This window comes from Trachurus trachurus (assembly GCF_905171665.1).
Source record: "Trachurus trachurus genome assembly, chromosome: 22".
NCBI classification, from domain to species: domain Eukaryota; kingdom Metazoa; phylum Chordata; class Actinopteri; order Carangiformes; family Carangidae; genus Trachurus; species Trachurus trachurus.
Window position 1 is genome coordinate 5,011,563 of NC_139907.1, and position 144,179 is coordinate 5,155,741.

Sequence of the window (144,179 nt, forward strand, 5' to 3'; positions counted from 1 at the left end):
GTTCCTGTCCTGTCCTGGCCCCAATTCCGGTTAGGGTTCTGGTCAAACTCCTGATCCAGTTTCAGTACCGGTGGTCCTGGTCTGGTCCCGTTCCCTGTCCTGGTTCCGATTCTGTTTCTGGTGAAGGTCTTGGTCCCAGTTTCGGTACCGGTGGTTCTGGTCCTGGTTCTGGTCCTGGTTCTGGTTCTGGTCAGACTCATCAGAATCTGGACCATTGTTGGAGGATATTAGAACAGTTTTTTCCCATGAAAATGGTTCTTCACACTTCCAAGGTCATATTTTCCCCAAAAGGTTTATAGCTATAGAAATATATATATATATACATATATATACATACAAAAATATTCATTCTACTTAATTACTCAGCTTAACCTCAAATAACTTATTTTATTTGTCACAAATAAGTTACTGACTTTGTTCACATTTGGACATTTTAAAGCAGTACTAAAGAACTTTCAGTTTTGGTTGAGTTTGGCGGCGCCTGTGGACCAAAGCGGTAGTGTTTTGCCTGAAGGAAGACTCCATTTCCCATGAACACTAGCGTGAAGCCCTGTAGATATCCTGCATTAAAATTAACAGAAGACATCAAAACTAAGTTTCTGTTTCCAGTGGATCATTTCAAAGTGAAAACACAAACATAATCCATTGCTAAAGTGCTGTTTTGCCTGTTCCCTCCTTGTTGTGACTCGCAAAAGTGAAAGTGAAGGAAGACTCCATTTCCCATGAACACTAGCGTGAGAGCAGGGTTCCTACCATGCTCCTCAAAGCTGCTTAGTGCCAGAGAAAGAGATACAGACCCCCTCAGGCCATGACAGAGGTGTCATTCAACCTGTTGTAAGTCGATGTATCATCACAAAAGTTATGAAAATATTTTATGAAGGTTGAAAAGTTCCTTAGTGTTGCTTTAACATGGGAGTCAATGGAGACTCACCCTGGTGGTGAGGAGAGGAACTGCAGCTTCATGTTTCAGCCGCCTCCTCCTCAACAATCATCACTGGTAACTGAGGTATAAATATTCCAGACAACAGCAAAGTGTCGACACTTTGTGTGTTTGCCCCTCTCCTATTTCAAAGCTGTAAATAAACCGGTTTGTCCCGGTTTAGAAGCAGGACGAGGACGACGTCTTTATCCCTGCAGATCCTCCGACCTCCACACTTCAGGCTCCTATGACTGTGACATCATCAGCGCTGGACCTCACACGGCAAATAAACGACACTTTCATTAAAGCTGAACGTCGACTCTTTGATGTGACACACACACACACACACACACACACATCATTACACACTGAATGTATGCATGCACTGTATGCGCTTCATGGCCGCAGCCCTCGGTGACCATGAACGGGATAAACAGACGGATGAACCTACTGTGTAATTATCCGGCTGCAGAAGGAAAAAAAAAAGGCAGAAACATGAGATTTATGTGACTTTATTTTGCTCGGCTTTAAAATGCTCCATGAAAACAAACGTCTCTCTTTGTGTGTGTGTGTGTGTGTGTGTGTGAGTTGCACTTACACCATATAGAAACTATGCAGTAAGCCACAGATGGCGGCTCCTCTCTTCTCTTTTTTGGTGTGATGTAGGAAAAACACGATGCAACTGCACGGCTGCATGTGATACTATAATTATGTGATGTACATACAGTGTGTAATTATACAATAAACCGCAGGCTGTGGTTTCTTTTCAACAAGAGAGAGAGAGGCAGAAAGTGTTGTTCAGGGAGGGAAAAAGAAAGAGAGAGAGAAGGGTAAAGAACAAGACGTCTAGGCTTTAACCACACAGCTGAGAGTTAAAACTTTATGGACGATGTGTCTCTCTGGAAACGGGTCAGAGGTCAGAGATCAGAGGTCAGAGATCAGGGGTGGTGCTGCTCAAGGACACATAGACCTCGGTGATGACATCCTCCAAACCAGCTGCTAGACTGGATTTAAGTTACTGAAAGTTACTCACTCACTTCACCTCCGAACTCATCCACACTGTGACGCATAGAGACCTTATAGAAGTCAGGAAGCAAACAAGAGTCACAGCCTCTGTTGTGGGCAGTTGTTACTGTTAATACTCTGTGGAAATGTGGTTTAAAGAGGAACTATATACAGTATTGTAAGTCCGGTCGCTTTTCTGCTGTGTTGCTAACCCTCCTCCCGGCCATGTGCATCTGTTTACAATGAACCCAGCGAGAAATCAATCAATCGAGCGTTAGATAACGTTATATATAAGATGTTTCGACGTGTATATTTGTGTAGTCTGGTAATCTATTAATTACACCCCCACGTCTGTGTTTCTTGTGGTGCATTTGCACGGGATAAGTGAAGTCTGTATTTTACTCAAATTTACTGACATTAAAGCAGAAGTGAGTGATATATTTGTGTTAATATAAGTCTTAAATAGTTATATCTTCCGACAGCAATCACTTACATAGAGTGTTTGGACTGAAACACGGGTCTCTCAGTCCCTCTGCTCTGCTCTGAGTCGAGGAGAAAACATTTATCGTATCCTACAGTTTTTATCCAATGAGGAGAGAGAACGGCATGCAGGGCTGTGTGTGCAGCCAAGGAACGCCGTGAATGTGGTGACGTAGCGACGAGGACTGTTATGGTGCGTTCAAGGAAACTCGTATTTTTCCGACCGTGAAGTGGTACCAGTTCGATCTGGTACGAGTTCACCGGTCGGAAGTTACGAGTGGCCGTTATAGTGACTTTCACCGGTAAAACAGGTCGGAAAAACACGAGTGGGTTGCCTGGAACGCTACAAAGTCGTAAGTTGTGACTTGAAGCTGTAATTTACGATTTCAAAAGCCTGCCTGGAACGCAGCATTAGCCAAAACGACCGGATCACTCACTTCTGCTTTAAGGCTCTGATATGACGTCAAAGCTGTGCACGTCGTAACATCAACAACCGCTGCTGTCACATCCATGTGCGAAGCAAATGTAAATAAAATGTCAAAGCAGCAACGGGACTTTGCAACAGTGTGCAGTTGTTGTTGCAATAACAGGCAGTCATGGCATTTGTATTAAGCCTGTTGAAAGCCGCATGTCATCCATCTCAATATCCTCCGAGATTTCGCTCTTTTTATGGATCTGAGCTGTTTCTTCAAATGGGTCTCCAGTACCGAGACGAGACTGTATTTGCACCTAAAATGGTGTCAAAATGGCAGCTCATAATCTCCACCGCAGCCTCCATGTTTCAACCGGGAAAGAAGTAGAAAAAGGCGCACAATAAAAACAACAAATACCCCCCAATCACTGAGATGCAGGTTCGTGTAAAAATGTAGCATAGTTAAGGTAAACATCCTGCACAGTCCCTCTTTAAATGTTATTAGACTCTGTATTATAGCCGTTTTCTGCTTCTTATTCTAGGAGGATGTACAGGAGGACTCACAGGTGGAGCTGGAGGACGTTGAAGCAGGCATCTAAAATGAGGTGAAAGTGAAGAGACAGACAGGTATTTATGATAAATTTACCTGCTGTTTAGCTCACATATGCAAATTTAAAGCACAGAAACAGTAACCCTTTAATTTACAGGCCACTAATTACATGATAATGTCAAGAAATAGCCTAGAAATAACAAGTAATTGTGTAGTAATGTCAAGATATAGTCTAGAAATAATGGTCAATTTCATAGTGATGTCATGTTTTTCATAAAGGCAAAAGATGACACATGCTTTTCATGCTTTGAAAAAGGCCAGAATGGGAAAGGCCAGAATATTTCTCCACCAAGTCCTTGCAATTGTCAATTACAATCAATCTCTAAGCAATCAATCGTTATTTCTTGGCTATATTGCTCGACATTACTATGCAACTGATTGTTATTTCTAGGCTATTTCTCGACATTTTCACCCTATTAATTGTTATTTCTAGACATGATCACGTAATTAGCGGTCTGTAAATTCCTCCACATCAGTAAATGTCTGTTTTCACATGATGAATTTCAACAATGTATGAAGCCTGTCGCTCAGGATTAGTGAGATTCTGGAGAATCAAAGGTATCTGCACACTTGGTCAGTGCACATTTCACTTCATTGTGCTCAGCTTTCAGTCACTGTCCGTCCGTGCTCTGATTAAAAATCTGAGCGAAAGTGAAATTTGCACTGACCAAGTGTGTGCAGATATCTTTCGTCTGGCCACATGAAGGATTTCAAAATGATCCTTTTGCACAGTGTGAACAGGATTGGAGTGGATATAAAATATGTGGATTGAGAAATAATGTAGAAAACAGTCTCAGTCCAGAGACACAAAGTAAACAGAGAGTTCATACTGTGTTTATTTAGCTCTGCTTTGACAACACAGTGTAAATATATGCATGAACGTTAGCTCATATACACACACACACACTGCACAAAGACACACACCACCTGCTGCTGCTGCTGCTGTTGCTGCTTTTTCCTTTTACATGTTGCAGAAAACACATGTTACATCTCATGTTGTTGTGTTGAACTGATGAGGATGTTCTCTGACTCTGCAGCTCCTTTGTGTTTTTATGTTTCCTCAGTTTATATCTTATCTACATCACAGATAATAAGTTCGGGTGTAAACAGTCGCAGCCACTGTCACTGAATGGAAAAAAAAACCCAAACTGCAACAGCTCAGGCTCAAGTGGCGTTTTTGTTTTTGCCGTCATGTTGAAAGGAAGTGAATGATCGGAGCTGGAATACTAATGCACTGTAATCAGCATGAAACACTGGGCTTTAAACAAACAGCAGCTCTTTGAATAGTTAAAACAGTACATCACACAGGCAGACAGACGAGCAGCACGGTGGCGGTGGTGCACCTGCATCCTCTGACACCAAGGGGGTTTTCATTTCGTGATGTTCAATAACAATGCACTATAAGGAAAAAGCCGGAGAGCGTGTAAAAGTTTTTCTCCAAAGTGCTCTTCAATCACAGGAAGATTACAGGTCTTTGAACGCAGCAAAATGGATTAAAAAACCTGCAGCCTCTGAAGAACGGAGGTGATGGAGGAGGAGGGAGAGCGAAAACAGAGAGTATATGAAACCAGTCATAAATACAGCACCACCTATAATCACTACGTCTAAACACATTACGACTCTGGATGCGATGTGATTTACACAGTTTGATCTCTAACTGTGAGAAATCATCAAATATTTACATAAATGAGACAAACTGTAGCTGTAACTGCTGCTTCAAGCTTTGGATTCAACTTTAATCACACTATGAAATGTAAACAAGGTTGTGTTTTTAACTCAGCGTGTCATCAGGGCCCAGAGAGAACTGATAGGATGAGATCATTTCCCTATTATAAGATGTGTTCAGTTGCATACTGTGGTCGTAAAGATAAAGATAAAGTGGGCCGAGCTTGATTTTTGCTCTGCCGATTTCAACATGGCAGCCGGGTCATCTCATTTTACAGCTAAACAATACACTAAGTATGTTTCTGAAAACATATTAGGCGTGAAATGGGCAGCGCAGTGACAGAATCTTGATTCATATTTGATCAACTCTGCCTCATTTGATAGTTTGATCGGAGTTTTGCGAGCCGGCTGCATTGAGTTGGACCTTGGACAGACCTCATTTGCATAAAGTTGAGTCGTGATTATGCAAATTTACATACGCTGACTGGTCCGTCAACTCCATGTGCCGTATCCATCATGCACTCTACCTGTATATGTTTAGAATATAAACAGGTTGTCATGGACTCTGCAGCAGCTTCAACCTTCACCACCTATCACCTGTCACTAATCTGATATACACAGAACTGTACAAACGTTTTAGGCACTATAAATATATATATAAAAAAGCCATGAATAGTCTTTATTTATCGATGAACTTCATACAAAGCATAATGTGGTGTGACCACACAACAGCTCCAGTTCAGTACTTCCACACAGTTGTTGAAGCATCTTGGAGAACTTCTTCTGTGGGTTTTGTCTGTCTCAGTGTCTTCTGTCTCTTCATGTGATCCCAGACTGACTCAATAATGTTGAGATCTGGACTCAAACAGTTATTTTCGACACTGGAGTTTAATTTTTTGGGTCCGACCAATCAGAGGCCTCTCATCTGGTGTTACATAATGGAGAAGAATCTAAACATCTGAAGGCCCTCAAACCTTTTTGCCTCTTTCTTGGTTAACCCTGTTTGCTTCTGCCTGGTCGGACTGCTTGTTGGTATTCTGGACTTTGGACTGTTTGTATTTCTGCTTAAAGGAATAGTTCACAAAAAAATGAAATTCAGTCATTATTGAATGATTGATTGATTGATTGAATTTGCCTGCCTGTCAGAGCGCAATACAGGACTGTTTAGGCTGTAAAAATGTCCTAAATGATGTCGTTTCGAGTAAACTCTGCACTATCTCCCTTCAGGACACTAGGATTGCAACGGACTAGCAGTGGACGAACCCCCCTCCCGGGTCTCCAGATGCATTTTGAGGAATAAAAAACTACTCCGGAGTATTCATCTGCATGAGGGTGAGTCAATAATGACTGAATTTCATTTTTTGGTGAACTATTCCTTTCAGGTTTCTGTACCAGGCTGTTTATTGTGTATATTTAAAATGGGAGTTTACAGGAACTCTCTCACTTTCCGTTGACACTTTCATCATGACTTTGTTGCATCTTCATTATGAACGATGAAAAGAAGACATTTTATTTATAGCCGGCATAATAGAAATATCATGTTTTTGATATCTTGTTATTGAATTCTTTGAAATAATCAGACAGTCTCTCTCTCTCTCTCTGTTGTGTTTTCATCCTTAAATTCCCGGTACCTTCACATTAACTCTTTGCAGGTAAACAATCATGTTAAGGAATTTTTATCTCCTCCACTGATGTGTCACTGACGACAGCATCAGCTGGTTTTATTGCTCCTCTTTTACTGTAATAGTTTATTTAAAGATGTATTTCATGTTTTTATTGGATGTTTATACGACACGTTTCCTCTTCCCTCTGTGACCTGCTCCAAACATGTCGTATATTATAAAGTGAAGCACACAGAGACACAGTGTAAGACGCTGCAGCCACTACATGACATGTTAAATGCATGAGGCTGCATGCGCTCCGTCATGTGTCTCTGTGTTTCAGCATCGCTTTAATTGAACTCCTCCAACAGCGCCCGCGGTGCTCGGCAACACTCCGCCTCCTCCTCCATATTATTGATCGCGTGGAGAACAATGGAGACCTGACGGGCCTTTGTAGTCCGGCCTCCCGTGACAAAGCGGCCTCATGCTGTTCGGAGACAGACAAGAGGTGTGAGTGCTGCTGCAGCGGCCGCCGGACTCACCTGCCACCGCTCGCTGAGGAGCGTTTAATCTCCTCCACGGCTCATCCATCACACACTGACAGCACAGGAGACAGCAGACAGTGTGTTTACATGCGCACGGCTATAGGGGTGTCACAATTATACATTTCCTTGGTACGATTATTGTCAGAGAAATAATCACGGTGTTACGATTATCACGATTATTATGCACTAATTAAAGGGATAGTTAGTTCACCCAACTACTGCAAGCACTGCTACGCCGAGACCCCCTGTAACTCAGAGAAGGCACGGAGGACTCTGAAACTTCTCCCAGCCCTTAGTCCACATGAGGATGAGTAGAGTAGAGATGAGTAGAGAAATTTCAATTTTGGGTCAACTATGCCTTTAATTTCACAACACTATGAATGTGTAAAATCAAATACAGTCAAAATATAATTACATTACTCATTGTTTTACACAAAATATTTCAAGTATCTATTAATATATGACCAATTATTAATCCCCAGGGGAAATGTTTGAAATATTCAGGTCATAAATTGTTATCTACACCAAATGTTTGCATTTATTTCAATCGTTTTTTTTTTTTTTTTTGCTTTTTTTTAAAAAAGTTTTTTTATTAAAAATGACATGCTAACATTTAAATTCCTACCAATTCAATGTTACGTTATGGATGGATCAGTATCTGTGCATTTACCTTTGTTTTTGCACACATATGCCGATATGGTTCCAACATCAAATTTTTGTGAAAGCAACGGTATTTAGGAATCTTTACGATCAATTAATTGTGGCGTTTAATACCAAGATTAATTGTGAAAACAAGTAATCGTGACATCCCTACAGGAGACAGCAGACAGTGTGTTTACATGCGCACGGCGTCCACTGGTTATCAACTGTTTGTCTCACGGACAAGTAGGAGACGGTTTCAGTAATAACTCCTGCAGCCGATGACTCCACTTCTCCTCAGAGTCGTTGTGTTTCATTAACATGCAGAGAAGCAGCCGCCGGTTTGGATCAATGCATATAAATGTCATAACACTGAATGACCTTGCTAAGCTCATAATTTAATTATGGGTCATAGGTAGATCTGAATGTCAATAAAACGTGGCGTGCAAGCGAGCTGCGGCACCCACTCATTTATTTCCCCTGTAGGCCGTTAGAGGAAGCAGCCGAGTCCTTTCACATCATTTCATGCAGCAGCAGAACGTGAATAGTCTGTTAACAAGAGGGAAACTCAGTCCCACAGTTGTGGCGGGTTCATGCAGAGGTCTTAAAGTGTGACCAACGGCTGAGTGGCTTTGTGCAGGAACTTCCTGCTTCTATAGCTACAGGATAGTGTTGGACCGATACGGCTGGTTCAGGTGAGTTAAACCCAACTTCCACGACTCCGTCCCATTCAAGTCAATCAGAGCATAGCCACCGTGTGTGCTACGGTCCGTCTCTGGTCCGACAGAAATACACAGCAGCCATGACGCATCAATCCACATCGATCAGAGGAAGTCAAATGCAAAGATCATCCAGTAAATTTCAAAGTAAAACACAACAGAGAATCTTTCAATCGTAAATCGTCATGTCAACATTAGTTTCATCCACTGGCACAAGCAACAAGTCAACAAGTCAGAGGGACCTAAAGCTCACAGGATGTCATGGATGGAAAAATAAAAATCATGGAGGTGGAAAACACAAACCGAAAGTAAAAAACTATATATCACAGAGTGAAGTTGAAGAGCAGCTCGGTCTCCAGCTGCTCTGGGCTCTGGAGAAGGATCGGAGGCGCAATGCAAAGCATCCAGTGGGTGAAGGTTTGATACGTCAAACGGAGCTAAACCGCAATGGAGTCGGAGACGGAGTATGTGGAAATGAGGGTTTGGATATTTTCACATGAGATCCGATTGTTTCGTACCGCTCCCCCTCCCCTCTACACCACCGTTCAGCTTTCACACTGTAAACCTCGTTCCACACCTGAGTAGACTTGCATATGTAAACAAGGCACCTATAGAAACCCGCCATGACCACAACGAAGAAGAAAAAGAAGAAGCAACCAACTAACATCATTGTCCAGGATGGATCAGACGAACTCTGGCGGTTCGAAATGCAGTTTCAGGATGTTGTGAACATTTTGCATCGCCTGCCATCACCGGCTGCTCCCGCCTCACTGCCAGGTGTTTGGGGCGCGGTGTCTTTCACATCTCCTCCGTACCGTACCAAAGGACACATGATCTGTGCCCAAGATCACGTTTTAAACATCACATAGTATGCTTGTGCTCACACTTATCAAATGAACTGGACTTTGCGGTCAGAGGTACTCGGATCGGGGCCCAAAGTGTGGACCCACGCTGGGTTGGACACTTGGAGAAAGTCTCTGTCATGGTCTCGACCCCTCGGCTCTGATCCCTGTTCCTGTACAACACACTGGGTGGTCCTCTTTCTCTCTCTGTCTCTGTTTATTTACCGGGTCTTCACTCGTTTGTTTTAATGCTGCTTCAGTCCGCTGCACCACATTACACGAGGACTAAAGACCGGCTGATGGTCCATGTCAGTCGGAGTCTTTGGCTTCTTCGCATCATCGACTTTGAATCGCTTTGAGTTTGTTTTTGCCTTTTAACTTCTGCTTGCATTTGCTTTAGCAATTTTGATGTTTTTGTTGATTTATTTATTCTATGTATTTGTTCGTTTTGATTGATTTTTCTTTTCTTTTATCTTGTATCATTATTATCTTGTAGCTGCGCAATGATTTTGAGTTCAAATAAAGACATGATGCTGTGTGTAAAAAGCATGATTAGAGGTGTTGTACGGTGGCCCTGAGGGCTCAATTCACTGCAGGTAAAGACAACAAAACACAACAAGAATAAAAAGAAAAACGTGCTGCAAGTGCAGAACTGAGTAGAATGAAGATTAGGATTAACCTGACGCTAACTCTAATTTAACTCTGAGAAGTCTTAATCAGATTCCAGCTCTATTCATCACTTTTTTTAGTGTCCTCCTGTAAACACTTCCTTTGTCTTTGAGTTAGGGTTACAGTTAAATTAGGTTTGTGTGCTAGCAGCGTATATATCTATGAATTTGCTTGTGTTTTGTCTGTTTGCATGTCTTCTCTTGAGCTGCAGTGCATTGATCCCTCAGGGCCACCATACTCAAACTCACATTGTGTCAAATAGCTGCAGAATTTATAGCAACAACGACTTTAACAAGTGGAGATGGAGTAGATAGATTGGACGAAGCACAACAGTTCTGCAGGCCGAGCTCCCTGCTTTTAAATCCATTTAAACAAAGGATGTAAATCGATAAGAAACAGGCAGGTCGGACCAGAGAGGGAAACACTCTCAGCTCTGATACATCAACCACTGACAGAACAACAAACCTGCTTGGAAACACAAACACAAACAAGAAAAGCAGCCGGAGCGTTGGTGAAGTGAGCAGCAGAGAGCTGCTGGTTTAAATTCCTGTGTTGAAAGTTGTACAAAGGTGCAGTTTAAGTAGTATAGTAAAAAAGAAACAGTGTGTTGTGCTTTCAGGGCTGAGGAGCTGAGGTGTCGTTATACAGCAGAAAAAAAGAAAAACGAGGTGGAAGCACAAAGAGAAGTTCTGTGACAGTCGTCAGCCCGAAGCCTCGGAGACGTCGACGTGAAGCCGGTGCTTTAAGCTCTGAGTGTTAACTTTACTAATCTCATCTGGAAGGAGCTCAGACGAAGGTAAACTCCACGTTCACTCCTCCTCCTCCTCCTCCTCCTCCTCCTCCTCCTCCTCCTCCTCCTCCTCCTCCTTCTGCTGCTGCTGAACCTTTACCTTTTCTCTTTCTATTACATGTACAGTAACTGTGTGAGGAGGCAGCGTCTGAACTTTTGAACTGTTTCTAGTCAAAGTCAAAATCTTTATTTGCCATTTGTGCATACGTACACACATAAGAGTTTTTGTACGGCTGTTCCAGGTCAGGTGGAGAAACAAAAGAGAACACACAAGGACATACAAGACACAATGAAAACACTTTAAAAAGGCTCAAGCCTGGGATTAAAAAAAGGACAAGGACATAACATTTCTAAAAAGGCCAGAGATCTATGTCTATACGTTAATAAATATAAGAATAAATAAGTGTAAAGTGCCAAGTGCTACTGAGGTGGGTGCGTGTTGTGTTGCCATGTGCCCGGGTTATTTTGTGTTTGCTAGAAGTCTGACTGTAGCCGGGTAGAAACTGTTGAAGAAGCGTGATCTGTGTGTGATGATGCGGTCTCGGGTGTTTGTGTCTGAGATTGTATGTGCAGTGTTTGTGTTTAAGCAGGGAGTGAGCTGGATGTTGTGTGTCTTTAATGATCCTCTGTGCTGGAGTTCATGGATGGAAGTTCAGTCTACATAGTGGTGATGTGTGGGAAGCTTTTTTTTTTTTTTCTTTCCTCCTGGATTAAAGCTTTGTCAGAGTCCCTGCTGGAATATATAAATATATATATATATGAAGATGCAGTAGCCTATGCATGTAAAGCAGTGAATGCATCAGCTGCAGCTCCTCCTCCCGCTCCATGTCGACTCTATACAGACGAGTTTCCAAAAGCGGCGACGGACTAAAAAAGAGATGCAGAGGTCTGACTTGCAAACTCGCAGAAAGAAAGCCGGACACTGTTGAAAAATACATGAGACTCTGCAGCATAAATAAGGTGCGTTTCATCACTCGTACAGGAAACCGGCGGATGGCAGCGTCGCCGGGAACGGCAGGGGGTGATGTTTTCATCTGGTCCCGTTTGCAGGATAATATAATATCTTTGCCGTCTGATTTTGGGTGAATTTTAACGACTGTGGCCCAGTTTGTTCCTCGTGTTTAGTATTTTGTCTTCAAAGCCGATTTGCTTCCTGATCAGCCGGCACACGACTCAGCAGGACGTCAGCCCCGGGGTTTATTTGCTTTGCCTTATCACAGGTTTGATTTAGCATCCAATTTTCAATTTATTCCATTTATACTCTGCTTAACCCTCCTGCTGTCCTCCTGGGTCAAGGAAGGAAGGAAGGAAGGCAGGAAGGAAGGATAAAGGGAAAGAAAGAAGGAAGGAAGGAAGGAAGGAAGGAAGGAAGGAAGGAAGGAAGGAAGGAAGGAAGGAAGGAAGGAAGGAAGGAAGGAAGGAAGGAAGGAAAAGAAAGAAGGAAGGAAGGACGAAAGGAAGGAAGGAAGGAAAAGAAAGAAGGAAGGAAGTTAGGAATGAAAGAAGGAAGGAAGGACAAAGGGAAGGAAGGAAGGACAAAGGGAAAGAAAGAAGGCAGTTAGGAAGGCAGGAAGGACAAAGGGAAAGAAGGAAGGAAGGATAAACGGATAGAAGGAAGGAAGGAAGGAAGGAAGGAAGGAAGGACGAAGGGAAAGAAAGAAGGAAGGCAGGAAGGAAGGACAAAGGGAAAGAAAGAAGGAACGAAGGATGAAAGGAAGGAAGGAAGGAAGGAAGGAAGGATAAAGGGATAGAAGGAAGGTAGGAAGGACGAAGGGAAAGAAAGAAGGAACGAAGGATGAAAGGAAGGAAGTTAGGAAGGAAGGAAGGATAAAGGGATAGAAGGAAGGTAGGAAGGACGAAGGGAAAGAAGGAAGAAAGAAAAGGCAGGAAGGACGAAGGGAAGGAAAGAAGGACGCAGGGAAGGAAGGAAGGAAAGATAGATGGAGGGAGGGAATAGATTGGGTCAAAAAAGAGGGAAGAATTACAGTAAGGACGAAAGGAAGTAAGGAAGGGAGGGAGGCAAAAAGGATTGTGGAAAGAAGGAAGGGAAAAGGGAAGGAAAGAAAGATGGAAGGAGAGAGGGAACAGATCAGGTCAACTGGATCAAAAGAGGAAGGAAGAAGAAGTAAGGACAAAGGGAAGGAAGGAAGGAAGGAAAGAAGCAAGGGAAAAAGGACTGTGGAAAGAAGGAAGGATGGAGGAAGTGACCAGATTGGGTCAGCTTTTCCACATCTCTCACATTCGACCTGTACGAAGCTGCAGCCGTGACACAATTTTCCAGTTTGTGCTGACTGACTGTCTCCCACACGTCAGTCAACAACACTGAGCTGCAACAGTTTAACCCGACGACGACATCGTTGTGCGTCAGCTTCTGATGTGGAAACATCCTCGGTTGGTCGGTGTCTCCAGTCGCCGCCGCCGCAAACTTCCTCTTCGCGCCTCCCGTCCATCGTGTCTCAGTCTCACATTCACACTTTAAATTCCACATCGGCAGCAACTGTGTTACCTCAGCGTCATCACATCAGTCACGTTCATTTCTGGCTGACAAAGAAAGATAGAAAGAAAAGAAGGAAGGAGGAGGAGGAGGAAAGTGTGTATGAGCTTTTCTTTGTGTGTTCACTGCAAAAACTCTGCAATCTTACCAAGAATATTTAGTCAAAATGTTATTTCTAATCAAATTATACTCAAAATAAGAATTGTCACATTAAAAATTAGCTTGTTTTTAGACACTTTTTACTTCTTTCAAGCATATGTTCACTTAAAATAAGTAGAAAAATCTGATAGTGGAAGTTTTTCTTTACAAGCACAAAAAAACGATTTTTCTCTTATTTTTAAGTGAAAATAGGCTTGAAAGAAGTAAAAAGTGTCTAAAAACAAACAAATTTTTATGTGACGAGTATTATTTTGAGTATAATTTGATTAGTTTTGACTAGAAATAACATTTTGACTAGAAATAAGACAAATATTCTTGGTAAGATTGCAGTGTTTTTGCAGTGCACATACAAAGAAAAGCTCAAAATAAGTAGAAAAATTCTGATAGTGGAGCAAGTTTTTCTTTACAAGCACAAAAAACTGATTTTTCTACTTATTTTGAGCTTTTCTTTGATTGTGCACTGCAAAAACACTGCAATCTTACCAAGAATATTTGTCTTATTTCTAGTCAAAATGTTATTATTATTTTATGTACAATTACATATTTGTTTGAAACAAGTGAAAATGATTTAAAAGCAAGTTAATTTTTAGGTGACGAATCTTATTTTATGTGGAAAGAGATTAGTTTTGACTAGAAATGAGAAATTTTGACAAGAAATAAGAAAATATATCTATTCTTGGATAGATTTTGAGTTTTTGCAGTGTGATTGTGTGTGTGTGTGTGTGTGTGTGTGTGTGCGTTGCTGTGCATCATCAGCAAGGTCAAACAGAAGTGTGAAGTGTGAGTGTGTGGAAAAGAAGACGTATTGTTGTTAAGTTTGTCATTGATGTGACTTTCTAGGTCAGACTTCTCTCAGCGGGGCGACCGGCAACAAGCTGCAGGTTAGACAAATAACAGAGTGAGAAAACGTGTGTGTGTGTGTCTGTGTGTGTGTGTGTGTGTGTGTGTGTGTGTGTGTGTGTGTCTGTGTGTGTGTGTGTGTGTGTGTGAGAGAGAGAGAGAGAGCTCTGTCTTTCTTTGTTGTTTACCTTGAACGTGAGACTGAGAGGACAGTTTTCGCATGTGGAAGCGTTTTTTGCCCCTGCGCCTTTAATGACGCCTAATTTCATGGCAAATAAACCAAACAACGATGCCTTTGAGTCTCGCTCCATTTGTCACAAAGCAACAGAGACAACATCGCATTCTTTTCCAGTCAAAGTGCAGCGTTAAACGTTCCTCTTCTTATCTGACCATCGACCTGCGACCGCTGCACTCGCTTTGTTGTCGTTGTGGTTGTTGGTCTGGTCTTTGTTGCAGATGTTGCAGAGAGGGCAACGGCCGCCGCTGCTGCTCTTTCTGCAGATTTCAGTCTTTATATCGTCTTTACAGGAGATGTTTGTAGGTTTTTGATCGTGTTGTTGGATTTGGGACCATGTCTTGGTCTTGTCTTGGTCTTGGTTGAGTTGGACTTAGGATTTTTTCTCAAGACCAGTCAATGCCACAGCTGTAGTGACATCTTTTTTACCGCAAATGTCTCTGTCACTCACTCACTTTGGTTTATGTTTATGTTATTCAATAACTTTAAGATAATGAATTAAAGAGACCCTGAGGAGTTTGCTTTTGGTTATAAAAACGTGTCATATTAATGTGGATGAATCTACGTTACCCACACTTGTTAATGGGTCAATTTTCGATAAATATATCGTTTTGTCTTTATAGTTATTTTGATATTATTATTTAGTGGTCGACTCGCCCAGCATTGCATATTTTTGGTTTCCCGGATGCTGGGGAACTTTTGTACATGTGAAGGCAAAAATAAATCTCTAAAATCTAAATAAATGTTCATTATAAGTTAACATTTGCATAATGTAGGTTATTATAGTTTGAAGGCCATTGCTGTGATTTTTTGTTGGAAAGAGAGAACTCCACTTGGAAGAGATGATCAATGACGGACTTGTATCTACAGCGAACTGAACTGAGTCAGGCAGGTCTTTGCATTTCTGTTGCATAAACAAAAGAGATATAACATGATCAATTTACTTTATTTTGGAGAGAACCAAACCAGTTCCTTCCCCTGTTTCTCCTGTCTTCATGCTAAACTAAGCTAACTGCAGTATTCCCATTGTCACATTTATAACCAAAGCTTTTAAATCCACGGCTTCACTGTTAAACAAGAGTTTCAATTGTATTTCATGGTTAAAAAAAAGTCTCTTTAATCTCTGCTGTCTGTGTCATTTTGCTTATTAGAAGGACAGAAACATGAAACAATGAACATGTATGAATATCAAACATTTTTTTTTCAATTAGGAACCAGGATTTTCTTTGTGAGATTACCAGATTTTCATTGTGCACCAACTGCACATGGAAAAATAATAAAGCACACACTGTATGTGTATCCTTTTATGAATATTAATGCATCCACATGCTCCAACATCACATGACGTATTCCCTGGAGCTTTACCTCTCATACAGTAGTAAATGTTGCATATTTAAACACACTGCACTTATTTAAAGACAGTGATCTGATGGTGAACACACAGCTCTTGTTTGAGATGGAAACGTCGGGTCAGTGTCGTTAACACCAAACATGAGGAGTTATGATTTGTTTGCTCGACCTTTCTCTCTGTAAATCCATGAAGGACAGTTTGGGTTTGAGAAAACCAGCGCCCCCCTTCCTCCTCTCTTTCTCCTCCTTCTCCTCTTCTCCCCCGTGAATCATCCCGCAAAACGCTATTGAACGCTGCAGACGAGATACCATGACCTGCTCCGACATTTTTCCCTCATGATCGCACATCAAAACAGCTCAAGAGACGACTCTCAACATCCAGGGCCTCCCCGTCACCCTCTAATCCAGCAATTAGAGAAAAAGGCCAGAGAGACGGAACAGATGTTCCATAAATGGGAATGGCAGAGGGAGTCCTGGCCACCGGTGGTATTCCTAATCTCTCCGAGGAGGACGAGCAAGGAGCGAGAGAGGGAGAGAGAGACGCTGCAGCAACAGACTTGAGGTCAAACTGAGCTCTGCTAATAATTCACAACGCCATCAGTCGCTTAAGGGTCACGATGCTTCAAACTAAAGATTTAGAGCTGGAGCTGCATGGTCACCTGAAGCCCCGCCCCCCTCCAAACCAACACACAGACATGATATTGATCATTTTTGTAACTTTCTGAGAGCAAAAATATGATAAACTGACATAAGGATAGATAAGTATCGTGTCCAGATGTGGAAAAAATAACTATCTTAACCTTAAATGACATCTTTATACCTTCAGACCAGGACCAGGACCTGGGCCAGATCTTGATTTGGCCCTTCCTGTCTTGTGCATATGAAAACTCGTTATTGTGCATTCAATACTAAGCTCTTCAAATACACAGGTCCATATGTTCATGTTTTTATTTTAAACATGTGTAAGGTACAATGAGTAGGCTGTAGAGGCCCTGTGCCACTGCTATAAACAGACCTTGTTATAGTAGCTGATACCAACGCCAATATTAACAATGTCTGTCAATTGCATGATAGCCATGCATACAAGCTACTCACATTGACCGTTTTATTTAAAACATAGATGTGGAAATGAAAAAATATTTTTAAAAGTTGTCAAAAAAAAGAAAGAAACAAAACCCCCGTGCAGTACCTCCACAGATCCACTAGGGGTCCCGGACCCCCTGTTGAAGACCTGCAACATGCATCACAGTTTGTCTGTTCTTGTAATTAAAAGTCTGTGATAATGTTGTTGGTGTAACAATGATCAATTAAAAAAATATTTTTTGGCACATTTGCTGCAGCAGAAAAAAAAAGCAACTATTATGTGGCTGGAAACAAACAAATTGAATCTCTTCTGTCATGGATACGTTGGTTCGATAACACTTTGTATGAACTATTTTAACATTTCCTGGCTGCTGGGACCATAGATTTCAGTCAAATGAGTTGAATCAGAAAACAGACAAAAAGGCACTTTAATTCAGGTGACAAACACCAACAAAGAAATCACCCGTAATCGGAAGTACTTTTTTTTTTTCTCCACATGTTCTTAACTCTAATCGCGGCTCGCTGCCCCCTAGTGGCCAAAAATCGCTTCATGCAGCTTTAAATACTGAGTTAAATATTATTGACTGATGCTTTTTTTTACTCACTAAACACAGTGACAACATTTCATAACTTTCCAGTGTTTGCAGTCATGATTTTAACAATAATAACATTTGACTTGTTGCGTTTAATTGGTAAATCATTTGTATATTGCATACTGCATTCATTCAGTTTACACGACCACATCATCACTGTTACACAAACAGTGAAACCTCATGAGGCGTCTTTCTGACGGTCGTGCTGACAAACAACGTGACGTCAGCCCATGAACGTTTTTCTACATAAATAAACTTAAACTAACAAATATGGATGAAATCAAAATGTAGAGGAGAGTTGTTTACTCCGCTGATGAAGCCTGCAGCTGAAAAAAAAAAAAAAAAAACTTTCAACTTGCTCTTTTAATCCTCAGAGAGCCGAGCCTTGTGGCTTTAGCCCTGCACCTGTCAATCAAACAGAGTGGGCGGGGCTGTGAGCTTCTCTCTTCTCCTTATAAGGACTTCCTGTAGCTGGTGGCGCTCTTCTCCTTTGCTTTTCTTTTCTCCACAGTTTTTTTTCTTTTCTATTCTAGTTCATTCACAAATTATTCATTTATTTTACAGGATGTCACCTTAACTATTATTTCACTTTCTTTCCTTTTGTTTTAATATTTTCCTTTACACTGCAAAAACTCAAAATCTTACCAAGAATATTTGTCTTATTTCTAGTCAAAATGTCATTCCTAGTCAAAACAAATCTCATTATACCTAAATATGTATATTTATACATATACATACATAAGTAGCTTGTTTTTAGACACTTTTGACTTATTTCAAGTCTATTTTCATTTGAAATAAGTAGAAAAATCTGATAGTGGAGCAAGTTTTTCTTTCTTATAACAAGCACAAAAAACTTCCTTTCACTGGCAGATTTTTCTACTTATTTCAAGTCAAAATTAGTTTGAAACAAGTGAAAATTATCTAAAAACAAGGTGATGAGTCTTATTTAAAGTATAAAGAGATTTGTTTTGACTAGAAATGAGAAAAATATTCTTGGAAAGATTTTGAGTTTTTGCAGTGTATAAGAATAAGACAATTTCATGAAGTTCAGGTCTGATTGTTGCTGCTCTGACCGACACTGGAGAAGACGACCCCCCCTCCTCCTCGTCCTCCTCGCTCGCTGTCACAGAGGCATCTACAACCTAAGCAGCAAACAAACCTATGTTGGTCCCTAAACTATCATCAGGTCTATTCCTGCAGCTCGGTTGGGACTGCAGTTCTCCAAGGAGCGCTGAAAACCGGATTGTTTTACACGCACCTGTTCCCGAACGTCACTCGGCTACACGCCTGTCTCACTGGGAGCGCAGTTAATCGCTGATTTGGCACACTTACAGTGACAACATACCAAGGTCCAGTTTCAGGAACTTAGAATGCACACACACACATACACACACACACACTCAAACACATAAGCATGGTATCGGTTCAGATACCATGCTCTGACGCACACACACTCACACACACACTCTCTCCTGCACAATGGCTGTGAAACTGAAGACAGTGGAAGCTCCTGATGAGCGAACAGTCCGGCCTCTCGCTCTCCAGAAGCAGCAGCAGCAGCCATCTTTGATTTTTCCCTCCGACTGTTGACTCACCAAAATAACACACACACACACACACACACAAGGCTGCGTTTCCAAAGCCAGAATGAAACTTGCAATTATTTTCAGTTGCTTGAAGAGCAAAAAAAAAAAAAAAAAAGGCGGGCGACAGTTTGTATATCCTGGAACGCTTGACGCTTTGTGGCTTTGACTGAATAGGAAACAATTAAAGAGCCTCTTGGCAGCACATGAAGCCAGACGGCGATAAAAATGGCTGAGCTTTTCAGCGCGGGAGAGGCCTCTCAGTCTGCAGCCACTAGAAAAAAACAAAAAAGAACTTTTTCCTGAAAAAGACTTGAAGATGAGATGAACCAGGAACTCAAACTCTTGAGTTTTATGGATCTCAGAGTTTATGACACAAGAAAACCGGCTGCACCGTTTCCAAACTCATCCTTGAACCGTTAGCATTGAAACATCTGTAGAGGTTCCTTCATTCATCTGAACACAGCAGGAAACACAGAGGAAATGTCATTAAGGATAATGAATTTAACTAAAGTCACAAGATTTAAAAGAAGAGGAAATGATCTGTCGTTGCAAATTGCAGATTGTAAATGTCCTGAGACTTGAAAACGAGACGTTACAGAGTTGATTTCATGAAGTTCGGTTCCGACTCGACTTGTTCCACTAGCTACTGTAATTTCATTTCATTTATTCGTTTATTTCATAGGGACAGTGCACCACTAATCAACAGAGTTAAAAGAAAAACTGTAAGTGGGCCAGAGTTACCTAAAAGCCAAAAAAAAGGGCAACAATTAAGTACTTTCAAGACACAACTTACATAACAATCTAGTAATCTATCTAGTAGTAAAAGCTCATAATGATAACAAGTAAGACAGGTAAGAAGTCTGACATACAGCATAACAAAAGCTCATGGCATGCAGACATAACATGCAGACAGGGAGAAGAAGAGCGAGAGAAAGCAAGAGAAGAAAGCACAGCTAGAAACACATGCAAGTAGCACACAGAGCTAAAATATTAGCACAAACAATATCAGACATTACAAGGCAGGACATGAAACAGCATTAGGCAAGAAAACCAAAGCTAACAAATAAGCAAACAAACAGGAAAAAAACAAAACAAAAACAAAAACAGGACATATGATTACAAGCATTGAAAAACAGCACAAATAGCCTAATGATTGATTAGTGATTTACATGATCAATAATGTCTCTTTCACTGAACAACCATCACCTTAAAGCAGATATCAGTGGAATGTTTTTGTTAATATAAATCCTAAATAGTCCTATTTTCCGTCAGCAATCACTTACATGAAGTATTTCAGCCTAAACACGAGTCTCTCCGTCACTCTGCTCTGCTGTAACCCGAGGAGAAAATTTTCCTTGTGGGATACAAGTGTTATCCAATGAGGAGAGAGAACGGCATGAAGGGCTGTGTGTGCAGCCAAGGGATGCGCGTGAATGTGGTGACGTAGCACGAGGACCAATTGATGCCTGACAAGGGCGGGGGCTGCTAACTCATGGTGCGTTCAAAGAAACTCGTACTTTGTGTTTTTCCTTCCTGTGAAGTCATACCAGTTCGATCTGGTACGAGTTCACGGGTCGGAAGTTACGAGTGGCCGTTATAGGGAACTTTCACAGACAACAGGATGGTAAAAACACGAGCTACGGGTTACCTGGAACGCTACCAAGTCGTAGTTGTGACTTGAAGCTGTAACTTACGGTTTCAAAAGCCTGCCTTGAACGCAGCATTAGCCGAAACGGCCGTGAAGCTGATATCTGCTTTAATCTAAGCGGATAATATTGAGGCCATTTACTCCTAGTATTACAATGTTCATCCAATAAATATCAACAATCTGATCCTGCTGTTGTGTCTACACCTGGTCTATTTAATGCATCAGACTCTTTCCTGCAGAACAAAACCTAAGTGTGAATATTTTGAGATTTGAGATGTTAAGATCCAAATTCTTGCAAGTTTTTTGAGGCTGTAATGTCGGACTTGTTCACTTTTGACGTTGTTTATGTGTGTGACAAGATGCAACAAGTTCAACAGATGATTAATTGGTAACCAGGAAACTATTTATTGAGAGGTGGAGAAGAGGGAGATTTGCTCCTATATTACTGTATGTTAGCATCTTCCGTTTTGTTTGATTTATTTTTGTTTTGTTGTATTGATTTCATGTTTGTTCGGGTAACACTTTATAATAAGTTCACACTATTAAGCATTAGTTAAGCATTAAATACTGAATTCTTCATTTATAACGCATGAATACTCATTAGTATGTAGTTTATAAACAGTTAAAATGTTTTACTCGTCATTGATAAGCACTAACTTTATAAACTACATACTAATGAGTATTCATGCGTTATAAATGAAGAATTCAGTATTTATTAATGCTTAACTAATGCTTAATAGTGTGTATAAAGTGTTATCAGTCTTAGTTCATTCATCCAAAAAGTAAAAAAACAAACAAAGATTTTCCAATCAGCTCTACAATTACTTTATAACTATATTTGTGTAGCCACGCCCCCTCCTCCTGTGCAGCTCCGCCTCCTCCCGAGGGCCGAGCGAGAGGTGGTTTAAAGGTCGTGGAGCGACCTGAAGGGAGACACACAGAGGAGAGAGGGTTTGATGAACAACCACCGATGAACAACCACCGAGGGGATGGTTGGGAAAGAGGGGGAACATGGGGGGAAAGGAGAAGGAGAAAAAGGGGGGAATGGGCAGGAGGAGGAGGAGGAGGAGGAGGAGGAATGGAAGGCGTCCACCCACCAACGTAAACACCTCTGAAACAGAAACATCCATTTAGCAGCGAAAACAAGCCCCCCTCACAAGACCTCCGTGAATGGGCCACTTCAGCCGGCCGAGGAAGTTCCAACGAGGGGCAGGATGTTCCCCTCAGGACGCACTTGAGACGGGCCGAGGGCCAGAAGTCTGAATACATAGACCCCTCTCTCTCTCCCTCTCCCTCTCCTTCTCTCTCTGTGTCACTGTCCAGCTTCACCCTCCCACCCGCCCGGGCCCAGAGGCTTCAGTACCCCTCACTCACACTGCAAAAACTCAAAATCTTACCAAGAATATTTGTATTGTTTCTTGTCAAACTGTCTCTATTTTAGTCAAAACTAATCTCTTTCCACTTAAAATAACCTAATCACCTAAAAATTAACTTGTTTTAAGACAGTTTTCCTTGTTTCAAACAAATTTTCAATTGAAATAAGTAGAAAAATCTAAAAAACAAGCTACTTTTTAGCGGAATATTTGTGTTAATATAAGTCTTATATATATATATATATATATATATATATATATATATATATATATATATATATATATATATATATATATATATATATATATATATATATATATATATATATATATATATATATATATATACATATATAGTTATATCTTCCGACAGCAATCACTTACATAGAGTGTTAGGTCTGAAACACGGGTCTGTCAGTCACTCTGCTCTGCTGTAAGCCCAGGAGAAAACTTTCCTTGTATCCTACAACCTTTATCCAATGAGGAGAGAGAACGGCATAAAGGGGCGGTCCTCTCTGTGTGTGCAGCCAAGGGATGCGCCTGAATGTGGTGACGTAGGGACGAGGGCGGGGACTGCTAACTCCATCTGCTGACAGGAAGTTAGCCAAAACGACCGGATCGCTTACTTCTGCTTTAAAATAAGACTTATCACCTAAAAATTTACTTGTTTTTAGACAGTCTTCCTTGTTTCAAACAAATTTTCAATTGAAATAAGCAGCTAGAAAAATCTGCCGTCAAAGCAAGTTTTTTGTGCTTGTAATAAGAAAGAAAAACTTGATCCACAATCTGATTTTTTTCTACTTATTTCAATTGAAAATATGCTTGAAAAAAGTAAAAAGTGTCTAAAAACAAGCTACTTTTTAAATGTGATGAGTCTTATTTTAAGTATAATTAAATTTGTTTTGACTAAAAATGACATTTTGACTAGAAATAAGACAAACATTCTTGGTAAGATTTTGAGTTTTTGCAGTGCAAACTCCACCACCAGCAGCAGCAGTCCTACACTGTAAAAACTCAAAATCTTTCCAAGAATATTTGTATTGTTTCTTGTCAAACTGTCTCTATTTTAGTCAAAACTAATCTGTTTCCACTTAAAATAAGACTCATAACCTAAAAAATGTACTTGTTTTCCTTGTTTCAAACACATTTTCAATTGAAATAAGACAAACATTCTTGGTAAGATTTTGAGTTTTTGCAGTGTAAACTCCCCCAGCAGCACCAGCGGCAGTCCCACCTCCCCTGTGCCTTCTCCTTCTCCTTCTCTTCTCCTCCTTCTCTTCTCCTCCTCCTCCTCCTCCTCCTCCTCCTTCTCCTCCTATACTTGCAATGCAGCCGTTTGCTGAGCTGCAGCCAGCGAGGCGGCGAGCGAGCTCAGGAGGGCGTGGAGCTGCATTCAGCAAACAAAGACGGAGGGGCAAAGACTTTCCGTGATTAAAGAGCAGTTAAGATGCTATGAGAGGCTAATTTGTTCACTGTGTGACAGAATCAACAGGAAATGGAGGGGAAGAAGCAAAGAAGAAGAACACTGAACGCCATGATTTGATGTTCATTTCATGTATTTACTGATGTTCACTCACGTCGTCCTGTGTAATTCCACTTTTATGACATTTCATTCACATATAGTCTGTGTTTTTATTGAGAGTGTCGAAGCAGCCTGGACGTAAAACCCCGTGCACATGAGTATTGGCCTAAACAGCTTATTGTGATAAAACAGACTGAGGCAAGAAATCAAAAGAGATTTATGTGTGTAATTGCACATCCAGAACTTCTGTAACACTGGTTTCTTGTCTTCGTTCACATTTAGAGGTTGATTTATTGACTTAAAACACGATGAAGAAATCATCTATCTGAGAAAGAAAACAATAGTTGGATATTTGAGGACATGTTTAGTCACAGTCCGGCCCAGAGTTAAATAAAAACAGTAATAAAAAACTGAAAAAAGTTATTTTTATTTAACCCAAGGACACTGAGGGGAATAAAAAGAAAACTAATAAGAATAGCAGAGTATTGAAGCCTGAGTCATGAAAAGATTGTAATAAATCATTTCGAGAACATCAGCAAACGAAAGTGAGAATAAAAACATGTTTAGGCCTAGGCTACATCATAAAGACAAACAGCTTTTGGCGCTAGCCTACATAGTTCTACATCTGTTTAGTAACTTTTAATGTTTTATCAACACAGTGTAATCAATCTTTTTACAAGATGTTTTGGCGGATTTTATCTAGCTTTGTATGATTTTTAACTCGGAAACTAAAATATACAGCTAACAGAAAATGATCCAGTGACCGAAGGGCTACAATCTGTAGCTCATGTTTATGCTAATTAGTCAAATATTTGCAAGTTAGACTTGAACCTTATCTGCTCACAAGAGAGAGGCTATGTGTACTTTTTAGTGTTAGTGTTAGTATTGACAGCTGTTTACTCATCAATCCAGTAAAAATGTTGCAAGAGGTTTTTATGCTAGCTGGGCTAACAAGCTGCCAGTCTTATCATTTTCCGATACCGAGTCACTGTCCATGCTCGCCTGTAGAGATACTCCCGCCCTCTGTGTCTTAGCTTCCTGTCTTGTAAACTCAGTGATGTTTGAAGCTTATGCTAATGTTAGCTATGTAGCAACAGCTAAACGTGCTAACATCAGCTCCTTAATGTTTACGATTTTGCTTTTTGTTTTTAAATCCTTAAATGCATCATCCTACATTTCTGACCTACGCCCTTACAAAGGCATTGAGGTGATAATTTTTGCCAAACAATCAAAGGTTAGCTACAAGAGGTCGTGCTTTATTGGTTGTTATGGATTCAGTTGCCCCAGCATGTTAGCATTGTTTTCAATATACTGTAGGCTACAGCATGTTGCACTACTGTGCTTTCAAATGTGCTTAATAAACAAACTGTTATCATTGACTACGTTTATTGCCTGTTGGCAATAACCCGGTTGCGCACGCGGCCATGTAAACACCAATAACCCTTGGAAAATGACCCCTGGGTTACTCCTTTTCTAACTCAAATATTTGGTCATACGCCTATCAGGATATCCCCATCAAAAGGAACATTAATGTGTGTTTTGTCCTATTCACAAGGAATCTCAGTCTCTTGAGTAGGAACGACTTGTTGTAAACATGGCGAAACGCAAGATAACACACACTTCACGCGAGAAGGAAACAAATCACTTCATAAGTGGTGAAAGACATGAACATCATGTCTTTTGTGGACGGTATTAGCAATAACCCGGTTGCGCACGGCCATGTAAACACTTTTGAAATACCCGAAAATGACCCCTGGGTTACTCCTTTTCTAACCCAAATATTTGGTCATGTACTGTACGCCTATCAGGATTTCCCCATCGAAAGGAACATTATGTGTGTTCTGCTCATATTCACAAGGAATCTCTGTCTTTTGAGAACTACTTGTAAACATGGCGAAACGTAAGATAACATGACACTTTTGGAGCGAGAAGGAAACAAATCACTTGATAAGTGGTGAAAGACATAAACATCATATCTTTTGTAGACATGTAGGCTACCAGGATAGCGAGATCTACAAGAAGGTGAGCGAAAAGTTACCTTGTTGTTTTTGGATACAGGAAGAGGAAGCGGAAATTATGCACACTGCGTCATGAGGTTGTCCGTGCATCGCTGTTGGATCGGGATATCCCAATTGATTACCATTTAGGAATAACCTTGTTTGCATCCGAATGTTTCAGAAACCGGAATATTGACCTTAAAGGGATAGTTCACCCAAAATTGAAATTTCACTCATTATCTACTCACCCTCATGTGGACTAAGGGCTGGGAGAAGTTTCAGAGTCCTCCGTGGCTTCTCTGAGTTACAGGGGGTCTCGGCGTAGCAGTGCATGTCCATATAACGGTTGCAAATGGATACCAACTGTCTTCGTAACAAAAAGACACACCAAAAAACATCCAAATACCTCCATGCTGCTCGTATGTAATGTCCGTCTTGTATTGAAGCCCAGAAATGCAAAATTGTCCCCAAAAAAATGTAATAAGTCTATATTTCAAGCTTGTTTGTAGCGGAAGCTCCTCTTTCCGGTTCGTCCAAATTTAATGAACCGACTTCAATACAAGAGGGACATTACAGACGAGCAGCATGGAGGTATTTGGATGTTTTTTGGTGTGTCTTTTTGTTACGAAGACAATTGGTATCCATTTGCAACCGTTATATGGACATGCACTGCTACGCCGAGACCCCCTGTAACTCAGAGAAGCCACGGAGGACTCTGAAACTTCTCCCAGCCCTTAGTCCACATGAGGGTGAGTAGCTAGATAATGAGTGAAATTTCAATTTTGGGTGAACTATCCCTTTACCATTTAGGAATAACCTTGTTTGCTTCCGAATGTTTCAGAAACTGGAATATTGACCTTAACCTGAATATTGACTGCAAGGTAGTCATTGATATTTAGCTCAATACAACAGTGTGAACAGTCACAGCTCCACTGACACGACGTTTGACCTTTGCAATCCTGTTTTTCAGTCTCTAATCTCTGAGAAAGCTGAACTGTGTGTAACTGCTGCCGCTGACAACCAACCACAACCTCCAGAGTAGACGCAGCTTTTTAGCCTCATGAGCATGTCTGCAGTTTGTTTGTATTGAGTTTAACCAACAGAGTTTGTCTGGTTTATGTGAATGACCCCTGATATTGACATCGTTTAGACAAAACCGACCGGGCAAAAAACAACAACAACCAGACTGATGTGTTTCACATGCTTTTACATAAACTTATAGATTTCAAGATTTGTGTTCACTGTGGTTCTGTTTGGATTTTGGTATTTTTTCCCTTTTTTTGTTTTGTTTTTGTATGTTTGACTTATTTTTGCCACGGGAACTGTTTGTGTTGCATTGACAGACACGGCGTTGACAGAAGACGCTATTATAACATGTTTATTGAAAACCTTTTTTGACAGCATAGTTTGTCAGGCACAGAGAGAGAGAAAGAGAGAGAAATAGAAGGAGAGAGAGAGAGAGAGAGAGAAAGAGGAGAGTTGTGAAATAGTTGTTGCCCATTGGGGTTGGTGTGGAGGAATGTTACAGAGGAGTCATCATGATCAAAACAGGTACATTGCAACAAACAGGCTATGAATTACAACTTAAAAAAAAAAATCACATAATGCCAAATGGTTAGTTCCATCTTTCTATGTTAGAAACATGAATACAGAGGGAGGACAAATAAATTACGTGGGACTGGATAAAAAAAAAAAGAAGAGGAAAAAAAAGGACAAAAATGACTTTGTCTTAGTGTTGCTGTTGAAATAAAAAACTGACGCAGGAATGCAATGCAAAATGAAATGTGACAGAAAAACGAAATGAATAAAATCTCAGCTCACACAGCTACACAAAACTCTACTGTGAACAACCAGCAACGTAAAAAGCACATTTCATTTCAAACTATAAATTAATTTGGACTAACTCATCATCATCATCATCAGTGTTGTAGTGTTGTTGGGTTATAAACGCACAACAAAATGAAAAACGTGGGTGAACGAGAGCTGCGTGAAAACTGGAAAATAAAACAATGAAAGCAATTTATATACTGTATAGCTATATATATATATTTTCTTTGTGATGAATCGAGAAGCAGAGGTTTCTGCTCCCAGCTTTATCTTCAAATCCTGATTTTTTTCTTTTCTTTTTTTTTTTTTACAGACGAGAGAATAAATAAGTCAGTCAGAGCGAGAGGAGAGGAGACGACAGGTGAGTAAAGGCCCAGGTGTGACTGTACATACAGTAAGAATCCTCCTCATTCATTCACACGACAGCAAAGAAAACAGGTTCAGCTGTGAAAAGGATCTGTTGTTTTTAACCTCGGCCTTAAAATACAATAAACCATATTTTTTTCGTCAGTCAGAACTGAGTGTTTTAACTAAATCTAAAAAGATTTGTTTCATTATCTTGGTTTAGCAGCAGCATCTTAATTCAGAGGTACGAGAACAAATATCAACATTTTCTGTAGTAAAACACCAGAATCCAGAACAACGACATGTTTGTACCTACAGTTCTGAGGAGGTATACTGTAGTTAGTTGTAAACGAGTCGTGAATATGACCTACTGTAGTTGAAAAAGGAGAAAATTCAATGTATTAGCAGTTTGCGCATTTGCATTAGCATTAGCATTAGCATTAGCGACGCAGGGCTGTGACGTTCAAATGGCGACATAAAAAACGGCCGCGACTGGATTTAGACAAATTGTGAGACTTAATAATGTGTTGAATTAACTGTCATGTTGTCATTTGTATGATTTATAAACAGATAAATTTACTTTATAACTTTCTTTTATTTAAATTTCACAGCAGATATCGAGGATAACGACACCATCAGAAAATATCAGTAAAAGAAGCAAAGCTATTTAACTATTTTGATGCAGATTATTGCATATCAATTCCTCCTGGGGGGTTTTAAAGTTAAGTGCATCATACACTTTTCAGATGTATAAATATTCCCTAAGACGTATGGAAGCTAAAAAAACCCCCAAAAAATCACATGTTAAAAACAACACGTCCTTCTCACAGTGACCTTAATGGGGATTGGTAAAATAAAAAAAAATACAAAAAAAAGCTTGACAGGGAGACAGAGAAAAGGCCGGGGGGGTCGTCTGAGTGACATAAACATAAACTACAGGATGAATTATGCAGGGAGCAAAGCCTGATGGGAGGAGAGGAGAGGAGAGGAGAGGGGTAAAAAGACTACTCTACATCATCATCGTCATCATCTTCTGGCTCTTTAATGAAAAACAACACTGATAAGCAGATCGCTATGAATAAAAAATACTCTCACCATAGGGAAAGCTTTTACCCAGCATGGAAGAATAAATAAAATCAAACAGCATCGTTTCATTAGATCCTCCCAAAACTTTACACAAGTGCCTTTCTTTCTGTCTGTCTGTCTGTCTGCCGTGTTCACTCAAATAAGACCAAAAAAACGAAATAACAAAACAAAAAAAAACTTTACTTTACACATCCTGTTTCTAACCACAACTGATTTTTTTCCATTTTCCATTTTTTGCAATGATACATTCAAAATGTGATCAATGAATCAATTAATCTCCATTTATTTTTTGTTGGTTAAATTACTCCAGGCACTTTGTAGATTTGGGCCAAAACTTTATTGAAAACAAACCAAGGACAACTCTGTGTAAAAAATGTTTCACTTCACAAAGGCCTCGTTTCTGTTGATAAACCAAAAAAACATAATTCGGTGCTAAAAACACATTTAAAATCTATATTTTTAAGTACTTTAAACGCTGGGGGGGAAAATTTAACTTAAGTACCGACTCGGTCTTGTTGGGTGAGGGGGGGGGGGCGACACACGAGGCCTTTGCACAGTGAAGTGTTTTGCACCAGTTTCCATTTAGCAGCGAGTGAATCGTGTTTCTGAACCTTTCGTTGTCACTTGAACGTCGCTTTCCATTTCATGACTTTGCAAAAAAAACAAATTAAAACAAAAAACCAGACTCTGTAAACATTTCAACCCTTATTGTAGTTTCTTTTTTGGGGGGAAGTGGAGGGGGTTTAACTGGAGAGACTGCATATAAAAGAGAAAATGGGGATGGGATAGGGAGTTAATTTGGCAATCCCATGATCCTCCTCTGCACATGTAACCTCCGCCCGCCTACATTCGACAGTGCAGCGTTTGTGAAGAACTCGACGAAATAAACTCTTTTAAGACTAATTTGGCACTTTTCATGAGGAAGCATCCACCACACACTTCAGAGTCTCTCCCTAACAAACCAATATATATATATATATGTATATATACACACATATATAAATACACACATATACATACTGTCTATACATTTTGTTTTTAGCTGTGCATCCCACAGATCACACAGCGTGCCTTCATGTCAGTATTAATACTATAGAGCAGCGATAAAACCTCGAGCATCCGGGCAGATTCAACAGCTTTTTTACACGTTCTGCCTTCAAAAGCTGCGGCAGTTCTGCAGCCGACCGTCACTGAACGCAGCGTGTCAGACCCCTCGACCCTGTGACCTTTATGTTTCAATACGAGTCAGAAGCCTTCAGAAGCACCTTTAAATAATCCACCTGCACCTGCTTTAGTGTCGATCGATATACAGTAAATGGCGCGTTTAGCATCAGAAATGAGAAGTGAGAACCTGTCTGCCCTATAAATGGACTCAAACCCCCAGAATGCATTGCAGATAAACAGAAAACTTACTTCTGTTATACTTTAGTATGTATTTTCACTATTTAAATCTATTGCTGTAACTGTTTTTTTTTTGGGATAAACTCATGCATACTCTCTGGTACCTACAGAAAAGCATTCTGGGAAATGTAGTTTACCACCGACGTTTGTTATCTGATTAATCTAATTAACGTTGAACGGTTTTGTAATTAGATAATTCATCATTCAGGCAGATGTCGCATTGAATTAGCGCCAATTCCTGCACCATTGCATTGTGGGATTTGGTGTTTTTAGCCAAAAGGAGCGCCGGCACACAGGCCGTCAACATAGTGGGGTGTTTGCAGAGCACTACACTGCATATATTTTGCATGAGTAATAAAAAGTAGTGCACTAATGAGGGCGCAGGCTGCCAATCCGTCCTCATTCATTAAAGTGGAGGCTGAACAGCGAGTCCCGATCGGCAGCAGGATCTCGGAGGTCCTCTGAAGGCTTCCCATGATTCACAGCTCCGTGTTGTTGAAACGTGTCTCTAAGTACTTGAAGTCGTACTAAAAGGCCTCTCTGGTACGTGTCTTTAAGCGCTGCTCTTTCTTTCTTGCCCAGCAAGAGTTAATCGTTGCTTTGATATTGCAAACGTCAACTTTTCAAAACCAGAATCTGAGCTCAGCGAGAAAAAATTAAAAATAAAATAAAACCATCCAGCTCCTCTCAGCGGGAGCTTTTAGTTCCCCACGGTCGAATCACACTCGCTCTCAAAAACTATCATCATATCATGTCATACATTCTTAATATTTTCTTTAAAAAAAACAGAAAAACAAAAAAGACAGAAAAAAAAGATGGATCATAAACTACAGGAATCTGAAAATAAACGTCGCAGTTTTGTTGTAAAATAAGTTACAAAAAAAAAAGAGAAAAGAAATAAAAATCTTTGCGTACAGTACTAAAATCCTAAACTAAAACCTTTCGAACTTTAAGAACCACATGTTAAGTCTATAAATATCTTTACAAATATACACGTTAATTATTCAAATAAACCTTTTTTCTGTATCACTTTAAATGATTAAATGTTTTACACGTTCATGACAGTGTCTTCTTCTAGATTGCAATGCTTCCATCCTAAAACAATATTTTTTTTTAAAAAAATGTAATTTTTTGTCTTTTAAGTACATGGCTGTGAACAGCAATATGATACATATTTGCATTTATATATTTACAATAAATCATTTTCTAGATACATTTAAAAAAAAAAAACAACCCTCCGAACCTCGGCTCGCTGTATTTATTACTGAATGGCCCTGAAGCTTGTTCCATGATTATCACTAAAACTCTTCCGTTTTTGTTTGTTCTGGGATGTTTTCTGTATTTTATCTCCTCCTTTTTCTTCTGTTTCTTCTGTGAGAGTCGAGACAAGTCACTGGAAAATCTCCCGGAAGAACGAGTCCCGTCGTTTGCTGGTTTCTTTCACATCGCGATCTTTTTACTCTGCAAGACGAGAGGATTTAAAAAAAAAAAAAAAAAAAAAATCTGAGGTCCCAACCAGTCACGTCACTCACCGAATGCCCTTCGTTCACTTCACCTCCTCTTTAGATCCATTCATCACGTCTGTTTTTCCTTTCATCAGGAGGTTTTTTTTTTTTTTGTGTGTGTGTTTTGTTCGTTTGTTGTTTTTTTTAATCCGAGTTAGGCACGGAATGGTTTCTTTCACCCCACAGATTGTCCGTTTGTAACAAAAGACTGGCCCGAGTACAAAAATATAATTTCATTTCTGAAAAGAAGAACGACAAACACGCGGTTCAACGGCAAAAAAAATAATCCTTCAATGTTTCAGGAGTCTGTTGAGGAGGAGGAGGAAGAACTCTTACGGTACGAAGAGTTTAAGACGAATCGAAGCGCTGTGGAAGTATTGCATGCTGAGTTTTTTATTTCCATATCTTGAGGAGCTCGAGTCACTGAGGTGAGAGGAGGTCAGTGTCCGTCCGCCCGTCCGTCCGTCGCTCCCTCTTTCTCTCCCACCTCCTCCTCTCCCAGCTCGGCTTTATTTTGTGTGTCTTTTTATTTTTTGTGTGTTTTTATGTCCTAATCACTCCGTTACTGGGAAGCTGTTTGTTGGGAAGACAGGGCTCGTCAGGCAGCGGGTCGTGGGCGAACACCGAGTCGTCCCCCGAGGAGCAGGTGGAGTTGGAGTCCTGACAGGTGGGCGAGTACTGCTCGAAGGGCACCGACAGGTCCAGGTACTCCTGTCAGGGGAGGGGGGCAGAGGGGCAACAGGGTCAGAACCTCAGCGTTGTCACATAATTAGCTGAACACTCGTCTCATTTTGGCTCATTAGCAGTTTCATTTCAGCATAAAACACCTGCATTTCCTTCCCACACTGTGAGTATGGCGTTATATTATTATAAAGGATAAGAGTTACGACTTTTTTTCCAATGACTTTTGAACTTATATAGTTGCAAAACCTCATTGTTTTCCATTTGAAAGAGGCAGAGCAATAAAAAGATCTAATCCAGTGTCCTTGAGAATCACTGAGAGAGTAACGGCTCTTAAAAAGAAGAACATATCATATTTCAAGTATTTTTTCCCACAATAAAACATTAAAATGCAGTTAATGACTTAGATCCTCAAACTCACACTTGTAATTAAATCATTTATGTCTCTAAACATCAGCGGTTTATCCCACTCCTTCTCAGGAATACGCCTCATTACGAAACAGGAAGTGTTATCTGCAGCTCTGCCCTACAAAGGCAAAGTGCAGTATCAATATGTAAAAATGCCAAACTGAGAAAACAGCATTTTGTGTTTTTCATTGTCAGGTTCAAGCATCAGATTATGAATAACTACCAAGTCTATAATTGATTAGATAAAGGTGGACTGAATTAAATGTATTTTGTAGTTTCTGACCAATTTTGACCATTTTATGGCAGATACTGCACTGTTGCCTTGGTTTCGGTGCAGATACTGCAGTTTGGCTTAGTTTGCAAGTGCTTTTTTGGATGGACAGCAAAATAAAAAGCCCAATAACTCTGGAAATTTTAGCAGTACCAATATCAAATTCTACCAGATTGAAGAGAATATGCCACACTTTTGATTGGTCAAAAAAAAAAGAAAGGGCAGAGCTTTGCAGTGGAAAAGAGGACGTACGTCTGTGGAGGTCATGGATAAAACCCGGTCGTGATCTTCTACCAGCTGTCTGAAGGTCGGCCGCTGCGACGGCACCGCGTGCCAGCACTCCCTCATGATCATGTACCTGAAACACACACAAACACACACACACACACATCAGTATTGGTCTATTTGCTGTAGGACCTGATACTAAACCTATAATCTACCATTGAACACCTACAGCTCATGGGTGCAGTTTGCAGGTTTGTCCATCCGATGTCCCTCCTTCAGCAGCTTAAAGAGTTCTTCTACTGGGATCCCCGGGTACGGCGACCCCCCCAGGGTGAAGATCTCCCACAACAACACGCCGTAGGACCACCTGAAACACAAAGTCAATACACAATGAATACAAATCAGAGGTCAAATGACACTCGTGGCCTGCAGCAACAGATGCTTCCTGATCGATGTGTTTGGAGGAGGTATTGATCCCAATAACGTTAACTGTGCTCACGCTCGGAGTCGATCTGACGTCCTCATTGTCTCAGACAGAGGCTCAATATGTTTAAAAGTCTAAATCTCCTCCCCCGAAGCCAGAGAGGAGACGAGTGGAGAGAGAAACGGAAGATGAGCCGAATATAAGACTTTTATTAGAAAGAGCTGAATTCACTTTACCTATAATCAATAAATAATTATATATAAGCCCATTGGTTTCTACTCAAGAGATAAATCATTCAGTCGTGAATAATAATACAATAATCTCCCTCAAACACAGCAGGAAGTGGTGCGTTTACAGGACAGGGGACTATTTTTACTGGGCGGATTAATACACATTTGATGCCCAGTGAGTTTGAGGCGCAGCGGGATCGAGTCTAAATAAACGAACGTTGCCCGTGTTCCTCGTAATAAAACAACATGTCAGCCGGTGTAGCAGTGAAGCCGGCTGACGTGTTTTTAATAGAGTCTGGACGAGTGAATGAAGCCGATCAGGCAGGAAGTGATTGTTGCTTTTAGAGATTTATGGACGAGAACAGAAATAAAGAAAAAAAGAGGCCGGTGGAATCTGTTTGATCTTGTTTTTGCTCTGATATAACGAGCTGCACTGATAAAAAAAAATCGATTATTTATATTGTCTTGTTGCTCATTTGTCATTGGGTTAAAAAGATAAAACAAGACACTGCGATGTTGAAACCAAACCAATGAGCTACGGCCACATCCACATTCATTTTTAAATGTTTGTGTGACTCATATGATCCGTCTCTCCTCCTCTGTGTCTCTAACCCTCCTCTCCTCCATGTGCATTTGATTTCAACAACGAAGCCGGTGAGAAATCAATCCATGGAGCGGTGGATAAGGTTATTTATCATCTACCATGTTACCATGTGTATATCTGTGTAGTCTTATCTGTCATAAACATGAGATTACAGGTTACAATGACAGCTGAGGCTCTGATCTTACGAGGTTGGTTTTCAGCCAAGAGACACTAGGTGGACCTGCACATTCACCACGCTATGAGATAATAACTGAACGTTACCAGACAGATTAGTTTTAGAGGTAAATGCAGAGACTGCTTGATGAAAAACTGTCCCTGAAGGCAACGTGCATCCGCGGTTTTGCATGTATTTCCCTCTAAAACAACTCTGTCTGGTAACGTTGTGTTATTATCTCATAGCGTGGTGAATGTGCAGGTCACAACTTGTCCACCAGAGCGTTTTGGAGTTGTTGGATTGTGTATTTGATGAGTTTGATGAGGGAAACCAAGAAATCCCATGAGCCTCTGTAGCGTAGCTCTGAGCAGCTCGCGGCTCTGCTCCGCCGTTCTAAAAATAGCTTGCACTGACAATTAAAGGTAACGAACCTACTGCTATGACTATAGGGATTATGGCAATGGGGCCAATTTGCCAAAATGTTGAACTATCCCTTTAAGGTACAAAATCCTGCATAGATGTATGTCTGCAAACTACCCAGATCTACTGAGGTTTTATCTTCTTTTCTTGAAGCTTGTACAGTAGAAACTCACCCTGACCTACAGCGAGGGGGGAGGAGGGGTGTGTGTATCTACGGTTACAGCCCAAACCAAGCCATCATCTGAACTGCTGCTTTATTCCTCAGCGCTTACAACAAAAAAATGAAGGAAGCTAATCAGATAATGGGCGGTCTATTAACCCAGTGTACTATTGTTCGGCTGCCCGTCCAGTGAATCGGGATCAGACCCCTCCCTCTCTCTCTCTCAGCGCTGCGCTGCTCAGCGGGGCTTAATCTAATTATCCACGCTCCGGTCCAGAGGAGCTACTGGCCGGGCTGGTTAGTCCACTCTCCAAACACACAGAGAGGGAGGGAGAGGGAGAGAGAGGGGGGAGACTGAAGGAGTGGACTGTGGTGAGAGAGAGACATCACAAACCTTAAACCAAAGAGAGACTGAACACATCTCTACGTAAAAAAAAACAAAAAAAAAACAGAGGTGCAGACTCGAGTCTCTTTATATTCAACGCGAGTTGTCGGGGATGAATATTCACAGGCGATTAGGCTCCTATTAGCAGCCGGCAATAAAGATGTAAACACTTAATTTTTCATTGGCACCTGCGGCAACGAGAGCTGACGGAATGAGAATGAGAGCGAAGGCCGGCGTGGTCGTCGTGACGCTCCGGTCTGAGTCCAGATGCATTTAGAGAATGAAGACGAAGAAGAGGAGGAGGAGGAGAAGGAGGAGGAGGAGGGTGGGGTCGTCTAAGGCCAATGAAACTCTGCTGTTTCACTTTCTTGTGTTTTATTTATTTATGTGATTTTTTTTGCACACGGCTCTAAATGAAACACAAACTAAATGTTGTGTGTTTGGGGGGATTTTCTGTCAGCTAATCATTATATCACGACTTTAACCGACCGAGAGGAAAGGTCATGAATGTAAAAAAAACAAAAAAAAAAAACACTGCAGAGACACTTTGTAATAAAAACACGCCTGTTTCTCCAGGCAAACTGCATGATATTGGAAAATAAAGAGGGTAAACAACCCCCCAACAAGCTGAACAACTAAAATAAATGTCAATAAAATCAATATGAGATCAATATCTTACACCTCTCCTGTGTTTTATTTTGAAGCATTGATCTATACAGTAAGAAGATCAACTTGTGGTCTCTCAGTGTAGTTTTCCATCTCCTTCTCTCAGGTTGTGGAGTTGTATTAACAACAGGTCAGTGTCAGCCAATCAGAAGAGAGGAGGCTCTGAGCCTGTCTTCTGATTGGCTGACTTGTTTTCTGAGTGGTTCAATAAAAAAATAGAGCAGATTTCAGTATAAAACACTGAGAGAAACCAAATCCTGCAAGTTGTTGATGGATGGTGGATCTAGGCGGTGAAGGGGCGGGGCTTTGTTGTGACATCACAAAGTGACAGGAAGTCCTGCTGGCTGGTTTTAAGGCTCAGTTTCTGAATACAGGCTGTGTGCATTTCTCTGTGGACTGAGGCTTTGATACTTTCACAGTATTAATATAGAACCTAGAGCTGCTTTATAATCACACTACACATGGACATCTACCTTTATACTGTATGGAGCTTTAATACAAACATCTACCTTTATACTGTATGGAGCTTTAACACAAACATCTACCTTTATACTGTATGGAGCTTTAACACAAACATCTACCTTTATACTGTATGGGGCTTTAATAGGTGTGACCTGTGTGGTCAGTTGTGTTTGTGTAGTTGTTGCACTTCGGTATAATTCAGTTCTTATCTTTGCTGTTTGATTGTGAGTGTGTCAAATTTAGCTGTAATGTGTTTTAATGCTCCTCCCTCCTCCTCCTCCTTTTCCTCCTCTGTCTGTTTGAGCGTAATCTGTTTCATGAAAAACCATCACAGGTCAGAAGTCAAAGTCCCCCGGGGTGTGTGAGAGTAAACTGGCTGTGGAGCGACTACTGTATGAAGGGAGGAGGAGGAGGAGGAGGAGGAGGTTTGGCAGGAGCCGCCGACTCTGTAATCCAGACCTGCTGAAATAACAGAGCGGACTGATTCTCTCCTCTCGGCCCGTTCCCAGTCTAGTGTAATCACACGGCGAGCCAGTGTTGACAGGGTCCCGTGTTTGGCTTGGACGGCTGCGCTGGTGGGGGACGCAGCGTCGGGGCTGCAGCCTGCGGGGGGGGCGAGGAGGAGACGCTCGAGGCTATGCATGCATGTATGTGTGTGTATATGTTACAGCTACTGCAAGACAGATTGACTTTGTGACCTCTTCTCCGCCTAAACGCAGCGTTCTCCTCCCGATCGCAGCCAACACGGGAGCAATCACAGGTCGTAAAAAAGGTGTAGTGCCTCTGCGGTGGAAAAACCCCCGAGGGAGCAGCTGCTGATAAATCCCCTGACCCTCTTATCTCCTCCTGCTCTGGGCCCAGGTTGGATTTACACTGATAAAACAACAGTAAGACGACGGCGGCGGCCTCGGCTCTCCGTTGTGTTTCTCTCTGTCTCTCTCCTTCTTTCTCTCTCTCTCTGATGTCGTGTCGGGAGATTAAAGAACAAACGCGGCGAGGAATGCGGCGCCGCTGATACACAAGAAGCTCGGGATTATCATGAGAGCGCAGATGAGATGTTTTTTCGGAGCGGGAACGCCGTGGTTCCATATTCACACGCACAAACTGGAGCTTTTGATGCTAACGCGCTCAGTCACGATATTTCAACAGCCGGATTCCTCCGGTGTGGTGCACGGTGGCGACGGCTCCACATGAGTGGACCGTCGGCATGCGTATTGTGTCTTTTTGGTTTGTGCAAACTCACACGTCGCTCTGGTGCGTGTAGACCCGGTCGAACAGCGCCTCCGGAGCCATCCATTTCACGGGCAGACGACCCTGAAACAACAGAGAGGAGGACAGGACGGCGTCGGTCAGGAAAACACTGGATAAAAACCTGAGACTGACACCTTGGACTTCAGAGACACAAACCTGAGTCACATCAGTTCACCTGTGTCACTATATTGAACTCTAATGGTTTCATTACTGTCATTGAAATGTATTAAAGATTCATAATAAACACAGGTTCTGTTACTCTGGGACCAGATTCATGTGTTCAGTTTAGTGCTAAAAAACCTCATCTTCACTTTGTCATAACACACATGCAAAAGTAATATATGTTTATATAAAGTAAATGTAAAAATGAGAAATGACTTGGAACAGTTTGCATTTATTGATCTTGCCTGTACAAATACACTACTCACAAAAAGTTAGGGATGTTTGGCTTTTGGATTAAATTTCAGAATGCACGTAAAATGCACTATAACCTTTAGAGGTGAACTTAATTTAACCTTCTCTAAACTTTTGAATGCACATGTCCAATTGTTCAATGTTTCAGTCCTTATTGAATAACATGCTGTTCTCTAACAAGGTGATTAACCACAAAAATCACAAGCATCCTCCTACTTAAAAGGCTTTCATGATAGAATATCACTGTAGCATGAACTGTTTATAGGGAGATTCTTGTCAAATATCCCAAACTTTTTGTGAGTAGTGTATGTATGTTGTTGCATGTATGATTTTACTATCATATATCCTTCCTAAAGCCTGTCAGTATACGGTGATGTTTTAAAGAGCCAAAAGGTGGACATGGTTTGAAATCAATTAAAAAAACATATATCAATGTATTTAAATTTTATGTGTATACACTACATGCTGTTCTAATAAACTCACATATATAAATTAAATGAATATAATTAACATAATTGGCCACAGCATGTACAAAAAAACCAATCATTTGGACATTTATAATAAATGTATATACACAACTTTAATAGAGATATGTAGATATGTTTGAGATAATAATATAACGGCTTCTCTTTCCTCCTCTGTGTGACGCTCAAAGACAGAATCTAATTTCCTAGAATGAAAAAACAAAGTTTCTCTTTCTCCGTGGAGAAACAAAAACGTTTTTCCTGCTCTCGTCAAAAGTCTGAGACTGAGTGAGAACACAGACACACACACACAGACACACACACAGATGCAGTGAGACTCACGTTCGTGGTCTTTTTGTAGTAGTCTATATTGTGCACGTCTCTGGCGAGACCGAAGTCTGCGATCTTCATCACGTTGTCCTCCGTCACAAGGACGTTTCGGGCGGCCAGGTCTCTGTGGATACACTGAGGGAGGAGAGGACACACACATCAGACGCACATCCACAAACACACACACTCTCCTCTAACTTTAAAGGGATAGTTCAACATTTTGGCTAATTGGCCCATTGCCATAATCCCTATAGTCACAGCAGTAGGTTTGTTACCTTTAATTGTCGGTGCAAGTTATTTTTAGAACGGTGGAGCAGAGCCGTGAGCTGCTCAGAGCTACGCTACGGAGGCTCATTATGGGATTTCTTGGTTTCCCTCATCAAACTCATCAAATACACAATCCAACAACTCCACAACGCTCTGGTGGACAAGTTGTGACCTGCACATTCACCACACTATGAGATAATAACAGAACGTCACCAGACAGAGTTGGTTTAGAGGGAAATTCATGCAAAACCGCTGATGCACGTTGCCTTCAGGGGCAGTTTTTCATCAAGCAGTCTCTGCATTTCTCTCTAAAACAACTCTATCTGGTAACGTTCTGTTATTATCTCATAGCGTGGTGAATGTGCAGGTCACAACTTGTCCAACCAATGGGCCAATTTGCCAAAATCCCTTCAACTGACCTTTACTACAGATGTAAAGCTAAATTTTAATCACTGAAAAACTAAATTATACATCATACAAGTGAAGCTGAAGCTGCTGCTGAATCTAAAAACATGCACACACACACATAAAACAACAGTATGGCGGGGACGAGGGGACTGACCTTCTGCGAGGCGAGGTACTCCATGCCTCGGGCCACCTGGTAGGCGCAGGACACCAGGTCTTTGAAGGTGAGCTGCTCGTCGGGGATTTTACAGGTGTCGAAGGAGTAGTCCATGCCCGGCGGCCGCCGCGCCCGCAGGTACTCCCTCAGGTTGCCTTTAGAGGCGTACTCCACCAGGACGTACAGGGGCCCTGAACGCAACACAAACACACACACACACACTGGTCAGGACTCAGTGTTCATCATCATCGCCGTCTGCTTCAGCGTCTCTCACTCGTCGTAACGGCGCCGTGACCTCACCGTCCTGCGTGCACGCTCCCAGCAGGTTGATAATGTTTTTGTGTTTTCCGATCATCTTCATCATCTCCATCTCCGACACCAGGTCGGACAGATCTTTATCCGTGGCGTCGTCTGGGAAGAAACAAACCAAAAGCAGCAAACAAACGTCAGAGGGTTTTAATGATGGTTGAGTGAAACCTGTTCAAAAGGTGTAATCTGGATCAAAATGATCCGGATTTTGAAATCCATTTTTTGCTATCAAGGATCACGTAATCCGTCTTACTTTTATCCCAGTTGTTCAAAGCAAAGTTTCAAGACTTTTCAAGATGACCAAATCTGGATAATGAGTGCTCTAGATGGGACTGTGCATCACAATGTAGGCTGAATTCAAATTTCATTAAATTCAGTTTGGGGAAATGTTTTTCAGTTGTAGAATATTCAAAAGTTGACTTTATTTAATCACTGTAATGGTTTAAAAATTAGGTGCAAAATACAAATCGATAAATGTATATATACTACATTACAAATATTGTTTATTTGACCAGTTTGAATTTAATTTAAATCACATTTTGTTCCTGAAATCCACCCGACTGCTGGCATCTGAATAATCCATTTTTTTTGGTTAAAGTTTTCCCTATTCTACTAAAAAGTGAGGGTTTTGATCCAGATGAAAACCAAGACTGGATTACGTGATCTAATTCAACCTCAGAATCCGTTTTTGGTTTTGAACAACCCATTTTCAAGATTTGATCCAATCCATTATCCAAAATCCGATCAGATTTCCTTTGAACAACTGGGGATGATTAATGTGCAGGAAGGAAACAACGCTGCTGAGGGAAAACGTCCTTCGCTGTCGCCGTCGAGGTCGCTGCACCGGCTCCACGCTCCACTCACCTTTCAGCATTTTCACAGCCACGGTGAGCGGCTTGTTGGGTTTCTCCTTGTCGATGCCGATGGCCTCGGCCATCACCACCTGCCCGAAGCAGCCCTCGCCCAGAGGTTTACCCAGAGTCAACCTGAAACACACAAAACAAAACACTTGAGAGTCTGGATTTTCACTGCGAGCAAAGTGTTTTCAGTGATTTACTCCTCTAAACGGAGCTGATTTGTTTGCCAAGCACAATGAGTGAGCAGGCGGGCGTCGCGGTGACCTTGATGTATCGACGGCTCTCATGTTTTCACAGCACATCGCGCCACAAGGACGACGGCGCCGTATCTGTCAATTCTGAAATATGTTGCTTGGCAGCGTTTGAAAAAAAAAAAAAAAAAAAAAAAAAAAGCTCTCGCCACGTTTTCTCCTCTGAGAGGCGTTCAAATGTCACACTGCAAAAACTTCTTGTCAAAATGTCTCATTTCTAGTCAAAACTAATCTCTTTTCGCTTAAAATAAGACTGATCACCTAAAAATGAACTTGTTTTTAGATCATTTTCATTTGTTTCAAACTAATTTTCACTTGAAATAAGTAGAAAAGTGAAAGCAAGTTTTTTGTGCTTGTAATAAGAAGGAAAAACTTGATCCACTATCAGATTTTTCTACTTATTTCAAGTGAAAATCTGCTTGAAAGAAGTAAAAAGTGTCTAAAAACAAGCTACTTTTTAATGTGACAAGTCTTATTTTAAGTATAATGAGATTTGTTTTGACTAGAAATTACATTTTTGACTGGAAATGAGACAAATATTCTTGGTAAAATTTTGAGTTTTTGCAGTGCAGCGATGATGAAAGACGTCGGAGTCGGAGATCTTCTTACCGTGTTCGGGGAAACTCCCACTTGGGGTCCGACGGCAGCTCCAGCTCCGACACGTTGGCCAGCATCGGACCGTCGCTGGACGACAGGCGGGCGATCCGGACCAGCGGCGTGTTGGAGTTCATGGAGGAGTTAGAATCCAAGGACACCTGCTTGGGTGCAAAAGACAAACTGTTATAGTCTCTGAAGAGGACGAGCTGAGTGAGTTAAAACACAGAGACAGAGGGGGGAGGAAAGGGAAAAAAGCTGAAACCGATGTCATTGAATAAAATATTAAAAAACAGGGAACAGGACGTGATAAAATGAGACTAATTTTGTAGTTTTTAGGTTTGGTTCCTGCAGCCTTGATCTGGATCTCTGAGCGAGAATCTAATCTGTTCGCTAAAATATTCAACTGCAAAATAATTGAAGGAAAAAAAAACGACTTTAAAGCAAGAAAAATGTGTCTTTAAATCCAGTTTCTGATGAGCTGTTTGAATGTTTTGATCTCAAAGTGCACACAGGATTGAAACAAACATTTTCTAGTAAAAGTTTTCGAGCTGCAGAAAAAAAACACACATTTCACCTCTTCAGATCTGAAGCTGCCATCGGTTCAACTCGGTTTGAACTTGGACTATAAATAATAAGTGATTGAATAACTTTGTGGAGATGCCACAGAGACTTTTTTTTCCTCCTTTCGGCAACAATCAGCTGCAAACATCACACATCACAGGAGCAGTTCTGACACCGGCGGTGACTTTTTATACAAACGGCCCGGCCGGAGGAGGAGGAGGAGGAGGCAGCGCTAACAAAGACGAATGAGGGAGAACGTAGAGGTGGAGGTGGGAGAGGGAGGGAGAGATGGACGTCTCTATCCATCAGCGAGCTTCCATTTCCAGACCGGCGGTCCTGCTGCGGAGCCCGTGGGCACCGACATCCCCACACCATTTATCTGAGAGCCTGGAGTGTGTGAGTGTGTGAGTGTGTGATGGCTGTGGCCTCGGCTTTTTGATGAATCTGTTTGTGACAGATCCTCCTGAAACAAACATGTCCACTTACCAGACTTTCCTCTCCTCAACTTCAAAACTGGAGGAAAATGAAACAAAAAAAACACCACCAAACAGCCCCGACCTACAATTTCAGAGGCATGAAAGTAATATCTGATAGAACATGCCAGGAGGTTTATGGGAGATTTACTCAGAGTTATGAAAGGAGAGAACCAGGAGATTAACTTTACAAAAACGAAGCGAAGATTACAGAAAAATGCAATAAGACCTTTTTCTCTGCGCTGCCTTATAAGAGCATGTATAGGAACAATTAGAGCACCTGCTTTCTACCTGATGTGACCCAACAACAACAGCAGCAACAGAGAGTCTTTGTGCTGCAGCGTTTACAGCTTCCAGTGCTTCCAGCGTCATATTTTCCATGAACTGAATCACACGACTTTCAAACAACAGTTTTCTAAAAATGCAACTTTTGCATTTTGACGAGCGAAACCCCTTCAATTATGAAGCTGGAACTCGACACACACAGACAAACACACATAGCAGCCACGACCGGGTGGAGCCGGACGGATCGTTACAAACTCATCTGTATTTTAGACGCTTTTCATATTCATCCAGAGAACGAGAGAGAAAGAGAAGATGAGCAGCGACCGTCCAAGAGTTCGGACACCGCAAAGAATAAAGAGTGAAGCCGCTGCTGCTCTGCCTGATGGTTTTCTGCAGATTATATAAGACAAGAGGAGTAATAAGAAAAGAAATAGAGGCTCAGGAGCTCAGGAGCTGAGATAGAAAAGTCTTTTCATGGGACTAAAGTGGAGTGAGGAGAGGGGGAGGATGAAGGAGAGAGAGAGAGGGGGCAGATTCATTAGTGTGGAGGGAGAACAGGCTGGATAAGGGAAAGTGCTGCAGTCTGACCTTCTTCCCTTCTTGGACATATCTGACTCCGACTCTCAGACGTTTTCCCGCTCCGAACACTGCTGGATGTTGACTGAGCTTATTAGCGTAAAGACTGGAGGTCTGGATCGGCCCAAAAACTAAAACTTAAAGGTCCAGTGTGTAATAATTATCAAGGTTTATTGGCAAAATCTGAATATATTACCCATGAATATATTTGTATAAGTGTATAATTGTTATAAAATAGAATTTGTTTGTTTTTCTTCTTCTATATCTACATAGAGAGTGTCGCCATCTTGCGCCGCCATGTTTGTACGGCAGCCCAAACGGAAAATCCAGCCAGTCAGAGAGCGCTTTTCAAGAGTTTCACGTTCATAAATAAACCAACGATTGTATTGTATTGTATTGAAGAAGGAGTAGGAAACAGCAGATGTATCGTAACATGGTTTAGATCTTCACCTCATTCAGTCCCAGTCGTGGTAAACAAGTCTTTTTGTCCTCGGAGGCCACCGTCCGTCACTTTGCCGATGAGCGAGCGAGCGTTTGTTGAAAACTATAATCTGAACGCTAGAAATCACGGTTTTCCCTCCATTTTACACACTGGACCTTTAACTTAACTTCTGGTGTTTAAATGAATGAATAAATATGAAGTTGGAGTTGTTGGACAAAGATAGGCTAACGGTTTCCCCCTGTTTCTTATATATATATTATATTTTCTTCTGTATTGTTAAGATGGGGGGAGTGGGAGGGGGACATTTTGGGGTTTATTCTTATAGTTTTTAACTTTGTAATTCTGGTAATATTTAACTTTGTAATTTTTGTAATATTTAACTTGTAATTTATCTTTTTCTCATATTTTAAGTTGTTGTATCTATTCTATTACCAGTCTTTGTGCTAAACTAAGCTAAGCTAAGCAGCTAATTCAGACACTCTGATGGGGGGTTTGTCTGTTTGTCTCGGTCTGACCCAGGTCTTGGACCCGACCCCCCGACGCTTCGCCTTGCAGGAACGTGTCCGTGAGAGACGACGATGGCGTGAAGAGGCCGGGGCGCTGTGCAGCAGCAGCAGACAGCAGACTGCAGGCTGCTGCAGCTGCTCCACTTCGTGTTTCTCTTCCAAACAGTTGAGGGGGGGTATGGAGGTGGGGGGTTGGGGGGGTGAGGGGTTTGGGAGGGGGGGGGGGTGAGTTTGTGTTACACCGAGAGTGAAATCTAAAACTAACACTGACAGTCACAGGAGGGCATAAATATCCCTGAGCTGAATCTGCTCCAAGATAAATGTGAACACATGTCACCAGTGTGATGCCTTCCAGTGTCTGCTCGACGTCACCGGAGCAGCGCCGAGACAGACGCACAATAACCTCCTGTATTTATTTACACTGAGTGAGTCCTGCGTGAGTTCGATTCCTCCGTGTCACAGTCGCAGTCACAGTCGCAGAAGCCCGAAGAGACAGATATTAAAAAAAGTATAAACTCTTTTGCAGGGTTCTCCTCGTGGCGCTGATGCAGAACCATTACACCACTTTTCCATGACTCTCCAGAACTAATTTGGAAGTTCTTTCCTCGGTTAATAATGTGACTCCCCGACTTGTCTGTCTGTCGAGGTCGTTTTTCAAAATAAACTAAACTTGTGGAAAAACAACACCGGATGCAACAGATTTAACCGAAGAAATTCTTGATGCTTGATGAGAAAAAGTACTTTTTTTGGTGTCTTAAAAACACCTTTAAGCACTCCTGGAAATCCTTGTAATGTCTCTGACAACCCCGGAGAGAGGAGGGGAAAGAAGGAAGGAAGGGGAAAGTCTTGTACGAATCTTGTATCTACTTTCTGTTACCTGTCTCTTGAGCGGGAACTTGGAGAGCTTTTGCACGGGCGGCGTGGGCAGCGTCTTCTGATTGGTCATCCTCATGCGGCAGAGGACGCCGATGACCACGGCGAGGATGAAGAGCACGCAGCCCGTCACGTAGATGAGGATGTCGGCGTAGTAGTCCTCCTTCTCTGGACTCACTGCTTAATGAGGAGGAAGAGGAGGAAGAGGAGGTCACACACACGTACACGATACACACATCATTATATTCACATTAAAGGGATAGTACAACATTTTGGCAAACTGGCCCATTGCCATAATCGCTATAGTCATAGCAGTAGGTTCGTTACCTTTAATTGTCGGTGCAAGCTATTTTTAGAACGGCGGAGCAGAGCGGCGAGCTGCTCAGAGCTACGCTGCGGAGGCTAATGGGATTTCTTGGTTTCCCTCATCAAATACACAATCCAACAACTCCAAAACGCTCTGGTGGACAAGTTGTGACCTGCACATTCACCACACTATGAGATAATAACACAACGTTACCAGACAGAGTTGTTTTAGAGGTGAATTCATGCAAAACCACTGATGCGCGTTGCCTTCAGGGACAGTTTTTCATCAAGCAGTCTCTGTATTTCCCTCTAAAACAACTCTGTCTGGTAACGTTCTGTTATTATCTCACAGCGTGGTGAATGTGCAGGTCACAACTTGTCCACCAGAGCGTTGTGGAGTTGTTGGATTGTGTATTTGATGAGTTTGGTGAGGGAAACCAATAAATCCCATTAGCCTCTGTAGTGTAGCTCTGATTAGCTCACGGCTCTGCTCCGCCGTTCTGAAAATAGCTTGCACCGACAACTAAAGGTAACGAACCTACTCCTAAAACTATAGCAATTATGGCAATGGGCCAATTTGCCAAAATGTTGAACTATCCCTTTAAAGAGTCGCAGCTTTCCTCAGTAGCACATGTCACCTCATTCGCTTTTTTTTTAATATAACTTAAAGTCCATAAATCTTTGTGCACTCGATCTCTGCACAGTAATCAACTTGTACATTTATCCTGAAGCAGGTAATTGCACCTGTGATGTGCTGCTCCCCCTGTCCCCCCGCCCCCCTCCACCCCCCCGGGGAGGTAATTATTGTGTTGAATCGCTGCACACATAAACGTCTTGAAAATTACCTCGTAGCCTTGAGACATTTAAGCAGACGATCTGCTTTGATTAAAACGTGTCGTGCGATGGAGACATGTTGGGTTTTTGTTCAATTAAAAAAGGGGCACGATGATGATGATACAGTTGAAACACGCATAAAAAAAACAAAAAAGCAAAAGAAAAAACGTGTTAACAAGTAACAATCGGTGATAATGAGGTTTGGAAATGACTCTTAAATACTGTGCTACTGAGTAAAAACATGCAAAAACACATTTCTGTGGAGATGGATGATGAGAAGGGGGGATGGGAGGGGGGAATATACCTGGAAGCACCGTCAGCCAAGCAGAGTGGAAAGCAAAGCCGATAGAGTTCCCTGCCAGACAAGTGTACTCGCCCGCATCCTCGTAAGACACATTGGTCAAGAGGAGAACCTCAAGCTCCTTATCTGTAGTGTTAATACCGGCCGTCTGTGGAGGAGGAGAGAGGTATAAGAAAGAGGAGAGGAGAGAAGAGAGAGAGAGAAGAGATATCATGAGCCCAAAAGCTTCTTAGAAGAAACACCAAATAAAACCCTGGAGGGGAAAAAAAGGACAGAGTGAAGATATGAAGGAGGCAGCAGTAATGTTTTTTTTTTTTTTTTTTTTTTCCTGCTGCTGCTTCTGCTGATCGTCCCACCACCAAGACCTGAAAAATGAATAAAACACCCAAAGCAGCGACCGTCACCCTGCTGCGAGAGAGAGAGAGAGAGGAGCTTTTGATGGTTCAACCTGAGGCCACGACGGGCAAAGCAGCAAAACTCACACATTTTAATTTCTATATATTATAAGTCCACTTTTTTTTTTAAAGGTCCTGGCAGGTAAAAAAAAAAAAAAAAAATCACAATACAAAAGAAGTCAGAAACAGAACAGAAAAGGAACCTGATTAATTTAAGGTGGAGGGAAAAAGTTAAGTTGCATCATCGGCACCTGTGGGTTTAAAGTTTACCTGACGCTATAAAGTAGCAAAGCAGATCCGTCAACCACTGCAACATCTTGTCTGAAAAGGTAACGACAAGTGTGGCGGCAGCAAACGTGGACGCAAAATGATAAATTTCCTTTGTTTAAACTCAGACATGTTCTGTTTTTTTTAGCTAAAACAATTTGTTTCCTTTGGTTTTTGATTTTTTCCCCTCTAGGCGTACCCCAGGGATCTATTCTGGGTCCCTTTTTAGTTTAATTTAAGGTTTTTAATGAACTCAAATCAACCCCCTGCTTATGGTTTATCATACTCATATGAAGATCTGGGACGCAAAATGAGAAATTTCCTTTGTTTAAACCTAAATATGATTTTTTTTCCAGCTAAAACAATTTGTTTCCTTTGGTTTTCGATTTTTTTCCCCCTCTAGGCGTACCCCAGGGATCTATTCTGGGTCCCTTTTTAGTTTAATTTAAGGTTTTTTATTAACTCAAATTAACCACCTGCTTATGGTTTCTCATACTCACATGAAGATCTGACTACTACCCTGTTGTTGTTGCAGCTGCTGTTTGATAAAAACAACTATGAGCCTCTCCCCGCCTGCTAAAAGATTCACTCTGGTTTCTTCTAAATAACCTTGAAATTACTCAAAAAGGCAGTTGTGGCTTTTCCCCCTCTTTGACTAATAGTTGGTGTTATGACCAGTAGGGGAGACTGTTTCAAATCCAGTATCTGATGTGGCTTGGGAGGGGACGGGGTGTGTGTGTGAGTATGTGTGTGTTTGTGTGTGTGACTCTGGTTCCCAAGGCCTCAGTAATGAACAGTGACATCCAGACCGAGCCATGAATCACGCTCCCGCTGCATGCTTTCATATAAAAGCACATTAATACAGCTGGAGAATGCACTCCCGGGGAAATCAATGCCAGTCTATATGAGTGTGAGTGTGTGTGTGTGTGTGTGTGCGTGTGTTTGTGTGTGAGGGTGTGAGGGTGAAGCTTCTGAAGCCGTTGCAGTAATTAAAGGTGTGATATTGTTCTTCGTTATCGATCGGGGAGGGAAGACAAAGTGGCGCTCTGTGTTAAATGGATGATACCTACCAGCTACAAACAGAAGCATGAGCATTTAAACTCAGAAGTGTGCGTGTGTGTTTGTGTGTGTTTATATCTATGTATCTATATGTGTGTGTGTGCAGTGTTTGTCCTCTTATAGCCAAAGCCAGTAAGCCAATAAAACCCACAACCAAGCGAAGCCCTGCAGAGAGGATGAGGAGGAAGAGGAGACCCAGCATCAGAGGTGAAGGTGGCTCAGGTGGATTTTTTTTTTTACCTGCGGTGTGAATCTGAAGCCAGAACGCGTTCTCTGACTTCCCTACAAAGTTGGAGGCGCGACACCAGTACTTCCCGGCGTCTCTCTCTGTCACGTTGGACAGTTTCAACTTACTGTGGGCCTCAGTGTGATTACTGACCACACTCTGTGGAGAGGGGGGAGAATCGAGAGGCACAGTGAGGCCTTTACAACACACACACAGGTCACGCACACATACTTTTTCTATCCTACAGGCAGTAGTTTTTATTTTGTTCATGTCCTTTCTACTTTATTTTGTTATTTTATGTTTGTTGTTACTGTCAATTGTTCTGCCTCTATTGTTTTTTGGTTGGAAACTTGTGTTCTTGTTCAAACAAAAACATTTGGTCCCCCCCCAAAAAGTAAATAAATAGATACACAATAGAAAATGACAAAACAAAGCAAAGCAGAGGAAACACTTTTCTACTCAGTGTTTATCCGTTGAAGCTCAAACTTCTGCTTCACACTTGTTTGTTTCAATAAAATAGTTGAGATAAAAGTTGAATTTCATTGCTGACGATTAAGAGATGCAAAAAAATATCAAAACTTCTCATGCACGTCTGGCTGGTTAGATCCAGATCCAGGAGGTGGATAGCTTAGCTTATAGCATCCATACTGTACAGTACACATTTCTGTTTGAGCACAGATTAAAGGTTTATTTTTAAATTTAACAAGCTCTTCATTTCCCAAAGCATTTATTTATTATTCCATAAAATAAAACCTGAATGTTGAGCCTTTATTTGTGTTTGACTGTTTTACTCTTGCTTTGTAAAACTGGACAAACACACACACATAAACACACAGACACACACACAAAGACACACAACGCAGTGTAGTGAAGCCGTCTGTCTGAGCAGATTAAAGCATCACAACGTCAACCCTTTCAGATCTCACACACAAACGCACACAAAAACACACACACATTCACACTGTACATCGCAGTAACACATGCTGACGATCGGTATATTAAAGGCATTTCAGTGTGTCAATCTTCACACACACACATGTTCACACACACACACATGTTCAAACACACACACCCAGCCTATGACAGGCTCTCCAGCAGAGCGGCTGCTGATGAATAATTAAACGGGCAAAGCACATAAAGGGGAAAACATATCATGTTTTATGGTTAATGCTTAATGAACATCCAGGGCCCGGCTCCAGACTCCCCCAACCCCCCCCCCCCCCACCCCCCCCACCCCCCCCCCCCCCCCCCCCCCTCTCTCTCTCTACGCCGGGTGAGTCGCTCATCGTTAACTCTTTTTCCAGGCATCAAACGAGTGATTCAGGCATTTCTCAAACAGACACACACACATACACACATACATAGAACTACATACAAAAAAAAGAAAGAAAATCTTGCATGACCCCCCTACACCCCCTCTTCCCTCCTCCCTCGGCTGTATTTAACTCCTACAGTCGATACCACACATGCAACGTCGCAAAAGAGTTTGAATGAACTGTGGTGGGGCCAGAAAAAGAGAGAGAGACACAGACAGACACGGAGAGAAAGAGAGAGAGAGAGGCACACTCAGATCTCAGTAAATACTGTTTCAATTATGTGGTAGTCGAAAATAGAGCGTGGAGCCGCGGTCTGGGCTGTCAGGCTCGCTCTACCCCCCTCTTTCTCTTTCTTTCTTTCTTTCTTTCTTTTGGCCTGTCTCTCTCCTCTCCTCCTTTCTCTCTTCTCTCTTTCTCTCCCGCCTTCATCTCTCCATCTCACCCCCGTCCCTCCCCCAGTCTGTCACCTCCATATTCTCTCCTTTCAGACGGGATCCCGTGACAGTGACGACGACGGCGGCGGCGGCAGCAGAGTGTTGTGTTGATATCATGTTTGAGAGCTGCAGGCGTTTTTTTCTGCTGACGTCGGCGGCGTCACACAAACATCTCACGTCTCTGTTTTCATAAAACACTGTCATAGAAAGCTGCATTTGTTATTTTATTATCACGTCTTCTGCAAAGAGGAAATTAAAGTTTAAATACTGGACGACATTTAAAGGTTGGGTCTGGAGTTTTGTGCCCAAAAATAAACGTTAGACTTAGCTTATACAAATTAAATATGTCTTAATTTTGGTCTTTTGCTTTGTTTGTTTTGTTTGAGCTCAGGTGAAGCTACGTGCAGCAGAGTAGGAGGCTCAGGGCTGCTAACCGCACTAGCTGTCTCTGATGCTAACGAGTGCTAGCATGTTTCTCTCTCTCAGCAGCAGCAGTCAGGACCGCAAAGAAAAAGAAATACAGTCTGAGTGAAGCGCTGGAGCCGCGGACCGATGCCCGACCGTCACCGACAACTAAAGCCTTGACTGGTAACAAGTATGAGGGCAGTTGTGGGGAGCTAGCTCGATGCTAACTTCGGCTAGCGGTTAGCATCCCGGTGTTGGTGACAGTTGGGTTTCGCAGTTTGAATATTTTGTTTACAAACTGCAATGAACAAAACTCCAGACTCTACTTTTAATGAATGAGAAATATTATGTGACCTTTAGATGAAGCTAAGCTAAGCTAAGCTAAGCTAAGCTAAGTGGCCGTGCAGATGTGCGAGTGGTAATAATCTTCTCTTCTCACTCTTGGCAGGAAAGTGAATAAATGTATTTTAAACGACTCCTTTAAGTTTCTGTAACGTCACCTCTCTCAGCTGAACTCTTCATGTGTTTTCATTGATCTTTTTTTTGTTGCCTCCTCGTGAAAAACCGCAAAAATAATTTAACTATCACTGTCGATTTTGGTCGTAATATGCAACAAATTCAACCTTCTTCTCTCTTCTAATAAATGATTTAGACATGATTGGAATTGTTGAAGTTCTGGGAGAGAGGGGGGATGGTTATTAATCTGAATCTGTGAACACGCTCCGGTCTGGGTGTCATTGTTTTTCACCCGTCTCTCCAGGAACTAGACCGAGCCGCCGACGATGTTACATATTATTCCACGTCTCTCACCCTCCATCTTCACCAACCACTCTGTCCCACATTCTCTCTCTCTTCCTGCTGACTTTGCCCTTCCTTGTGTTCCTCCACTCATTTTTTCCATGGCTTTTTTGGGTGCCTCTTCCCTCTTTCCTCTCCTCCTCTCTCCTCCTCCACCACCTCCTCCTCCTCCTCCTCTCTCCTCCAAACCACGCGACGCAGCACATCTGACGGCAGCGGCGGTTAACAGAGCCCGTCTCTCTCTCTCTCTCTTTGCCGCCACCACAGCAGTTAACTTAGTCCAAACCAGATGTTTTTATTCCCTCGCTCTCTCTCTAGAGGCAAAAAAACAGAAGAGGGAGGAGGAGGAGGAGGAGGAGGAGGAGAGGGAGGCAAATGAGAAAGCAAAAGGCCTTCTCCGTCTTGTTTTTATATTTTTATTTTTTTATATATCCCGATGGGAGTCTTCCTCTTTTCACCCCAAATAAAATAAAAAAAACAACAAAAAAGCATCATACGCCTCACAGAGGGTTTAGGGTGTTGTCCTCTCTGGGGGAAGGAATTCCTGCTGCTCTGTTCTTGAACTTCTGCTGCGAACTGAGACCTCCACGCTGCGTTCACTTAACCCTCGTGTGAATAATAAAAACCACTTTATAAAATGCAAAAAGATGCAGAATCACAACAAAAAAGAGCCTCTTTGAAAGATGCAGTCAGTGACCGACGCACTTGGAGATACAGGTGAGGTCAGATTTGCATTCAAGTCATGTCTAAAATGAGTTCATTGCCAAATATTGACGGGATGAAAATTGAAGCACCATCCTCAAAATAAAAACCTGTGCTTCATTTTCTCTGATTTGATATTTTATTTATTCATTCATCTGTTGATCTGTATCTGTTATTTTGTTTTTCTGCCGTTCTGCAGTTTTTTTTTTCCTTAATCTGCTCATCGAACCTTGAGAGTTGAGTTGTTGTCAATCATCACGAAGCAGAAGATAAAAACTGCAGCCGTCAGGGCCGTGGACATTAAACCTTTAAAAGCTTAAACACATCAGCTTGTGTTTTGATTTTATGTTGAGATTGTTGATATGAAAAAGAAGAAGAAGTTCAATCATTTTTTCTTTTCTCTGATGCTCCATGATGAATATAGATTTCAAAACCTCCTCCTTGTGTTTACTGTCACTCACAAAGTAGATTAAATAAATGAAAACACATTTAATTTGGGACAACACGGCTTGATAATGAAAAGTTAAGATCTATCTCAGTTATAATGAATGAGTAGATAATTATATTTTTGTTTTGTTCTTTTACACCTGTGCATGATTTTCTTCTCGTGTTTAATCATTTCTAAATTGTTCAGATTCATAATGTCGCTGATGTGATAAATTTGCCTTATTGACCTCACTGCCCCAATTTCTATATAATTAAAGCTTCATTATTACTTCAGGCGTCGTGTAACAACTGTCCTGAGCTATTCACCACCTGAAAGGATCTACACAAATCCACCTTTAATTATGATTCAATTGAATTTGATCCACCTTATCCGAGCTGTCAATCATCATCCCTGAGGCTTAAAAAAAAAATAAAAAAAATCTGCTGTCGCTGCATCGTCTCTTTGAGTTTTAGTAGTCGAGGCTGCAGCGGTGCAGGTGCCACAGTGACATCGTTACGTTAATGAGTGTGCGCTGCAGAAATATAAAGTCCATAATAGAGTTGTGGTGCTGCAGGAAGGAGCCTGTGGGCCCTAGTGCACACTCACCTGCTGTACAGTAAAAACTCATTAAATAAGACATTTAGGAGAGATTAATTACGAGTCAAATTATCACAGGCTGAAATCGACTCGCGGCGAAACTCCGCTGAGACCGGGACTCATTAGAGAGCGCACACACACACACACACTACATACACACAGAAACACACACCTTCAGGACGTTGACGTAGGGGATGCCGTCGTTGCTGTAGCGGCTGCCGTTGACCTCGATGTGTTTGAGCCACTGGATGTGCGGCTGGGCGTCGCTGTAAACCTTACAGTGAAACTCCACGTCGCTGCCCACCTCCACCGTCTGATTGGCTGGGAGGCCGGCCTGGAGGATCGGCCTGTGAGGGGAGCGCTCTGCAGGAGGAAGAGGAAGAGGAAGAGGAGGAGAGGAGTCATTAGCATGGGAATGATGGATTTTTTATTTTTTTGTGTTAATTTATTCGTTGTTTACACAGAAGCAGAAGTGAACGTAAACGCTCCGGCGGCGGCGGCGGTGTTTACCTAACACATCCAGCTGGTAGGTGTGGGTGATGGAGCCGTACTTGTTCTGAACCACGCAGGTGTAGTTGCCCCGGTCCGATGGCACGGCGCTCTCCATCACCAGACTCCACTGCTGGTGTCTCAGCTGAGGGAGAGAGAGGAGGAGGGAGGGGAGAGAGTCAGTATACTAAGTCATTACAACGCAGGATGTCGAACCTGTTTGAAGAAATGTCAGGGAGAGTTCGTCGAGTCAAATATTCATTTACTGTACGATATTCTCATGTGTGAGCTCAAACTTTATTTACAATCTGTTCAAAACACAAGAAAAGACAAAAGAAAAAAAGGTGAAATAACATCAGTATAAACCGAAGCTAAACAGGCTCAAACTGACGGAGCGGCCCCGGTCCACAGAGAAGCGTCAGATCTGTTTCTCGCTTTGATATCCTCTGGTATAAAACATCACAGACAGGAGCGCGCCGTGTTTACCGAGGTGCAACCCCCCCCCCTCTACCCCCTCCCTCCCTGTTTAAAATGGTAACACAACAACTTAAAGCTCCTTTTTTTATTAATTGCACGCAGCTTGATGCAGAGCAGACGTGATTAGCAGAAAACAATCTCCTGACGTGGTGTAAACGTCCTGATGGGAAACAGCCCCGGTGCCCACAGCAGCAGCAGCAGCAGCAGCAGCAGCAGCAGCAGCAGCAGCAGCAGCAGCAGCAGCAGCAGCAGCAGCAGCTCCATGTAGCAGTGAGATGAAAGCAGCAGAGAGAGAGGAGTCTGATCTGATGAGGTGTGTGTCTCTGCTGCACAGTTTGGGTTTCAACTCATAACGAAACGACCCAACAGATCCAGCAAAGTTCAGAGACAGGGACTTGTAGACCGCAGTTTGGTGAGGTCAGATGATTTGTGCACAATGCGAAAATGCGCGGTCACTAAAGCTAAAGTCAAGCTTAGCACCGAGGTCACAGAGGAGACAGGACGAGCTGGAAAGACTCTGAGGACTTTGAATTTAAAGAAAAGTGCAAAACTGTTTGAGAGATTTGTTGAAGATGCTACAAACAGAGACACAGAACCTGCAGCCGACTGGTCTGAGGGAGAAGACAGAGGACAGGAGACCAACATGAAGACCATATCTGAGGACTTTGGGGTGTTCATGAGGCTCTGATAGCGATGCAGGAGGAAGACTAGAGTCTCCACGACTGACATTTGACTGTTTTTTAAGTGCTGAATGCTGCAGAAGAGGAAATGCAGAAGCTACAACTTGACTACAGAGATGAAAGTTCACTGATGGAAAGGAGGTTGCACCTTCTTTGCATCGTACACACCACTAAAAACAAATAGAAGTGGCTTAACAATGACGACAAGAAGCGTCAGAGCAGGACAACACAAGAACAACACAGGTCTGAGTTCAACCACTTGACATGATGATATGAGGAGGATTTGAAACAGGATTATTTCCATGGGTGAGAGGAGTTAAAATGCTGCAGCGAGGCAAGATCTGTTGGGTTTTTTCTTTTTTTTTTCTTTGCACCTCTGAAATTAGCTCCACTGTGCCAGTCACACACACAAAACAAAAAAAAGAAATCCCTGGAGAGTGGAGAAGGGTAAAGTTTAGTGTAGTAATTCAAGCCAGGTGTGGCTGGCTGGATGGCAGCAGCAGCAGACAGACAGATACTAACTTGACAGATTCAGAAGCCGGGGGGGGCGGAGCTGGGCACGGCGAGGCGAGAACAGAGAACCTGCTACGCATCGATAGGCAGGAGTCTCCACGGGCCAAGAGGGACGACCTCCCGTCTTAAGTGGAAACATGCGCCGCTCCAGCACCGCCGCCACCGCTCTGCTGCTGCTCACTGCTGCTCACTGCTGCACAAAGTGAACTCCTCCGAAAGAGGTCAGAGTTACTAAAAGACGGCAGCAGCAGCAGCAGCGAGTGATGTCAACAAGGAGTTCTTTTCAGGGTGGAACACTTAACATCACCTGCGTAGGAAAATGTGCCGACCCAGAGAGAAGGGCTGAGTGTTTTCACAAACGTTTAACCCCACGCGTTTTGGGCAACGGGCGCCAGCCATTCACACAATGTATATATTTGTAGGTCGAGGATCACACTTCTCCTCCTCCTCCTCCTCCTCCTCCTCCTCCTCCCTCTGTCTCCTCAACTCTCTCTCCCTCTCTCCTTCTTGGAGGCGCATGCGGAAAATAATGTAACAGTGTAAATATTATGCCTGTGTGTGCTTTTTGCAGTTGCATGGTAACATAGACCAGGCTGCCTGCTCGACGCTGGCAAATGGTTTTTCAGAGCGGCTGGCTCCACCCCGTCTATCTACCCCCCAATCCCCCCCCCCCTCCTCCTCCTCCTCCTCCTCCTCCTCCTCCTCCTCCTCAGAGCCGAGGAGTCAAACTGAAGTCAATGGCTGCTCTCATGAGCAGATGAGTGACGCCTTGTGCTGCGGTCGCCGAGTAGAGGAGAGGAGGAGGAGGAGGAGGAGGAGGAGGAGAAAAAAAGCTGCAATGCACAGGGAGTTCAGCTGAAAGGTGGCAAAATATGAGCACAAGTCGCAAATCTGCAGAGAGAGAGACCACCAACAGAAACTAAAAGTCTTATTTACCTCCTTGTTTCTTAATGAGCAGGGAAAGTACCGCTGCTCAGACTCTGTGCTTCTGTTTCTTTGAAGTGTTTTCATCTTGGATGGAGACTTTTTTTCCTCTCCTTCCCCTCAGATTCAGATACTACAGTCAAATTTCTTTTACTATACTGTGCATGTTTCTGATTTCATACCCTCACAGCTCCTGAGCAGGTAAAAAAAAAAAAAAAAAAGTCGATTATCTCGTCACATCAATCACAGCAAAAGTTTCAGCTTGATCGGACATGAATCCCTGCAGAGGCGCATGTAATGTTAATTTAGGGCAGCAACAAATTCTGCTTTTTTTTTTTTTGTCAAAAAGAAGAAATATTCTTGCACATCTACACAATATGCACTGCTGCTTTAAAGCAGATATCAGTGGAATGTTTTTGTTAATATAAGTCCTAAATAGTCCTATTTTCCGTCAGCAATCACTTACATGAAGTATTTCAGCCTAAACACGAGTCTCTCCGTCACTCTGCTCTGCTGTAACCCGAGGAGAAAATTTTCCTTGTGGGATACAAGTGTTATCCAATGAGGAGAGAGAACGGCATGAAGGGCTGTGTGTGCAGCCAAGGGATGCGCGTGAATGTGGTGACGTAGCACGAGGACCAATTGATGCCTGACAAGGGCGGGGGCTGCTAACTCATGGTGCGTTCAAAGAAACTCGTACTTTGTGTTTTTCCTTCCTGTGAAGTCATACCAGTTCGATCTGGTACGAGTTCACGGGTCGGAAGTTACGAGTGGCCGTTATAGGGAACTTTCACAGACAACAGGATGGTAAAAACACGAGCTACGGGTTACCTGGAACGCTACCAAGTCGTAGTTGTGACTTGAAGCTGTAACTTACGGTTTCAAAAGCCTGCCTTGAACGCAGCATTAGCCGAAACGGCCGTGAAGCTGATATCTGCTTTAACTTATGATGGCAAATGGTAGAAAACTAAAATACACTTCATATACATCAAGATCAGTAGGTTAAAGCAGTTTTTTATTTCAGTTATTCCAACTTTTACGTTGCAGATTGTGTGTTTGCATTATCCAAGTGTGCAGATACTTTCCTTTTTTTTTTGCACGATTGTGTGTTTTTGAAACTTATTGAAAGGCTGCAGTTCACTCTTTCCCTCGCTGAGCGCCGTGCAGGTGACAGGTGTGTTTACAGGATGACATCACAGCTCAGAAACGTCAGCAGCAGAAAATTAAGCAGCAAATTAAACCTTTTTCTTCTTCTTTTTCTCTCCACTGAAGCCTGATGTTGGAGCGTCTTACAGTAATTGGTTCTTTAACCAGTGGAAACGGCGGCTGCAGTAATAATATATAATTGTCTTTAACTCAACTCATTAATTATACTATTACATTATGTTTTGCTGGCGGGGAACAGTGGCATATTCAGTCATTTTTCTAATACCGGACTTGGCTGTTAATCGCTGCACAGAGTGTGAAGAACAGTTTCATTGTTAATGGTTATCCTAAGCCCTGAGTGACATTTCTACTTTAATTTCTCTCCCCCCTCCCACACCTCTCTCTCTTTCTCTGGCACATTTAATTATTTTCTCCCATACATGCCACTTGCTTTTTATGACCGTGTTACACTGGCTAACCCCTGTTGAACCTGCAGCATTAGTCAGGAAACGTGATAATCCCATCCATCCCAATCATGCCAGATTCCAAACAGAATTAAATTATTAAGGAGCTTACATTAGAGTCATACGAGGCTTTAAAGGTTTTAGGGCTTTGGCCGTGGACCTACAGAAGGGCACAAGCCATGGGAATGGACAGGGAGCTTTGCACTGCAAGAAGTGTGCACGTGAAAAGGAGGCTCGGGGGTCGGATTTGTCTTCAATTCAGCATTTTGTGCTTGAAATATCTTGGGACAAATAAAGTAATCTCCCTTATTTGAAGATGTCTTTGCCTCTCAGAGACGCTGCCATGGAAAACAGCGGAGTTACTTCACCACAGCTGGCAGAGTCCTTCAGTTATTTTAATCAAAACAAGAATCCGGGGACGTCGCTGCCAACTTAACCTAACTTAAAGGCGAACTCTGCGAAGATGCATGCGGACATTTTTTGCAGTGTGGCAGTTGTCTGAGAAAACACAGGAAGCGCTATGCTCCCTTTATAGTCCAAACTCCTCCGTCTTCACCTCGCAAAATAGCCCTGTCAGAACCAGCGGGGGCTAGTTACCAGAATTTATGACTGTGTCAGAGCGGACCAGTGGCCCGGATCTGCGCTACCGTCTAATTTGACCCACAGAGAAACGGCGGAGACAGATAGAGGCGGCCCGGAGGGGGTTTGCTATTAAAGCCGGGGAAAGTTTGTGGGTCTGCTGACTGCGGAGCTCCACTTTACACGCCACTGCATCAAAACAAGAGGAGACAATATTGTAACAGTGGATGTTCGAGTGTTAACAGGAAGGAAAGAAACAAAAAAAAGGTCCTAAAAAACCCCCAAATTAATAGGATAATCAGTCTTTTGATACGTGGATAAGGCGACAGGGGAGAGAGAGGAGTGAATGACCGCGGCGGGTCTTAAATTTAAAAAAAAAAAAAGGCCAAAAATAATCTTGCAAAGTGTAGAAATTCCTCTGCGGCGGCGCTGCAGGGACTCACAATCCAGGCTGTGTTAAAATCTGCACTGGAAAAACAAGGATTTAAAGTGCTTAAAGTCTTAAAAAGTAACAGTGTGGAGCCAGTTTAAGGGCCGCGCGCTGGAAACCTGTCAAAACAGGGATTGAAAAATCAGTTAAGCGCCGAGGAGCCGAACCTGAGACACAATCATTACATTGTCGACTTTTGTCTCGCTTGTGCCGCTGCAGTTTAGAATGAGCACAATAACCCCCCTCCTCTCCTCTCCGCTCCCCCCTGCAGCCATATGTGGGCAGCACAGACACACAACTGCATTGGTTTTGCCTGTCAAAGCCTCAATAGGCCGGGGACACGCCCTCTGATGGCTCAATAGAGAGCTGGCCTTTGACCTCTAGGCTCTAGCCCCCATCCCATAATGGAGGAGGCTCCGAGCTCCACAGTTGTCTGGTGAAGACGCAGCACAAAGCTCCCCCCGTCCCCCCTCCCTCCACCACCTCGCCCCCTCAGCTGGATTTTTTTACTTTCCATTTTTACAAAACGAGCCTCGATCACGTCCGATTTACCGTTTCATTTAGCTTCAACAAAACCAGCATTTAGTTCTCGGTGTCGCGTCTCAATAGGCGAACAAAGTGTCTCAACGTCCTCTAACGGCCTCATGGGAGAGAAAACAGAGGAGAGGATGTTTAGATAGAAACCTACAGGTGTGTAGGAGTGGATGTTTAAAGAGATCTGACTTAGAAAATAGATTTTACTGGATAGAGAAACTCTCAGACTATAACAAACCACTGAAAAACAGATTCTTTTCAGCAGCAAGAAGATGACTTTCTGCAGCGCATTCAACACATCTGTCAATACCACGACAACACAGTCTCCCTATGGAGCCTATTTAAACTGCACAAGTGACACTACGGTGTGGGAGTCTTCAGAAGAAGCACCTGCTGCTTTACCTGCAGCGGAGGATGTGGCGATTTTTAAAAAGTTCACATCATTGGTGAAACAGTGAGTCGTGCACGAGAGCAGCAGCAGCAGCTCCACAAATCAAACAGAGGCTCCTCCAGGAAACCATTAGTCTGGATGCTGCAGATGGTGAAGCTTCAGATTTAACTTCTGCAACAATCACAGAAATATAGAATTAAATGATGAGGCTGTTTATATGACCACATCGATCCAAAGCTGTTACTGTGCAGCAGCAGCTCGCTGTCATTTGCATGTGATTTAATTAAAAAAAAGGGAAAAAAAAGGATGACACAGACCGAGCAGAACGCCGCTGCTCTCCGGAGCGAGACTCGGTCTTTATCGACACATGTGTCCTCCTGCGGCGCTCCGACGGCTGCAGAGGTTTAATGAAGTGAGGGAGGAACTCTTCAGTCTCTCACTCAGAGATAAGTGCAGGAGTCTTTTTTTGTTTTTTTCTAAATGCAGATTGAAACGTCTGGGGAGCGATTAGTCAAACGAGGTTTATTTGCATCTTTGCTTTGCGCTGCCTTGTTAGAACGAACCTCCCACCTGTTTGCACCTCTCTCCTCCCACTGGTGCATTGTGCTGGCATCAAAGCACCACACACACACACACACACACAGCCAGGTGGAGGTGGAGAGGGGCAAAGCTGATCTCAGGTCTGGAAACTGTTGGTGTTGGTGCTGATGGTCAGTTTCCATTTTTAATATCAACTATTCTGGCCTGAAAGTATTAAACATGATCACATGTTTCCTGTTAGAGGGGGGAGGGACTTGTCTTAGAGATTGATTGACAGCTACAGTAGCCAATAGCATTGAATATAGCACCCGTGTGGGATTAGACAGTATAAAAGAGGCAGGACTTCTCTCCTCCTCCACCTGGCGACCTCATAGATGAGTCAGAGGAAGATGATGTAGATGATAAAGACGTTTCTATATGTTTGAGTCGACAGCTGAAGGAAGCAGTGACACAGGCTCATCCAGGAGGAACGTAAACATTCGAGAAATTGGTTTAAATTTGATGCAAAAGTGTGTGCAAGAGTGCAAGATGAGTCATCAAATGTTTTACAGGAAGAGAAAAAAATATAGATTTAGATGTAAAAACACTTCAATAATAACTTTCTGATATTAATTTTATGTTCATATGGGGAGATACATGAACAATTAATACGTGAATACAGGATTAAAGATGTTTCATCACTCCCAGATGATACAGTCAACACAGAAAACTGAAGATCTCTGTCTCTCTCCCAGGATAAATGTCTCCGAGCTCCGTCTCATCTGCTCCTGTTTAATATCGCATTCACGCTTTGAAATAATGGTGAAACACTTTTGCTCGTCACACGCGCTCATCTCCGAGACGCACGTCGGGAACGAGGGAACCAATTTGCCTTAAAGTGCCGTAATCTTTTGTCACATTTTTTTGAATGTGAGAGATTCATGAGTGAACCTGGTGAGAGTGTATACGGATCACACTTCATACTTTAGGACAGAAATGTGGATTTTTTTTTTGATGTCTTTAAAGGAACAAAAGCGGGAACATGGTGCATCTCCGGAAAAAAAAAGAAGAAAAAAGAAAAAGAAAAAGCGTCCACTTTGAAGCACTCCGGCGTGAAGACAGGAGGTGTGTTTGTGCGGCGGTAATGGACCTTAATGGTCGGCTCAGTCAGTGACTTCCACTCTTTCACACCTTTTGCAGATCTGAAGGCACTTAAAGGACTAAAGAGGACGAAGCTGTGCCGATCTGCATGGATCAGTTAGCAGGTCAACGCACTGTCAGAAGACACACTCCCGGAGAGACGTGTGTGACAAAAAAAAAAATCTTCCAAATATTGAAAAACCCCGACAACAATTCATTCGTTCTGTTGAAATTAACCACGGCTGTCAAATCAAAAATGATATTGACGTTTCAATACGGACGTGAGGGGAAGACGGCTTCACCTCCAGGTCCCACATGGAGCAATAGAGTCTTTAGAAGGCCATTGTCGGGCTGTCACAACCCCCCCTAATGCCCCCCCACCCCACCACCCTCGACCCTGCTGGATGAACTCATCACAGGCAGATGTGAGGTTGTGAGGTGACGAGGGCTGTGACACTGACACTGAATGCACCACGAAGAGTTGTCTGTGCTGACAGCAGTTGTCTGTTATCTGTCTGTCTCCTCGATAACCGTTCAATCTTCAGCCGAGCGCTTCAGAGACTTCAGATTGATTTTCATATGCTCCATCTTCTACAATGTTATCGCACTTTAAATGTCTTTTCTTTTTTTTCCCCTCTTGTTTTGCAATTGGATTTTATTTATTTTTAAAGCTCTCACTGGCCTCCTACCATCCTATATTAACTCTTTAGTTTCTATTTAATGCAAGTCTCTATCATAACTGACTCACGCTGCAGGTTCCTTCTGTTAATTCTGAATTTGGAAAATCCAGTTTTTCTTACTGTGGACCTGCAAAACCATCTGAAACTTACCACACTTCTACAGTATCATTAGGACGATTTAAATCCATAACTGCATCTTGTTTTACCTCCAACTGCTCCTGTTTTTAACTAGACTTCTCTGTTTTCAATTTATCTTTGTCACATTTACTTTTCGGTCTTTCGGATTTCGGATATGCTTATGTACTGTATGTTTCAAGCATGTTGTGTTGTGTCTTGTCCTCAAATGTTTTGTGTTTTGTCTCTATATTGCAAATGAAGTTGCTCCTCAATATATTTCCGAGTTTAAATAAAGGTTATAAATAAAATTGTGCCAAATTTCTGTTTTATGTCACTTGTGAGGGCTGCTCTTAATTTGAAAGGACCCATGCAGGTACTTCTGATTTCCTCTTCACTAAATAATGTAACTGTGATTTCTCTGCAACATCATGATCAGACCTCGACGGTTTTAACTGCAGTCCGAAACAAGACAAAACAAAACAAAGAAGCGTCTGCAGAAGCTTTTAAAGCAGGATAAAAGAGAGCGTTTGACTGACGGCTGATCTGAGCTCTGCACACACATTAACCACCGAGAACATGTGGCTCGAACAAAAAAAAAAAAAAAAAAAAAAAGACCTGGAGGATAACCAAGTTAAAAATTAGGTGGCACTATAACGACATTAAGCACATCACTCAACTTAATTGAAGATAATGTGACTTGATCTCTGTGAACAGTTACCACTGTGAGAAAAGAAAGTGATAAAAGAGTCGTTTTTAAGCGATGTTTTTTTGATGGACACATCATTTTCAGATCTATTCCCCTCACGTCTGCAGGCAGAATGAGTCGATATGTTTAATGTGTCAATTAAAACCAGACTAGAGGGAAGTTTACACTGATATTCATAGGTTTTTTTTAACACTATTGATTGAACTTTCTGCTTTAAAAACTGTTTAATATGCTCTTTTTTTTTTTTTTTTTTGCAGTGCACTGAGGGTCAGCAGAGGCGATGACATTAAGAGCAGGGTGAAGATGTTACCCCTGCCCTGACCCCCCCAGACCCCCACCTCCCCCTCTGTCACCCAGCACCCTGATGCTATAGAGGGTGACCTCCACGTTCACCTCCCTGAAGGCCGACACAGGCCACATGCTGATTGGCTAACTGGATTTTAGCAGAGAAAGGAGAGACGGAGAGAGGGAGGAGATAATGTCTCAATAAAGACGTTTAAAGGCCGTTTTGATTCAGGAACAAAGAAGAGAAAACTTTATTTATCCAGAAACTATAACAAAGTTCACAGATTTCAAAGGACGTGAGTCAGGAGACAAACGTCTTAATAAGGTTTTAACGCCTCTGCGAGAACTAGACTAAACTAGACACACATACACATGCACCACAAATAAAACACTTATTACAGTGCTGCGATCGTCGCCTATAGTTTCAGCCTGGGTGGCCGCAGTGGGAAGTGAGAAAAAGAGCGACGGGCCGGTGCCAAGCTCGACCCCGCTGAGCTGCACCCAGCGGAAAATGTACAGGAATTTGTCCCGGTGGCTTGTTGACAACTTATAGTGTCACATCTCACACTGACACACAACACAGTACAAGGCCAACAGGACACACACACTCTCACACCACCACACACACACTCACACACACACCAACACACACCCCACCATGGAGGGAGGGCTAGCTATACATATCACTCTCTAATTATATATCAATCATCCCGGAGGAGCATGTGTTGAAGCAGGGGAGCGCACAAGATGGCTCCTGTCTGCAGCTTCAGTCCAGCGTCCCATCAGACTGACGCTCAGATCTTAAAGGGATAGTTCAACATTTTGGCAAATTGGCCCATTGCCATAATCCCTATAGTCATAGCAGTAGGTTCGTTACCTTTAATTGTCGGTGCAAGATGTTTTTAGAACGGCGGAGCAGAGCCGCGAGCTGCTCAGAGCTACACTACGGAGGCTAATGTGATTTCTTGGTTTCCCTCATCAAACTCATCAAATACACAATCCAACAACTCCACAACGCTCTGGTGGACAAGTTGTGACCTGCACAGTGCACATTCACCACACTATGAGATAATAACGGAACGAGTTGTTTTCGAGGTAAATGCAGAGACTGCTTGCCGAAAAACTGTCCCTGAAGGCAACGTGCATCAGCGGTTTTGCATGTATTTCCCTCTAAAACAACTCTGTCTGGTAACGTTGTGTTATTATCTCATAGCGTGGTGAATGTGCAGGTCACAACTTGTCCACCAGAGCGTTTTGGAGTTGTTGGATTGTGTATCTGATGAGTTTGATGAGGGAAACCAAGAAATCCCATGAGCCTCCGTAGCATAGCTCTGAGCAGCAATTTGCCAAAATGTTGAACTATCCCTTTAACACAGTACGACGCCTCTATGTACAGGATAAACGGCGCTTTTCAAGAGATTGTAGTGAATAAATAAATATCTGTGAGTCAATTCACATTTTTATCATCAGCGAAGAAGATCCCTGCACACTGAAAATTTGTCAGAGCCACAGCCGTCCGTGCACGAGCTGGAGCGTCCTGAGGGCTGGTGACAGGTGTGTGTGTGTGTGTGTGTGTGTGTGTGTGTGTGTGTGTGGATCAGTGTGTGTGTGTGTGTGTGTGTGTGTGTGTGTGTGTGTATGTGTGAGTGGGGACAGAGGGAGGGAGACAACTGCTGTTGGTCTGCTGGGAGCAGATGTTGGAGATCTCTGTAAACTGTTAATAGCTGCAGGATCTCATTACATTTAACCCTTTAAATGCCAAAGCTCCACTAAGGGGGTTAGGGTCGGGAGAAAGTGTCTCTCAGTCACTGCCTCAGTCACTGCCTACACACAGACACACACTCACTCTGCTTACACTCTATAGCACACTGAATTCCTCTTTTATTCTCACAGATCCTGATGTTTCTACTTATTAACACAAATTCCCGCTCATGCAAACAGAAAGAAGTCACCACTAATAAAACACACCATCACTCAGGTCGGTACACTCATGGTCTGGTATGAGGAGAAGCTTGATTTTCTGCTAATGCTAGCAAAACTTTAGTACATTTGTTCAGCGCTGAGTCAGTATTGACTTTTGCTTGACTTGCTCTGCTGTTACACTAACATGTGAAATCTAATTGTAGCTGCAAAAAGCAACACAAACCAGGCTAACAGGAAGTGAAGGGATGGGATATGAAAGGAGAGCTAGGGAGTTTTAAAGCTCATGGAAACAAAAAAAATAAACCAGAAATAATGCGCTGGAGAATAAAAAAACAAAAAGCTGCAGAGCCACATGAAACGCTGAGAGGAGTGACTTTAAACTTTGATCACAGAGTCAAAATGTCCATAAACAGCTGATGTAAGTGGTTAAGTTACAAAAATACTGCCCTGCTAAAACAATAAAACAATACACTGTAAAAAGTTGTGCTAAATTCAGAGTGTGTATACGTGGAAAGCAACAGGTTTGAAGTCACAATGCGGTTTGTTAATGATTAAATAGTGAATATCAACAGGTAAATCTCCTCATCCTCTCTTTATAAATATATAAAATTCAGAGCGCTGACACAGGACAGAAGGATCCTGGGAGAATTTACATCTCTGGACATAATTTCAAGAATTTATATGTCGTTAAGTTTAAGTTTATTTTGAAGCAAAACACACGTTTTGACTGTTTGAATTCCGATGTCGTTACCACACCGACTCCGTCTTTTAATCCCGCGGCTCGGGGCCATTAAACCAACACAAACGTAAACCAAGCCCTATTACTTTAAGCAGTGCCATTCCACATGAGAGCCCCAGTGTTTAGAGTGAATCCGATGACAAAACTGAGCACAACAGCTGTTTGCTGCACCGCGTTACTGTCAACACCGAGCTATCACGCGAGCACGCACGTAGTATCTGTTGTGTGCACCCACTCTGATTTCAGCTGCAGCAGTTTGAGCCTCTAAATATATTTCGGGGGTTTGAATCCCCTCCCGGTGGCCCTGAGGAGTGGTTTTCTGACCTTTATTCACCGTGAGAAGATTCAGCGCTCTCTCACCACTCCGCCTCACACTTCTTTCCACTTATAGAAATTCACACCAGGGGACGATCGCCGTGTGATCTACACTGACGGACGAACAGCGGCTCCGCGGGATTAAGATGCCTTGCTAAAAGGCACTTTAAGCGGAGCTGAACATCGCCTCCTCCTCAGGGCGGATTCCCGTGGAGCTGGTGTGAGGATTTGAATCTCTAAAATCGCAGCCTGAGCTCCTCTAACACTTCGGGGGCGTTAACAAGTCTTGAGGAGAGATTCTCTCACCTTGATGCCTCCCATCCGCTGCTCCCCCTTGAACTCTTTGCCGTTCTTCAGCCAGTGGATCGTCGGCGGCGGGTTTCCGGCGGCGGCGCAGCGGAATTTGACGGTGTTGGCGGCGGGAACGGCCAGAAGCTTCTTGTCCATCCGGTCCGGCCTGGTCCAATATGGAGCTTCTGTTGGGGGGGGACACACAAAAAAACAAGGTTCTGGAGTCAGTCATGGAGAACGAATATAACATCTAACGGACGGTTTGAGTCATTTGAGACAAAATCAAATCTTAAACACAGGAACTCTGAGGTATCTCAAAGTATTTGTCGAACATGAAGCCCTTTGAAACAAATCTCAAGTTATTAAAGACAAGTCAAGTCATTTAAGACATCATTCATTCAAGCAAAGTTTCTCTGAATAAGTGTCAAATCATTAAAAGGTCAATCTCAGGTCATTTAACCAATTATCTAAGATTAAGATTAAAAGCGTCCAGTCGGTCCAGATCTTTCAAGACAAACCCAAGTCACAAGTCTCAGGTCAAGTCTTAAGTCGTGTGAATCAAGTTTCTAGTGATCTGAGTCTAATGTCGAGGGCCACGTTATAAAAAACGACTCTTAAGTCGAGTCTCGAGTCTGTCAGAGCTGTTAAAGTCGTTCAAAGTCTCTCTGAATATCTGAGCAAGTCTCAAATCATCTAAGTTGTCCATCAACTCATGTGAAATTAGTCAAATTGAAGTCTTCATTCGGCCAAAGTTTAAAGTCTTTCAAGAAGAACCCAAGTCTTGAGTCAAATGTTTGTCAGAGTTGGTCCCAGTTTAAGTTTCTAGTGATCTGAGTCTAATATCGAGGGCCATGTTATAAATAACGACTCTTAAGTCGAGTCTCGAGTCTGTCAGAGACATTAAAGTCGTTCAAAGTTGTTCAGGTCTGAACATCTGAGCAAATCTCAGATCATAGTCGTAAATCAACTCATCTAAGATTAGACAAAGTGAAGTCTTCAGTCGGCCAAAGTTTAAAGTCTTTCAAGAAAAACTCAAGTCACACGTGAAGGTCAAACTCAAGTCGTACGTCAATTCATCTGAAATTAGTCCTAGTGAAGTCTCCAGTCGGTCCAAGTTTAAAGTCTCTTAGGAAAACCCCAAGTCACAAGTTTCGTGTCTGTCAGAGTCGGTCTCGGGTCAAGTCTTTAGTCGGGTGAATCAAGTTTCTAGTGATGACGAGTACCAAGTGGAGTCTTGAGTCTGTCAGAGCCGTTAAAGTCGTTGAAAGTCACACAACATTTAAACTCTTTCTCTTGTTTTAAACAGTGTTTTCATGGAGGTGACTGAAGGTTGTTGTTTCTTTCAAGTCTTTAAGGACTCAATGTCTCAGGTCGTCACTTTTGCGACTCCTTGCCAAGATGTGTCAAACTGCTTTGTTGTCCTTAAGCTTTCCATTTATTTTCTCAGATCACAGACATTTTTTTTGGGAGGGGAGGAAAGACCCTGCAGGAATTCATAGTTACATGTTTTTGAAATTGCTAAAAGATGGCACAGATGGGACAACTTGTACCTCCGCCCTGTCTCCAAATTGGTCAATATTGGACGAGTTATGTACTTATGCCAGAACAGATGTGAGGTTGTGGTTTCACTGGAGGTCTTCCCTCGTTGTCCTGATGAACAACACACACTACCTGGGCCGTTTACACAAAGTACTATCATCTCTATAATGGAGCCGAGTCCGTAATAAAGATTATCTATCTATCTATCTATCTATCTATCTATCTATCTATCTATCTATCTATCTATCTATCTATCTATCTATCTATCTATCTATCTATCTATCTATCTATCCATCCATCCATCCATCCATCCATCCATCCATCCATCCATCCATCCATCCATCCATCCATCCATCCATCCATCCGCTACTGTGAGTTTGAAAACTTAAAGGAATAGTTCACCAAAAAATGAAATTCAGACCCGGGAGGCCGGTTCGTAGTCCAACAAAAACTTTGTATGAGAAAAATAGAGCTTGACACAAAAAAATCCATAAAACTACACAAAAACCATTTAATATTCCTCCACACTGCTCGTCCACTGCAATCCAAGTGTCCTGAAGGGATAGAGCCCAGAGTTTACTCTAAACGGCGTCATTTAGGACATTTTTACAGCCTAAACAGTCCTGTATTTCGAGTAAACTCTGGACTATATCCCTTCAGGACACTTGGATTGCAGCGGACGAGCAGTGTGAAGGAATATGAAATGGTTTTTGTGTAGTTTTATGGACGTTTTTGTGTCAAGGCGTTATTACTCTCATATAAAGTTTCCTCCCGGGTCTCCAGATGCACTTTGAGGAATAAAAAACTACTCCGGAGTATCAGCATGAGGGTGAGTCACTAATGACTGAATTTCATTTTTTGGTGAACTATTCCTTTAAAAAATATAAAGGCAGGTGAGAGTGAGGATGTTTTACTCCTTTACAGTTGGGATGAGACCGTTATAAACCCAGTTTCACAGCCGCTGTCCGAAGAGATACAGTAAAGTTGGAGACGCCGCGGCCGGTGTAAAACGCAGCGTGACAAGACGCTGAATAGACAACAAAACCTGTGTGTGTGTGTGTTTGAGTGTGTGTGCGAAGCGTCGTGAGGGTCAGACGAGGCTCATCGTCTTCTTCCACCTCGCCCAACAAAGCAGGAGTTCATTTGAAATCATCTGGTCCTGAGAGTTTGGAAACCTGTCAGGGCGATTTATTGAGTTGTATTGAGAAGACGACGCACAAAAGGGAAGAGGAGCGAGTCAGAGAGGCCTATTGTCGCTGCTGTGTGGGTGTGGAGGGTGAGAGCGCTGATGCATGGCTCACTCACACTCTTTAGACTGTGTGTGTGTGTGTGTGTGTGTCTGTGAGAGTGTGTGTGTGTGTGTGTGTTTCCCTGCAGGACAAAAGCCGGGGAGGTGGCTGACCGGTCATCAGATGTCTCTTTTACTTTCTAAATGCAGGAGGAGAGAGTGGAGCTAATTACCATCTCAATATCTGAGGCTTGTATGTGTGTGTTTGTGTGCGCTCATGTGTGTGTGTGTGTGTGTCTGTGTGTGTCTGTGTGTGGGTGTGTGTGTTGCTATCAGACATGGTCAAACAATAGCTGAGGAGTACGGTGGCCCTGAGGTGCAAATCACAACAGCAAATCAGAAAACACAACGGCAAAAAAGAGAAAATACAACAGCAAAAGAACTCTTTTTGTGTTGTGTTTTCTCTTTTGCTGTTGTGTTTTCTCTTTTTGTGTTCCGTTTTCTCCTTTTGTGTTGTGTTTTCTCTATTTTGCCGTTGTGTTTTCTGATTGGCTGTTGTGATTTGTCCCTCTGGGCCACCGTAGCAGCAGCTGAATGAGTGGAGCTGAAGTTATCAGAGCAGCTCAGGTGAGATATCGATCACACACACAGGTAGTAGATTTAGATTTTCTGTGATTATCATCTTTGTTTATGTGTGTGTTTGTGTGTGTGTGTGCTGCTCTGATATATCTCTGACACACACACACACACACACAGACACACACTGTTGCGGCTGCTGCCATAAAAGTTTGGCTCCAGTTTTGCAGAGTAATTACAAGCAGACGAAGCTGCGAGAGGTTCGGTGATGAAAGACACAGACGGATCTTCTTAGAAAGCAAACAAACACAACGTTACTTCACTTCTATTCAAACCCACTGTGTGTGTGTGTGTGTCTGTGTGTGTGTGTGTTAGCAAACTCTAATGGAGCAGTTGAACGCAGCTCCCTGCTTGAGTTACAGTCAGACTCCCCAGCTTGCAAAGACAAACACTCTCCACGTGCAACCACACACACACACACACACACACAGACACACACAGACGGCTGCTTCCACCTTAAAAGGGAAATCTCTGTTAGATATCATTACTTCTCTCTCCCGCCTGCGTCTCCTCTGTCTCGGCGTATTTGGAGCGACACTGAACGCAGCGTGGGACAATCCTCCGAGGAGTCTGAACACATTGTTTTCTTGGCATCGTAATGAGCCACACACACACACACTCGGTCAAACAGAAACACACACCGAGGTTTTTAAACAGTCTCTCTCTCTCTCCCGATGTGTGGTCCTCCTCCTCCTCTTGCTTCTTCGTCTTCTTCTACTCCTCCTGAACTCATGTAGGCCTAAAAACACCTTTCTCCTTTCTCCACTCTGACGTTTCTCACCCAAAAATAGACACTGGTCTGGGTTCAGTGGGAGCCACGCATGGTTTTGTCCCAAAAAACACACAGAGGAAGGTTTATCCACCGACCGTTAGCCGCTAACTGCTAACTGCTAACTGCTTTGTTTCTGCACCTGTCAGTAAAACAGATCTGAGGTGTTTTGTTCTTCTGCTCATTCCTCGTGAGAAACAACCACCTGTGCATCAGTTTATAAGAGAATCTAAGATGTATTATTTAAATTTGTTGAGAGAAAATCTCTCTTTTTCATGATCAGAATTTGTTTCAAGGTCCGGAAATGAATGAAAATGAATGAGAATGACAAAAAACAAAGACGTAGTTTAGGAGAATATGTCAATAATGACAGAATAAAGTAAAGATAATAATATAGCCGACCCCACAGTGTTAAGATTTACCTAATAGCAGCAAATATGCAATATAGTGTATGCAAAGTTGTTAAAGGGATAGTTCAACATTTTGGCAAATCAACAAAACAACTCTGTCTGGTAACGTTGTGTTATTATCTCATAGCGTGGTGAATGTGCAGGTCACAACTTGTCCACCAGAGCGTTTTGGAGTTGTTGGATTGTGTATTTGATGAGTTTGATTAGGGAAACCAAGAAATCCCATGAGCCTAGCATAGCATAGTAGAATAGCTCTGAGCAGCTCGTGGCTCTGCTCCGCCAATCTAAAAATAGCTTGCACCGACAATTAAAGGTAACAAATTAACTGCTAAAACTATAGGGATTATGGCAATGGGCCAATTTGCCAAAATGTTGAACTATCCCTTTAAGATTTACCTACAGTAATAGCAGCAAATATGCAATAAAGTGCATGCAAAGTTGTTAAGGATCTGATTGATGAACTGTTTTCTTTTGTTCCTGTCATTCTGCAGCTTGAAACAAACATGGCCGTCTTGTGAAAGTCTCAGCAGCAGCACTGATCAATAAAAAAAATAAAAATGCAGAGAACGAAAACCCCAGAATCAAAGTGATTCCAGAGACTAGAAATAGTTTGGAGCGTGACGTGACGACAGAAGATCTGAGATACATTTTAATGATAAGACACCGGCTGATTTGCTGGTGTCTTATTGTGGATACTGCTGCAATAACAGAGCGTTTTCCATCTGATGCCTTTACCAGCGGGATCTGTCGGCTCTGTGGAGGTTTAGTCGCTCTCTTTATGAAGCTCAAACTGGCACTTTCCCACTCAAAGAAAAGTTTTTTTTTTTTTTTTTTTCCGGTTCAGCAGCAGCAGCAGCAGCCGATATTTTGATTTCAGAGTGTTTTTGATTTACTGTGGAGTCCTGCTCTTCTGAAACACACAGGAATCCCATCCCGTGTCTAATTGGCTGGATGGTATTTCCTCAGCACAGGAGGAGCGGGATTTTCTGAGAAGAGGAGGAGGAGGAGGAGGAGGAGGAGGAGGAGGAAGAAGAGTAGATACCCCCTAATGTAATGTGATGTAATGTAATGTAATGGGAGGGTCTCTATGGGAGGCTAAAAATATTCCCCTCTCTGCTGTTTGTTTGCTTTACATTCGATAACAGACTCCAAAGCTCAGCTGCAGGAGTCTCATTCACACGCACAGAAGCCGCCACGCCCCCTAAACACACACACACACACACACACACACACACACACACACACACACACACACACACACACACACACACACACACACACACACACACACACACACACACACACACACACACACACACACACACACACACACACACACACACACATGATGCATCAACTGGTTTAGTGGGGAAACCAGCTCCCGTTACGGCTCCCAGTCCACTACTAAACCACTAGAGTCTGGATTTACATGTCAGGTTTTTATTTAACCACTCTAACAACACGTCACCTGCTGCTGCTGTTTAAAGCTCCTACGTGTAACGTTCAGGGACCTCTTGTTATTAATTATTAATGACTGGTGATAATCAAAGATGATGTAATCACAGTTGCACTGTTATTCTAACAGACTGTTGTGATAAAACAGGCGTCTCGTATCGTTTCTGCAGCGGCGATCCATCAGTTATAAACCGATGACGACGGACCAGTGAGTGGGATGAGAGAAATTAAACTGGAGATAATGCACATAAATGTCGAAATTGTGACTCATGTCAGTGAGATCTGGTGGAAAAGTTCAGCTGCAGGACTTTTCTCTTTTCTTTTGTCATCCCATATATTTTCTCTTGAGCTGCTAAACTCACTTGAGGAACATAAATCCACCTCATACATGTCACAGCTGTCACTCCGTGTACTTTGGTCCAGATAGATTCAGATTTTCTTGTGTTACAGGTTTAGAGGGATTGTGCAGACTGTGCATTTTCTTCTTGTACTCGGTTTAACCGTTACAAGTGTTTCACACACACACATGACAACACACTCTGTTCTGACTCGTGGCTCCGTGTTGCAGGTCTGAGGAGCGTGTTTTTTCTTTTTGCCGTTGTGTTTTCTCTTTTTGTGTTGCGTTTTCTCTTTTTGCTGTTGTGTTTTCTGATTTGCCGTTGTGTTTTCTCTTTTTGCATTTTCTCTTTTTGTGTTGTGTTTTCTCTTTTTGTATTGCGTTTTCTCTTTTTGTATTGCGTTTTCTCTTTTTGTGTTGTGTTTTCTCTTTTTTGCTGTTGTGTTTTCTCTTTTTGCTGTTGCGTTTTCTCTTTTTCTCTCAACTGTGCAGACTGTGCATTTTCTTCTTGTACTCGGTTTCACCGTTACAAGTGTTTCACACACACACACATGACAACACACTCTGTTCTGACTCGTGGCTCCGTGTTGCTGAGGTCTGAGGAAGCGTGACTGCGGCTCTATCGGCCCGGCGTTTTAGCGCAACAACGGCAATTAGCTGCAGCAGGACACGCACCCCGGCACCACGGCACCACGGCCCTTCGGCGCTCAGACACCGATCTGGGGGGAAAAAAAGAAGAAGAAGAAGGAGGAGGAGGAGGAGGAGTGTGGGGGAGTAGGGGGGTCTAATTGTGTAATTGTATAATTTGCCCTCGCTGACGCCTGCGAGCACATAGGCAGATTTCATTACAGATTACACTGGGGCTCTTTGAAGGCGCGCTGCCCCCGAGCGCCTGCGGGGACTCTAGGCAAACAGAGCCGGAGGAATGGCGGCCGCGGAGCAGCGTAGCGTGGCCACGGCGTCCGGCTCTCTGCTCTCCTGCCAGGGTAAACAAGGAGGCTGCATAGCTCAGGAGCACAGCACAGCACAGATTAGGCTCTGTTAACATTCCTCCCTTTCGACACACACACACACACACACACACACACACACACACACACACACACACACACACACACACACACTGGCCTTTCACTCCACACAAGCTCCGAGTTTGTATAAGCCGCCACTTTCCACGCTGCAAAAAGTACAGATGACTTTTAATAAATCAAACTCATCGTGTGGGGGCCGATGATGATTTGACGGCCGACCTTTTCTTTTTTGCTTTGCTTTTTTTTTTTTTTTTGCTGGTGTGTTCGCTGCCTCACGGAGTTCAGAGCGTCCACATGGGGGAAAAAAACCAACCGCCACACGATTACAAGTCAAAACAGGTGAAATAGTTTTACTGACACATGCATGTGAGGAATTCATCATCACACATGAGGCCGGTTGTTGCTCAGCTACTGATGCAGCGTTGGAGAGGATTCAAGGATATTCATTCATTCATTCATTCATTCATTCAACGTTTTGTTCATATTGGAGGTTTTGTTTTAACCGTCCTGTCGTCCTTCTGGGTCAAATTGACCCAATCTGTTCCCTTCCTCCATCCATCCTTCCTTCTTTTCTTCCCTTCTCTCTTCCTTCTTTCCACAATCATTTTTCCCTTCCTTCTTTTGATCCAACTGACTGACCCTCCATCTTTCTTTCCTTCCTTTTCCCCTTCCTTCTTTCCCTTCTTCCTTCCTAGAATGAATCAGTTCCCTCCCTCCATCTTTCTTTCCTTCCTTTCCACAATCCTTTTTCCCTCCCTCCTTCCCTCCCTCCCTCCCTCCCTTTCTGACCCAATCTGTTCCCTCCCTCCATCTATCTTTCCTTCCTTCTTTCCTCCCATCTTTCTCTTTGTCCTTCCTTCCTTCCTTCCTTTCTTCCCACCTTCCTTCTTTCCCTTTGTCTGTCCTTCCTGCCTTCCTTCCTTCCGTCTTTCCCTTTGTCTGTCCTTCCTTCCTTCATCCTTCCTGCCTACCTTCCCTTCTTCCCCCCTTCCTTCTTTCCCTTTGTCCTTCCTGTCATCCTTCCTTCCTTCTTTCTCTTTGTCCTTCCTTCCTTGACCCAGGTGGACAACAGGAGGGATGAGGTTTGATTCCTGCTACGTTTATAGCTCTTTTAAGGACTTTTTAAAACAGTTTGTGCACTTTATTTTGCATCGTTTTCAGCTCCTTCAACCTCTCAGATCAGTCTGTGTGAAGGCCTGGGTCCTTTACACCTGCTCCCTCAGTGGAGACTCAGCCTCAGTCTTTCTCCTCTAACGAACAAAACAAAAGCACAAATCTGGTGTCAATCTCCCCGAACCGAGTCGATAGCATCGTTTCTACGCCGCCTCGTCTCGTCTCGTCTCATCTCCGCTGCTGGGCGGGCGGCTGCGTACTGTATCTCTCTGCTCTGCTCTGCTGTGCTGTGTTTCCCTGGAGGGCCTGTATGTATGTGTGTGTGTGTGTTGGAGACAGCTGAGCTCTGCGCTCTGGAGGTGCTGCCTGGAGAATGAGCTCATGACTGCAGCAGCTTGTCTGTCTTTGGTTTGTCTCCTCCTCTGAGTACACTCAGCTGTGGCCAGCAGCATCATTTCATCTGGCAGCTCCAGCGACAGCTCCGAGTGACTCAACTCCTCAAATCTCCTCTCTTCTCTCCTCTCTCCTCTCTCTCTCTCTCTGGCTGTCAGTCAGCAAATGTTTTCTGCTCCCTCTCCCTCATTAACCGCCTCTCTCCGTCTCCACATCTCTCACTTATTGTCCTCCCTACGTGCGTGTGGATGCGTGCGGCGGATGTTTCTTCCGCCGGCCGACGGGGGGACTCTCTCTCTCCAGTCTGGCTGTGTGGCTCGTCACATGGCTCCTTCCTGCTACAGCCGGCTAATTAGCGGTGGCTTAGCGGACATTAAGCAGCGATAGGGGTTTAGCAGTTTCTGGGCTAATCCCTCTCCTTTTGGCCAGGAAATCGGAGCCTCGTATGTCATGAGGTAGACTTACATCCAGAGATTAAGTCTGGCAGTCTGAGGCTATTTACTGGCATTCAGGATGTCTGCTGCAGTAAGCCGCTGCCACCATCGCTGACGCTTTTTCGCCACTTTGGCCTGTTTAGAAAACACTCCGGGCTTTCACCTTGGAGCAAAGCTGTGCATTCAACTCACATTCAGGACTTTTTTTTTCTTTTTTTCCCCCTACATCGCGGGCGTGAAGCTTATCCAGAGCGACTTACAGTACAAAGACGACAACAGGAAGCTTTCTGCTGCTTTTTTTGTTATACTCCTCCATAATCTCTGAGGATAAAAACATCAGCTAAACGCCTTAAGACAAAAAAAGAAAAAGAAAATATGAATATGAGTCAAGATTACAGTTTTAATCCTGAAGAGAGCAGAATGAAGAGATTAAATGTTGAAAGCGATATCACCCCAACCAGAGACATTAACACCGACTCCTGCGTTTATTGAATAACTGAGGAGATTTCACAGCAGTAAAAACCAGAAAATATGAAGTGATAACTCCATTTGTAACTGAGACTTTACGGTTATATAATGTTTTTTATTTTTTTTCCCCAAGCGCCTCACTCACTCACGAAAACAGTTGCTGCATGTTTTTTGACAATCTGTTGTTGTCAGAGCTCAGTTTGCGTCCTGTCATCAGCGACAACTGTGGAGTTAAAATATAGATTTCTGTCCTTGGCTCCAAACAGCTCATGTCCTCGTCTGAACAGGGGGCTTGCACCTTTATTTTGACAGTGACAGGAAATTAGTATTTTAACCTATTTATTGCAGTCACCGCACTTTTTGGAGTATGTATGTCATTGATACTGTTGTATAAACTACGTGTGTATGTATGCATGAACACGGCAGCTGTTTTTCCTGCGCTACTTGCCCAAGACGAATTTCCCCTTTGGGACAAATAAAGTTTATTTGATTTGATTTGATCTGAAGCAAAGACAAAGATATGAAACTCAGAGGCCTTTTACACTGACCTGGTTTGGTTTGGACTATCTGACTTTTCCCTTTAATCCGAAGCAAATCTACAGGTGTGAAAGCTCGTTGATCCAAATCCCAACTAGGCTCCATGTTGATGCTGCTGGTAGCAACACCACAACAGTGTAAGATGAAAGTTATGTTTTATGTGCAAAAGTTAAGGTTACATATGGGTTTAATGTATTGTTTTTTGAAGAATTGTTCATTATAGTGTGTGAAATAGTGAAAAAGAATTAGAAAAAGGGGAGCTAGGAGACCGGGAACAAGAAAGATGGCAGACTGTTAACCTGTGTTGTGTTGAGACTTTAGTAAAAGTTTGGAGTAAGAACACACTTTTTTTGGTGTGAAACCAGAACCAACCGGATCGACTATAGATAATAGAGCAGAAACATGAACCTTGGTTTGGACTTTCAGGTGAGAAAACGTCCTAAATCAATCAATCAATAAATCAATGCAATGATTTTTAGCAGCAGTATTTGCATTTTCATTTTGCAGGATGTTTTCTATCCTTAAGCTCATCTTTTCAAATATCACAAAAGGACGAGGTGAAACATTAACACGACATCTGGCTTGGTTTTTTTTTTTTTTTTTCACTCGCTCCATTTGGACGTAGCTTTTGTAGTGACGTTTTCAAAAGAGCCTTTGATTTGGGCTCAGCGTCCGCCTCGCCTGTCACTCCGTCACAGAAACAGTTCCACATTTTCGCTGCTGGCGCCCGATCGAGCGCCGAGCGGAGCTAAAGGTTCTGGGATTTAGTTCAAGATATCATGGGCTGTTTGACACTGCTGGCATGTTTCTGGCAGATTTTCAGCCTCGCAGTCCACACACACACACACACACACACACACACACACACACACACACACACACACACACACACACACACACACACACACACACACACACACACACACACACACACACACACACACACACACACACACACACACACACACACACACAGTCAAGATGTAGACTCGTCTAATCGGATCTGTCTCCTTTGAACTGCGGAGAACTGTCAAAATATGCAAATGGTTATATAATTCACTGGAAAGTTGAGTGTTTTGGATTTGTATCCGTGCATCCATCTCTCTCTCCTTCTCTCTCTTTTAGTTTCCCGCCGCCTGGCTTCCTGTTGTCTCTTTCACTTCACTTCCCAGCGCGTCATCTCCATCTCCTCCTCTCTCTCACTGAATTTCCATCATTTCACGTCTCTTGTTTTTCTCACCTTCCTGCCTTAATGCTACAACAAAGGCAGCGCAGCGTGGCATCTGACTGGTCGAGGGGAGGCGGAGACGCTCTCCTCCGTCTCCCTGGAGCTGCGCTACCTGACAGAACAGAGCGAGGGAAGGAGGCGTGCACGCAGACAGCAGCAGCAGCCGTCCCTCGTCGCTCTTTGTTCACCTGCACCTGAACCCCACGTGTCTCCGAGTGCCAACGCAGCTCGCTCACATCACATCACAGCAGCAGCAGCAGTGAGAGGGGGCTGCTACCCGCCGGAGAACCAGCACCTGCACCGTTGGCGGCGTTTGATGTGAGCGACGGTGGCGTTTAGCTTTTTTAACGCTCCGGGGAGAAGGTTTAATGTTGTGAGCGCAGTAAAGACAGAAGAGCTGCGTAACTCCAATCACAGACATGAGACTCAAGACGGCGCCGGAATCAGCTGCATTAATCCAATAGTTGTCACCAAGTTGCCTGAAGAAGCAACTTTTTTATTTCTTCTGTCTCGACAAGCGAAACGAGCACAAAGTCTAAAATGCAGATGAACTGTTGCACTTTGCACTCGCTTATCAAGTTTAGCTAATAATCCAGAGAAAGTGGGAAACATAAAGACTTCATAAAGACTCAGACGCCTGTAATCTTTGCAATAACTGCCATATTTTGTTTGGAATAAAAAGAAATGTGCACTGAACGATTTGCAGCTTTCAAGCTGTTGCTCTGTCAGTAAAGTTCACGCTGCTTTATGCATCACACTGATCCTGCTCTCTAATAAAAATCTGTCTCATCCAGTCGATGGATTCTATATTAATACGTCTCATATATTGGAATCAAATATGCCAACAGGAATAAAAAGTAAAAGTTGCACAATATAACTTTAAAGGGATAGTTCAACATTTTGGCAAATTGGCCCAATGCCATAATCCCTATAGTCATAGCAGTAGGTTCGTTACCTTTATTTGTTGTTGCAAGCTATTTTTAGAACGGCGGAGCAGAGCCACGAGCTGCTCAGAGCTACGCTACGGAGGCTAATGGGATTTCTTGGTTTCCCTCTTCCTTGTTTTAGAGGTAAATACTGTACAGAGACTGCTTGCTGAAAAACTGTCCCTGAAGGCAACGTGCATCAGCAGTTTTGCATGAATTTCCCTCTAAAACAACTCTGTCTGGTAACGTTGTGTTATTATCTCATAGCGTGGTGAATGTGCAGGTCACAACTTGTCCACCAGAGTGTTTTGGAGTTGTTGGATTGTGTATTTGATGAGTTTGATGAGGGAAACGAAGAAATCCCATGAGCCTCCGTAACGTAGCTCTGAGTAGCTTGCGGCTCTGCTCCGCCGTTCTAAAATAGCTTGCACCGACAATTAAAGGTAACGAACCTACTGCTATGGCTATAGCGATTATGGCAATGGGCCAATTTGCCAAAATGTTGAACTATCCCTTTAACCCAGACCCATTAACAGCAGTTAACACCTCCCATCTCCAGCAGTGTGTACTGTATGTGTGTGTGTGTGTGTGTGTGTGTGTGTGTGTGTGTGTGTGTGTGTGTGTGTGTGTGGCAGGTGTTGCTTGTTAAGCTGGATGACATGTTTCGTGCTGCCTTCACAGACCTCAGGTTGTGTTTTTGACAGGACACACACACAGAGTGAGTGTTGCTGCGCGACTGCAGGTTGCTTTGCTTTGTTTTCTGTGTGATTTTAACTGACAAATTTTGATTGATGAGGAAAAATAATGGAACTTTCTACGTTTTCCTTTCAGCTCCTAATCGTGTCTCATTCATTCATTCACTCATTCATTCTTGTTTTATCATGAGCTCATAACACACTGACACACTTCAGTCTGACTCTTTCAGCTGTGTGGTGTGTGCTGTTCAAGAAGAATAATTAAGAATTCACCATTTGCATTACCTGCATCTTCTGGATCTTCGTCATAGTCTTCATCATCACCGGACGACAGAGAATCTTCAAAAAGAAGAGACAAACAAACAGAGATGAATTAATATTCAAATTGAAAACAAAAACAGACAAACTGCTCTCTTTGGTCTGAACAGTTTGTGTCTTTATTCCTCAGACGACTTGAACCGTGTCAGCCATCAGATAACGGCATCTGGAAACTTTGTACCACAGCGTTTATTTTAGGAAAAAAGGAAAAATAAAGAGAGAGAAAGAAAGTAAAAACAAAAAGCAGGAATTCTGTGCATGTTAAATGCCCGGTGGAGATTAAATGGCGTGTGTTCAAAAACAAGTACGATTAGACTAAAAAAATGCACACACAGAGACACACACACACACACACTCTGCACATGTATGCATGAATGCATGTTGAAAGTGACTCCGCTCATTGAGAAACTCATGAATGAGTCCACAGTTCTCGGCAGCGGCGGCGGCGGCTCGCTCAGATACTACAACCCAAACATTTCCACAGACGCTACAAATGAGAGGGTCATTAGTGCTGCTGCTGCCACACGCTCATGCAAGTGTGTGTGTGTGTGTGTGTGTGTGTGTGTGTGTGTGTGAGCACATGTGTTGGATACACACACTGAGATACACATAGAAAAACAACTGTTCCTCGTTTCTATCTTTGCAGAGCGCGCTGACGCTAACGCTCGCTAACAGTTAGCGTGTCGGATGACGTCTAATTGCGTCTCGGCTGCAGATACCACTGTTTGGTTTTTCGCTGTATCACACGTTTTTTCGCGGCCGCTCTGTAATTATTTTCCATCTGACCTTGAAGTGCTCTGGTTCAGTTCCACGGGTCTCGTTAATGAGAGCCAGCTGTTACCTTGACAACCCCCCCCAACTCCGAGCTAAAACTGCTCCTGAAAATCCTGACACAAGTAGGTTTAGTTTTCTTTTCTGTTATCCAGCACGTCAGTTCACGACCACGACTGAGCTTGAATATCAACCAAACTTTGTGTATGAAAACAAAGCAATCGATGCGTTTTAACCAGCTATGAACAGATTATGTGAATTAGCAAACAATAAGTAGCATTAAAGTAAAGTAAGTAAGTTTAGAAACTGTTCTCTTAGCTTTGTTAGCTGTTAGTTATGATTAGGAGAAAACCAAGAAACCAGTTTTTTGACTAGAGACCAAGCAGTCTGTCAATCTGAACGCAAAGTTAGGTCATCTGAAATCATTTCAAAATGCTCAGAATAAAACTTTCTCAGATAAATTTGGCAAATATCAACAGATAAATGAACAATTAACATGTGGATACTTGGATTATACATATATAATATACATCTTTTCATTTAATGGCATCTTTAAATCTGATTTAAGCTGAATTTGCACACGGCCCAATTCTCTTAAACACATTGAGGAGTTTCAACATTTCATTTTCATGCACTTCAGCGTGTAGATAACTTCTTTCATCTCCTCACATTACAGCTTCTTGTTTCCAACACGTGCACTGTGTGTGTGTGTGTGTGTGTGTGTGTGTGTGTGTGTGTGTGTGTGTGTGTGTGTGTGTACACTACGATCTGGCTGCTTTCCCTCTGGTCTGGAAGCCGTCCAGGTGCTAAATCTGATACTGCTCCTAAATATCTGACACCTTACTCAAATATTTGAGGAAAAACACAATAGTCCGTGTGTGTGTGTGTGTGTGTGTTTAAGACGGAGCTGAGAAGGAGTGGAGGGAGGAGGAGGACGGGCGGTTTCCACAGGATATTGCTGCCACATACTGTAAAAAGGTTCAGACTTTATAGGTAATTTAAACACGTACTGAGTGTTAAAATGATACAAAAACGTCTGACAACGGGCTGCGACGAATTCACTTCCTGTGTGGTTTCTGCCACTGAAACACGCCGAGCCGGGCCGAGCCAAACCGAGCCGGGCCGAGCTGGAAGCCAGAGCAGTTATCTCACCTCCGCTGTTTTGCACTTGTTTAAAGCCCCAGTATGTAACTTATTTGGCTTTTTATTAGCAAAAATCAAATATGTCTTTCATAAATACGTATTTCACTGAAGTGGAATCACACCCGCATACAAATGAAAGCTTTCTGGTTCCTTAGAATGAGTTGTTACAAGTCGTTACAAATACATAAGTGGGCGACGCACCGAACCGAGGCGGCCATGTTGCATCGCCATTTTTTACGTTGAGTGGCAGCGTGACCGCCGTGACAGCTGTGGGCTCGGCCTGTTAAAACTGTCACCACTGTGTAGTGTGAGGAAGGACGAAGGCACTGGTGTTGCATTCAGGTGCAGTCAGGCAGACGGCCGTCGGCAAACCAACCGGATGTAATTTTACTGGACGAGAGAAAGACGGTAAAACGTGGGTCAGGTAAACAATACGACATCACCATGACAACATATTGTCACGCCTGTATTGTTTTGCCTCGTGTTTGTTTTCATAGACGCTTGTTTATCCTGTTACATGCAGCGTCTGTTGTCTGTCTGACGTCTGCCCGATTTCACGTGAATGCAACATCAAGAATACGTTCCGATATGCAACCGCACCGCTAGATGGGGGTAAATCCTACATACTATACCTTTAAAAGAAAACTAAATCTGATTTAACAAGCTGAGCACGGCTCAGAAAGATGGATGGTCTGTTCCCCTTTAAATCAGCGATGTGTGTGTGTGTGTGTGTGTGTGTGTGTGTGTGTGTGTGTCCTCCTGCAGTCTGGAGCTGATATGTGGGTCCATGAGGAGACGCTGTCCACGTCTGATCAGTCCTGGAAAAGGCCATTTTCTTCCCGGCTTGCAGCCAAACACATGCCTCTCTCTGTGTGTGTGTGTGTGTGTGTGTGTGTGTGTGTGTGTGTGTGTGTGTGTGTGTGTGTGTGTGTGTGTGTGTGCGGCGGGTTGAGAGTGAGTGAACTCTCTCATTTCTTGCCACCCCATCTGTTTTCAATGATGAAATGTTTTGTGCTAATTGCTTTCTAATTAGTTGTCAATAACACTTTCAGCTGGTGTCCATGAGCTTTACGGGAAAACGCCGCCCGACTCTTGAGCTGCTGCTCCCTCCTCCCCCTCCTCCCCCTCCTGCCTCACCCCCCTCCCCCACCCTCACCCCCCCCAACCCACCTCCTTCTTCCCTATTAGAGCTCATTCTGCATCTCACACTTGTTGAAACCGTTCCCTTTGTACGATAATTAATTTCACCTTCGACTGTGCATCAGGAGGTGGGATCAGTGTGAAACCTGGCCGGGTGTCAGCCGCTGAGTCTGTACCGGTGTGTGTGTGTGTGTAGCTCGGCAGGTCGCTAACTGGAAGCGAAAGAAATAATAAAAGTTATGAGGCAGCTTATAGTTTTCCAGTTCTATCAGAGATCCACCGGCTGCAGCAGGAGTGTGTGTTGCCGCTAGTTATTCAAGTATCTTTAAAAAAAACGAAGACAGCCCTGATTTAAAGTTCACCGCTGCAGAAAATGTTATTTATTTATCACTTAATCTCTCTGCATATGTTCACCTTGCATCCTGCAGCATTTATGCATCACGTTGGAAATATTGTCTTTGTTTTACTTGTAAATCAATATCATAACCATCACGCATGAAGAGCTGCAAGCGCACAGCGTTTCCCGCCTCGCGACACTTTATTCAGAAGTAACTTCCTCTCACCTGTCACCCTGATGGTGTAGTTGCTGAGCAGCGTGTTGCTGTGTGCGAGGCGACACGAGTACACGCCCGAGTCCTCGTACGACACGTTGATGATGTGCAGCATCCTCTGACCGAGCCGCGTCCGGTTGCTAGGCGCCAGCCCTATGCCGTCTTTGAACCAGACGACGGGCTCCGAGTGGTCTTCAAGGTCACACGACATATCCAGTGTGTCCCCCATGCCCAGGACATAGTCCTCCAGGAAGGCTGTCTCGCTGGACACAGAGTCTGTAAGGGGAAAAGAAGAATAAGAAGAATAAGATGGTGGTTTGTGAGAAAAGATGTTTCATTTTTAAAGGAGTAGTTCAACATTTTTGCAAATTGCCATACTCCCTATAGTTTTAGGAGTTTGTTACCTTTAATTGTCGGTGTAAGCTATTTTGTGAACGGCGGAGCAGAGTCGTGAGCTGCTCAGAGCTACACGACGGAGGCTCATGGGATTTCTTGGTTTCCCTCATCAAACTCATCAAATACACAATCCAACAACTCCACAACGCTCTGGTGGACAAGTTGTGACCTGCACATTCACCACGCTATGAGATAATAACAGAACTTTAAGAGACGGAGTTGTTTTAGAGGTAAATGCAGAGACTGCTTGATGAAAAACTGTCCCTGAAGGCAACGTGCATCAGTGGTTTTGCATGAATTTCCCTCTAAAACAACTCTGACTTTTTGTATGAATGGGCCAATTTGCCAAAATGTTGAACTATCCCTTAAAATAAAGCAAGACAGACACGTTCATACAGATTTTAGTTGGAGCTGCACAAGTGACCACTGACCCTCTGGAGAGCTTTCAGCTAATCTACCACTGGAAATACGAAGGGTGCAATTTTTTATTCCAGCATCAAGAAGACGAAGACGAAGAAGAAGAAGAGGAGGAGGAGGAGGAGGAGGAGAAGGACAGATGTGGGCTGTGTGGAGACCCCCCACCCCCCCCCTCCTCCTCCTTCAACCTTCCATGTCAAACACCAGCTCATTTACTCCAGACCTCCGTGTGCCAGCAGCTCAGGTCTGCGCCGCGGAAAAACCAACATGTTTACTGGCCGGGCCGAGGATGCCGACCTCGGCCGAGAGGGACGGAGCAGAGATGGAGGGACACGACGACGTCTGGAGTTTAAAATAAACACTGGCTCCCTTTGTGTGTCCGTCCGCCCCGTACCCTCCATCAGAGGTGTCTCCTCATCCTCGACCTCAATTACACATCAGCGCCATCAGGGAGAGGCGCTGCACACACACACACACACACACACACACACACACACACACACACACACACACAAGACAACCTCCCGCAGGCTCTGGTCGGTTTGGCAACCGTTCAGATGAAGGACACACACACAAGGACACTTGTGAGCACACAAACGCCTGCATACTTTCACATATGCAGGAGCGCGGGCGGCCGCAGCCTTTGAATGGAGCTGCTTGGGCAACAGAGTACACAACACGCACTTGTTCGCACGCACAAACGCACACCCACCCACCCACCCTTCCACCCACCCATGGGAAAGACTGAATGAGGTGTGTTAAGAGCGTGATTTATGATGGCAAACACACCCACTGTTGACCCGCTGAGAGGAGCAGCAGCAGCGTCACAGAGACTCGCTGACAGGCGGCCGACGTGAACGCAGCTTCGAGACCGAGATTAGAAAATTGGAGTTGAGAGGGAAAGTTGAAATCAGCGGCGGCCCCAGACGAGACAGTCTTCACGGGGAATGCATAATAGGTGATCTAAATTATAGATGTGTTTCTCCAGAGCGAGGCGGGCGGCGGCGGCTGCTGCTGCTGCTGCTGCTGCTGCTGCTGCTGCAGACAGATGGAGGAGAAGCAGCAGGTAGCGTCACCAAAAAGTCACATTTAGTTTAAGGATTTTGCACATGCAACACTGCAGATAGTGAGAATCCTCCCACACTTGGAGACAATAGAAGGAATCGCCTTGTTGTTTACAACTACTTCCGGGTAGAAAACCAGCATGAGAACAATAGTGACGGATGAGAGTTTCACTATATACAGTATATAATTTTTCATGTAACTATATCGCCGTTTAGACTAATCTGATGTTTGTGAAGTTTATAAAACCAATGATTGGACAAACATTACTATTTCTGTGTGCACATTTTCGTAATTAGTCATGGTTATTATAGATTAGCCGGGCTAACGGTTAGCTACCTGTTTAACTTTAATAACTCAATGACTCAATAAACGGTCCATGAAAAAATATTTTCTCCAGTGGATATCTGAGTTACAACATGACTGAGCTAACTGGAGTAGTTTCATGTCGTGTCCGACAACGGGAGGGTTTTAACAGCTGACATCCTGATGTTAGCTTAGCTACCGCTGTTAGCTTAGCTACCGTTAGCTGCTTTCTAGACACCGTGATTCCCCCAAACTGAATAAATACCACACATATCAACACAAAACACACACACAAAAATAGTAAAGATTCTTCAATCATTTCAGATTTGTCGTAATGGTGATAGGGCGTGAAAAATATGATATATAGGCTAGCTAAACTCTCGTTCGTTACTACTGTTCTCATTCAAATTACGTGCTGGTTTTCTACCCGGAAGTAGTTGGCAACAAGGCGATTCGGTCTATAAAAAAAACAACGAAATAACGACTGAAAATCCGAGCGTAAAGTCCTGCTGTGCTCCGGTGAAAAGAACCCCGCATGCAGCAACATGTATGTAGTGAAACACACATGAGTGAGCTGTGTGAAGTGAGGAACTCCCTCCCAAAGTGAAGTGAATGGATGAGTTGTGAATTGTTTTCTCTGCCTTATTACAGCCAGCGATGTTAAATCAATAATGTGTTTAACATAACTGAACAGCAGCAGCTTCCCTCCGGCTTTGACAACGATATTTACAACACTTCTTTTTTTCTACTCCCCCCCCAAAAAACAAAAAGACCCATTCAGGAAAAAAAAAAAAAAAAAAGTAGAAAAACACCGAGGCGACGGTGCAGAGAGCATAAATCCAAACCCAGCATGAATGACTCTTTGCTACTTTGCTGTATTACTTATGGCCTTATGTGAAAGAAAGGGAAGAAGAAAAAATGGGTCTTAGAATATCTTCAGGTCTTAAACATGGGGAACTGGGCTTTATGAGGTAGATATAATAATCTCCAGGGACTCATAGCTCACTTTGGCTTTATGGGGCCTGAACGCTCGAGCACAACCTCCTCCTGGCAGCTCTGAACGCAGCCTCCACTGGAGCTGCTCCTTTGTATTATAGGCACATATTTCCTGTTTAAAGTGTTACTTCACCCAAATGTCTCACTTACACCTAATAGTATCAAACCACGGAGATTTACCACGTGTTAAATTTCTCTCTCCTACTTCTTTCTGTATCAGGTGAACTAGTCCTTTAAATATCCACCTGTATTCTGAGTGTATTTGCGCCATTTAAAACAACTATATCTGTAAAAATGTGACATTACAGCTAATTAAATTAGGATTTATTAACAATGCAGAACAATGCAGTGTATTTTTTTCTGATCTTGTTGCAGAAAGAAATTGTTTTCCTTTGATCCAGAGGGAAAAACAGATACGAGGAACATTTGTGCTCGGCTTGGATGTTAACGCTGCCGGAGGCTAAACAAATGCAATTTACGGAAAGAACAAAAACAAAACAAAGATTCATTAATATACAGTATATATATTTAAAAAAATCAATTTCTCAGGTGTCACACAAAAGAGCAAAGCCTCCTTTTTCTGGTCACCGTCACTGACAAAATATCTGTTTCTGCTTCAGATCCTGCACTTTGAAATGTAGATTTGAATGTGAGTGTAAAAAAAAAAAAAAGCTGTTCTGAATAAAAGTGGATTTGGTTTGAAAGGCTTCACTGTGTGGCACCGCACAACCTTTCAGGACAGATTTAGTGGAGACTGTAGCGGCCTTGTTACAAGCTTTCAGAGGGTGTGAGGGGATGATGGGGGTGGTGGTGGGGGCGAACCCTGTGTAACGTGAGGTCACAGGTTTGATCACCTTGACAGGAGACAGTTCTTTGAAATGGACTCATGTGAGTGCGTCACAGAGAAATATGTAAAAAAAAAAGAAAGAGGAATTCCTAATTAGCTCATCATGAGCACTTTAAATTCCTGAAAAAATAAAAAAATGTGTGGTTGTGGACTGTGGTTGTTTCCAGGTGAGAATATGTGGAAGAGTCAAGATGTAATGAGAAGAAGTGCAGGGTGAAATCAAACTGGGAGTCCTGGGAAGACTGGAATTAGGATTTCCATGAACCTTAAAGGTCCTTAATATAATGTAATCTAGAGATAGATGTTTGTGTTAAAGCTCCATACAGTATAAAGGTAGATGTTTGTGTTAAAGCTCCATACGGTATAAAGGTAGATGTTTGTGTTAAAGCTCCATACAGTATAAAGGTAGATGTTTGTGTTAAAGCTCCATACAGTATAAGGGTAGATGTCCATGTGTAGTGTGATTATAAAGCAGCTCTAGGTTCTATATTAATACTGGGAAAGTATCAAAGCCTCAGTCCACAGAGAAATGCACACAGCCTGTATTCAGAAACTGAGCCTTAAAACCAGCCATCAGGACTTCCTGTCACTTTGTGATGTCACAGAAAAGCAGTCACCAAACACCATCTAACAACTTGCAGGATTTGGTCTCTGAGTGTTTTATTCTGAAATCGGCTCTGTTTTTAAATTGGATCATTCAGAAAACACCGAGCCAATTAAAGGAGAGGCTCAGAGCTTCCTCTCTTCTGATTGGCTGACACCGGCCTGTTATTACCAGAGCTCCAGAGGAGATGGAAAGCAACAGAGATGGTTTTTGCTTCTTAAAACTACAGATATAACTTCTTATGGTTCCATCAAAACTTTGAATAAAACACAACAACAGTGTAAAATGTTGGATTTTCATGTTCATGTTTTTTCAGTTTTGAAAATGTGCATCTGTGTGCCCTGTTGAATCTACATCCAGGTTGACCTTCACCTGGTTGCTAAGGTGCATGCTTTTTTCCCCCTTGAAGGCTAAAACTACATCTGGAGGTTCACACAGCTGCTTTGCATATCTCATACAGCAGTTGAAATCAACAAACAACGACTCTGTGCTGTTTTTGTCGCCACATGCAAAGTGATGATTCAGACTCAACTGAACCTTTTTAATCTGATTAATACCAACAGTCCTTCAGTTGTGGAAAAGCAGATGCTTTTAAAGATGTTTATTCACTCAAGAAGATTCATTACTCTATTTAAGGTTTTATAAGGGGAGGTACAAATGCATTTTTTTTTTTTTTACTGTCAACGCTAATTATCTAATGAAAAAAACCTCTGAAGGGGATATTTTATACCAATGCACGGCTATAAAAGTCTCAAATACAAAGTTTTAAGTGCTGAAAATGTGTCTGTGTCGAAACCTCTTTAAAAATCACTTTGTAAAGAAGCAACTAAATGAACAAAGAAAACAGGAAAATAAAAAGAACCTGCATCTAATTAGCAGCGGGGCCACATGTCAGATACTGAATCACAGCAGAGAGAGATATTCCTCCTCCTCCTCTTCCTCCTTACTGTTGCTTCACCACGAGACGGTTCCTGTAGGTGTTTTTCTACCGCCGGGATTTAAAAAAAAAAGGAACAACACTAATTCAAAGGCTTCGTCTGGGATCATTTGTCATTTTAAATCTTTTTGTCTTTGCGTTCTTTATTCTCCCTGAGCCACTTGATGACAGAACCTGTTTGATATAAAAAGCGCTTCATGAATAAATCAGACCTGAAGTGGTTCTGACGCAGCGGATAAATGAAAACCGCCGCGGTGCTGCTGCTGCTGCTGCTGCTCCGGTGGCGTCCAACTCCACATCAACATCTAGACCTTCCTGCTGTTTCCTCGTCCGGTGCGGCATATGTGAGCTATCGGGCTGCCTGGAGTGTGTGTGAAAGTGTGTGTGTGTGTGTCTGTGTCTGTGTGTTACAGTATGTGTCTCACCGGAACCTGCAGACAGGGGCCAGCTGGAAGCAATGTGTGATATGTACTTTTTGGAGCATATGTGTGTGTGTAAATGTGAACGTGGGTTGGGATATGTACGAATGTGTGTATGCATCTGTGATTGTGAACGGGGAACAGTGTGCATGTGTGTGTTTGTGTGTGTGTGTGTGTGTGTGTCTGTAGGTGCTGGACAGTCACTCCATAAATCAAGAGGCCCTTTGCCCTTCTGGCCCTTCTAACCCTCTGGGCTCAATATCATAACAAATAGCCCTTCAGAATCATATAAGTCTCTCTTTGAGATACTGCTCCACCGCTGCTCCACTGCTGCTGCTGCTATCTGTTAATGCTCCGCTTATAGACTCCATCTTTTCTGTGCGTCTGAAGAGGTTTATTTATCCTCTACAAACTTCTCCAGGGGCCCGGCGGCAGACTGCGGCCCCAGGGATGAAAAGGCCTCTTTATGTGGGGAAGCCACCGCCGCCGCCTGCCTGCCTGCCTGCCTGCCTCTCTAACACACACACTCTCTCTCTCTCACACACACACACTGAGGGTCTGAATGAGAGATGCTGGAGGAACAGGAAGGCGCGTAGACCAGAACGAGGAGCTGTCGCCATGGCTGCTGCTGCTGCTGCCGTCGTATCAGGTCACGGGAGCGAACACGCGCAACGTTTCTGAGCCGTTACACCAACACTAGAAGTCTATTTTTAGGTTTATAAAACTTCCTTCCTTCAGCTTCAGCTTTGCGATAGTTCAACATTTTGGCAAATTGGCCCATTGCCATAATCCCTATAGTCATAGCAGTAGCAGTAGGTTTGTTACCTTTAATTGTTAGTGCAAGCTGTTTTTAGAACGGCGGAGCAGAGCCGTGAGCTGCTCAGAGCTACGCTACGGAGGCTCATGGGATTTCTTGGTTTCCCTCATCAAACTCATCAAATACACAATCCAACAACTCCAAAACGTTCTGGTGGACAAGTTGTGGCCTGCACATTCACCACGCTATGAGATAATAACAGAACGTTACCAGACAGAGCTGTTTTCGAGGTAAATAACAGAGACTGCTTGATGAAAAACTGTCCCTGAAGGCAACGCGCATCAGCGGTTTTGGATGAATTTACCTCGAAAACAACTAGATAGAAAATTAAGTTCTCGCACAGACCGAGGAATAAGTGATTCTGGCTTTAATGTAACATAATGAAAGATTTCTAATGAGCTTTGGCACTTCATTGAGCACTGTCTGCTTTAATACAAATCCAGGAGTAAATGCAGATTAAAAAAAGAAGAAAAAAATAAACGGAGGTATTTTCTCATTTCTTCTACAGTACGTGACGTGTAAAAAGACAAATCTGCCCTGACTTCACGAAAGCGTTTTGACACCAATCTATCCTCCAAATTTGAGATAAATGAGGCAACTCCATCTTTTAAAAAGTCTTTGGGCGTGTGTGTATGTGTGTGTGTGTGATGACTGTTGATGTGCAGCCCCTCTTTAACATTCAGGCTGTGGTGTTTTCTGAATTTCACATCTGTCGGTAAAACCAGCTAAATTGCGACATCAGTGTGGTGGGAGTCTGATGAATTCATTTTCTCCTCCGGAGGAGACATGAGCAGAGTCTGAGTGGGAAACGCTGAACCTGTGGCTCCTCAATAACACCTGATGTCTTCACAAAGAGAAGAAAGAAAAAAAAAGAAAGTTTTGCCAATTTATTACCCTCCTTAAAACGTCCCGCTGGTTCTCAGGGCTGATTTATGGAGCCGTGCCCGGAGTGACGTCTTCTCCTTCGGCTTTCTGCTTTGCATAACACGTCGTCATCGCCCTCCACCCGCAGGTTTAAACAGGCCGACGAGGAGAGGGATCGTAAAGAGTAAAAGATTACAGGAGCCTCTGTCTTTAACAGGTACTTTTACTGAGTCTGTTTAAACCATATCTGCGTTTCAAAGCGATGGATTCCAGATGGACGAAGGAGACGTCCGTCTTTATCAAGCTCCGTCGTCTCACAGCTACAAATAATACGACCAGGCCGCCGTCTCCAACATCTCCAGTTAGTTAACTCAGCGACAAACGGACGTTTTTTTTTATTGCAGGTAATTAGTTGTTTGCTTCTGCTGCTGAAAACGACGGCAAATACCTTCCACATTTTGGCCAATTGGTGAGCGTGTGTGTGTGTGTGTGTGAGGCTGGGAGCGAGGATGGTATGTGGGTGTGTACAGTGGTGGTAGTAGGTCTACAATACAGTAGAAGTAGGTAGGTTTAACTCAGTGCCTGAGGAGGGAAGACTACGTAATCTAAATGTAATTGAGGATGAACTGCATTTTTTGTTTTATTGCCCGTTATATGACGAAGCCAGGCAGTTTCTGTTTCAGAAAATGCAAAATGTGAAGCCTGAGTTGTTTTGGGCTGATGATGATGAGGTAAAGTTGGAATGGTTCTTCAGAAAACAAGTCTTTACTATAGCTACTTTCATTCATAAAAAGTGGCTGGATGCTAAGAAAAAGTGAATTATTTACGTGAATTCCATGTGGTTTTTGTTTTGTCTGTACTCTGTATATGAAATGTGTCTTGTAAAGCCCTTACAGGCCGGGCGCCTTAATTGGTGCATGACACTTAAATAAATAGAAATTCAGAAATTCAAATTCTATATCCGTGTGCACATGGAGGTAAAGTTCATGTCGGAGTAGAAACTTATTAAATTTGGGAGACAAATCTGTAAAATCTGCACAATTTTGCGAATTTTGCACGGAAAAACTGTGAATATATAAAAGTTTAACTGTTTTTCCCTCGTGCATCAATTTCTGCAGCTAAACTCTTTCTTTTCTCTTCTTTTTTACAAAAAAGTCCAACCACAGAGCTGTGGACGCCCGGTTCAGACCGAGACATCCTCGTCCCACCAACAGATTCTTCTGCTTCCGTACAGTTTTGCCGGAAAAGAGAAGAAAAAAAAAAACCCGGAGCGGCTGCTGCTGCCAACCGTTTGGCACAGCGTCCACCCCCTCAGACAAGCCAGCATCACATGACCTTCAAACAGGATCTGTGCTTCACAACAACAACCATCACCTCCATACAGAGCACATTTCTCTTCCTCCATTTCACAGCTATGCCAATTGTAAAAAAAAAAAGAAAAAAAAAAAACTCTCCCTCCCTCTCTCCGTTTTTTCTCTTTTTCTCCCGATGTGCAGTGAAAGAGCCTAATCTCTGTTTAATATGGTTTGGCCGGATGTAAATACCTTTGGACAATGCCCTTAATCTGGGCCAGCCTGACAACCTCACACCGTTAGCGGAGGAGCCTGCCAGGAGGAGACGAGGGAGAAAAGGAGGGATGGCTCGGCGGAGATCAAGGAGGAGAGAGAGGAGAAAAGAGGAGAGGGGAGAGACAGAGGAGAGGAGAGTAGGGGAGGGAGGGTTTCCCCAGCTTGTTGCCTCTCTATTCTTTACAGAGCTGAGCCGCCCTTTATCAAAAGAGCCTTCTAAAAAAAAGAAAAAAAATCAAGTTAAAGATGGACGTTGCCTCTAAACATCCCGCCCCGGCCTGTGCCAGCCCCCTCCTCCTCCTCCTCCCTCCCTCTCTGCTCGGCCGCGTTAACGAGCATCGGAAGCTACTGTACGTCCAGAGCATCTTGGCAGCGCCCAATCGTCTTTCCTCTTTTCATACCCTCATCATCACCCCCCTTCCACCCACACCCCTTCTCTCTCTACATCCCTGCAGCCTCCAGAACAGAACAGAACAGGGCCTGGGCTTGCGGTCCACAGTAATTGTCATTCCAAAGACGAACTGGCCTAGTTTCAATTCAACAGACAAGTGTAAGAAGCTCGACCCACACACACACACACACACAAAAGCCAGGATGTCTGAGGAGTGTGTGTGAGGGCCGACGCGTACGACATCATCACACTTCCCCAAACAACGGCACAGAAAAGCAATCTGATTAGATTAGAGGGGGAGGGGGAGAGAGAGGGGTTTCGGCTTTTTTTTTTTTTTTAACTTTTCAGAGGTGATACATGAAGAATCAGCTGTGCAGGATATTGATCACACACTGGGAAACCAGACGACTTCACACGAGGCTAAAAACTGATGCTGGATCAGCACTAGTGCATCCTGAGAGCGATGCTGAATCAGGGGAGTGGTCGCATGCAGGGAAACAAAAAAAAAAGAGGAGCGAGGAAAAAAAAACAAGAAGTTGGTGCAACGGTGGGGGAAAAAAAGAGACAAAACCATAAAAATCCAAAAGTTCAGGTGGAGATGAAGTAATTAAAACTTTATATGATGTTAAAATTTAGCATATTTAAAGGTCCAGTGCGTAAAATGGAGGGAAAACCGTGACATCCAGCGTTCAGACTCTAGTTTGCAGCGCTCGCTTGGCAAAGTGACGGTGGCCTCCGAGGACAAAAAATATAACGATATGTCTGCTGTTTCCTCTTCTTTCTTCTTTCCTTCCTCGTCCTTTATTGTTGGTTATTTATAAACGTGAAACGTGCTCTCTGGCTGGCTGGAGTTTTCGTACAAACATGGCGGTGCAAGATGGCGACACTCTCTAAACAAGACTCTATATGTATATATAAAAGAAGAATTATAAGCCTACGGAAACCGAACAGACTTTATTTTTGAGTGATTATACACTTATACAAATATATTCATGGGTAGGATATTCAGATTTTGCCTATAAACCTTGTTAATTATTACACACTGGACCTTTAACATTGCAACACTGACATAAATTGAAATAAATTCTTAATATCCTGCTAATTAAGCATTTATATTTAGTGCAACTCAATGGGAACTGATATGAAATATAAGATATATTTAAATATATGGATAAAATTATAAAGTTTGTGTCTTAAAGCAGCCTGAAACTTTAAAGAAAAGCAGAGAGAATCCGTCTCTGGAAACGAGGAGACGTCTGATTGAAACGTTCAACTTTGACCTCTGGTGACCCCGACCGCGACCCTGCCCCGACCTCTCAGTGTGGCAAGTGCAACCTCACCACCCCCCATCCACACACACACACACAGACACACACACAACTTCTGATCCTCTCCAGCTGGGACGACCTGCCCCCACAGCGACAGAGACATCAGTGTCATGAAGTGCGATCAGTCCAAAGACACACTTCTGTCTTCTGAGTGAGCACACACCCACACCTACACACACACACACACACACACTGCCGCGCTGTGTCACCGTAGCAACGTTGCAAACCTACACAGCAGCCTTGTGCATTCATTCATCCCCATACGACGAAGAAGAAAAAAAAAAAGAAAAAAAAAAAAAAAACCTCCAGTAATCGTGTTTACTCTCTCTCACACTGACTCTGTGTTTCACTGAAGTTAACAATGGCCACAAAGAGAAGCTTTGAGCTCAAAGTTAAAACCTCATCGAGACTTTGCTAATTAATCTGTCAAGCATCACTAAGAAGGAGCCCTTTATCCACCTTTTACGTGTTTTCTTCACTTTAAATAAACACCAGCAGCACCAGGAAATACACGGCACCCACTGTAAAAAAAAAAAAAAAAACCCTGCACAGGGCTAAAGTCGACACCGTCAGGTCACACTTTGTGTTTCTCCAGGACACGTATTTTTTTAACCCTAGAACACTAACGTTACAAAAAGTAACATCATCACTAACGTCGGGTATTTTTTACCCGATATAATATACCCATAAAAAAATATTTCTCACCAAAGTATATTAAAATACAACAATACATGGCAAAATTGAAGTACACTTCCTTAATTTTCCACTATACAATGTTTCACAAAATGAAAAAAAGGTATCATGGTGACCCTATAAAAAAATGTCCAAAATTTGTGATTTTTTTTTTTTTTTTAACAAAAACTTCCTTAAAAAAAAAACTAATGGAGCTGGGACTTTGTCCTTCAGACCACCCATTTGTGGGACATTTGAGCCTTATTTGGTGGAGTTAAAAGAAAAAAGAAACATTTTCAGCATCACCAGAAATGGTGGCCAGATTTAGATACATAAACACTAACGTCGGGTGAAATCCACCCGAACATGTGCCTGCTGAAAAAACTAGGGATGGGAGCAGGGTAACATGCCTACCTTCAATGACATCACTGAGCAGTATGAAGCTACCCAGGGACCCATGAAACTCAGACAACAGCAACATAATGAAAATTATGAAACAATAATTTCACGGGTGAAAATCACCCGACGTTAGTGTTCTAGGGTTAAAAAGGGGGCAAATTCCTGTAGTTTTAGATAAAATATTGTATTTTATCCCTGGTAGTGTGGGAAAAAGAGCATTTAAATCTTCATGTGAGGAAGTAAAACGCATTAAAATCATATCGACCTCCACTAGAATAAAAGAAAATGCTGCTGAAATGATTTTTATTGCATCAAATCATAGAAGATATATTTTTAAAAAAACAGACTCAGAACTGAAATAAACTGAGTTTTGGTCCTGATCTAATAAAACGCTCCTAAATCAAGTTCAGCTTGAAGCCTGCAGCCTGGATCTGTAAAGGTGTGTGTCGCTGGTTTGGGATCAGCGGGACATGAAAGCGTTTACTGCTCTGTTTATGATGCTGTTTATTAGTGCGGTGGGAGTGCGTCGGCCCGTCTCTTGTTACCTTCTCCACGTGAAACCGTGCAGCCGTAACATGTGGCTCTGATCACCAACACACACACACACACACACCTCCACCTCCACCTGCACCAGCCTGTTACTACACCAACCAACACTGAAGCCTTCACTCTGTGTGTTTTATATTCTCTCTCTACATATATATGTGGGAGAAAGTAAAGAAGAAACTCTGCAGTGTTGAGCAGTGTTTGCTTATGAGAGCAGGACAGGAGCAGGAAAGCCTCTAATCCCATCATCCCTCCATCCCTCCCTCTCTCCCTCCCTCTTCCCTCCAAGGCCTCGGCCGCCGAGACATCTACACCAGACATCTTTACCAACACCGGCTGAACAATGCACAATAGGATGAAGAGCAACGAACGACTGAAACAAACTCAAACATCTGATGCTGATCGTCTGTATCCGCGCCTGCATGTTCCTCCACTCCACCGACCGTGTGTCCTCTACTAGTTCCTGCTATGTTTCAATTTATCAAAAGTTTCCAGAGGAGCAAAATACGACAGCACAAGTTACAGTGCTGCACTGAGCCAACGTGCCACCAAGCAAAGCACCTGCACTTGACTCCCAGTGGCTCCGGTGAAGCAGCTCATGAATGAAATGAAATTATTTTAGGAATATTTAGTCACTAAATAACTTATATTAAAGCTCCGGTGGATGTTTGTATCAAAGCTCCATACAGTATAAAGGTAGATGTTTGTGTTAAAGCTCCATACAGTATAAAGGTAGATGTTTGTATGAAAGCTCCATACAGTATAAAGGTAGATGTTTGTGTTAAAGCTCCATACAGTATAAAGGTAGATGTCCATGTGTAGTGTGATTATAAAGCAGCTCTAGGTTCTATATTAATACTGTGAAAGTATCAAAGCCTCAGTCCACAGAGAAATGCACACAGCCTGTATTCAGAAACTGAGCCTTAAAACCAGCCAGCAGGACTTCCTGTCACTTTGTGATGTCACAACTAAGCAGTCACCAAACAAACCTCAACCCACCACCTGGATCCAAACACCCAACAACTTTTAGGATTTGGTTTTATTCTGAAATCTGCTCTATTTTTTTTATTGGATCACTCAAAAAACAGTCAGCTAATCAGAAGTGAGGCCCAGAGCCTCCTCTCTTCTGATTGGCTACTGCCCAAGAGAGACGGAAAACACCACTGAGATGGTTTTTGCTTCTTAAAACCACAGATATATCTTCTCATGGATCAACACTTCAATTAAAACACTGGAAATGGAGCTTAAATTAACTTTAACCAATAGATATTTAATATTTAGATGTACAAAATTAATATTAATGAGTCCTAGGCAGATTTATGGTTTTCAAAATGACCTTGATTCACATTTCAAGACAGGTCCAGAAACCTGTGAGGTACTGGAACCATTTCACAGTCTGTTGTCAGGACCCGAGCAGGAAAAAACACTGCAGCGAACATTAAGCTCCGGCGTCTCAGTGTGGATTTATCCCTGTAGCTCTCTGAGGATGTCAGACTTTATAGTTTGTGTCATCTAAAGGCCACAGTCTCAGCGGGGACTCAGAGAAAACTAGTGAAGGAGCAGCTCAGCTCTATCATTGCTCCTGCAACGTGTCCTTATCGGGTCGATAAAGGTCACAGATGATATCACGACCCTGGAAGAAGCCGGCGAGCAAAAAAAAAAGAAGATCAGACCCACACACGAACACAGAAAGGCAAAAGAGCTCCTCCCTGGATAAACAGCGATGTGGTCGGTGATACACGGCAGATAAACCACGGCACGCCGCCGCCCCAGCCAGTCAGCCAGCCAGCGACCAGGAGAGAGTTGTCACACGAGGAAAAAATGCAGCCAATTACCAGATACACCACAGTCAAAAATAACATTTCATGGGAGTTTTTGAAAAATTTTCTGACGTGGGTAATTTAAAAAAAAAAAAGAAAAAGAAAAAAAACTCCAGTCGGCTCCTCTGTCGCTGCTCGAGTCTCTTTCCAGGGAGAGAAAGAAAGAAGAAGACGAAGAAAGAAAAAAAAAAAAAACGGCTTCCATTACGCCCTGCAGACGGTACAAGGGTTTATTATTTTAGCTCTCCTGGCAAAATAACAGGGGAGAGTTGGGGTGATGGAGGGGGGGAGGAGGGGAGGAGGAGAGAGGGAAGACGTGGGAGGGATGGAAGCAGAGTTTGGTTTCAACATTAGATGTGTCAGCTGCCCTGGATGTGGGGGGGCTTTAAACAGAAGCGCATGTGAGGGCGTGAGGAGAGAAACCCGGGGTCTGTTTGAACCAAGATGGATGGATGGATGGATGGATGGATGGATGGATGGATGGATGGATGGATGGATGGATGGATGGATGGATGGATGGAGCAGCTGAGAGAGAAAGACGGACGGAGAGAAAATAAGGAGGAAAAGGGAAAAGTGTGGGATTTTTATAGGCTACCTGCTCTGGAAGGACTGCACTGCAAAAACTCAAAACCTTTCCAAGAATATTTGTCTTATTTCTTGTCAAAATGTCTCATTTCTAGTCAAAACTAATCTCTGTCCACTTTAAATAAGACTCATTACCTAAAAAGTAACTTGTTTTTAGATCATTTTCACTTGTTTCAAACTCATTTTAATTTGAAATGAGTAGAAACTTGCTCCACTATCAGATTTTTCTACTTATTTCAAGTGAAAATATGCTTGAAATAAGTAAAAAGTGTCTAAAAACAAGCAAATTTTTATGTGACGAGTCTTATTTTAAGTATAATGAGATTTGTTTTGACTAGAAATTACATTTTTGACTAGAAATAAGAGAAATAGTCTCTGTTATGGTCGTCAACGTGCTAATAAAGCAAATTTGAATTGTCCTGGCGGAGGTGAAGAAAAAGAAAAAGAAGAGGAGGAGGAAGAGTGAGCAGATGTGTGAGTGTGACCACAAGGAGAGAGAGAGGGAGAGAAGAGGAGGAGGAGGAGGAAGATGAAAGAGAGACACACACTCATGGGCAAAGAGGTGCACACACATACCCCTACACACTCACACACCCTCCCTCCTTCTCTCTCTCTCTCTCCACACACACACACACACACAATGCTGAACACTGTCTGTTGGCTCCCTGTTTCCATTCACAGAAATGTAAATGGGGTGCAGCCGAGCCAGACAGGACAGCTCTGCTTCTGGTTAGTGGTCACAGAGACAGAGAGAGAGAGAGAGAGGGAGGGAAAGAGACATAGACATAGACATGAAGAGAGAGAGAGGGAGAGCTGGATACAGTAGTAGGTTTTAATATCGATACATATTCATCTTTATCTCCTGCAGCTCCTCTGGGTCACGGTTACACGTTTCCTGCAGGAGTTTCCAGGAAACGTCAGAGAGGAGATGACGAGTTCGCGACGATCACCGTGTCCGATTACGTAACGATGGAGCTGCAGCCGACCAATCACACACCTGTTTTTACACACACACACACACATCTTCTTGTACGACGCATCAACCTTATTTCCCCATAACAGTGCGTTCACACCAGCCACAAGTAAAATATTCGCCTCGCTCTACTTGCTCGAGTTTGCCCGCTGGAATATTTGTTTTTACTCGCGGCATTTGCGTGAATATTTTGCTTGAGTTTTATAATTTATATATATTTTATAATATTTACAATATTTTTGAACTTGTGTGAACAGGCGAATTTCACGTGTTCGCGCCACCGGCATAAATTTGTGTCCATTCGCGTCTTTATATTGACTTTGTATGTACATGTATGTATCTTATCGCGTGAAAAATTTGCCTCGGGCCCGATGTTAACGCAACGTAAGAGTGAGATGTAGATGTGTGTGTGTGTGTGTGTGTGTGTGTGTGTGTGTGTGTGTTTAAGGTGTATTTTGTTCTTTATTTCCAGTGTGCACGTGCAATAGTGAAGTGAAACACGAAAAAACTGAAGTAAAGTTGTTCAATTAATGTAAAGAAACAGAAACTAGTGGAGAACTGTGTGTGTGTGTTTAAGGTGTATTTGGTTGTGCGTGTGCATTAGTGAAGTGAAACACAAAAAAACTGAAGTAAATCAACGGCCGTTAAATAAAAGTAAAGAAACAAAGTAGTAGAAGACTATTTACGTGTGTGTCTGTGTGTGGCTGAAGAACCATGTGGGGTGTCGAGGGGCTGAGTGATGGGTGGGACAGATCGAGCCTGGATTGTCTCTCTCTCTCTCTCTCTCTCTCTGTGCCTTTGTGTATGTGTATGTGTGTGTGTGTGTGTGTGTGTGTGTGTGTGTGTGTGTGTGTGTGTGTGTGTGTGTGTGTGTGTGTGTGTGTGTGTGTGTGTGTGTGTGCTCTGAGCCAACCCCACTGGAAGAGTGTATTTTGTTGCTGGCAGAGGCAAACAGATGGCAGGTTGTGTGTGTGTGTGCCGAGCTGTACAGAGTCCAACACACTCTCTCACTCACACTTACACACACACTTTCTCTTTCTCTCTCTCTCTCTCTCCCTCACACACACACACACACAGATGAAAACATGTGTATACACGCTGGAGGACAGTGTATATTGGCTTCATGTCGTAATAATCACCATCCATCACAACAATTCAGTCAGAATTATGTAATTAAACCAATGGTGGCGGTGAATCCAGGTGTCAGCCAGAGGGAGGGAGAGAAAGAGATTGAGATGGTTGAAAGGAGACACGTAACTTTCAATAAAACAACCAGTCACTTCACTTCACAGCACTAAAAATATTGTGTCAGATTCGTCTGCTGCTCCAGCTGACTGAGACTCTCCCCTCCTCCTCCTCCTCCTCCTCCTCCTCCTCCTCCGTCCTCCTGATACGACACAACGAGCCTCTTTGTTCCCCTCCATGTCTCGGCCTTATCTGTTAAGTATCTCAACAATTTCCTTAAGGGGAGCTTTGTAATTAAAAACCCGCCGTATGTCAACGCCGCTGTCAGCCGACAGGCCGAGAGCCGTCCTGAATCACAGCCAGAGGTAGAGCAGAGCAGAGGACATATATGTGTGTGTCAGTGTGTGAAAGTGTATGTCAGTGTGTGTGTGTGTGTGTGAAAAAAAAAACATCATTAGGCTGAAACTGGCAGAACAAGCAGCAATCAAAGGGATCAGACACTGATGGAGGTTTAAAAAGACGCCAAGAAAAAAAAAAAAAAAAAGACGATATCTGTGAAGATTTAAAATGTCTGTATATACTGTATATATAGCCTACTATATTATAAAACGGAAAGGTGAAATCCGGCGATCTGATTGGTTGTTAACCGTGGTATAATGAGCATATACCACAGCTACTATTCTAAAGCCTTATCACAGCATCGGTTATCACTCGGCGTCAATCGCTATCCATGACAACGTACTGTTGCAGTCGGCAGCAAAAGACAGTTACGGTGTTTTTACGGCGTTAACAAATAGACTAAAGTAGTTGAATTCACGTGTTTAAGGTTAACTTGGGTTAACAATGGTAGAGTGGACTGAGCAGTGACTTTCACTTGAAAAAAAAGCAGAGGAAAAGACGAGATGCAGAGCTAACGTCCAGAGAGGTGGGACTATTTTTTCCACAGTGGAGCTAATTTTTTTAGATAATATGTATTTCTGGTTGAATAAAAACTACATGAAATGAATTGCGTATTCCTCTTTCATATTGCCAATAATGGTAACCGTTTTCTAAAAGCAATATATCACTTTAGTCCGTGATATATGCTCATTATTAGCCGTGGTATATAATGAGCATATGCCACGGCTAAAAGGTTGCAGCAGGAGTGAGACGTGAGCAGAACACACACACACTCACTCACTCAGGCCTGTATTTCTGTATTAGAATCCATAATTCATGGGGCGACCTGCAGCGCGGCGTTCAAAGGGCTTTAATGAGGTGTATTAATACGAACGTAGCTGCGGCCTGCAGACCGGGTCTGTACGAGGCCGCTGGCTCACGCTGACCTACTGATCTACAGCTGTCTGCAAATGTTTTCCACACCCAGCGACGGATCGCCTCCGTGTACGTTGAACCCAAACCTGAGACAGAGAGAGTGTGTGAGTGTGAGTGTGTGTGTGTGTTGGACTTCTGGGAGGATTTTTTTACTCTCTGTACTGACGGAGGAGAGGAAACGGTGACGGAGAGGTTTTAAATCAGGTTAGGTTTATATCAAAGACAGAGAAAAATACAGACAGCGTGCTTTTAATTTGAAATTTAAACCTATATTTTGAATATGCACCCACACAGAAAGGTAATAAATGACATAATATGTCCCTGTACATGTCAATATATTAAATCATTCCTGTTTTTTATAGGTTCGAGCAGTCATTTTTTGACATGCATGCTTTTATTTTGTAGTTCCATAGAAATCCCATTTACAATATGTACATTTATATGCGAGAGGAGCTGCTACGATCAATATTTTCTTTCAAAGAGATGAACAGACATTCACCGCCCGACGTTGAGCTGCAGCTTTACCACACAGAGCAGCTGAGCAAGTCAATATAAAAGCAAAGTTTAGCAGCTAAAGAGCCAGATGACGTTCACATTAGGTGGTGGAGACCAAAATGGAGCTAAAAGAGCGAAGTATTACAACTATTTAGTCAGGATGTTTTGATATGCAACTATATACCAATGCATTAACCATTTCAGTGTTGCATTCAAAGGTTGTTATCATCGTATAATGCAGGTTTGAGAAAACTAAACTTATTTTTCTCTGTTAGATTTTGTTGAAACATAAACATTCATTTGAAAATTGTGCATAAGTTATGTGAAATGGAAAAATAAACATATTTCTGATGTAAAACTGGATGTATAAGTATTGAATGACAGCTTTACAGGACTTTGCAGGTTGCCATACATATATATAAAGTTCAATGTCCAGTCCTTTTCTGTTTCAGCGCTCAGTCTGATTCGAGTCGACCATTTTCACTTGAGTCTGTGATCTGATATGAAAACCTTTAATAACATTTTGCTTAGCAACAGGCTTTTTCCACTTGTGCTCAGCTGTGTGTTATCCTTGGAAAAATACTGCGTCTAGACAGTAATACAGTGAGCGCTTAATGAAAATCTCCCTAATACATAATACGCTCAGCAGCAGCAGCAGCAGCAGCAGGACGACAGACACAAAAGTCAAATATGTCACTGAGAAAATACACAATCGCTGCTTCTGAACGACAACCGCTTCTGCTGCTTTGACGTATAAATTCATGGTTTTATAGGCGATGCTGCTTCCCTGTATGTAAATCATGTGGGACTCACAGTACAGTAGCACCTCGCAGTGATTCCCCTCCTTGTTAAACGGGACTCCGAGTCGTGTTTAATGTTCAAACCTCATCCAGAAAAGTGTCCAAAGTGTCTGCTGGATTAAGTGCCTGATGGACTGAGGATAGAACAGTCATTGTTCAACAAATAGTCGTTCTGCAAAGCTTATTTGGCGCGCGCACACTTCCCCACGCTTGCCAAAAAGATTTCTTGATAAAGTTGCCAGGGAAATGAACATTCATGCACATAAGACGGAGAAAGAGAGACAGAGAGAGTTGCAGAAGAACAAGAAGGAGAAGAAGTGAGAGGAAGTGTTTGGTTTAACTGTGTTGAGGCTGTGATGAACAGAGTCATGTGAAGGGGCCACACATGGAGAACAGCTCATTTGCATAATAGCGTGACTAAATGGTGGAGATGGTGAGAGCTCCACAGAGAACAACAACAACAACAACAACGACACCAGACGGAGAAATAATAATGTTTCTATTAATGAACAGTGGAAAGAGAAAGAAAATCAATCACCGCTGAAGATCTGTGATACATGTTATTGATCATTATCATCTGACAGTGTCAAATCAGTGCTAATATAATATAACCTCCTGTTTGTCTATATGTGAAATTAAAACGTGCACATCTGTTATTTTCAGCACTTTTCAGACTAAATCAAAGATTTGATTCTCTGTGACAGTTTCCATAGAGACAGTCAGGACTTGGACCGATCAGTTTATTGATCAGAATTAGTTCTTAAAGGGATAGTTCAACATTTTGGCAAATTGGTCCATTGCCATAATCCCTATAGTCATAGCAGTAGGTTTGTTACCCTTATTTGTCGGTGCAAGTCGTTTTTAGAACGGCGGAGCAGAGCCGCGAGCTGCTCAGAGCTATGTACGCTACGGAGGCTCATAGGATTTCTTGGTTTCCCTCATCAAACTCATCAAATACACAATCCAACAACTCCAAAACGCTCTGGTGGACAAGTTGTGACAGAGTTGTTTTAGAGGTAAATTCATGCAAACCGCTGATGCGCATTCCCATCTGAGGCAGTTTTTCATCAAGCAGTCTCTGCATTTACTTCTAGAACAACTCTGTCTGGTAACGTTGTGTTATTATCTCATAGCGTGGTGAATGTGCAGGTCACAACTTGTCCACCAGAGCGTTGTGGAGTTGTTGGATTGTGTATTTGATGAGTTTGATGAGGGAAACCAAGAAATCCCATTAGCCTCCGTAGCGTAGCTCTGAGCAGCTCACGGCTCTGCTCCGCCGTTCTAAAAACAACTTGCACCGACAATTAAAGGTAACAAACCTACTGCTATGACTATAGGGATTATGGCAATGGGCCAATTTGCCAAAATGTTGAACTATCCCTTTAACACTTGAAGGCATCAGGTGAAGCTTCAGTAACGTCGCTTTGGATAAAAGTGTATGTAGATAAAAGTACTGTCAAATGTGGAGACTTGTTTTGTGTGGACAACAGGGGACAAGGGAGGAGACCGTGTGTGTGTGTGTGTGTGTGTGAGTGTGTGTGTGTGTGTGTGTGTGTGTGTGTGTGTGTGTGTGTCTTTTAGCGCCTGAGCGTAAATCTGTGGGTGCCGTAGTTTTTAACGAGTCTCCTAACGATCCAAACAGCCCCTGCTGACATTTACAGTCGCTGCCAAGAGGAGAGGCAGGGGGTCAGTGACCTCACACACACAGACACACAGACACACCCACCCACCACACACACACTTATACACACACTCCCTGACGCACACAACACTGTCGTTTTCTGTCTCTAAAAATGACACACATTCCCTGGTTAAGAACATACTGACCACACACACACCCACACTGTCTCTCCCTCTCCCTCTCACACACACACACACACACACACACACACACACACACACACACACACACACACACACACACACACACACACACACACACACACACACACACACACACACACACACACACACACACACACACACACACACACACACACACACTTACTTACTTTTCACTATCCTTTAATTTCTATCTTTCTCTTTTCATCTCCTTTTATTGCCTCTCTCTCATAATCCGCCTGCTCATACAGACATAACATTCACTTAAGTGCAGACTCCACGTAGGCCTGCTCTGTCACACACACACACACGCACACACGCACACACACACACACACACAACACAACACACACACTCATGCAATGGCAAAACTGAATGTGTTGAATTTATATGTCTGCCGCTGCACAGACAACGTCAGAGCTGAGGAGCCAAATATTTCATCTGAGCTCCACGGTGGCACCAGTGAGGGGGGGGTCGGTAAATATAGAGGGGAGAAGAATAACACACACACACACACATACACACACACACACACACACACATACACACACAGCCTCTGCTCTTTGTCATCAGTCTTTCACGTCGGTCAAACTTGGCTTCTGAAACGTTTTTTCTTTTCTTTTTTTTTTTGTCTCGGGACATTTGGTTATGCCACCAGCCTCTGGAGAAATAAACAACGCCTCGCTCTGAAACAACATTTTGGTGGACTTAATGGAAACAAGGAATTACACCTCACACACACACACACACACACACACACACACACACACACACACACACAGATACACACACACACACGCACACACACAAACCACAGTGTCTCCTTACCTCACACAGGCATAAATAAAAGTCAGAGTGAGTTGAAGATTTATTCCAGAGAGCCTCTTAGCTTTAAACGCTACTCAGCTCCTTTCTTTCTTTCTTTTCTTTTTTTTTTAACAGCTATGAAATAATGTTTGCAAAGCATTCTGGGTAATCTCTCTATCTGAGCCACATGTATGTTTAAAGGTACATTGTGTAGAAATTACTCCCATCTAGCAGTGCGGTTGTATATCGCAAGCAACTCTATCGTATTTTTCATGCTGCATTCACCTGAAATTGGGCAGACGGCAGACGGACGACAGCCGCTGCACGTGTAAACAAGTGGTCCGTCAGCACGAGGCAAAACAATACACGTGACAATGTGTTGTCATGGCGATGTCGCATTGTTTACCTGACCCGCGTTTTACCGGCTTTCTCTGGACTTCTGTGACTAAAATGACATCTGGTTTGTTAGCGACGGCCGTCTGCCCGACTGCAGGTGAATGCAGCATCAGTGTAACGCTCCGTTCCTCCTCACTGCGTTACCGCGGTGACTTTTCACAGACGCCACGACCTCGACCTGAGCCGACAGCTCCGGTGTCTCCGCTGAGTTTCCGTGGTTTCCTACCGTCACGCTGAACAAACTGAACGTAAAAACATGGCGACACCACATGGCAGCAGCACCGAGCTTACCCGCTCCATGGAGATATGAATGATATGAACGGCTAATTCAGAGCTGAAAGGAACACTTCACTTTGTTGATGGGGGGATTACTGATTAATGAAAAACAGACTTTTGAACCAAATAATTGATTTTCTTTTCGTGAATAGATAACAGGAGAAGTTACACAATGTCCCTTTAAGATAAGTTTGTAGCATCACGTAGTAAACAGCTTTTAAAGCACCTTAAGTCGTTCTCTAATCAATAAAAGCTTGTTTTCCTGCTACGGTGGCCCACAGGGGTCAGTGGTCACATGATCCACGCATTAATCTAAAGCAGCGTGTCGAGAAAAAACAAAAACAACTAAACAATTAGTGAATTAGTGGATATGATTAATGAAGCGGAGCGAGTTGTTGTCGCTCGATTACCTTTTCCATTCATATTTACGACTGCTCGAAAACTTTCAAGGGCATTTCAGTCCTCAGCACCTGCTCATCTCTGACCCTGACACACACACAAACACACACACACACAGTCACACTCACACGCACACACACAGAAAAAACACAAACCTAAGTGACAACTCTGCAGCTCGGTGCGGCGGCGGCGGCTGAGGGGAAATCGAGCCATCTGCCAGTAAACGACTGTCACTTTATCCCTACTGCTCGTCCATCTGTGGACGTGGGGAAGTCTGCTGGAGGCCAGGGGGGGGCAGCGGGGGGGTGGAGATGACCAGCAGGCACTGAAGGCACCACTTTCTTTATTTCGTACACACAAAATAATGCATGCATGAGTTTCTTTTTTATTCTTCTTATTATGTATTTTTTTAATAAATCAACCTGCAGACGATCAGAAGCTGTAAATCTTCTGCTCCAACATGAGAAAAACTCATAAATCTGCACCTTCAGCTGCAGGGCACAGACGATCAGACGATCACACGCTGATCGCCGCGACTTCCCAGACTTGTACAGATAGAAACATCAATCTTTGTTTGATGTTTGCAAGATGCTCCGAATCTTTCAATGTGCAACGTCGTGTGATGTGTTTATGGTAGTGTAGTGCGGTTCAACCTCTGCTGCATCGCAACAAGAGGGTCGTGACATTTGGACAGACCACCTCAGTGCACAGCGCTCCAGATCTCAGCGCACAAAACTGCAGCGACACAAGTGTGTGTATGTGTGGACAACTAGTACACTCACTCTCTCCCTCTTTTCAAAGCAAAACTCAAAACCCACCTGTTTAAAATTGCGTACCCACTCCACCACCCCTAACCCCAACATTCCCTTCATTCTGCACAGTTTTTTCATTTGCTCTTTGTATTTATTCATTTTTACTGATGTTTCTTGTATGTTTCTTGTGTTTTGATGTTGTTTATAACTGATGCTCTCTGTAAAGTGTCCTTGAGTGGCTTGAAAGGCGTGTTCTAAATAAACTTTATTATTATTATTATTATTATTACACGCAACCCGATCATCGTCCACCGACATGATGACAATTAGCACCTTGACACAATATCCTCCTCACAGTAACGCCATCTACTCAGGCGAGTCAGAAACCGTAGACTGAACACAGACCGCCCGGAGAGGTTTAAAAAAAAAAACACACACACACAGACTCACACACACACGACTCACTGTGCTTTTTGGATGATGCCAAGCATGATGGGCCGTGATGGCTTCCAGCAGTGAAGGCAATCAGGCGCAAAGAATCGCAACACGCCTGTTGTAACAGTGGGGTTTTTACATGAGAGAGGGCAGGAGGGCAGAAAGACCAGAGCTGTGGGGGGGCAGGAGGGGGGTTTCCTCCTCGGCTACACAGGAAGGGACAGGTATAGGACCGTCCTGACGTAGAGCTGCTGCAGAATGACATCAAACTGCAACGGACAACGTCTCATTCTCGCTGTTGAAACTGAAAGGACAATTCTGGGGCAAATTCAACTCGCGGCTGTATTTTCCTAACATTTTAGACCTAAAAGAAGGAATTTGAAGATTTTCAGTTTAATTGCTCCTGTTTTGCAGTAGTTGTGTCTGTCCCCGCATCGCCACAGCAGCAATGAATGGGAGCGGATGCAAGTTCTGCTGCTTAGGCTGTTTACATCCCTCAAAGCCGCAATTTTTCTCCACAGACAGCATCAGATAGCTACTCAAACATGCACAGAGAAGTGAAGAAAACAGGAGCAATTAAACTGAAAATCTTCAGATTCCTTCTTTTAGACCTAAAATGATAGGAAAATACAGCCCCGAGTTGAATTTGCCCAGAATTGTCCTTTAAAGTGACGTCGACTCTTTAAACTATTTTAAACCTTGAAACAAAGAGATCAATCTTTACTTTTTACTTTTCCAGGTAAAAACTTCGTCACATCTAAAAAAAAACACACACACATACAGTAAGTACATGTTCTTGCATGCACACACACACACAGAGTGTATCTCAGCTTGCATAAGACAGCTGGGTCGTCTCCAGGAGTTGCCCGGCTCCTCGTCTTTCTAAACGCACTGTAGCGTGTGAAGTGTGTCAGAGACTCATTTTAAATAACGCTCACATTAAAAAAGAAAAAAAGGGAGGGAGGGAGTGAGGGAGTAAAAAAAACACAACACTTGGCCAACGCCTCAGAAAAAGATTACTCTGCTGTGTTGGTTTTTTTTGCACAATATGGAGAGATTAAAGCAAACACAGTCGACGTTTACTTTGGATTGATCTTTGGGTTTTTCTCTGCCTCGAGAACAAAGAGGGAAAAATCGCGCTAAGCTCAGCGAACCAAGAAGAGTCCAATTAAATCCTCCTCGTAAAAAAGAGAAAAAGAAAAAGAAAAAAAAGACTCCAACTCTTTCTCATAAACAATAAATGTGTCTTTTGAAATGCCCCTTTTTGAAGTGATGAACGCATAGAGAGCTGATGTCATGTTTCGAATGGAAAAGGGAGAAGAAGGAGAAGTGACCGTGGACGATGAGCTGAACAAACTTCAAAAGCGAAGCATCAAAATCTGTCATTTTTGCTTTGTAAATGACAAACGATCAACTAATCAATTCATCAGCTGCTGAAAGAACCAATCAGGATCATTTGCTCAGTCGATAAAAAGCCACTTTTCTGATCAATAAAATCTTGCTGTGTTGTTCTTTTCAAGCAAAAGCAAACCTACGGTGGCCCACAGGGGTCAGAGGTCACATCGGTCTGTAGCAGCTCAATGAAAACGACCAAACAGTTTAGTAACAACATTGATGCGGCCAAGTCCAAACTGATAAGAAGTGAGCACATGACACTAAAACCGTGATGCCTTCAGGGACATCTCAGAGCAAAGGGAAAATCATGTGGCGCCTTTTAGCCACGCCATTAGTACGGTGGCCCTGAGAGCTCAAACACACTGCAAATGGACGACACACAAACAGACTGAGAAACAATATCAACCACAAAACCATATTTGTTTACAATGTTTTCAGATGATTGAATAATTAAAAGTGCCGCAACTAATGATTCATTATCAATTAATCGATTAGTTGTTTGGTCAATAAAATGTTAAAAATGTTGAAAAATGTCAATCAATGTTTCTCAAACCACAAGACGACATCCTCAAATGTCTTGTTTTGTCCACAAACCAAAGAGAGACTCAGTCTATTGCCGTGAAGGAACAAAGAAACCAGAAATATTCACATTTAAGAAGCTGAAATCAGATAATTTAGACTTTTTTTGGGGGGGGGAAACTACCCAAACTGATGATTCGATTATCAAAATAGTTGACGATTAAAATAATAATCGATTAATTGTTGTGGCTCTAATAATTACGTAATGTGTCCCTCAGGTCCATCACTGTTTAGAAACAAGTGTTGAACTGATGAAGATGCTCATTTTTGTCATTTTTGCATGCTGTGTGTTTTCCTAAGTCACAGTGCATGAGCCCTCAGGGCCACCGTACATCACTAGGTAGTTTCAGCAGCAGTGTGTGTGAATGTGTGTATATGTGTGTGTGTGTGTGTGTGTGTCCTTCCTTCCTACCTGTGGGCTGAGCGGTGGGCAGCCTGGCCGGAGCCACGCAGAGCGGCAGGAGGAAGAAAATCCAGAGCGAGTGCCACAGAGCCGTCATTCCTCTGGACGGGGACGAGGACGAGTCAGACAACATCCTCCGTTCGCATGCTGCTGTCCGGCACGACGGCGGCCGCTGACGCCGCAAGAAACTGTCCAAAGACTCCCCGACTCCGGCGCCGACCTGCGGGAACAAATGAAAACATGAGCGATGAGGATCGATGGGAGCAGAAAGAGAGAGAAGTCTAGATAGATAGATAGATAATTAGATAGATAGAAAGAAGTAAAAAGACAGAGAGAGGATAGATAGATAGATAGATAGATAGATAGATAGATAGATAGATAGATAGATAGATAGATAGATAGATAGATAGATAGATAGATAGATAGATAGATGTCATTCATTGCATCAATAAAAAAAAGATAAATAAACAGCTCTATCTAGAGAGTTGCAGACCTGAATATATAATTAGTCTAACTCCCAATAAACTAATAAACCTACAAGTAGACATGCAAATGCAATACATATAAATAAATACATCAGAGGTAAAAGACTAAAACTAGTTAATTATCATTTAGGAAAGTAAGTCTGGATGTTGTTGTGTCTGTGGGAGAACGTGCAATCAGAAGAAGAAGAAGAAGAAGCGCCTTGGGGTCTGCACAAACGCTGCTGCCATATTCTGACCTGACATTCCTCACAGATTTCGAGGATTAGGGTGGAAATCCCTCTTCGCAGTTTTTCTCTGAAACTTTCTCGGAGCACCTGATCGTTAAGAAGACGTCTGCAGAGAGAGGAGCGCTGATATTGGAACGACTCTGTGCCACTGCCAACCCCCCCCTACAGTGTATAATACAAGTTAATTAACCAATCAATTAACTCTGGAGGAGGAGGAGTCGCAGCATCACTTCGTCCTTCCTTCCTTCTCCACGACTCCTTTTCAGCTTGAGAAACTCTTCTGCATGGTTTAGCAACCGATTGACACGGATTCACTAATCCTGCTGCAGGATGAGGAATGCCGAAGTCTACAGTATCAGTTGCCCAACTGTTGCCCGGAGGCTCGCAGAAGGAGGGAGGAGGAGGGAGGAGGGGAGGGAGGAGAGGAGGGAGGAGGGAGGAGGGAGGAGGAGGAGGAGGAGGAGAGTGGCGGCCACGGTGAGCAGCGAGCAGCGAGCGGCGGCGGCGGCGGAGCGCTCTGCTCTGTTTGCTTAAGCAGGGAGAAGCTGGAATGCTCTGAGGTTCGAAGAGAAAGCTCAGAGAGAGAGAGAGAGGTGCCCAGAAAAGCAAAGTACAACCCCCCCCGACACACACACACACACACACACACACACACACACACACACACACACACACACACACACACACACACACACATTACATGCGTTCTGTTAGCTTAAACTTCAGCCGCTCTGTCCAGTTTCAGAATAGCTTTGTCTGTGAGACGCCCACACCGACAATAACACACACACATACACACACACACACACATGCGGTGCAACAGAGTGGGGTTCTTCTCTTCTTTTGCCTGCACACACTACACAGAGGTGTATTGTGCGAACACACAGTCCACAGAGAGGTTGTGTTGTCTTAAGTCTTAACAGTTGTGTTTTTCTTTCCCTCTCAGGACCTGTGACCCACTCCCCTTGCTCAGCACAAAGTGGAGCCGGAGCCGGGGAGCCGGTTCAGGTTCAATTCCAGCTCCGGCTCTGTTTGCACATTATCGCACAAAACACCGACTGGGAAAACTTCACAGGGACTCACATGGATAAGATAAAGCTGCACCGCACACACAGAAACACACACACACACAGGCACTGTCCTAATCTAAACACTGCCACCACACCTTCAATACATTCAGCCTCTAATGCAGCAGTTTCCAACCTTTTATGGCTCCATTTTTACATCGTACATTTCTGGCGACCGTCAATCAAGATGTTATTTGAACTCGATTTATATTCGCGAAAGTGAAAGTATAGAATACAGTTGTTTAAGATAGCGTGTGGTATTTTTAATCACAATTTTAAAGACTAATAATTTGTTTAAAAAGATATTTTATCAGTATTTATCAGCAGTTTTTTTATCAATTACTAGACATATCAGGTGACCCCTTTTGAATTCCAGGCGACCCCACGTGGGGTCCGGACCCCAAGGTTGAAAAACACTAGTTGTAGCCTCATGATTTATATATTTATCTGTTTTATTTATGTGTATGTAAACTAGCACCTTAGCAAAACTGGAAAACTTATCTGATATGTAAATAAAGTGTGTTTGAAAAATCAAAAAAGAAACTTCTCCTCCTCCTCTCTCAGTCCATCCTCACCTTCTTACAACACAGGACGCCTACACGCTGCTGCTGTGGTTTGTTTATACAGCACGATAAGTCCTTCGCTCTCCTCCGGGGCGCTGAGGTAGCTGATTGCAGCTCGCTCTCTGATTTGAAAACTTTTGTTTTCTCTGGCACACACACACACACACACTTACACTTACACATGATCACATACACACACACAGACACACACACAAAGAGAGATCTCAGCTTTTTTATGGGCACTTCACTTTGAGAGCTGACAGAGCAGCAGAGTTATTGGTTGGAGTCGCGGCGCTGCAGATGTGTTTAGACAGGCAGCGTGACAGCCTCTTGAGCCATGTGTGAAGACATGGGAGAACAACACGGGCTCCTGCTCCCACTGATCCGGTGACAGGTATTAGTTTAGACTAACGCTCAAAGTGTACAAAGTGAATCCTTGAGTTTGAGGAGCAGCCTTGCATCGCTCGCTGTGTGATTGATAGCATGAAACTGAAACTAATTACTAGTGGGTGTGTAATGTATGAGGCTGAAGAAGAAGCTCACTCACATCATCTCTGCTTTTTTATATGAAATATTCCACAGCCGAAGTGGACGAAGCCGAGAATAAACTCTTCACACCAGATGAAAACACTTTGATTTCACTTTAACAACCTCCAGAAGCAGAAGAAAGGAGAAAAAGAAGAAGCAGAAGCAGAAGAAGCAGAAGAGGAGAAGGAGGAGGAGGCGGTATGGATCCCAAAGACCCAGCGTGGAGTTCAAAGCCTCCGAAGTGTTTTCATGCTAATATTTTCTTAAAGCATCAAAAGGGAAACACAGCCACCGCTGTGAATAATGCATGAATATTAATCATGCAGAACTATCTCCACGTTGTAATAGCTCAGAGGCAGAGCAGGTTCAAATCCCTGTCATCCCTCTCTCTCCTCTCTCTCCTCTCCCTCTCTCTGTGAGGATCAATGCGAGGCGGTCACATGCTCGTCACACCTCTCTCCGGAGTATCAGTAATCTTTAATAATTAAGCCGGAGAATCAACAGCCGGGGCCAGATCCACTCTGTCATTTTGGGAAAAGGGGATTAGAGGGTTAGGGTTTTTTTTTTTCTTTTCGGGGACGGGAAGAGGGGGGGACGGGGTGTCGGAGCTCAAGAGCAAACAGCAGCCGCACAAGAGAAAAGACAGAAACAGATGAGGGGTAGTCGCCCATGTCATCTACACTACTCTGTCTCCTCTCCGCTCCTCTCTGCAGAGCACTCACTCCAAACACCTGCACCCTCAGGTGAGAGGAGATATCGATCAGCTGAGGAACTGAGACAGAGAAAGAGAGAGATGGAGAGATACTTTAGAGCTGTCAGAGCTGCACGGTGACTCCAGGTGTGACCATGCTGCAGGCTGTGGACTGTGCTTCACCTCCGGCTCACACACAGACGTCTCTGCTGCACGTGTCGGGAAAATAAAAAGACGAAGATGACGACACCTGTCCACACGTTTGTCCTCAGCATCAAACAGAGGACACCGACTTATAGAGAATAAAACCACTGGGAATAAACGGATGATTTAAACACGAGGTGCATCATGGAGAATGGAAGTGTCATAAGGTTTGCAGTATATATATTCTTATTCTTAAACTTATTTGAGTGTAACAGATGCATCACTGTCCTACAGTGAAAAAGGAATCGCCAGATGAGGTGACTGCTGCACCACACCGAGGAGAATGACAGTGAATGGATGTTTGTGCACGACAGAGATCAGCTTTTCTTCTCAAATTAGACAAGTTGGAGCCAATTAATGCACCTCCTCCTCCTCCTCCTCCTCTTCTCCCTGCCTCTCTCTCTCCTCCTCCTCTCTCTGAAAGAGGAGGGGAGGCCTCCACGCAGCGCAGAGAGGCGATGGTCTCGGGCCAATTTCGGGGTAATGAAAAGAGGCAATCAGAGTCTCATTTGGAACAGAAATGTGTCTGAGACTTCGCCTGTGATTGAAAAACGCAGCAAACTGGCGTGCGTTATTTCTCGGGTCAATAGATGCAATTAATTTGCAGCATTAGGCCAACTATTATCACCCGCACGCTTGTTTTTATGGCTGCGGAATTTAATAGGCTAATAATAATGCAATAGGCTACAAGTCCCAAATCTCATTTCAGCACCCCCCCCCCCCCCCTCTCCTCCTCTCTCTCTCCCTCTCTCTCTCCTCTTGTTGAGACGCTCTAATCCGGTCATTTTCTCCGGTGATGACTCCTTGTCATGGTGCGAGAGTCAGAGCTGGAGCTGAGTGGCCAAAAATTCTCCATCTGAGTCCCATTGAAGCGCGTGTGTTTGAAGAAGAGGGGGCTGAGTGATGTGATGTGATCTGCTGCTGCTGCTGCTGCTGCTGAGGGGAGAGACCCGCACAGCTCGTTCATTCAAAAGCAGCAGGAGGAGGAGGAGGGGAAGAAAAAATCTGCTGCTGCTTTCTGGAGAAACTTCAGAGATGATCAGAGGCATTAGGGAGAGAGCGGCTCTGTGTGTGTGAGTGTGAGGGAGAGAGAGAGTGTGTGTGTGTATGTGTGCGTGAACGAGGCTGATGTGTAATTCATGTATGAGCTCCGAACCAGGGGAAAGAGAAGACGTCACTGTTGCAGCGAGGAGAAAAGGCGTGTTCGTCCTCACGAGAGCAGGACGGAGGAGTCAGTGTTTTACTTTTATTTTCTTACACTCTTGAGATTAAACGTCGTTTTGGACTCATTGATTTATCGGTGATCAGAAACCAAACTCATCTCAGACGCATCTCTTCAACCCACAGTGTTGGACCGATGGACGCGCGTAATTCCATGAATCCATTAAAAGCCTCACACGCTTCTCTATAAATGAAAAAATAAAAACTTAACAGACTGATGTGATCAGAATGAATTTGGATTTTGATTAGATCTGATTTCCATTGATAAGAATAAATATCTCCTCCTCCATCATCCATCCAGTTCACATCCTCCTAAACCCAAACGTGGAGTAAATGTTTCGCAGCGTGCGTAATTTCATCCACATAAAAAAAACCCAACCTGCGCCACACACAGCGCACAGCAGCATTTATATGAGCTATACCACAAACCCTCCCTGTGCGCGCTCTCTTCACACCTAAAGTGATTAAGAAAAACAAAATAACACACAGACACAGACACACACAACACTGCGTCCTCTCCTCAATTCCCCCCCTCACACCGACCGAGACGCGCCGATTACGCACAGACCGGGGAGAAGCGAAGCTGCCACGATCCCATCTGCGCCACCTGTGCGACGGCACGGCACGGCACGGCACGGCCCGGTCGCGGGAGCTGGGGCTGGTCCCTGCAGCTCCACGCTACACACACACACCAACTGTACACATAGGCTACACACACTCTCTCTCTCTTAAGTGCAACACGGCTACTTAACGCCGAGACACTGGAGAAGCTCAACCTGTCCGACGCACATCTACAAGGAAGTGGAGCGATTTCTCCCCAGAGCCAGAAACCAAAGAATAAGAAGCATAAATAGGAATAATAAGACTTATTGATATTGCTATAATAATGATAATAATAGTAATACTTACCAAAAGTATTCCGTTTTGACAGCGGAGCTCAGCCTTTCGGATTTCAGATGTCACCAAGCATTCAAAAAGGTAGAAAAACCAGCTTTAACTCTCCGGGAAACTTAATTAAAAAAAACAAACCAAAAACTGCTCTTAAATCCCTCGGTCCTCGTGCCTCGAGGAGCAGTTTTGGCGACGGTGGGAAAGAAAGAAAAAAGTCAGAAATCCCCCTCACGACTTGACAGCGAGAGTCCTCGGCTCAGACACACACACCGCCGCTGCTGTGAAAGCCAACAACTTCTCTTCGCTAAATCCCGTTTTCCACTGCGCGCTGCTGCTGCTGCTGCTGCTGCTGCTGCCGCGGTTCCCCAAAGTGTCCAAACGTCCAGGTCGCGTTCTTCATCCTGCTGCGCGCGGGGCCGTGGTGTGGTGTGGACCTGGGGGTGTTGTTGGGGTATTAGTGTGTGGGGGGGGTAAAGGTATAGGAGCACACACACACACACACACAGCTATCGGACCTCGGCTCCTCGCTGCTCTCCGGAGCGGATGCCAGGCGGTGCTGCTGCTTCGTCGCCTCGGGTCAACCAGCTCGGACTGGTGGCTCCGCTCCGCTGCTGCCTGTGAAGTAGGAGCCGAGCGCGCGGCTGCCGCCAAGACAGACACCGCGAGGAGGCGCGGGACTTCCGGTACGGAGTTTCACAATAAAAGCGTGTGCTTTTTTTTAAGGGACAGGTGACGCAATGTTTTTTTTTTTTTTTCCCTCTGGACGTTATGCCAGTTGTTCTCTAAGTGGAATCTGTGCTCGGCATGTGTTATACTTTACTACACTCTAATGAGCTTTAGCATCACATTAAGGAAGAAGATATGCAACACAAAATGAATAGGTTGCTGCAACTTTGTCAGAGATTGGTATTAACAGTTGAGTTTAATGGAGAAGTTAGGCTAATTTGTGTTTAACTGATTAAAAATATTTTGATGCAAAGTATAAAGTAAAATCTAAAGCCATTGTTAAACTATGTATGAATTTCATACTAGACTTAATTCAGTTGTGTGTTGTAATTTCATTAAGTCATTCATAGATGTTGTTAACCTACTTAATTTGGTCTTTAAAGCACTTTAAACAGAACACACCCCATAACAATTGATCATTTTGGCATGCTGTAAATATTAAAGATAAATTAGGCCAATTAAGAAAAGAGAATGACACAAGTGATAAATGTGAACGTGAATAAATAGACTGCAGGTAGATTAATATAGGCGGGTCCTAATAGTCGCTAGATAAAAGTCAAATTAGTCACAATTGTGTCATGGATTATCAGATTCCTCAGACTGGGCTTTTATTTTGAAGGCTCCTCCTTTCACGTGCGTTTCAGTTAGTATGTGTGTGTGTGTGTTTGGAGGACTTGACGCTCCTCTCCTCTGCTCTCCTCTCCGGTCCCGCCGTGGTCCAGGATGCCTCTCTGCCTCCGCCGGGCTCCGCGCCTCTGGGACAAACAGCAGCAGAGGGGGGGATAAGGGTGGTAAGGGGGGGGGGGGGGCGATCAGATTTCGGCGCGCCGCCCCTCCGGGTCCGCTGGAGGCAGCAAGAGACGGATGGTCCAAGCGCCTCCTCCCATCGCTCCTTCTACTTCGTTCAGAAAAAACTCAATCAAGCGAGAAGCTGCAGCAGAACTCAGAGCTGTTTCACACTCTTCAGGGGTTTGCCCATGTGGGGTGGTTCTGGGGGCCACAGTGGAGAGGAGGGGGGGGGCCTATAGGGGCCGTATAGGTGGTCCCTGGGAGGAAGAAAGAGACAGAAATACATTTGATATTATGTCATGGAGAAGTTTAAAGCAGCGAGCCATGTCTGTCTGTCTGGAGATGGTTGTTGTTGCTGTTGTGACCAGAGACTTCACATTTCTCTTTAGAGTTATCTCCAGGGACGCCATTAGGGGATAAATCCTGAAAGAATCAGAGGGGAGAGGCTGGGGGGGCTGGAGCCGCACAGGGGCCCTGGAACATGTCAGGGATTAGAGATAAGTTTGTGTGCTGTGCTGTGTGTGTGTGTGTGCTCTTGATTTTCTCAACAGACTCCGAACAGACAGTTAAAAGAAGTCGTTGTGTGTGTAAAGCTAAGAAGGAAAAATATCAGATATGTGTTTGACTTCTTTGGGAAAAAGCCGGGTATCTTCCGGGCCACGTGCTTCCTCATACACCTTTCTCTCCCTGTAAGAAAAAGATACAAAGAAAGAAAAATAAATGTAAAAAAAATCCCCGTCACAGCAACAGACAATGGGCCGAGGAAGCACCGTCCCTGTCCTGTACCCAAAATACAAAGAGATCAAACTTTTAATGCTTCTCTATAACAATAAAAACTAAATAAATCAGAGAAAATCTCATTATTTCATTATTATATCTCACTTAAATGTCTTTGGCTCCACATCCAGCTGCATGTTAAACACTGTTGAAGTGTAAAATCATGTCGTTCTCACTCACCGTCATTACAGGCCCTGCAAACAGCCGTGAGCCCGTGTTTGACCAGTGCAACCTCCAGCGCGCTGAGTGCACAGTCAATTACCATTAACCAGCACATTTAATCTGCCATATAACTGCAGCCTTCAGGCTAATTGCCGCCGTCGTTACAGAGGTGACAGCAGCCGACACCGCCGCCGCCGCTCCAAACAACACGACGATTACAGTCGCCTCTTTAACTGTGTTTGTAGAAGGCCACTTTATGACGCCATAAAGCGGAGCAGCAGCTCCTCTGCTAAGTGGCTGGTGGCGGGAGTGTGCCGCTGTTTGTCCAGGAGAAGTCGTCTCCTTCATTTACGACGTTACAACGCGTCATAAATGATGGAGACAGGAAGAGCTGTGGCAGTTGCACCTGCACTGACAGGTACATAGATAAAAAAAAACCTTTGTAATGTCCACGCAAATGAGAAGTTCAATGGATTCTGAACTACGGTGGCCCTGAGAGGTCAACACACACAAACATACCGCAAATTCAGAATAATAGATAACAGGATTGATGGTTATTCAATGCTTGTAACCTCAAAGGTCAAAACTGCCCCTTGTATTTGTGTCTTTGCATGCACACTGACCCCTCAGGGCCACCGTACCGAACAAATCAAAGCAAATATACAGAGTTTATACGCTATAATGACCATCCTGCTAATTGTTATGTCTTTGTCCGGCGGGGGAGGTTGGAAACAACTGGACTAAACGATTACCAGCGAACGTATCGTTAAAATATCACATTGAATTAGAGTCGGGTCCCTGTGAATCATGGACTTTTGGCCGACGTGGCTCGTCCATATGTTTGCCAGACATTTCCATAATCTCTCCTGCCAAGTCAGTCATAACTTTTCCAGAGAAACACAGTCGTAATAATTATCGCTCGCATGTTGATGTGAGCGGTATTTACAAGCTGGAAAATTATTATTATTATGGTTTTATTTTTTATTTTTTTTACAGTAATTTTATGTAATATAACCTGAACGCAGCAGCGTGGAAATGCAACTACACGCGTCGCATGTCAGTCACCTCCTGTCTGATGTTTACGGTCGAAATTTAAAACTAATAACGGCTCCATTGTTTGGATTTTGTAAACACTCCACAACTACAACTAAACTCCACCTATATATCGCGTTTAATCAACTGGATGATAGTCGTAATAAACTCTATTTACAGCGGCTATAAAACGTATTCACCACCCTTTAAAGTATTTATGCTTTATACTGTTTTACAGCATCGCAGTAGAAGTGGATGAAATGTGGCTTTTTTGATGCTAAACAACAGAAAAAATCTCTTTAATGTCAAAAATGAAAACAGATCTCTAAAGAGCGCATGAATAAAAAATATCACGTTGCATCTGCTTTAGTAGGAAACATCAAAATAAACTCTGGATTTTTGTCTTTTTTAAGTTTCTTACCAACTGTGCTGATATAAAAAGGTGATTTTTGCTGCTGTCAGGTGGAGAAAACAACATTTAGAGAAGCATTAAAGAGAAGAGGAGGGGACGACGGATGATGATGATGATGATGATTAAGTTCGGGCTCGGTGAGAAAGGCCGGTGGGAGGGAGGAGGGAGGCTCGGGAACAAAAGCCAGTCGGTCAGGAGGAGAGGTCGTACAGATGGTGAGAAAGCTCAGTCAGACAGCTCCAGTACTGATGGCCAAACTGACCAGATGACCCCTTTTGGTAGGAAAACACAACTCCCCCCTTTACTTGCTCCCCCGCAACACCCTCACTTCTAAATTAACACAAACACACTCAGGCACATGTATGCACACACACACACACACCCATCCCCTCCACTTACATTCCTCTCCCCCCTGCAGCCCCCCGGGGAACAGATCAGAGGGAGATGAAAGGTGAGGCCTTTTCATTTAAAATGGAGTTAAAAATTAAACAAGAAAGAGAAAACGAAGAAGGAGAAGGAGAAGAAAAAGAAGACGAAGACGGCAGCCACGGAGTTTAGTTTGACGGCTTCTCTGTGATGATCCAACGAACCAAACGGCCAGAGAAATTACAAAAAAAAAAACTCAACAAATTCTTCGGTTTATCTGCAGCGCTGTTATCTGGGTGCATATTTTCACTGATAACCCCAACAGGCCGGCAGCATTGAACTGCTTTCTCTTCTGGGCTCAGTGCACACGGCCTGTATGTGTGTGTGTGTGTGTGTGTGTGTGTGTGTGTGTGTGTGTGTGTGTGTGTGTGTGTGTGTGTGTGTGTGTGTGTGTGTGGGGCAACAGCCAATTGACTCGCGCTGGCTTTGTGTGCGAGAGGTTGGTACAAAAGCAGCAGGACTAATCATTAACACCGGAGATTCAGGCCAAACAAAGATGCAGCACAAAGGAGAGGGAGCTGATCACTGAGGCCACTTCATCCTGGACCTGACGCCGCCCGGCGACCGGCGCTCTCTGACCCACATACACACTCTACTACTACGCTGCTGCCGGTGAGCAACTGTCATGGCTCGTCTCTGCTGCTGTCACACACACACACTCACACACTCACACACACACACATACACTGTAAAAGCCAGTGGTTCCAGTGGTCGCGACCTCTCCAGTAGACGTGGGAGAAGAGACGCAAAGTTCAATTACATGTCGTTTTCCTAACTTGTCTAATCTTTGCTTTTTTGTGTGGTCTTAAAGGGATAGCTCAACATTTTGGCAAATTGACCCATTGCCATAATCCCTATAGTTTTAGAAGTAGATTCGTTACCTTTAATTGTCGGTGCAAGCTATTTTTAGAACGGCGGAGCAGAGCCGCGCGCTGCTCAGAGCTACGCTACGACGGAGGCTCATGGGATTTCTTGGTTTCCCTCATCAAACTCATCAAATACACAATCCAACAACTCCAAAACGCTCTGGTGGACAATGAGCTGCACATTCACCACGCTATGAGATAATAATAGAACGTTACAAGACAGAGTTGTTTTAGAGGTAAATTCATGCAAAACCACTGATGCACGTTGCCTTCAGGGACAGTTTTTCATCAAGCAGTCTCTGTATTTCCCTCTAAAACAACTCTGTGTGGTAACGTTCTGTTATTATCTCATAGCGTGGTGAATGTGCAGATCACAACTTGTCCACCAGAGCGTTTTGGAGTTGTTGGATTGTGTATTTGATGAGTTTGATGAGGGAAACCAAGAAATCCCATGAGCCTCCGTAGCGTAGCTCTGAGCAGCTCGCCGCTCTGCTCTGCTGTTCTAAAAACAGCTTACACCGACAAATAAAGGTAACAAACCTACTGCTATGACTATAGGGATTATGACAATGGGCCAATTTGCCAAAATGTTGAACTATTCCTTTAAAGCATCAGGTTTAGAATATTTAAAGTTGTTTCCAGTTGAAATAAACTCTTATTATAGAAATAAGTGCCTGTACTTTGAAGGCAGAAACAGTGAAATGGTGATAAAACACAGTCCAGATGAATGTTTTATCTCCATATCAAAGATAATCATCTGAAAACACCTGTCACATCAGCACTCACCTCATGTCAGTATCAATGGTCTGCTCTGCTCTGCAGTTTGTTGCCCCACAGTTGCAGAAAATACTATTTAACGAAGAACAGCAGTGTCTGAAAGTAAAAGAAGGGGTTGTGAAATACAGAATTTAACTTTGCAACAGCTGCAACAACAACAAAAAAGACATGGGCAGGAAAATCTTGTAAATTGTTGTGCATGTTGTTGTTCAACAGTGACAGAACCGAGTCTGTGTCGAGTTTGTTATTTTGTCTGGAAGTCGTCAAATGAAAGGAGCGTGACTGACTGACGAATCAGGGAAGAGGATGAATGATGAGACAAAATCAAGACGTGGACATGGTCGTCGCAAAAAAATTTACCACTGAGCATCTGAAAGAGAGACATTTAAGGGGCTTAAAAACTCTGAATCTGTTTGGACGTGAAGCACAAACTGAACTTTGACTAAAGTGAAAGGAAAGTTAATGAGTGTGGATGAAGTTTTTACTCTAAAGTTTTGGCTTTCTCTGTTTAGATTGGTTGTGTAGGAGTTGGTGTTAAGCTACATGCAGACCCAGGTAGGTCGTCGCTGTGTGTCTCATATTCATAAAACATCATGCAAACATCTGGATACAGATGTTTGGTTCAGCAAATGATGTTTATGTTTTCCAGAAATCTCACCCTGTAAATCCAGCTCATGTTTTTCACTCTGATTTCTCTTGAGATACAGAACAGTTTTGCTTGTTTTTGTCGACTTCTATGTATTCTTTTCCATTCGGTGCACTCATTTTAGCATCAGAGTGAGCATCTGATCTGATGTGTGCATCAACAGGGAGATGCAGTCGATCGATTTCCTTGTAACCACAGCCTGTGATGGGCGCCCGAACCTCAAAACGAAATGAGACGAGTAGAGTAGGTTTGAAGGCGACGTGATGCGATGCGATGTGATGTGATGTGAGGTGAGCGCTCTGCTGAGGCTCTGCAGGGATCCGCCTCACTGTTTGTGCTGCCTCGGCTGTAATGGCCTCGGTAATGACAGCTTTTTGAAGAAGAAGGAGATGAAGTAGACGAAGAAGGGGGAAGAGCAGAGAGCCGGTCGGGTTTGCTTTCTGGGCCCAGTCGCTTCCATTATGCCTCTCATGACGACCACCGAGTATATTTCTGCACCGTGGGCTTGACATTTTCCTCGCTGCGAGAGAGGAGGGCTTGTTGGCGAGGTCGCAAAACAGTTTGACAGCTTGACTCCGAGCTCCCGGGTGTTTGCCCAGAGAAATACATCTGACTGAAGACTGAAAGAGAAAAAACCACTCAGGCACCACCACTGGATCACTCTCTGTGTGTCACTCTCTGAGGAACTCCTGCTGCTGTCTGGACTGGATTAAAAACAAAGGAAATGCCTAGTCTGCTCATCACCATATGTTATTAAAGTGAGATATTTAGCCACATCCACCTGGGACTCATTTTACCTGAAGACAAGACACAGTTTGGTGTTGAAAAATAGCTTGAGAGTGGAACTGCTGTTGAACTATTTATAGGAAGTGAGGATTCATTAAGACACTGAGGGGTTTTGATTAAGCGTATTAATTGCTCAAAGAGTCTCCCCTGTGAAAACCTGTTACAATGTTTATAAATCTAAGTAAACACATATTAGATCATGTTAACATGGTAAAACAGGTTTTAAACAGGATGATATTATACTCCTACTTACATCTCCTCATATGGGTCACAGTGGCTCCAGGTGCTCCTCTTGTCCTCATCCTCCATTAAACATCTCTCTTCACTGTTTTTTTCATTGTTGTATCATAGTAAACGTTTTCATTTTCGTCTCTCTCTCTCTCTTCCTCCGTTTTTTTTTTCGCGCTTTGCATTTTGTAAACAAAACCCGGTCACTTCCGGGCGTTCGTGTGACGTAATTACGTATCTGACAGTCAGAGTGATGTAATCGTTGATCGTTTTTTCTGTTATTTTCCTAAATAAATAAAATTAAAAAAGTTATCTAAATAATACTAATAATAATACTAATAATATAACTAATATAATAATACTAAATACTAATTAAATCATGAAGCCATTTTGAGGAAAAGTGACAGTTATGTTTTCAAACGGCCGTTTCGTACGTTACCCATGGCTACTTCACTGGCCCTCGGAAAATTGGAAGTCTAATACGATTCTGTGTAGCTTCTAGCCTGGTCGCGCCCACACTAGTGACGTCACGCCTCGCAAAAGCGCTGCTGACTTCTAGTCTGGCCAACCGTGCTATTAACTGGATTTCTGTCTCCCGAATTTTCGGGAACTCCACCCTCTTTTTCGAGAGGCAATCAACGTCGAGCCTCTCCAACGGCTCTGGGTAGAGGCGTGTTCAAGCAGTAGAGCAGCGACCGGAACCTCATTGTAAACAGCAGCATGGAGCGGTGTGATTGGTTTAAGCTTCGACACCGCCTATTCTGGCTTCGACCAATAGCAGACTGAGGCATTTGAGGGGGGCGGGTAAACCAGGTTTGAAGGATGCGCTTTGAGAAATGGATTCTCTTAACGTCTTGGCCAGACCCAATGCTGAGTATCAACATTGGAAAGTCGTGCCAACCAGGCTATGTAGCTTCTGTCTTTGATAAAAGTTTTATTTTGGGCGATTTTTTTTCTAAGGAAAGTGGTTTCGCCTTTTTGTGACTGTTTCCTTTTGTGTTGTTCATTCATGTTTGTCATCTTGGTGCAACAGGTAGCTACTGAGGGGCGGAGACTGACGCTACCACCCTGACTGGGCGGGAACCGTAGTCTACGACACGTTGCGCATGCTTACTTCACTGACCAACGGAAAGTTGACAATCCAACGATTCTGCTTGTTTTCACAGCTTCTGTGTGTGTGATTCTACTGGTCTGTAAGACGCAGTTTGTAGAAACCTGAATGTGTCCTTGATTTTTTGACTTAGAGACACTATTGGCCTCCTCAACATGGAAAAAACATCACAGAAAATCCATCTTACTGTCTGGCTAGGTCTGACCGTCTTTCTCCCTGTTTCCAGTTTTCAAGCTAAGCTACCAGCTAGCAACACCATATTTGCAGGTAAGACAATAGTACCATTCACCTGGGTTTCTTTGTTGAGGATCATTAAGGATGTTATTGAGGCAAACTTTGAAGTAGGAATTTCTGTTTCAAAAATTGTAAGTAGCCTACCGTACATTCTTAAATAAAAGCCCAGTCAAATAGACACCAGCCTCCAATACAGTATACAGTGAGCATTCAGCTGCTGTAATGTAATAGCCCACTGAATATTTCTACCTCAACTGCAAATCAAACAGAATCACAAAATTACCTTTGGCAGCTTACTGAAAATAAAGAAACGTCACATCAGTGAGACATCAGATAGCCTACTCACCGCATGGGTAGACTACTTAGGTATATTTGCAGTGCAGGGCGTTTTCAAGCAAATCATACACAAATATAAAAGCAGCAAACTATCAGAGAGGTGGTATCATGCCAGCTGGATGAGCTGACGAGAGGCCTGATAGGAGGGCAGTTATGTAACATAAGGAAGGCGAGGAATGTTGGCAGGAGCAGGAGTCAGACTTTAAAGATGGATGTTTCTTACAATAACTGGCGATGCTGTTGTGTATATTTTATAAAGGTGAATGTCTCAACAGGCCGTTACAGATAATAACAGATTATAAAAGTGTTTTACCAGGTGTGCAAAGTTTGTTTATAAATGTAAAGGTAAAGTCTAAAAACTGCAGGATTTCTGAAAGGAGTTTGGTGTTGTTGGGTTTTGCTGTAGCCTATAGAGTTGATGTTTCTGAATTTGAGGATTTGCATCCGATGCAGGAAAAAAAACCCACTGATGTGCCCGTCCAAGTAAATTAAAAGAAGTTCGTTAAAGATTATTTGCTGCTATTCAGAGCTGGTTTGGCACAAAAGCACCGAGATGCTAAATCCTCTCTCTGTTGTCCCAGCACACAGTGGCTGGTTGTTCCGCGTCCGGGCCTTGGCACCCTCCGTCCCTCTCCGTTTCCAGCCACGGCTTTACCTCCCTTCTGCTCTGATTATGAGCTGAGGTGTAAAACTGAGAGTCAACACTGCAAACAAAACAAGCCCTCAGCTGTGTTTGCATTTGCACTCACCCAAAAAAAAAAAAAAAAACTCAAGTCAAGTCAAAAAGCTATAGCTCTCTTTATTTTCTACGGATTTGCCGTCCCCATTCCTGGAGAACTGAGGAGAAAATCTGCTGTTTACAGGGGATAAACAGCAGAAGCACAGCGCCACACATATCCATTTATATTTAAACAAAACCCTCAGACAAAATCAAACAAGAGGGAACACTCCATGTGAGGCCAGAGAGCAAGCTTTAAACGTCTGGCTTTAAGATGCAGCATAAGCGGCAAAAAAAAAAGGAAAAAGAAAGAAAGAATGGAAGATTTGTAGGAATAAAAAGGGAGAAAAACGCAGAATCAGATAAAAGCAGCAACATTTTCGTGTGGATTTCTCTTCCCATGCAGACGTTTTTTTTTGTTGGTGTTGTTTTCTTTTATTCCAGCGCAGACTCAACCACTTCAGTCTGATCAAACAAAGCAGCGTTATCTAATCGTTAGACCTGAACGTCAAGTGATATCTTGGTTAAATAGGCAGCTGCCAGTTCTTGGCAACACAACACGAGGTAGAAAAAAAGCAGCGGAGCGGCTCAGCCTGCTGCGTATCAGCTGTAGGGTGGCTTCAAGAGTTGGCCGACTGCCTCGCTGCCAGCCCGACGGAGTGAGGGGGAAGAAGAAGAAAAAAGGTCCTTATTGAACTTTATTGAATCAAGGTGGAGACGGTGGAGACACTGATCTGTGTTTGGATTAGAGAGAAATGTCGTTTTTGTTGTTGTTGTTGTTTTGTTCTCGGTCTCACCACTCACACAGTGGGCAGCGTTTAAAATAGACCACAACAAGAATGTGAGTTATTAAACTAAGTGAATGACTGGGAAATATGAATTAGTCTAAACTCTATTTGTTAGGAGCGGTTGCTGAGTGACACATTCAGATAATGATCAAATCTTTCTTTCTTTCTTTCTTTCTTTCTTTCTTTCTTTCTTTCTTTCTTTCTTTCTAACTATTGCTATTAGCACACTAATGGTAACATAAGCATTAGCAGCTGTTTTCTTACATCAGTTAGCTACTGGATGCAGATATGATGCTATTGCTATTTGCAGCTACTGAAGTGTTGGTAGCCCACAGCTACAGCTCTGTAATCACAATGACTATTGATAGTTTCTTTCTTTCTACCCCTCTTTCTTTCTTTCTTTCTTTCTTTCTTTCTTTCTTTCTTTCTTTCTTTCTTTCTTTCTTTCTTTCTTTCTACCTACCCCCTTTCTCTGTCTTTTTACTTCTTTCTTTCTCTGTGTATTTCTTTCTATCTTTTTTTCTCTCTCTCTCTCTCTTTATTTATTTATTTATTTCTATCCTCTTTGCATCTTTTTACTTCTTGCTTTCTTTCTTTCTACCCCTCTCTATCGTTATCTATGTACCTCTTTCTATCTATTCATCCCCCCTTTCTTTCTTTCTTTCTTTCTTTCTTTCTTTCTTTCTTTCTTTCTTTCTTTCTTTCTTTCTTTCTTTCTTTCTTTCTTTCTTCCTTCCTATCTACCCCTCTTTCTCTGTCTTTTTGTCTTTCTTTCGTTCCTTCCTTCTTTCTTTCTTTCTACCCCCTTTCTCTGTCTTATTACTTCTTTCTTTCTCTGTGTATTTCTTTCTATCTTTCTAATATCTCTTTCTTTCTTTCTTTCTTTCTTTCTTTCTTTCTTTCTTTCTTTCTTTCTTTCTTTCTTTCTTTCTTTCTTTCTTTCTTTCTATCCTCTTTGCATCTTTTTACTTCTTGCTTTCTTTCTTTCTACCTATCTATCGTTATCTATGTACCTCTTTCTATCTATTCATCCCCCCTCTCTTTCTTTCTTTCTTTCTTTCTTTCTTTCTTTCTTTCTTTCTTTCTTTCTTTCTTTCTTTCTTTCTTTTCTTTCAGTTGTGTTTTCTACTTTTGTTTATCAACACGATAAAGGAGTCGGCAGAGACGTTTTTATGGCTTTTTACTTGAGTTTCTCTTAGCATACAACCGGAACAGGATATGACAAGACAATGACGTCATTATCCATTTTTATCCATTTCTTTCTTTTTTTCATCACTCTTAAAAGGTAGGGAGGATAACCTTGGAAAATGGTACAAGCAGGCCACATTTTCCAAGCCCCTTTCCTCCGACTTCTCTCCGAAGTCACACCTCCAAAGCAGAGGAAGGCGATGTTGCACAGTGAAGCCCCGCTACACATGCCTGTATCACGGAAAGTGTGCAGTGATGGAAAGCCCTGTCACTCACATTGGGTCGCATATATCCCATGTAATCCCAATGTGAGTGCCGCAGCGTTTCGCGATCCATAGCACTGCGCAAATCACAATAAACCACCCACCATCCAGCTCAGAGATACCTACCAGACTGGAGTGTCGTACACTGGATTACTGCCGTTGTCCTTTCTGTGTCGTAATCCATTGAAGACTGAAACACGCGTGTCATCATGATCCCATCGACCTGCCCTTCAAGATGATTGGATGCTGTTTTTGCAGGATTGTCCGTCCCACAGGAGGTAACTGACTTTTTTTTTTTTTTTTTTTGTGAAAAAGCATTACATTACTTGGTTGCAATCGGAGTGTGAAGAGGATTTCAAGCGATTCAGTAAAAATTGCTCCAAAAAGAGCTCTCCAACCCTACCTTTAAGCAGCTGTTTGTGAGTTTTGCTCGTGTAGAAGAGACATTGTGAGTTCTACATTAAACTTTTGTCCTTTACAGCTGTCTACAGCTGTTGAACTTCCTCCTTTTCTTCTTTTCCCAGTGTTCATTCTTTCCTCTTTAGTCCCTTCCTTCCTTTAATTCACCATTCTTTCCTAATTTGTCACCTGCCGTCTTTTCCCCTCTCTTTATTCTGACTTTTAAGTCCATGATTCTCCTTCATTTCCTGGTTCCTTCCTGTCAGACTGTGCTACATTAATACATCTATATGACTTTGAGTGCATGCCTACATTTTTAGTATTTAGTTTTTTTTATTTCCACTGTGCTACTGCTTCTTTTATTACAGTGACTGATTGGAGTTTTTCTTCCATCAGTGTTGGGGCGACAGCAAGAACCTCATGTTCACTTCCCGAGGACCGTCCAAGACACACAGCAGACGGCAGACTATACATTTCACTACGCAAACATACATCGCACACAGCGGTGAGCGGGCACCGGGCCAGAACAGTATACATGCTCTCTCTGTTGAGGTTACATAAACTCAGCTGTCCCCCCCTCCTCTTCTCCTTACTGGGTCAGCTGCTCCTCTCGCTTTATCAGAGCGTCTGAGTTTTATCTCGCCGGCGCTCTGATCAGGCTGCAGCCGCTCGACATTGGTAGCGACACTCGGGCATCTGGAGCAGAGCAGCGATCACCTGAGGCTGCAGCTGATACAGTGACAGAGAAGTGAAGCAGAGACGAACGAGGCCCGGCCGGCGGCGAGGAAGATAAGCTACAGAACGAGAGATGATAAAGACACAGATGAATTTGAATGATGCAAGTGTTGTGTGGTAAAACCTCATGGCGGGAAACACATCAGTGGCTCCTGATGTAATTTCTCCTCAATTGTTGTTGTTTGGTGCTTTATTTACCACATTTTCAACTCCAGCTACGAGTCGACGGAGCCTGGTAATCGCCCGGTCCCTCGCTTTCCACACAGCTGCAATTTCGTGGCCGTGTTTAGCAATAATGGAAAAATGGCGGGCAAGGCGCATGCAGGGACCGTTTCCACACCAAACAAGGTGGAAAATTCAACCAGACTAAACCAGAGACCAGTGTCGAAACAGCTTGAATTTCCAAAGCTCTACCTCCCACTATTATACTGTAACAACCAGGCAGGACATAAATACACTGCACATTGGTAAAAGTAAAAAAAGGGATGATTGTATGTGTCATTATTTCATGACTCACGTCAAATTAACCCAAGAAAAACCTGGTATTTGAGCGATTTTTCATTGAATGCGGCATCTTATTGTCACCTGAGGCTTTCTTTCTGAAATCACAGCAAACTATTGTGATAAAACATTGTTATTTTTGTCATCTAATGGTCTTTTTTAAAAGCTGCAGCAAAGAAGGAGAAGAGATAATATTCAGGGTGTTATTGTGATTTCTATTTCTACAGATCAATTTACCATTAACTGTGTAGCTGTGTTGATCTTGTCTGCGCTTGTTGTCATATTTTTCCTCTATTTTCTGTCTTTTATTTTCCATGCACGTGGTCAGATATCTCACTGTATTGGACAATCTGCCCACTCTGTTTGGTTGGGTGTTTCTTATACTGGTAGAAAAATATGTCAATGAGCACAAAACTATAGATGGAAAGATGATTCGATCCGAGATGTGGGCAGAAAGGCCGAGGCCTGGACTCGATGTCATTGACTGAAAATCAAAGATCTGACTGAACATAAGTTGTTCAACACAGAGCAGCCTGAAGGTAAGTGATGTTACTTACAGTTTATTTAATCTTGTGGTGTTTTGTTTTGTTTTTTGCATCAATGAGAGAAGGTTTAAACATCACGTATCAAACCAGCAACAACCTTAACTTTAAAAAAACTGACAGATTTGCTTCATAAACTTATAAATAATATATAAAGATGTGTTTTGTACCACTCAGGCTTCACTACTTCCTGATCGGACTAAAAAGGAGCAGCACACAGATATCCCACAGGACCTGAAAGTGTCATGGGTCAGAGACTCTGTCCAGCTGTGACCTCTGAACTGATCACTATTTCAGCTTGTACCAATAATCAATTATCACGTTTGCTGAGGATTTCCTCCTCTGTGTCAGCGATACAAGAAGAGAGAGGGGGGGAGAAAGAAAAAGGCTGCAAAGACAGATGAAAGGCTATTTTCTGCCCTCTTCTCATCTCAAGGCTATTTTTAGCCTGCTCTATTTTTTTTTCCATACAGTAAGCGCTCCTTCAGTTCCTTACCAACATCAAAAAGATCACTGCTACAACCGAGGGCTCGGAATAAAAGAGATAGAAAGGGGGTGGATTTTAGAGAGCAGGGGAATATGCATCTGTGTGTGTGCTGGTCAGCAACACAGCTGTGGTGATGTAGGTGAGTGAACAGGTGGGGGAGGGGGAGGGGTTTGTATATTCACTGCAAAAACTCAAAATCTTTCCAAGAATATTTGTCTTATTTCTTGTCAAAACTCATCCCTTTCCACTTAAAATAGGACTCATCACCTAAAAATTAACTTGTTTTTAGATCATTTTCACTTGCAATAAGTAGAAAAATCTGTTTTTTTTGTGCTTGTAATAAGAAAGAAAAGACTTGCTCCACCAGATTTTTCTACTTATTTCAAGAAAAATATGCTTGAAAGAAGGAAAAATGATCTAAAAACAAGCTGATTTTTATGTGATGAGTCTTATTTTAAGTACAATGAGATTTGTTTTGACTAGAAGTGACATTTTGACTAGAAATAAGACAAATAATCTTGGAAAGATATTTAAGTTCTTGCAGTGTTTGGAAGGAAGATTAAAAACGTAAATGACACTGTTCTGTTGTGAAACACATTGCTGCAGCTTTCTCCCACAGTTAAGCTGTGCTGCAGCCTCTTTTTCAGGTTGATTGCATGAACATGTTAGAGAGCATGTTGCCTTCATCTGATGAGAGTGAGATATTGTTTCACTCCCTGTGTGTGTGTGTGTTGTGTTGTGTTAATGACAGTGTGGGAGTGCGGGAGGCGGCTCCGTGTCCCGGGTTTCTCACAGACACTCCAGCCTCGTTGGCTGGATGGTGGCGTGGGAGGAGAGGTGGAGGAGGAACTCACACGGCCGGTTGGACCTGTTAGTGAAGCTCAGGTGAGAGCAACACACACACATACACACACACACACACAGCACATATACTGTATATATAAGTTCAGTTGTCTGCCAATCACAACAGATGTTATCCTAACCCCTCTGGAGCAACACACTGTCTCGTTCCGTCACCGACAGGACAAGTGTTTTGTCTCGTGCTAATTCCTTAATCTCTGTTTAAACACATGAATTGTGCATCAGTTTGTTCTGTATCAACAGTTACCATGATGCTACTGTTCGTTTGACCCATGTGTGTTTGACCGAGCTACAAACACAGAAAACAGACAAAATCTAAAACGAAAATACCAGAATCAGAACGAACATGAAGAAATAAAGAGCCTGAAGCGAAAAGGCAAGTCAGCGTTGTGCACATGCAAACGACTTGGATCATGATGCATAAAAGATTTTCCAGCGAACTTGTTGTTGTTGTTTGCAAGCTTGGTTCTGCACGAGAAAACACTGCTGGTTTTGAAAAACAGGAAATTCAGAACACAGTTGAAAAGTATTGTGGAATCATTGTAAACAACAAGTTTCAAATGACAAAAATCTGCAGGAAAAGTTGCTAAATGAATATTATGCTAATTAGCACGATAATGGCGTCACCGTGAAATTAGCTGCGGTTTGTCCAATAAGTTGCAGGATGGTTTTTTTTTTCTTCCCTACATGTGCTTTTGCTTAAGGGTTTGAAAAGTCAGTCAGTCTCACGATGAAGATGTCAGCGCTGCCTGTAAACAACCTCCTGATGATGTCATTCATTTTAACAGAGCAACACTCAGCCAATAAACTCAACGGTGCAACTTCATCAGTCAATCACGGACATTTGCACTTAATGTGGCTGCAAACAGTCAGTACTGCAGCGGCCTGACCTCAGGCTATGTGATACGACTTTTTACTTTTCTCCAGCACAAAAGTATGACTCTGTTCTTAAAGGGATAGTTCACCCAAAATTGAAATTTCACTCATTATCTACTCACCCTCATGTCGACTAAGGGCTGGGAGAAGTTTCAGAGTCCTCCGTGGCTTCTCTGAGTTACAGGGGGTCTCGGCGTAGCAGTGCATGTCAATATAACGGTTGCAAATGGATACCAACTGTCTTCGTAACAAAAAGACACACCAAAAAACATCCACATACCTCCATGCTGCTCGTATGTAATGTCCGTCTTGTATTGAAGCCCCGAAATGCGAAATTGTCCCGAAAAAAATTAAATAAGTCTATATTTCAAGCTTGTTTTGTAGCGGAAGCTTCTCGAAGCTCCTCTTTCGGGGCTTCAATACAAGACGGACATTACATTACATAGAGGTATTTGGATGTTTTTTGGTGTGTCTTTTTGTTACGAAGACAGTTGGTATCCATTTGCAACCGTTATATGAACATGCACTGCTATGCCGAGACCCCCTGTAACTCAGAGAAGCCACGGAGGACTCTGAAACTTCTCCCAGCCCTTAGTCGACCAGGGGGGTGAGTAGATAATGAGTGAAATTTCAATTTTGGGTGAACTATCCCTTTAAAGCAGAGTTTGGATATTACAGATGAAAACATCTGCAACACGAAAAAAACTACCGATCGAAGAGGAAACAGCATGTTGTTGTTACAGCAATGCAAAATCTGGTTGTTGCCTGTATATTTTATGTAGCAAATCTGACTAGAAATATATTTTTGCAAACTTCTGTCTGTTCTCATTCGGCAGAAACAGGAAGTGGTGCATCACAGAGAAGCTTCCTGGATTTAAAAAAAAAGGTAAAACGGCGTAAATGTAATTATCTGTCAACACATTATGAGACAGCGGTGCAGACACACACAGCAGCTCCGGGTGCCGGGAGGTGTTTTTTTTTTTCTTTTTTTTTTTTTTTACCTGTGTCTCTGTCCTCAGCAGTGAACAGACCCGTGAGAGAGGGAGTGTTGCTGGCAGATGGCAGGTATGTCACAGCGTTTATCAATCATCGCTCCTCCACAGCTGCCCCTGATCTGTCACATAAAGACAGAGAGAGACCTGACGGGAGCTGGCTGAGCTTTACAGCCAGACTACACCGAGCCTCGTGAGATGTTGCACAACTGATAGTGAACGCTCTGCTTTTTTTTTCTTTTTTTCTTCTGCGCTGATTATTTTAGTTTTTATAGTTTTTTTTTTTTTTTGTGTTTGGTTGTTTTTTCTCTTTCAGTTCTCATTTGCATAAAGTGTTTTGATTTTTAAACTCTGATGCTCTGAAATGAACCTCTCGGTGTGAGAGCTGGTGCTGAGCAGGAAGCCTCCGCGCTTCAGCTAATTAAACTGCAGGTCTGGTAACACGGAGGCTGTCAGTTCAAATCCACTTAAAGTCTGCGAATGCATTTTGCGCCGTGTTTTCTGCACAGGAGCTCAACAACCGGGACACTATGTTCTCATGTTTGTTTCATGCATCATTTCATTTTAATTTATTGGTTGATTTTTGTAGGTGCATGGTTTAATTTTTCATTTTCATGATTATTTTTTTGTGTATAGCTTGTTAGCTCTGGAGCTAGATTTGAGTTTGTGTGTGAGAGAGAGACTTCATGAACAACGACGCTCTGTTTTGCAGAGTGGAAGCGAACTGACGGCCTGTGTCTTCAGGATGTTCATTGATTGGTCATAGTCCACTCATCTTTCTCCCCATTGCTACATCTCAGCTAAACGATAACCACAACTGTTCTTTCTCTCTCCCCCCCCTCCCCACCCACACACATGCACACCCCTGCTGCTCACTGTGCTACAGTGTCGAAATAGTATTTTTGCACATCTGTTAGCTCGCACATGCCCACAGCTGCACCTGCGTGCTGTGTCACATGCTATCAGCGCACAAACACTGAACTCCACACGCAGATTATGATCTCTGCACCCAGACGGAGGGAATTTGCCAAGAGCAGCTCAGCACCTCTTCACCACGGAGCCCGACGAGAGGAGCAGAATGTGCAGACTAGACTGCATGTTGGTTGCTTCCCCGAGGCCGCTGCATGGAGCACCGAGGCCCCGTCAGCAAATTCCTACAAAGAGATCTGATGCTCTGAAAACTTTCTGCAGCGGAGAACAAAAGGCAGACTCGCCCTGTGATACCTGCGCTCTCCGTCTCTCCCACTCGCTGCATCTGATGAATTTGCCTAATTCTGATTAGCCATAGTGATAGTAGTAGGTTTGTTACCTTTAATTGTCGGTACAAGCTATTTTTAGAACGGCGAAGCAGAGCCGCTACGGAGGCTCATGGGATTTCTTGGTTTCCCTCATCAAACTCATCAAATCCAGCAACTCCAAAACGCTCTTGTGACCTGTACATTCACCACGCTATGAGATAATAACAGAACGTTACCAGACAGAGTTGTTTTAGAGGTAAATACAGAGACTGCTTGATGAAAAACTGTCCCTGAAGGCAACGCGCATCAGCGGTTTTGCATGAATTTCCCTCTAAAACAACTCTGTCTGGTAACGTTGTGTTATTATCTCATAGCGTGGTGAATGTGCAGGTCACAACTTGTCCACCAGAGTGTTTTGGAGTTGTTGGATTGTGTATTTGATGAGTTCGATGAGGGAAACCAAGAAATCCCATGAGCCTCCGTATAGCGTAGCTCTGAGCAGCTCGCGGCTCTGCTCCGCCGTTCTAAAATTAGCTTGCAAACTCGCCCTGTGATACCTGCACTCTCCGTCTATCTCCCCTCCCCTCTGCATGGAGACACTCGCTGACAGCTGATGAATTTGCCTAATTCTGATTAGCCTCCTGCAGAGCTGCCTCTCTGTTTGTCACTGAGAAGTAAGTCTGATTCAGTGGTTTCTTTAAGTCTGTGAATGGGTGCAGGGTGGGTGGGGGGCGGAGGGGGAAAAGCCCCTCGCCGCTCCAAAGCTATTAGCTCGCTCTCTTTCCACCTGTCACACATTGGTGACTTTATTTCGACTCGGCTGAGGCCCCCTGGTAGATATCAGAGAGATCATCTCCGTCTTAGGCTAAATGAGTCCAACAAGCGTTGCGGCCCCTCCCCTCCCCCTCACCCCTTACCCTCTCGTCCCCCCGGTGACCCCCGCGACCCCTCGGCACCACGGGCCGCCCGAGGAGCAGAGGTCTGAGCCCGGCTGGGGAGGGAGGGAGGAGCGGCCATGGGAAGAAGAGGAGAAGAAGGAGAAGGAGGACGAGGCCGCAATGAGCTCTGTCATGCAGAAAACTGCAGGAGGGGCAGGCGACGAATACACACTCCCACCCCCCACAGATATGCTCGCACAGCTGGGACAAAGAGTAACACACACACACACACACACACACACACTCACAGACACACACAGATCAAAAAAGAAAAAAAAAGACAGCAACACAGCTTTTTCTTTCCTCTTCACACTCTTTCCCTTGTGTTTTCTCCTCCTCTTCCTTCAACTCTCTCCCTCTCTCTTTCCCTCCCTCCCTCTTTCCCTCTCTCTCTCTCCCTCTCTCTCTCTCTCTCACTTACACACACACACACACACACACACACACACCACACAAACACACAATAGCAGCTGCGACAAAGCCCTCTGCAGGATTAGCCGGTCTTTGTTGGCAAAACACAAATTACAAGTCTTTTAGCGTTGACTCCTCCCTCCCTGCAAGAGAGTGAGTGGTGTGTGTGTGTGTGTGTGTGAAATAGAAAGTGTGTGTGTGTGTGTGTGTGTGTGTGTGTGTGTATGTGTGTGTGCGTATGCAAGCACATGTGTTTGTGTGTGTGCTCCATGCTCATCATGATGCATGCAAGAGTGCACAGGATCGTATGTGGGTGTTTCACTGCTCGTGTGTCATGCTGTGTGCAGGCAAGTGTAGCCGAGTGAATGTGTGCATGTGTGTGTGTGTGTGTGTGTGTGTGTGTGTGTGGAGTGTTTTTAAAGAGGGGATTTTGTTATCAGTCCATGGGCAGCAGAGAAAACAGGCATAAAGGAGAAGAACACTCTGAGATGCCGTCTGAGCGACTTGTCAATTAGAGTCGTCTCGTTTAAAAACTGCAGAGCCGACGCGTTTATGAAGAAAATTTCCCCCGTTGGTTTTTCTTCACAGTCGTTGTGTGTGTGTATATGTGTGTGTTGTTGTCGTTGTCATGTCTGCAGCTGGAGCAGGAAGGTGGCGGCGAAGCTTCGGGCTGTTTGAGTCGCTGTTTTGTCATTTGTCTTCATTCACACGATGATGACAAACTCCCAAACCCGACACAGGCCCGTTGATTACAGCGCTCACCTGGTTACACTTTTAGAAACACGCTGCTGCACTTAGTTAGCAGGCGAATAAAGAAACAAGACTCACTTGTCTGAGGTTTTCTTTTTTTTTTTTGTCATGTCAACATCACACAGCATCATTTCTTCATCATGTGCTGTTTCACTGAAATGAAAAATGTCTCCGTCTCGTGCTGCGTCTGTTTTTAATCTATATCTGATTTACAGTTTTTGCCGATGCACCTTCTGCAGGCGATGATGTCGTTCCTCCTCCTCTTCCTCCTCCTCCTCCTCCTCCACGTTTCCAGTGTGAGCAGACAGACAGAAAAGAAAAAGGAAAAGGAAAACAAGCAGAGGAGTTATTGAGTTATTGATCTGTATTGATCATCACAGGAGCTCAGTAATGATGTTGGGCTTTAAGGTCAGGAGGAAAACAAATGCAACACATCAACGTTGTTTTGTCCACATGTCAGAATCCTCCTACGTTCACACAGTTGATCGAATCCCTGAGGTTTCCTGGCTCTTGGTCACTGCTTTTATTATGCAATCTCCAGGGTCGTGTCGTCGTAATCATCTGGACGGGCCAAAACACAGATATGTTGGAAAACAATGCAGAGACAAAATTGCAACATTTTAATGTGAATAATGACCGACCGCTCTTGAGTTACTTGTGGTGTACCACAGGGTTCTGTACTAGAGCTGATTCTCTTCATTCTTTACATGCTTCTGTTATAAAGGGGATATAATCTCCATTTACATATTATTCCATATTGTTAAAGGGATAGTTCAACATTTTGGCAAATTCGCCCATTGCCATAATCCCTATAGTCATAGCAGTAGGTTCGTTACCTTTAATTGTCGGTGCAAGCTATTTTTAGAACGGCGGAGCAGAGCCGCGAGCTGCTCAGAGCTACACTACGGCTAATGGGATTTCTTGGTTTCCCTCATCAAATACACAATCCAACAACTCCAAAACGCTCTGGTGGACAAGTTGTGACCTGCACATTCACCACGCTATGAGATAATAACGGAACATTACGAGACGGAGTTGTTTTAGAGGTAAATTCAGAGACTGCTTGCTGAAAAACTGTCCCTGAAGGCATCGTGCATCAGCGGTTTTGCATGAATTTACCTCTAAAACAACTCTGTCTTGTAACGTTCTGTTATTATCTCATAGCGTGGTGAATGTGCAGGTCACAACTTGTCCACCAGAGCGTTTTGGAGTTGTTGGATTGTGTATTAGATGATTTGGGTTTTTGAGGGAAACCAAGAAATCCCATGAGCTTCCGTAGCGTAGCTCTGAGCAGCTCACGGCTCTGCTCTGCCGTTCTAAAAATAGCTTGCACCGACAATTAAAGGTAATGAACCTACTGCTATGACTATAGGGATTATGGCAATGGGCCAATTTGCCAAAATGTTGAACTATCCCTTTAACTGTTTATACAACATCTATTGGGTGTCTTTCTCACCCTGAGGTTTCTCCTGTTTGTTTCCTCCATGTTAAAGGTTTTTTCTTCTTCAGCGTTTCTGGCATCAGCTTGTGGTTGTTTTTATTGGCGCTCTAGTGAGATTTACAACACATCATCAGTGCAACCAACCAACCAACCAACCAACCAACATCGCTGCAGTTATCAGAAACGTGTGTCATGACACCAACATGTTTTATGCCTCCTTGTGCATGTGATGCGTGATGAGACGTTTTGCTTCATGGTGCCACTGGTGGTCGAATCCTCCACGGGGGAACGTTTACCGCTGACAGAAAACGACTCTAGGTAACGGTGACGGAGCGACTTCCTGTCTCTGGCGCCTCGGGCGTCTTCGCTGCTCATTTGAATTTGACTCAAGGCACAAAAAAAAGAGAGAAAAAAAAAGAAAAAGAATCACAGCAACTTGGAGCAAATCAAAATAAACCCCTTGGTTAAAGAACAATGACACCTCTCAGTTTTATTTGACTTATTCATGAAATATGCAGAGAATCTGAAGTCCTCAGTTTGAAAAAAAAAAAAGACTGGTAGCTGTTAGGTAAACAGCTGTGAGATGTTACCGGCCTTAATCAGTTAAGCACCGAGGTCAGCCGTGTCAATATTTTCCCATATCTGCAGAGCAGTGTCTCCTTTATTTACCTTCCCGCTCCCCTTTGGGAATAGCTTTCCACTTACATCTTAAGATGGCCCCAGATCACTTAAGCCACTGACCATATGTCATAACTCTGCATGGGATTAAGCACATTCTCAACTTTATGGGCTCACTTGTGGGAAAGTGTGCACGGCTGCAGTGTTGGCGGAGGAGGGGGACTACCAGTATTACTTTAAGAACATCCACCTCAGAACAGGATCATCTGAAGCTTTTACTCATACCTGTCTTTAAAAATGAGAAATATTTGATTTGTAAAGGTGAAAATGAATAAAATATGGTGAAAAAGAGCCAATTAAACCGACAATAAAGGCTCCTCTGTTTTATTCTGACACGTAATGCATAATGAAATACATTAATAAACATCTGAGGGCCCTCTCCTCACTCATCACAATGTGAATACATGCATGTGTAATTGTATTAATGTATTAATAACACCACAGCAGCACAGATTCCCCACCTGGCTGTATAATTTCTTCCAGTGACACTCTGCTGCTCCTCTTGTTTTGTTTTCGTCTCCGTCTTTGTTGCTAAGAGCTAATCTCTCTGCTGTTTGTTGGCTTTATTCAGCTGTCAATCAAACAAGAGTGGGCGGTACAGTGAAGTCCGATCTTTCAAGACTCCTCTTGTGAGGAGATGACACCACTCGTTGTGTCTGCAAGTGGCTCATTATGACCCATAATAGCATTTCACTGTGAGGTGACGTTTGACAGGTGAAGTAATTATGGAGGAAGTGAGGTGACGTAGCGCAGGGAGCAGAAGCAACACGAGGAGGAGGAGGAGGGTGGAGGTGAACCGCCGTTCACTTCCTGTGAGACGACAACAGTTAAGGTGGTTTCTCTACCTGCACCAACATGGAGGTGGATCAGACCTGGGAAACCAAACCTACCTGTGATGTTCTTGTCTTTAAACATGAAGAAACCGACACACAGGTCTAGTCAGCACGTTTACAACTGTCTCAGGACCAGTTACCTACGTATTTACATATGTGCTTGTAACATGCACTGTTACAGTGGTTAAAATATCACCTGACCTGAAGCCTACAGCACATAAAGTATTTATATAAATACAGACCATTTTACCATGTCTCATTGTCTTTAGGGTTTAGTTTGCAAATATTTCTTTAACAAAGCAGTTGCACAGACGAAATGATATTAACAGTAACAACAACAGTAACAATATTCAAGATTTTCAATGCCTTAAGAAGCCCGATCCCCCCTGTTGGTGACCTGAGGTAGGCTACTACCAATCAGTCTGTCTGGCTCCTACTTTTTGTTTTTTAGTTACTGGATGCAAGAGGGATTTATGCAAGATTTTTTTTTACCTTAATTAAACAGCTTCAAAGTAATTGTGTTGGTTAAATGACTTGTAACAGGAAAAATGGAGGCTCTCTGCCTTCCACATTGTTACTCTTGGCTGAAAACCAACCTCTACTTGTAAGGGCAAGGCAAGGCAAGGCAATTTTATTTGTATAGCCCGTTGTCTCAAAGGGCTTTACATGGCATCGTAACAACATCCTCTGTCCTTAGACCCTCACATCCACTGAGGAAAAACTCCATGGAAAACCCTTTTAACAGGGAAAAATCGGAGAAACCTCAGGGTGAGCAACAGAGGAGGGATCCCTCACCCAGGACGGACAGACGTGCAATAGATGTTGTTACAGACAAGACAGTTTACAGTTTATGTCACAGAATGCAATGCAAAATATGGAAATGGGAAGGGAGGGGAGGCCGATCCCAGTAAGATCCCAGCTCTCATCTTGGCGGCCCCACGACACACATGCGCCCCGTAATCTGTAACTTCTTGATTATGACAGATAAAACACAAATATTCACATTGTGATACGTATATAAAAACGTTATCCACCGCTCCATGGATTGCCTTTTCACCGGCCTTGGTTGAAAACAAATGCACTTGGCTGGGAGGAGGGTTAGAGACACAGAGAAAAAGCGATCAGACTTGCATAGTTCTCCTTTGAACTAATATTATAATCATCTGCAACTAAAAAGCTAAATTGCATAAGCAGGAAAATAAAATCCTGCAAAAAGTTTTGACAGGACTCACTGCGATGCGAACGCCTTGTTTACATCACAGAGTCTCTCCATAAGATCTCTGCTGTGTTTCATGTCAGGCTGCACAACAGAAGCATCACCAGGTGGATCTAAATATATATACACATAGGCCTACATACTGTATACATATACGTACCTCCTACACCAGTGTCTTTACAGTGTGACCCTCATTCCTCCTGTCGTGTGCACAGGTTTCATCACAGACCTGCAGAAGGAAGAATCTGAGACATGTAGCGTTAAGTGGAGGTGGATGACTGGCCCGCGCTCGGACCGGATATGTGACAGTCTTTAGATTCTTTATGTGTTGAGTACCCTGTCCCTGTGTCTCTAGGGCGGTGGTGGGGTGGGGGTGGTGGGGGACGATGACAAGCTGCTATACCTTCAAAACACACCCACTCAACCTGCCCTCAACACAAAGAAAGTTTGTGCAATGATCTCAAAACTCATGGATCTGTGTTGCAACGTTTCACATCTTTCATTACAATGACCGAAACAACAGCCGGCGAAAAAACTAAACAAAACCGTATAATTATTATTATTACACAGCTAATTTCAGTCCAAATAAGTGAGCATCATTAGTTGATTATATTAAAAAAAAAGAGAAAAAAACTGTCTCATTAAAGGAATCATGATGATAATACTCCAAATCAATTCCTCAGACTCTCGGCGTTCCCGGGGGTAACGGTGTGATTAACGATGCCGCCGACTAACCTTAATTGGAAATCCATACAAAAACATGTAAGGATATTTATTTTTGCATTGTGAGCGAGGTTCACGGGGATGGCAGCTGGTGGTTACCTTGGAAACAGAAGAGGATGGTCCTCTAACAGGGTTGGATATTGGGCTTTAATGCACTTAGAAGGAAAAAGAAGAAAAGATGAAACAATATGCAAATGTATATACAGTATATATATATAGATATACAGTATATATATAGTATAGAGTCTTTTCTATGTCTGATGACAAACAATAAAGAGACAAAGAACAATGCAGCTGACAGCAGAAACACAAAAACAGTGTCTTTTTTATTTCTTGATCAGCACAGACTCAACTCTTTGATCATTTTATCTTCAGTGGCAGCTTCACCTTTGCATGTTTAGTGTTTTTTTTTCTCTGCAGGATCCAGTCTGTTGAACACAATGAAACAAAGAGCCGGGCTGCACCACAGCAGATGGGTTTTTCTGGCGGGGTGGGGGGGGGGGGATCCAGGTGACAATCTGTCTCTGACGTGTTTTAAAGTTTGTAGTGCGCATAAAATCTGAACTTTATATGAGAAACATTACAGGGATCTTTGAGATCTTTTTCTCCTCCCATCAGTTTTATAATTTGTCCCACGTTGGTAGGAAACAGCTGGGTCAGAACCAACACGCCACCGGTATCATCCATCATCTGGAAACAGCCCAGTCGGCCCGACACAGTAATAAGACCTCAGTGGACCGAGCCTGAGAGTCTGGAAGAGGAAGAAGAAGTAGAAGTAGAAGGATTGAGATCACGCTGATCAGAGTTGATGC

The 144,179-nt window shown here is 43.1% G+C and overlaps 1 protein-coding gene across 1 annotated transcript; it reads right to left on the reverse strand.

The window, feature by feature from the left end:
• Positions 1-31,796: 31,796 nt before the first annotated feature.
• fgfr3 (fibroblast growth factor receptor 3) lies at positions 31,797-117,906 on the reverse strand. The gene is made up of 18 exons (XM_083998035.1): positions 117,500-117,906; positions 111,614-111,824; positions 84,592-84,855; positions 80,942-80,995; positions 67,473-67,642; positions 54,626-54,749; positions 54,288-54,478; positions 47,493-47,637; positions 46,053-46,225; positions 42,345-42,493; positions 41,492-41,613; positions 40,619-40,729; positions 40,319-40,509; positions 39,502-39,624; positions 38,274-38,344; positions 33,755-33,892; positions 33,553-33,658; positions 31,797-32,651 (listed from the first exon to the last, which is right to left on the reverse strand). The coding sequence occupies exons 2-18, from the start codon at positions 111,735-111,737 to the stop codon at positions 32,484-32,486; spliced, it is 2,424 nt and encodes an 807-aa protein (XP_083854161.1). The 5' UTR covers positions 111,738-111,824; positions 117,500-117,906; the 3' UTR covers positions 31,797-32,483.
• Positions 117,907-144,179: the final 26,273 nt, after the last annotated feature.

Bases quoted from the DNA above. Each gene is read 5' to 3' on its own strand.
- fgfr3 (XM_083998035.1), bottom strand. From the start codon at position 111,737: ATGTTGTCTGACTCGTCCTCGTCCCCGTCCAGAGGAATGACGGCTCTG. The intron at 54,750-67,472 runs GTGAGAGAATCT...TCTCTCCCTCAG, and splicing joins AGCGGATGGGAGGCATCAAG to CTGAGACACCAGCAGTGGAG. The intron at 41,614-42,344 runs GTAAGAAGATCT...TGTGTGTTTCAG, and splicing joins TGGGAGTTTCCCCGAACACG to GTTGACTCTGGGTAAACCTC.